This window comes from Phyllopteryx taeniolatus, chromosome 17, assembly GCF_024500385.1.
Source record: "Phyllopteryx taeniolatus isolate TA_2022b chromosome 17, UOR_Ptae_1.2, whole genome shotgun sequence".
Taxonomy (NCBI): Eukaryota; Metazoa; Chordata; class Actinopteri; order Syngnathiformes; family Syngnathidae; genus Phyllopteryx; species Phyllopteryx taeniolatus.
This window is the reverse complement of record NC_084518.1, coordinates 13184613-13328791: the sequence shown is the minus strand read 5'-3', so window position 1 is coordinate 13328791 and position 144179 is coordinate 13184613. Positions and strand designations below refer to the sequence as shown.

General features: G+C 40.4%; 2 protein-coding genes across 6 annotated transcripts; one reads left to right on the top strand and one right to left on the bottom strand.

Annotated features, from left to right (window-relative positions):
* Positions 1-1495: 1495 nt before the first annotated feature.
* Positions 1496-53221, bottom strand: gabra6b (gamma-aminobutyric acid type A receptor subunit alpha6b). 4 transcript variants are annotated; one of them, XR_009785113.1, is made up of 11 exons: positions 52963-53219; positions 52710-52834; positions 52172-52239; positions 49684-49904; positions 47854-47936; positions 46702-46845; positions 45028-45180; positions 40494-40771; positions 28488-28744; positions 3176-3332; positions 1496-3089 (listed from the first exon to the last, which is right to left on the bottom strand). XR_009785113.1 is itself a non-coding variant. In XM_061751430.1 (10 exons), the coding sequence occupies exons 1-10, from the start codon at positions 53007-53009 to the stop codon at positions 3227-3229; spliced, it is 1482 nt and encodes a 493-aa protein (XP_061607414.1). In that variant the 5' UTR covers positions 53010-53219; the 3' UTR covers positions 1496-3226. The 4 variants fall into 4 exon arrangements, 3 of the variants coding, with proteins under 3 accessions (XP_061607414.1, XP_061607416.1, XP_061607417.1); XM_061751430.1 differs by having other exon boundaries at positions 1496-3332; XM_061751432.1 differs by lacking the exons at positions 1496-3089; positions 3176-3332 and adding an exon at positions 8640-13292 and having other exon boundaries at positions 52963-53217.
* A 23592-nt stretch (positions 53222-76813) lies between these two features.
* LOC133467437 (gamma-aminobutyric acid receptor subunit beta-2) lies at positions 76814-139938 on the top strand. 2 transcript variants are annotated; one of them, XM_061752306.1, is made up of 10 exons: positions 76814-77063; positions 77232-77329; positions 77597-77664; positions 103228-103448; positions 116263-116345; positions 125746-125883; positions 129693-129845; positions 131216-131460; positions 132325-132465; positions 135705-139938. In XM_061752306.1, exons 1-10 carry the CDS (start codon positions 76984-76986, stop codon positions 136053-136055), a joined length of 1578 nt encoding a protein of 525 aa, XP_061608290.1. In that variant the 5' UTR covers positions 76814-76983; the 3' UTR covers positions 136056-139938. The 2 variants fall into 2 exon arrangements, with proteins under 2 accessions (XP_061608290.1, XP_061608291.1); XM_061752307.1 differs by having other exon boundaries at positions 76818-77063; positions 135708-139938.
* Positions 139939-144179: the final 4241 nt, after the last annotated feature.

The window sequence follows — 144179 nt, the reverse complement described above, 5'->3', positions numbered from 1 at the left end:
GTCCATAGGTGTGAGTGTGAATAGTTGTTTATCTATAAGTGCCTCGACATTGGCTGGCAATAGTCAGCTGGGTTATTTGCGTTCTCTTTATTGTGTATCCTGCCACTGTAGAACATTACAAACTGTTTAAGTGGGTTTCTTCCTTGACTGGTCAATGCCCTTTGTAGTGTCAACCTGCCTGCTTTATAATATTCCAAAATGCCAAGCTTTAATTGGAAAAGCATTGACACCATAAAGGCAGAAGACACTACCTCCTGGCCGTAAAAATTATATTCCCCTTGACTGCATGCTGACAAACAGCCTGGCTTGGGACGTTTAATTCAAAAATCAAGGTGCCACGTACAGTCGCCAGAAATAATTTTACGTCATGTTAGTAACCAGGTTAGGTGATATGTGTGTTATAGCTCAGCATGCCCTATTCCTCTGGTTAAACTATATACTGTATAGCATAATAGTTTGGCCACCAACATAATTCTTACGTCCATGTTATGTGGATTAATCTGCGAGCACATCTGCACAACACTACTCTGTATCTGCACTATAATCTCCATGTTGAGGTCACAGCAAGCTGCTTAATAGCCATGGCTCCTTTAGGTACAGATTGGCTTTCCCTGTCTCCACCCTGTGTCACTCTCCCCCCACTGTGCTAATCCTCACTATGAATGTGAATTTTTTTCTTCTCTTTTTTCATGCTTTTACCGCAATGTCAGGGGTTTGCGGACAAGCGGAGCTAAAGTGTACACAATGTGAGTCTGCCTGTTTGGAATAAATTAGTTTTCCTCTTTGCACCATGTTTACAAAAAGTCACTGGCCAAAACAACACCTGCAGCTAATGAGATCCAATACAAGCCCTTTACTAATACGAGAGCATTGAAAAGTCTGTAAAAGTCATAATAATATTATATTAATCTTAGTTTTCCTTGATACTGTCAGTATCACTTCAATTCATGCAAATGCGTAAATATCAATTATTTTGGCAACCTTCAAAGATTTTTGGCCATGCAAACACATCCGTTAATTTGGTAAATATGTTTTGACAGCAGGAATGAAAAAAAAAAAAGTTATTTTGATACCTTTCTCAACTTTAGACAGTGAAAATGCAAAAAATAATATTTATTTTGGTTCCATTCAGCACTTGTTACAATGAAAAGGCAACTCCACTTGTTATTTTTTACCCTACACATTGTTTTATAATATAACTTAGACCAAATACCCATGATTGATTGAGTCATCACTTTTAACACTGGAAATGAAAAAATATATATTCATATTCATAATCTGTGTTTTTGTGGTTTATCTTATATTTAGTTTTGTTTCATGTTATGTCTTGTTTTATTGTGACCCGTATTCATGTGCTGTCTTGGTCGTCAGGTTTTCGTTTCCACTTGTTCTCGTTAGCCCTGTTCCTTGTGTCTATCAATCAGAATCAGAATCAGAATCAGAATCATCTTTATTTGCCAAGTATGTCCAAAACACACAAGGAATTTGTCTCCGGTAGTTGGAGCCGCTCTAGTACAACAGACAGTCAATTTACAGAACACTTTGGAGACATAAAGACATTGACAAAAAACAATTTGCAAAAAGATGCAGAGTCCTCTAGCACTTAGAGCAGTTCGAATGACTAATATTGCAATAGTCCGGTGCAATGATAGGCCAGCCATGATGTATGGATTAGAGACAGTGGCACTGAAGAGAAAACAGGAAGCAGAGCTGGAGGTGGCGGAAATGAAGATGTTGAGGTTCGCTCTCGGAGTGACCAGGTTGGATACAATTAGAAATGAGCTCATCAGAGGGACAGCCAAGGTTCGATGTTTTGGAGACAAAGTTAGAGAGAGCAGACTTCAATGGTTTGGACACGTCCAGAGGAGAGAGAGTGAGTATATTGGTAGAAGGATGATGACGATGGAGCTGCCAGGCAAGAGAGCTAGAGGAAGACCAAAGAGAAGGTTGATGGATGTCGTGAGGGAAGACATGATGGCAGTTGGTGTTCGAGAGGAGGATGCAGGAGATAGGCTCTCATGGAAAAGGATGACGCACTGTGGCGACCCCTAACGGGACAAGCCGAAAGGAAAAGAAGAAGAAGAAGAAGAATGACCATTGTGCAAAGGGCGCTGAGACTTCAAGGAGTGTATGCGGTTTAAAGTGACGAGTAGTGCGATAATCTGGGATCAGCTCCCTCCAGCCAATCGTGTCTTGTCCAGGTGTGCCTCGTTGTTTCTTCAGTTAGCTTGTATTTAATTCCCTGGTTTCTTTCAGTCTGTCTGTTCATTAATATTGTTGCGTTAGTAAAGTTAGTCTAGTCATGTTTTCTTTTGTGGTTAATAATTCCCTGCGTTTGTTTGTTACTTTGAATCTTGTTTTTTGAACAATGTATTTCTTTATTATTCCACGTGCTTTTTTTTCCCTATTTCATTTTTTAAATTAAATAACATTTTTAGGCTCCGAGGCTCCTGCATTTGGGTCCTCCACCTTTTTGCCTCAACACCAAGAAAACCTCCACACTTTTGCACCATTGACATCTAGAAATATCATTTACTTTAGCACCTTTCACCACTCTTGGCAATGAAAATGTGAGAATTTTAGTAATTTTGGCAACCTTTACAACTTGATGGGGAAAAAAAAGTTGTTTTGGGAAACCACAATTTTTGGCAGTGGAAATGCAAAAACCGTGTGCCAAACTGAATCTGAAAGTGGGTGGGTTTATATGGACGAGGTATGAAGGGTAACATTATTGAATGTGCAGCTGTAACACTTTCTGGACTCCTATGATTTTATGGTGTTATACCCGCCAGTAGTGAAATCAAAATAATGAACCTTCCTAAGATTTCTCTGTGCCATGTGTGACTATTTTGGATACATGCCACTTTCAGAGGTGCATGAGTGTTCTTCCGAATTTAAAACAAAAGCAAAATATTGTAATAATATGCGGCACATGATTAATACATTTTCTTATTAATATCAGCTGTTCGTCTTCTATTAAACATACTCACTTTTGGGGTTCTGAGTGCGCCGAGTGTCAGCGTGTGTGGAAGGAGGTCATTTGTCACTGATTCCGTGTGGTTATTTTTAAACAGGCCCTCAGTGTAGGTCTAATCGGAACAGGAAGTTCCTCGTCAAATTAAGCAGGAAATATACAGTATATTTTCAGCATGGCCTTTCACTGCACATAACCTACCTTAGATCTTCTCTTCTTATTAAGTATGGTATATATTCAGCTGCTGAAATGTTACGATTGATACTTCGCAGAAACTGAAAGCCCTTCAGCATTGTCACACTGTCGCCGCCAAATGGAACAGGAGATGTGAGTGCAGGACACTCCATTACATCCTTCACTGGGGAAGAAGATATAAACGAATTAAATGACGGACAACCGGAGCATCCTGGGCCAAATAAAACACCATTGAGTTGTGTTTGGGAGTCACTGATGGGGAGGAGATGTAGTCTTTGTTTTGTTTCTTTTTTTGTCTTCTTGAGCAACCACTTACATACTGCATGTATCACTTTGACTTGGGCTTTATATGACTGCTTGAGAACCTCAAAGACACACTTATAACACCTCCCACCCCTCTAAACAAATTGTTTTTTAAAAAGGCTCATAATAAACTGAAGACTAAAGCAGTCTTACTTGATCCTTGCATCATATTTTCCATCTTTCCATTTTCTATAGCGGTTGTCCTCTTTATGGTCGTGGGTGGGCTGGCCCATATCCAAGCTGACTTTGGGGTGAGAGGTAAATGCTGGACTGGGTGCCAGCCACTCACAGACATCATATTTTGTCATGAATGTAGTATAGTCCTAGGATTTAATAAAAACTACTTCTCACTTTATTTTCCTCGTTTACATTATCTTATTCTCACCATCTTCTGTTATTGAGCAGAATGTCTCCAGCACGCCCGTGATCCTTGTGGTACAGAAAATGGATGGATGGATGTACTTATGTTTTAATCAATACAGAGTAGTGATTGAATTGTCACTATCCTCCAGTACATAATACCGATTCAGTGAGCCACTTCAAATCTAGAATCAAAATATACTTGTATTAAGACTACTTATTCAGCCATTTATGTTAGCTCACCACTGCTCATATAATTTGCAATTTTGACTGATGTTTTATCCTCTTTCTTATTTTTATTGTATTGATTATTTTCTTTATCTTTGTATGGTATCCTTGAGTGCCCAGAAAGGCACCTGTAAATTAAATCTATTATTATCATTTAGGGATTTTCAATACCACTTTTTTTTTAAGACCGATACCAGTACAAGTATTCACTCTTGAGTACTTACTGATACCGATACTAATTACCGATACCACTACCACTTTTGATACATAAAATTTTATAATGATTGAGAACAAAGCCCTTTTATTTTTGTGACACACTTGATGATTCACCGATGTGTAAAACTGCTGCAGTGTAGCACCAACTACTTGCAAGGAAGATTTGATCAATGTTCGATTTTTTCGCCTGAAGTATCAGTGGCTGGTATCGGCAGCCTTCACGAGTACTTGATACCTTGAAAGAATGTAGGTATCGCCCGATACCAATACCTGCCATCAGTACTCACCCAGCCGTAATTATTATTATTATTATAATTATTATTATTATTATTAAACAAATGGAATTAATTTGGCCCGAACTCAAACTGTCCTCATCATTTTACTTGCAATGGTAATGGAACATGTTAACTACTGTATAATAAAACTAAATTACACCAAAACCACTCGGTGAAGGCACCTGGCAAAGGAACAGGAATTTGTTTGCAAATCGATTCTGTCACCTACTGGCATTTTGTAGATATTGCTGAATTAATTTTGTAGTTAATGTATTGTGTACGTAAGTATTTTTTATTAACATCTAATTGGTACAATAACATTTTTTGTATGTAATTCACTGCATTGCTTATATTGAAATGAGGAGCCAGACCTTTAGTTCAAGTTCCCATTTTATGGTTATCATGACTCTTTGCCCCTTTTGTGGTTGGTATCACAAAACCAGTTCAAGAAGAAGCAAAACACTCTCGTGGAGTTAATCCTATCAATGCTCTCACTGAGCTCTCTAGGTTGACGTATCGGACGCTAAAGCTGACATTTAAATGAACAAATGCAGTTACAATGGCGTCGATCGTAGACAAAGTGTAGTTCATGGCTACACGCTGGCCCTGAATTCTTCTCTCTGCCATACTTAAAAAGCGGAGGAGTTTAATGGCTGCTGTCGCGTAGGCGTCTTCATTCCGTATCATTCTCCAGGGGTGAGAGTCAAAGGTGATAGACACCTTTATTATTATTTTTTCTTTCTCCACTTCCCACACAAGTATCACACAAGTTGTTTCTCACCACCGCCAAGCCTGAAGGTTGAATTTAAAGTGTTGCTCAGTTATCACAGGCCCAGCAGTAAGTAGTACTGATAGTTTCTCACTAACGGTCACTGAGGTTGGGTGTAAAGTGTGGCTTTTAAGGTTTATTCGTCTCCACACACCTTGCAAATGTGTTTGTAAAACTTTGTAAGGCATAACGTGACTAGCACTGTAGATGTAGAAATGATAAACAAATTATACTAGTATTTTGAGGGGACTGGAGAGTTTTGTTATCTTCTAATTAAATATGAATTAACATATAGGAAAGAATGAAAAAGGCCAGCATGGTGAACTAGTGGTTAACACATCTGCTTCATAGTCGAGAGGTTCGAATGTCAGCTCCGGCCATCCTGAGTAGAGTTTGCATGCTCTCCCTGTCCTCTCTCATTCCAAAAACATTATGCATTACATATTTTATAAAGATAATGCATGTTATAGTAATTGAATAATCTATCTAAATTGTCCCTAGTAAATGAGAGTTTGAATGGTTGTTTGTCTACCTGTATGTTCCCTGCGGTGATTGATTGGCAACTAGTCCAGTCTACCCCACCTCAACTGTGATATGCTCCAGCTCACCTGCAACCATAATGACGACAAGTACTATAGAAAAGTGCATTTTGTTTTACATAAATTAATTGTGTACGCCCCCTTCTTCATGTCAGCACCTTTGCATGTGTAAATGTGTTTGGTATCCTTTCTATGCACTCCCCCAAAAATAAAATAAATAAAAAAACATATGGTGAGTCAGTGTGTAGGAGTCTTTGAGTGCCACCATGCATCAGTGTGGGATGGGATGCGAGATGACGAGATGGCTGTTGGAGAGGTGGCTGTGCACTACCAATAGGTGGCACTCTAAACTTTTGTGACCCAGACTGAGAGAGGCCAGCAAATGCATGCCAGTATGTTCCAAACAAACAGGAAGTTAGAGATAAATTGGATTGAAGCACAATAGATTGTGTGAATTAAAACACACATGCTCTTAGTGTGCCATGCAGCATGTGTGTGTGTGTGTGAGTGTGTGCATGCATCAGCGTGCACGTGTAGTCGCATGCATATTTTGTTGGACTGTTTATTATGTAAAAACAATTACTAAGCTGGTGTGTTATTGCAGTGCCACTTTTTGTTCTACAGTTTTGCAAGTGTATTAATCAGATTTTCTGTGTATCGATCATTAATTTTTCTCATTTGTATTAAGTAACAATAATTGATACTAGATGGATGCACTGGTTATGGGGCAAGATTCAGTACTGTTCGTCCTAGGGGTTCCATCATGATTCGAACGCTCTGTAGAGAGAACAAATTACAGTAAACCAAACCGACCAAACCGTACTGTGTGAATAGCAAAAAAACACTGAGTAATTAAGCCTCCAAAAGGTTAATAATTGACTATATTTCTAGTCTAAACCATACATGTACCAAAGACTATTATCCTAAAACACCTTAATATAATTTAAAACCAATCTTACAAGAATACCCTGATAAATGTCTTGCAGAAGATTTGAATTTGAAAAATACAACAGCAGTCCTTGTGTACATGCTCATGCAGAGAAGAAGCGCGATAACCTCTACTCACAACCCAGTCTAAACTTTAATACCAAGGGTCATCCCGGATACAAAGACCTTACAGTCTAGTTGTATCACTTTAACATACTTCCTTAACACCAGTTACTACTTTTCTATTAGACAGGGCTTTGGTGCCATGTTGTGGCATCTTAGGGTGTTACAGAAAGAGCAGAAAAAATACAAATAGGTGTATCATAATACAATTGAATGGTGTGTTTGGTTTTTATGTCGGATTCATGGAAAATGATGGATGTAGATGGACTCGACTACTATTTGCTTTCCAGTGCAGGGGAACCGTTCCATCGCTAATCAAAATGAGAATATCAATATATATATGCATTTTTCTGTGTCTTTGATGGCGAGCAGGCTACTTCCTGGTCCATGGCGAATGATGTTCGTAATAGACGACCAAGACACTACCATTTGCATTCTGGGGTGGGGTGGGATTGTTCCATTATGACTCAAACACCAAAGGCAACGGAAAAAAAAGTTAACAGAAGTGAAGGAAAAAAAAACACTTATGTCCGTCTGTTGGCTACATCCTGGTTCATTGAGAATGATGAATGTCGATGGACGGGGTTACACTGTATGCTTTGTAATGGGGCTTGAAACACGTCCATCTCAAATTATTCTCACAAAAGTGGGGAAAAAATATGCGAATGCCATATTTGTGTTTGTATGTTAGTAAGGTAGCTAACAGGCTAGCTAATGGTTCATTAAGAACGATGTATGGAGACCGACAGGACTGTACCATCTACTTTCTAGTGGAGGGGGTAACAGTTCTATTGCTAGAAGTCGGAATGTTTATTGCTCTAACAAAAGTGACAAAATCATGTTTGTCGGTTTATTAGGCCCATCACACACATGGGGCAACGTGGCCGTATGCGACTGAAGTGGACCATCGACTCTTTGCCGCGCACCAAATGACTGGGCACTGTAAATCAACCGCTGTAAAGGAGAAAGCGTGACCCTTTGAAGCTCAACATCCAACATGCTGTACTTTATTATCTTTTATTGAACCACAAAATTATGGTGCGATTGTCAAGAAAGAAGTGGATGCCCACAAAGAAGAGCAAATTAGAGAATTAGGAGTGAATATTTTGAGAGGTTGTTGGCAATGTTCGATCGCTCCATTCACGACTGCACCCTTGCATTTCGACGAAAGTGACTCACCGCGCTTCGTTTTCTAGCCACAGGTACATATGAAATGTACAACACAATGCTGTATATACTTTATTGGCACAGCTTGGTGTCGTCTCAAAACGTTTTTGGCCACGTTGCTGCAGCGTGCGGCGAGCCGTAGCTAATAGGAAATGGACAGCACTCTACCATTTAGATGGTAGAAAGGAGGAACATTTGAAAGAAAAACTCCTCTACCCAATTATTTATCCATATTTTCACAACATTTTAGTTGATTCTTGTTCAAGTTATCGTTTCTGTCTTTAACTCCTGGCAATGACTGAGCTCCCAATAGGAAGAGAAACTTTTAAATCTACTGCAGCACTTTCTTCTGACATTGGTGCAGTTTTTATACAAACTGGGAGAGCAAAATAATGTTGACTTTATTGAACATTCTTGTGGGGAAACGTTCATTCAATAGGGACTACAAATTGTTTTTTCCAATGCTGTGGAGAAAAAAAGGGAGCTGCCTAAAGCAAAAATGTGTGTGGTGACTCAATGAAAACAGTTCCACTGCAGTTATTAAAGTGCAGCTCATTCTCAAGCAGGGTTCCACTGTTTTAATACAAATACTGCAATTACCTAGACACGTTAAAGCAGAGTCATTAGTGTCCACGATTTCTTGGAAAACCAAAGAGACAAAATCAAAAATAGTAATTGTGATAACACTGACTGAAAGAAATTTTATGAAAAAAAAAAGCATCCATGCCAGAATGGTAAGTGTCCTTCGTAGCATTTCTCTTTATTTAAAGAACTTCGTAAAACTTTATATTCAACAATCCTAGCGAGCACAAAAAAAGTCTTTAGGTCGTGCAAGTGTGCTCGTCCCAGATGTGCTTTCAGAGGGCACGTCCAATAGCTCGTTGACTACATATTCCTACATTCAAAACAAAACAAATTCAATCCCCGCGAACCGAGTGAGGATAAGCGACTCAGAAATTGGATGGATGGATGGATGGACAAATACAATCACGTGCGCACACACAATCACACACGCTCACAAACAAACCGACAGACACCTACACACTTACACACACACGCACACACTCCTCCCTTCTGTTTTTCTGACGTTTTGTTGTGCTTGAGGTGGGAGATCAAAATGCCAGCAGCATCCATTAGCATCGAGAGGACAAGCGGTTTAAATTGTCTCCTTAGTTCGACCCGCTAACAAAAGCGAAGAGGAGGGCAGTAAAATGGAGAAGAATTACTTTCGCAGAGGAATAAAATGCTTTCAAGAATGCCATCAATTTACATTAGTTGTTTTTAAATGTCAGACATATTAGATGTAATGACAGGCCATGGCAAAGTCTTGGAGGTTGAAGTTTGCTTTAGTTTAGTGTTCTGAGTTAGGGTTAGGGTTCGAATAAAACATTTTCATCATGCATTATGATACAGCCTCATTGAGAACTGCCAAACTGGTGCCCCTACAAATTCCACTGTAACAAAATTAAATAAATACAACACCAAATATTTTAAATGAAGTAAAAAATAAATATAAATATGTAAATTAAAAAATTGTCAAAATGTAAAAAATAATAATTAAAAATACAATGATAATTGACAAAAAACATTGTATTATTATTATAATTATAATACTACTAATAGTAGTAGTAATAATAATAATAATAATAATATTATAGATGGATGCATTACTACCATGTTCATACACAATATAGTTTATCTATTTTATTAGTATTAAACAAATAAATAAATAATAAGTCATAAGTTAATATGTATATACCGAGGTTGAAATCCCGGCCCCGCCTGTGTGGAGTTTGCATGTTCTCCCCATGCCTGTGTCGGTTTTGTCCGGGTACTCCGCTTTCCTCCCACATCCCAAAAACATGCGTGGTAGGTTGATTGAAGACTCTAAATTGCCCGTAGGTGTGAATGTGAGTGCGAAAGGTTCTTTGTTTATATGTGCCCTGCGATTGGCTGGCGACCAGTTCAGGGTGTACCCCGCCTCTCGCCCGAAAATAGCTGGGATAGGTTCCAGCATGCCCGCGACCCTAGTGTGGATAAGCGGTACAGAAAATGGATGGATGGATGGAAGTTAATATTTCATATGTATGTTAATTTATTAAAATTATATTATTTTATATTAGAAGTAAGTACAAATCCTTTAAAAAAAAAATTATACTAAATTAAATCAAAAATAGAAAGTAATTAATTATATTCATAACATTTTTATTATGATTAAAATTATGATTAGATTACTTTATTGTCATTGTATTCATAACATACAACAACATTTGCTATGCATTTCAAGACTGGACTCATCAAATAAAGAAGTAAAAGAAGAACTAAGGATACATAAATGTATTTTTATCATTCATACTTTCATTTACACAGTAGACACCACATATTCCTCATACATTCATTTGTACAGCTAAAAATTTGATTAAAAATATTAAATTATGATGATGATGATTATAGTGTTTGTTATGGTTATTATCATTGTTAGTTGTTGAAGTAATCATAAACATCTATGTTTCAAATCATATATAAAGTATATATATAAGTATTTCTATACAGTTATTAATAACCAGCCTACAATATATCAGTTGCAATGGATATATTGTATCTTTTGGGACATAGCTTTAAGGGAGTTGGTTGTCATTTTAAAAAGTGCCTTTGTTAATAGGAGACACTTTTAATGAGAAAAAGCTACAGGATGATGGATGTGGTGAGGTGGCGTATATTTAGACAACACAACATGTTACCGCTTAGCTGTAAACTATGCATAATCCACACAAGTGGATTACTAACAAACGTGTTTTGGCATCCTGGATAATTGATGATTCCGGGTTGAGGTTTCTATTTTTTGCCCGTCGTTAAATGAGAACAATAAGCCAGAAGCTGTCTTCATAATTAAGTACTGGCGAACACTCTTTACTTCATGAAAAAAAGTGTGATAATTGGATACATTTTTCAAGAGGAATGACAATCATCATTTTCTCAAGTGTACATACGCTGTTGCTTAGGTACAAAGAAGCCTTAGCGTGTGAACAGTAATGTGCTTTCTGTCCTTTTTTTCCATTTAGTTTCTGACATATTCAATAGAAGTCTTTATTATCATACACTTCCAGCCCCCCAAAAATCACTGCATGCATTCACCGTGGCATTGTATTGATCATTGTGTGCAATGTTACAACATTTATTACCATCCATAGTTGTTGTGAGACAGTTTTGAAAGCAGAACCTCAAATTTTCTACATTTGGGTTCAATGCATGCATCGTCAGGAAGAAATAAATACACAGATGGAATAACCTGCTCATTCAGTATATTAAGGTAGTCTACGTTTTTGGGACCATAATCTTTCACAACCAAAACAAAATCAACTGAAGGCTTCAAAGTTCAAAACACTGCCACTACAGCACAGGTGTCAAACTCAAGGCCCGGGGGCCAGATCTGGACCACCACAAACTTTTATGTATACCCGTGAAAACTAATCATATGTGTCAACTTCCATGATTGTTGCTCAAATCTATTCCAAAATTTCAAATTGTCGTATGTATGGAAGAATTTATTGTTGCCAAACCCCTTTTTACAGTAACTTGAACAATAGCTGAACAAACTACTATCCTTGACTTCTGATTTCAAAACTACTTATCACTCAGTTTTTGTAGTAATATGAAGAGCAATTTGATTCATTCACCGATTTTAGCGACCTCCAGTCACAATCGTTACTATTATAATCATGACTACATTTCTACCTTGAAACTAGTGATTCACCACCTTTTCTAAGGTTTTAAGAATGTATTACACAAATGACTAATGAATGCTAGCCTTTTGCCACACCCATAGAAAACATTTAATAGAAATAAAGCAACATCTTATTTTGAGACATATAAGGCAAACAATGTATTGTATACATCCATCCATCCATTTTATTTAACCCATATTCTGTTCAGGGTTGCAGGGAGTTGGATCCTATCCCAGCAGACATCAGTTGAAAGGCATACTACTCATTGGACTGGTCAATCACAAGACATTATTTTATACATTAACCAACACATTTATCCAAGCTTTTTTATTTTATTGTAAGAAATGTTTGATAATGTAACTACCATGATTGACTGGCAACCAGGCCAGGGTATATCCCACCTCTTGCCTGAAGTCAGGTGGGGTATGCTCCAGCTCACCCGTGGCTCTGATAAAGACAAGCGGAATATAAAATGCATGAATGTACCTTTATACTGTATATTATGAATAAAGTTAAAAAGAGCAATTCTGGAAACACTTTTGGCCTAATCCTGTGTTTCCGCAGCCACCGAATGCAACTCTGTTTTGGAAGTCGTGTTTAAGACTTTAACTTTCTTCTTGACTGTTGTTATTTCCTTTCAACCCTTCTGAAACTGATAAATATCTTGTCCACCTTTAAATTTGACCACCAGCAGGTTTTTTTAAATAAAATAAGTTGCATTAGTTATGGTTAAATAACTTAACACCCAGCAGTAATTTACCATTGGATACCTATTCGTAGCTTGACCTTGTTGTAGTTAAAATCCAAAAATGGTCAGTGTCCTCCCCGAAAAATGATCTACCAGGTGGATGGAATACTGCCGTTTTGCATTTGTGCAAAGCATCCGTGGTAGCACGCCACTTGAAAATGTTTTATTTTGAAGATGTTTCCTCAAGTCCTCTTTACCCGCACGGGGAAATGATGCGATTGAGTGTGAAGTGATAATTGAAGAGGATAAGTCTGTCCATCGAGTGGTGTACACTCATTCCATCTAAAAATCAAATAAATAAATAAAAGACAAAGGGAGGTGAATGTATGAAAACACATGTAGAATTTCAGAGTCTGGACATGCATGACAAAAGTTAAGCAGAGCCTGCTGCTCCCCAGCCTTGCTACCAGTGAACATCAATCCATAGTCCCTAACTGATTTGGATAAAGGAGTTTTTAATGTCCTAAGGAGACATACAATAGATGAAGCTATTGCACACTGGGCTCAAGTTGGCAATAGCATCTACTCTAAAGACACTTTTTTTTTTATTAAAGCAAACCTAAAAAGACATACAGTGCAATGATGCATCATTAGAGACTTTCTCACCATGCATCACACACACACACAATGAACGGTTGATGAGACCAGTGCTATCATTGGGCCACACTCTTGTATACATGATATGTGTGTCTCTGCAGTTGCATCTGTGTGATGTCCACGTTCTCCGGGTTCAGACGGTGTCCCTGGGAACCAAACAGAGCAAAAGCACAATGTTAGGTTTAAAAACAAGGATTTGGGTGCATGGGAATATGTTATCTCGACCAGTGGTTCTCAAACTTTTTACACCAAATATCACCTAAAAAATACTCCAAATACTAGTGGCGGCTGATTAATAGGGGGCACTAGTTTGATCCTTCTGTCATCCATCCATCCATCCATCCATTTTCTGAGCCGCTTCTCCTCACTAGGGTCGTGGGCATGCTGGAGCCTATCCCAGCCATCATCGGGCAGGAGGCGGGGTACACCCTGAACTGATTTCCAGCCAATCGCAGTGTTTAAGGTAATACATTTTGAATATGTCACAACTGCTAGCCCTTCTAACAATGTTTGGTTCCCAGAACGTTCTGGGTTCTGCAGTAATATTCCCTGACAATTTTTTTTTTTTTTTGGTTACATTGTTGCACTTTTTGGTTACATGGTTGCATTATCAAACTGATCTAGAGAGTAACTCATTATGGGAAGCTGGGAAACTTCAAATAATAATAATAATTAAAAAATATATATATAATAATAATATTTATAATAACAGAAAAAAATACATTCCAGAGTCAAACTGTTGCCACCATAAAGCCTTTAACAACATAACAGACAATTTTAAAGCAACGTTTTAATTTTCAAAAATGTTTTAAATATTAATAGCTTTTTGTATGACTTTCAAGACAAATGTTGTTCTGTAATTCCAAATTTTACCACATTGGAAGTTACCATTGGAAATGGGGGGTTGCCATGATATTTGTGATTAAAACTTGAATCAGTGACTTTTATTAAATAGCATAAAACATGCCTGTTGAATTATTAATATATATATATATATATATATATATATATATATATATATATATATATATATATATATATATATATATTCCCTATGGTCCCCACCTAGCGAAATACTGCAGTCTAATCTACATTTGAATCATACGTTTGCATTTTGGCTGTTTGAATCTAGTTAATGTTACCAACAATACTGCAAACTTCCTATACATTTCTATTAATTACTATATGCAGCACCAGTTTAAAGTTTGGGTACATTTCCTCATGTTATCGAATAAGAAGGTGCGTGCAAATTGGGCTGGTTTTGTATTTTCAGCAACCTCTATGGAAAGGTCCAACTTTAATAATAGTTTTCCAAGTCCAAGATGCAACATCCACACCATTTCCATCAGCCACATGTGCCAACATACCCTCACTTCTTTAGAATGATGTAACAGCACCTGCTCACTACAGGCCAAATTCGGAAATAAACTTTTTTTTTTCAGTTCCACTGCTACCAGCATTGGCTGCTGGAAGCTTTGTCTGAAAACTTTTGCTGTGTATCTCACACCTCCTCCTCATTCCTCCTCCTGACATGTCAGAGCAGGAGGAAGCTGACATCGCCTGGAGATATTTTCACTTTCCAATCTCACGTGGCTGCTGGCGAAAATCCTTTTTTTCCGCCGCTTTGTGCTTTTAGTCGTATTGTTTAGTGGATAAAGTTTGGTCAACCTCGGAGCCAGAACTGTAACTTCATATATAACTGTAACTATATATATATATATAAATGTAACTAACTAACCAGGCTGCTGCAGTTTCAGTATTGGCGCCAATTAAAAAGTGCTTTCATATGATTGTATGCATGTCTGTCACTGTGACCGCCTTCACTATAAACAGTATGTGCCAAATTCAAACAAAACCCAAAGAAGCAAGCCAAACCCAGATTAAAAATAAATGTGGTCTTTCTTCAGTCATACCATGCTAATACATTAAATTAAAAAAAATGAAAATGAAAATAAAAATAAGATAAACGGTATTTTATTTTTATTTTTTACTGTGACATCACATTTGGGGCCAGAATTTGAAAAGCCTGCTTCCTGATTCATTTTGTGACACCGACAGCTCAGAGAAATGAAATGTACCTGGTTGTATAAATTCACACTTGATGGGTTTGCAGGCAATCCAGAAACCCTAATATGTATAGAGGGTCCATGGTTCACACAGTTCCCATCATATGACATGTCGAGGTCACCAACAGTTGAGAAAGAAGGCACGCTCAGTTACCATCATAATTACTGTTTTGCATTTGATTGTTTCATATTCCAACCAGTTCAGGGTGTACCCCGCCTCCTGCCCGATGATAGCTGGGATAGGCTCCAGCACGCCCGCGACCCTAGTGAGGAGAAGCGGCTCAGAAAATGGATGGCTGGATGGATGTTTCATATTCATGGCCGAGAAGTTTTTCTTGTACAAATCTTTACTGCGATAATGAGTTTCCAACTGTGTTTAGGGTAATTTCCGTACAAATTTGGGTTACGTCACCGTTGTCGTAACAGACTTCCATCATAAACAAACGAGCTGCTGTATTTGCAAGCTGTCCAAAAATCAGTTTTTCACGATATGTCTCCTTTAACGCCACTTGCATGTGGTTGAAAGGCCAAAACACAGCAATGAATCACTGTCTTTAAACATTAAATACACCCGTGTTTGAGTGGACCGCAACTTTAAGGTGTACTTTTCCCAAAAATTTCAAATTGTGTGACCTATGGAGTGTTCATCTTTTGAGGGTCTATTGTAAATCCATTCTTTTTCAGTAAGGGACTCCATTGCAACTGATTAATCCCAATTTAATGTGCATTGACGTCAGACGAGGGACTAATTCTTGAACGTTTGACCTCTGGGTTAAGCAATCTGTCCTCTTTAGTGGATGCTGCTGCAGTACCTAAGTGAATTGAGTCAAATGACCAGATGGCTTAAAACATTGCACATGCACGGTCCACAATACAGATACAGATACAGTCCTACAGATAGACCTCGATGCCACTTGGCTTGAGCGGGACACTTCGACATGGGAACAACCAAGGGATGGCAGCGCGTGTGAAAGTCAGAAAAAGAGAAAGCGACTGACCGCGGTATCCTCTTTGAATTAGCAAAAGTCGGCCGTTCTCCACTTAAGCGTGAACTGCGCTCGTGAGAAATGAAGCCGTGCATCACAAACACACACATGCAGAGAGAACCAGAGACACCCGGGAGGATGCAACTATTCCCTGGGGGTCCACGTGGCGAAGGGAAAATAATAGCTATCGCTGGTTGTATCCCATTTGATGGCTGTCTGTGTGAATGGCCTGGAATGGAATGAAAATTATGGCTAAGTTGTGGCTTCAACTCCACACTTCACAAAGAAAAGGATGGACTTGGAAGCAGCATTTAGTGATTTTGATTTCAGTACAACAACAGTGAGATGTTTATTCTTCTCCTTAAGCCTGGCACTGATGGATAATAAAGAGGACATAAGCACACACAGACACCCACACACCATCCAGCCACCAGTGCATCCACCAGCTGTGGCCCTTCATGGAAGGAAGTGTTTTCAGCAAAATTGTTTCCTTCACGTCCCCCTCTGAATGGCGCTATTCAGGAAAGTAGCCTCCAGTCAGTCGGCGCCACTGCTGCTGCCACGGCACATTTACACACTTGTTCGCTTTTATCCCCGCAAGTAGGAGTAGACACACACACACACACACACACACACACACACACACAAACACATACATAAATCCACCTGAACACACTCTCACACAAACAGACGGGACTCTTCTGGTCCAGCTCATCCCTGCAGGAGGGCCTATACTAATAGAGCCAAACATACAAAAAGAAGATGGGGAAAAAAAGGGTCTGTTATATGCTTTTAGTCTGCTTGTGCTTAATGGAAGGGTCCGGGTGGTTAGGGTCAGAGGCTCAACAGTGTGGGTGGCACTGTCGAGAAATGCCAACGTCTTACTGTATATGGCAACAGTGGAATATTCATCCATCCATTTTCTATAACACTTGTCCACATTTGGGTTGTGGATGAACCGGAGCCTATCAGCTGAGGTCGAAGTACACCCCGGACCATTCACCACCCAATCATACAGACAAACAACCATTCACACTCCCATTTACACTAACGAGCAATTTGGAGTCTTTATCCATCAAATCATTCAATCAAATTTTATTTATATAGCACTTTTCATAATTTAAAAAATGCAACCCAAGTGCTTCACAGAGATAAAAAAGACAATGAAAAGAGCAGAAAATATAAAATATACAGAACACACAAACCCACACGTATACACAAACACAGCACCTATTGACTAATACTGTATAGAGGAGCCAGGTGATGAAAGACAGTCTCTGGGAGCCATCCATACCGAGAGGTGCCACAGCCCGCAACCACAGAGCACGCCACCACAGAGACCACCACAACTGGGGTAGACTGGTGGGGACTCTTCACATTTTGCAGAGTCCCCCCAGGCCAGGGGAAACTTCAGGATGACATCACTGTGGGCAGACCGAACGCATCTCCCAAGGTGGAGACGCTGGAGTAAATGGGATAAAAATAAAAATAAAATTGGGAAATGAATAAGCAAATGAGTCAAACTGTAAACTCCACAGAGATGTTTCAAAGGAAACATGAACCCGGATGTCCCGGCTGTGGGACAGACGTGTTAAACACTATTCCGCTGTGTAAAGTACAACCCAATAATTACAGGAGATACAGTATTAGCTGGGTTTACATGCAGACTTTTTTGTCATTCAGATTGAATTCATTCCGAGTGAAGATCTCTGGTCAACTGTTTACGGCATATGTTCCGATCGGGTGTGCACTACATTTAATCGGAACGGCCATGTGACGGTGGCACGGTGGACAACTGGTTAGAGTGTCTGCCTCACAGTTCTGAGGTCTGCGGTTCAATCCCCGGTCCCGCCTGTGTGGAGTTTGCATGTTCTCCCCGTGCCTGCGTGGGTTTTCTCCGGGCACTCCGGTTTCTTCCCACATCCCAAAAAACATGCATGGTAGGGTAATTGAAGTCTCTAAATTGCCCCTAGGTATGAATGGTTGTTTGTTTCTATGTGCCCTGTGATTGGCTGGCAACCAGTTCAGGGTGTAGCCCGCCTCCTGCCCGATGACAGCTGGGATAGGCTCCAGCACGCCCGCGACCCTAGTGAGAAGCGGCTCAGAAAATGGATGGATGCATGGATGCATTAAACAACTTGAAACCTCTCTTTTTTTATGAAAAGTTCACCATATGTTAAAGTGGTGCTTATTGTGAAGCGAGTTGAGTTTTTTTGCCACCATGAAGTGTTCCTATCTCAAGTTTGCGCTCGCAAATCAAAGGAAAAATTCAGCCGAATGACAGTTCGTATCTCGAAAAAGTCAGGCCACTTGTATGTCAAAGTACAAGTGTAGTTAAAAACAAGATCTCCATTGCATACGACCTCTGGTTGGAAGCCGCCATATTTACATAATGTCACCGCTCATTCACGTCTACCGAGCGCAGGCCCGCACCATTGCGATCCATGCATTGCATGACAAAAAACATTTCTGATTGGTTTGGGAAAAGGAATATTTCAAACCCAATATTTGAATAATTGTGCAGTGCTCTTCAAACACTCTTACTTAAGGAAATGAAAATCGTTCCATTTTAGCTTAAAGATAAAGTTGGTATAGGTGTACTGTTTACTTTATTTTTCTCAAACTGCTGGCCTGCAACATTTTTTGGGTTAAAGCTAGGCTGACAGTTACTCAATACAAACCCAGGACCCCTGTTATCACGAGCTCATTGACAGTGTCAATCAAAACTGAGCATTAATATTTTTGTAAAATAACATATTTGGTTGTGCTGGTGTACCTAATGATGTGGCCGGTGGTCACAAATGAGACTGAATCCAAACTAATTAAAAGATTAAATCTTTGTCATTATTTTAATTTTTACAATCACTGCATCATTTGATTTCTGCATTTAACCCATCCCTGTGATTAGCGCTATGCTAATTCAGCAATGGTGTTGATTACAAATGAGATAAACACTACATCCTTCTTGTCTAGTTTTGATCTAATTAACATTTTTTTTAATTATTATTGTTGTCGCTGCCATTGAGTAATGCAGCAGTGCATTTTATATTTGGATAAACACATTCTCATTGGCGGCACATTGGGCGACTGGTTAGAGCAGGGGTGCTCAATGCGTCAAGTAGTATTGGTAGTATTGGTAGATCGCATGTCATCGCGTGACATAAAAAAAAAAAGACATCAGCCTATCATCCATCCCGTTGCTTGATTGATATACATATATAATCGATGATATCTGAATTTTTCTGACACTTAGGTCACGCACATGCGCAAACAACGCTGCTAAAAGTTAACTGCAGATGTGCAAACCACGGCGTAAGTGTGTCAAAACTAACAAGCTAGTCAGTGAGTTACCTCCAATTTTTATCTCACGGTGTTTTCTCTTAAACTTAAGAAAGGGTATAAAAATGAGTGGGGGAGCTGGACCAAGTAAGAAGACAAAAACTTACCACTTTCATACGAAATGGGACGAGGAGTATTTTTTTTCACTATGACATTTTCGAAATGCATATGCCTCATCTGCCAGTCTGCCATCGCATTACCAAAGAACGGAAATGTGGTGCGGCATTTTAGGACTGTGCATGGAAAATACAACACTGACTACGCATCCCTGGCTGATTCACTTCAGTGCAAGTCATCGGAGTAAACTCAGGTAATGACAAAAAAATTTACATTGTTAATTATGTTGTGTTGTGCAAGATTGGCTCATGCGGTGCTGCAAGGTACATCAACATACATTGGTGCCAAGCTGTGTCGGCGGTCCAGAATTTTAGCTCACTGGTAGCGCTCTGCGCTCTCAAACCAGAGACTATGGTCACGTCCCCCACCCCCCAAAAAAAGGTAGATCCCGGGAGGTTGGCTGCTTGAAAAGTAGATCTTGGGGCAAAAAAGTTTGGGCACCCTTGGGTTAGAGTGTCTGCCTCACAGTTCTGAGGACCGGGGTTCAATCCCCAGCCCCGTCTGTGTGGAGTTTGCATGTTCTCCCCGCGCCTGCGTGGGTTTTCTCCGGGCACTCCGGTTTCCTCCCACATCCCAAAAACATGCATGGTAGGTTGATTGGAAACTCTAAATTGCCCGTAGGTGTGAATAGTTGTTTGTTTATGTGTGCCCTGCGATTGGCTGGCAACCATTTCAGGGTGTACCCCGCCTCCTGCCCGAAGATAGCTGGGATAGGCTCCAGCACTCTCACGACCCTTGTGAGGATACGCGGCTCAGAAAATTGATGGATGGATGGACATTCTCTTTGTCTGTCTGTCTCTTACTCTCTTTCTCTCTCTGTCTCTCTCTTGCTCTCTCTCTCTCTGTCTCTCTGTCTCTCTCTCTCTCTCTGGTCTGCAGCCAATCTGCAAGTTTACAACTCCATCAAAAAAAAAGTAAATGTGTTTGATATTTATTTCATGTTAAACACCCTGACGTTTGCTGTGAAGATAATTCAAGTGCGATCGATCATGATGTCAAGCAGGCGTACAGCGCTGCTTTGGACTGGCTGGTCCGCTTAGCGTCTGTAACACCTCTGGGGATTTGAAGCTATCGCCTCTGGGCTGCCAGGTATTTTATCACATTCTTTAGCCTTTCAACACTCTATGGATTCTCGCAATGTGTTTGTATTGACTGGATGTAGAAGCTGTAGGTATTTATATGTAGTGGCTGAAATAAGTATTTAACACGTCACCATTTTTCTCACTAAATATATTTCCAAAGGTGCTATTGACATGACATTTTCACTAGATGTCGGGAACAACCCGAGTAATCGATACATAAAAAGAAAGTAGAACAAATAAGATCAGAAATTAAGTTGTGTGTAATAATGTGAAATGACAAAGGGAAAAGGTATTGCGAACATGAAGAAAGGGAGGTGCAAAAAGGCATGGAAAGCCAAGACAACACTTAAAATCTATGAATAATCTAACAGCAATCCAGCCCCTTGTCAGTCCAAATGAATATCAACTGGTTCCGTCCTATTTGATGGCCTACAAAAAGGTTTCATTGACAAGGTGTGAGTCAAGACACATCTCATGATGGGTAAGATCAAAGAGCTGTCTCGAGACCATTGCAAACTTAATGATGGCATTGGTTAGAGGCGCATATCTAAGCTTCTGAATGTTCCAGTGAGCACGGTTGGGGCCATAAATTGTTATTGGAAAGCCAATCATACCACAATAGATTTTCCTCGATCAGGTGTAGGGCTGCTTTTCATCAGATGGTACTAATAAACTTTACAATAATGAAGGAAGGATAAATGGGTAAATCTACAGAGACATTCTTGACAAAAATCTACTGCCATATACAAGGATGATGAAAATGAAACAAGGGTGGACATTTCAGCAGGATAATGGTCCAAAACATACTGCCAAGGAAACTCTCAATTGGTTTCAAAGAAAAAAACATAAAGCTGCTAGAATGGCCCAGCCAATCACCTGACTTGAATCCAATCGAAAATCTATGGAAAGAACTGAAACTCAAGGTACATGAACATGAAAAGAAGCCCACGGAACCTTCAAGAATGATTTGAAGACTGCTTGTGTGGAGGAATGGGCCAAAATCACACCAGAGCAATGCATGTGACTCGTCTCTCCATAGAGGAGGCATCTTAAATCTGTTATTGCAAACAAAGGCTTTTGTACAAACTATTAAAGAAATACCAGTTGGCGTGTTCAATACTTTTTCCCTGTGTCATTTCACATTATTTCTCTCAACTTCATTTCTGAGCTTATTTGTTCTACTTTGTCCATACTTGGGTTGTTCCCAACATCTGGTGAAATTTTCATGTCAATAGCACCTCTGGAAATATATTTAGTGAGAAAAATGGTTGACATGTTAAATACTTATTTCAGCTGCTGTTTGCTGTGTAGATATATATATATATATATATATATATATATATATATATATATATATATATATATATATATATATATATACAGTGGGTATGCAAAGTTTTCAGACCCCCTTAAATTTGTCCCTCTTTGCAGCCATTTGTTAAAATAATTTAAATTCATTTTTTTCTTCATTAATGTACACACAGCACCCCATATTGACAGAAAAAAATTTAATTGTTGAAATTTTTGATGATTTATTCAAAAAGAAAAACTGAAATATTACAGCCATAAGTATTCAGACCCTTTGCTGTGACAGTTATATATTTAACTCAGGTGCTGTCCATTTCTTCTGATCATTAAATGATTCTACACCTTCATTGTAGTCCGGCTGTGTTATACTGATTTGACTTGATTAGGATAGCCACACCCCTGTCTATATAAGACCTTAGAGTTCACAGTGCATGTCAGAGCAAATGAGAATCATGAGGTCAAAGGAACTGCCTGAAGAGCTGAGAGACAGAATTGTGGCAATGCACAGATCTGGCCAAGGTTACCAAAAAAATTCTGCTGCACTTAGGGTTCCTAAGAGCAAAGTGGCCTCCATAATCCTTAAATGGAAGATGTTTGGGACGACCAGAACCCTTCCTAGAGCTGGCCGTCCGGCCGAAATGAGCAATTGGGGGAGAAGAGCCTTGGTGAGAGAGGTAAAGAGAGGACTTCTCCAAAGTGCTCAGGAACATCAGACTGGGCCGAAGGTTCACCTTCAAAAAAGACAATGACCCTAAGCACACAGCTAAAATACTGAAGGAGTGGCTTCAGAACAGCTCCGTGACTGCTCTTGAATGGCCCAGCCAGAGCCCTGACTTAAACCCAACTGAGCATCAACATTCACCATCCAACCCGACAGAACTGAAGAGGATCTGCAAGGAGGAATGGCAGATGATCCCCAAATCTAGGTGTGAAAAACTCAAAGGGGTGCTTCTACTAAGTACTGAGCAAAAGATCTGAATACTTAAGGCTGTGTGATATTTCAGTTTTTCTTTTTTAATATATCTGCAAAAATTTCAACCACTCAGTTTTTTTTCTGTCAATATGGGGTGCTATGTGTACATTAATCTGGAAAAAATGAACTTAAATGACTTTAGCAAATGGCTGCATGCTAGCATGCATGCTAGCGTATGATTTTAAAAAGGCAGCGGGAGCAAAACTGAGTTCGGTTGTACTTTATTAAAGTATTTAACAATGTACTCACATTATTTTTTGATCAATCCTCATCCACAAATCCATCAAAGTCCTCATCTTCTGTATCCGAAATGAACAGCTGGGCCAGTTCTCCATCAAACATGCCGAGTTCCCTCTCGTCATTCTCGGAGTCAGTCTCGTTGCCGGGGGGCTGTTCAGCAATGATGGCGGCTTTCGCAAAAGCTCGGACAACAGTCAAAGCAGATAGCTTAGCCCAGGCATCCACTTGCGAACCATGGATTCGTTGATCTTGAATTCTCTCGCGGCTGCTCGATTCCCATGTTCCTTCACGTAACTGATAGCTTGCAGTTTAAACTGTGCTTCTTTGTAGGTGCCATTTTCGGGGCAGTATAATCAAACCGATGTTGTTTTGCATAATGCACATACCTGCACTATATACCTACTGGGGGTGTGCATTTAGCATCTTCTTTCACGCGCACCCTTCCCCCTTTAACGTCCGCATGCTGTACTCAGTCACGTCTGCCTTTCCTCCATATAAGCAGCGTGTCGGCAGGAAATGCTCCCAGTCAGTCAAGTGGAGCGCTTATCAAAGTCACACAACAACATTTACAGATTTTGGAACTCGGTGCACACATAAGGTGTGCCGCATTATAAGGCGCCCCGTCCATTTTGGAGAAAATCTAAGACTTTTAAGAGCGCCTTATGGTCGTGAAAATATGGTATATATATCTTTGTATGTCACGCTGTTACCTGTTAAATTGGGCTTGAGGAGCTTTGGTGAACCTATGGCTGAATATCTGAATATCAACCTCTGATTAGCAAGAAAAGTTAAAAAGATAGAAGTGGGGAATGTCGGAGCTGCCTTTCAGAGATGCAGGGGCCACAGGCCGCTGGAGGATTCAGAGTGGACCCGGAGTAAAGTTTCTGCTGGACAGGTAGGTTCCTCACCTTTTTTTAATTTCCAATTGAATGTACATTAAAAAAATAAAAAAACTTCCATCGATATTCATAGTAACTCGATTAACACTATATTAAAATTAAGTCACACTACACTACAGCTGGCCCAATCCCCACAAGCTGCAAGATCTCGTCCAATCTCGGAAGCTAAGCAGGGTCGGTCCTGGTTAGACCACCTCGGAATACCAGGTGCAGGGGTTGGTCAGTAAGCCAATCACCTGCTCCCGTTAAAAAAACTACAGATTAGAATTCCTAATGTGCCTCATGGCATTGAGAGCTCTAACCTAGGTGGCAGCTGTGGCTAGCGTTGGCCTGTTTACAGTGGGGGAGGGCGTGTATTAGAAAAGTGAGGCGGCATTCAAATCTTGCTACCAGTTTTACAACTGCAAACTTCCCCTTTAAGTAAATAAGTACTGACTCTTAAACAAAAGTAAAAATACATTTTTACTGTCAGTTATATACAATAATCATTTTGGCAAGCACAAAACCATGACAAAACCTCTGCACACAAAATAGTTTCACTCTTTTCAATATTAATGAGCATACTGGTCCTACAGAGAAGAAGAAAAAAATCACTGGACATGCTATCAAAATGACGTGTTTGCATAGTTAAATTTGCTAACGTAAACTGAAAAAAAATGTAAACTTGCTAATGATAATTGAAAAAAATACATGTTTTGTGTGGTTTTTTTCAATAATATGTATAATATTTTAACACCAGAAGCTGTCGTGGTTTTTATAGATTGGCACAAGACACAACACATTCGCCACAAACCATTCTTGGAGTCAACAACATTAAAGAATTCTCTGAAATAAGGCCACGGATGGGGAATATCTCGCTTCTCCATATCTCTGTCATCGTCAGTGCACGTTCACGTTGCGCCATGTCCTCCAAGACCTCAAGACCTCAATATTTTGAGATTTTAACCGTGGTTGACTTTATTTTTATGTATTTAGGTATTTTTACGTCGTGCCGTCATCCACAGTGCTTGAAAAGGGTAAAGAATCTATTTTGACCAAGTAAGGAATAGAAAGTACATACTGTATATTTGTTTTTAAATGTGGGGACTAAAAATAAAATGTCCAGAAATAAAGTACTTGGTTACTTCCCTCCACTGCCAATATGCCAATTTACATACAGTCTGTCTCATTTGACATCTATTTTTTTCCCACTTTTAACCATAGATCACATCAGGGGGCAAGAAGGACCAACACAGATAAAAAGCCTCCCAGAGTCAATATGATGCACACATGCAAGCATGGATCATATACTGTAGGTGGGAAAAATAAGCCTGCCTACACGCGTGCATCATAAACAGTTTTTATTCCTTTGGACAGCATTCAGGCTAAGTGTAAAACCACACATGGAGCTGGCGTTACAAGAGCCCCATTTTGCAGAAAAGAAGTAAAAAAACTCATTGCTTTTGCGATAAAATCTGCAGTCGTTAAGAACCTTGTGTCATGTCTATATTGTATGTCATGTCCCGCTTTCTTATGTGAGAGGAAATGTCATTTTAAAGACATCAGCTGTGGTGGGGAAAGCATTTTTGTACATTGGATTTGGCTGAAAGGCCCTAAGAAGCTTGTTTTTATATTAGTGTGTTTTTGTGCACACCTGCACAATCCAATGAGATCCAATGCAAGAGCTGTGTCCAAGTATCAGCTGCACTGCATCGTAACGACCCTCTAATATACTAACCCCTTTGACCTAGTAGCTAAATAAGACATCAGAAACACTTCTCATGCAACCACAATAATGCAAATATTGTTAAATGAATACTGTACTCTCTAACAGCAATATGATGTGAAGGCATTTTTGATACAGCACTTGTTTTGTTTTCCATTAAGTTGTGCAAGTGTACTTAATAGTGTCCTCTTGGTTTTTACAGTTCTTCTTGTTGTTGTTATTGTAGATGGGGCTGCAGCTTACACCTGCACGTTGAAACCTTATTTCCGCCACCAAGCATGAAGCTGCAAAGGTTAAAGGTATCACTTTGTTGGTTTTTCACTGTTTATTAACAAGAACTGTTTATTATCAGGTGGCACGGTGAACGACTGGTTAGAGCGTCTGCCTCACAGTTCTGAGGACTGGGGTTCAATCCCCAGCCCCGCCTGGGTGGAGTTTGCATGTTCTCCCCGTACCTGCGTGGGTTTTCTCCAGGCACTCCGGTTTCCTCCCACATCCCCAAAACATGCATGGTAATTGAAGACTCTAAATTGTCCGTAGGTGTGAATGTGAGTGCGAATGGTTGTTTGTTTATATGTGGCCTGTGATTGGCTGGCAACCAGTTAAGGGTGTTCCCCGCCTCCTGCCCGATGATAGCTGGGATAGACTCCAGGGCTCCCGCGACCTTTGTGAAAATAAGCGGCTCAGATAATGGATGGATGGATGTTTATTATCAACATTAGGGTGAAATTCTATAACTATTTAAACTTTGTGGATTTGCCATATTTGAACCAATTTTGTGTACATCTGGATAAAAATGCAGATGCAGATTTGATTTACTCTGTGAGTGTGAATTATAATGATGTGTCACCTCCGTCTTTTACTGTTTGTTGTAGTTTCAGGGACCAGTGGCAAAATCTGCAGCTGAACAGGGCAGAAATCATCAAGAACATCTAACGTAACGTTTAATAGTATAATGCCTTGCTTGTAATGTCTCTTTTGTTAGCCTCTCCGCAAGATACTTGATTGATTGGTTCAGAAACTTGTTTTCATTTTGATGAAATGAAGTAAAATTCGATATTTTTCATTTAGAAAAAAAAATTCCTAAATGGCCTAAATTTTTGCAATAAGTGTTTTTTTTCATTTGTGTAATGCTAAATTTGTATAATTTAATTTTATTTTGCTTTCTGCTCTAACACAGTTACAGTCAAACCTCTGTGAAAAGTATACTGTATGTACACCTAAGCACTTACACTGTTTGTTTGGCTACATTTCACGTTAGCCCTTATCTACTCATCCACCTTTATTGATAACGGTACATGTCAGAAGTGTAACTTATTTGCAACCATGGAGTCGAATATTAGTTACTTAGAGGAGAGGAGAGGTTTAGCCGTGCCAGCTAGCAAGCGCAGCTTGTAGTCGGTGCGGACTCGGAGCAAGTTAGCTTAGCACATAGCAATTAGCCCCAGCCCACCAACCAGGAAAGAAGGGAGGATGTGCTGGTTTTTTTTGTTTTTTTTATACCAGCTCAGAAAAAAAAGGTTTGCGTGACCTGTCCATGAGTAGGATACTATAGTTGATGCACAGATTCCGGGTCAATCGAGAGTGCTACAAAAAAAATGCAGCCCTGTCTATCACAATTGTGTTGTCTGAAATCACGATTTCGATCAGACAACATGAACAAAAATATTGCATGCCACATTTTGTTTTCTTTTCCCTGTTAGAGAAGATTTATTTCACACTTTTTAATTCAAGAATAGGTCCCTCAGACATTTAGAAGAAACTTATAAACTTTTAAAAAGAAGAGCTCACTTTTACTCACTTTTAAAAAGAAGAGCAATTTATTTTTGAGTTATTTCCATTTGAATCACAAGGGAATGATTCATCCTGCACCACAATCAATGTACCACGTTACAGTCCAGTCGTCTTAAGCATCCTCTGCAATTGGCCTGATAACAAATGAAAAATATGGTGTGCCACAATTGTTTCACTTTTTGCTGTTCGGTCACAAAGGAACCACCTCCCTTGGACAATAATAAAAAAAAAAACAAAAAAAAAAAACAGTATGGTCCTATAATCTTGCATCATCTTTCAGGAACCAGGAAGTGGCCTGCAACTGTTCACAATTGGCAGGGGTCTGTCTATAGCTACACTAAGCTTAGTGTGGCTTTCATACTGTACATGTAGTGTTATGTGGCCCTTTTTCATATAAATTAGTTCACTGTACATGTAAAAGCAAACACATCTCCAGGCTGCAGGCCTAGCAAAGCACTGAATAACCAGTGTTGTCGTGTTTTTCTTGTAGAGAAATGATCATGTTAACCACTGTGTAGCTGTGACCACTCCGGGCTTGTTGCTAAAAAGCCATATGGTGACTAATTAGTGATGAAAGCGTAGGAGTGTTATGTGGCTGCCGAATAACAAATTCAGCTCCCAGGTGAAGACAATGCATGCTTGAAAGAAACAAAAGTGCATAACGGAGATGGAAACATGTCACTTGTATGCATGCAGAGAACATTGGATGGTATCCATCCTGTTTATAGTAGCGAGCGCTTTCATCATGTTCAGCAAGAGCCAGTTTCGTAAAGAAGTCCCAGCACCACTGACAAAGCAGCATTTTAAAATAGCAAGCATGCCATGTGTTCACCTGGTCATTTCCATGGTGTCCTTGGTGAGGTACACAATCCAGTAGACCAGGTTGAAGGCGCCGAAGGAAAGCGGGAAGAGGATGCGAGAGTATTTGTCGATGATGCTCGTGCCCGTTAGGACGTTGTTGGCCGGCACAGCGGAGCCTTGCTGCAGGAAGGCCTGGGCGCTGACGGGCGGGTTGGGGAACGTTTTAGGCGGGCGGTCGAAGAGGGGCGCAGAATTCATTCTCTTCTTCAACATGTTGCTCGGATCCGCCTTGGAGAGAAGATGGAAATTCACATTAAAAGAACTCTAGCTCGATGTAACATGAGGGCATTAATAATGAAAACAGTACTGGGTTTTTGTTCTCCCAAATAATCACAACACGTTAACAACTTTACAGAAAAAAATGCATCATCATATCCTAAATCACCACAGTATAAATGTGTATTAGTTAAATAAGTAATCAAATATTTGAAAATCCGAGGGAAACAAAGTATGAAAGTCAAAAGACACCCTTAATGACGTGAATGCCTTATTTAGACGTTTGGGTTGATTCCATGCATGTGAAAATGTAAAAAAAACTATGTTTAAAATATTAATAAGAAGCAGACAAGAAGCTCAACAAAGAGAATAAATTATGTTTGCTTATTTCTAAAGGAGATTTCAACATTTTCAGGGGCATGGGGGCGGGTAGAAATCCAAACAGAATCCTACATATTGACACATGGTTATCAGCATGCCTCATCAAGTTTGAGTAAACCAAGTCCGTGCGCCGCTCGCTGTAAATCACATGTGCTGTGCTAGGAGAGAAAAACCAAAGTACTTCTGGGAATTGGGTCAAAAAACACCATGTTGCCAGCAGATAGAGTCAGCGTGAGAGCGAGACTGCCAGCCAGCGCAATAATCCAAAGAAGACAGCACGGAATCTTTTACCTGCAGTGGCCCAGAAATAGAACAAACACTGAACTACGAGATTATCCCTGGTGACTCCACATAGAATAATAAAATTGTAGCAAAACCAAAATCGATATTCCGTTTCTGCCACTTTATATATCAGATCTGTATTTTACATCTTTCCTTTTTATTTAAACATTATTGTGGTTCTTAATTCAATTCATCACTTGACACTTTTACATTGAACCACTGAGGAGGTGTCAGTTGTTTTATTTGTGTTTACAATTAGGAAACTCAGGGGAGCACCGATCTAACACAAGTGAAAAGAGTTGACCGTTAGGTCTCTAGTTTTGTGACCATTTAAATCAAACTGGGTTTTAGTAATTTGGCTGGTGTGCGCAGACAGCGTATTTAAAAAAAGGCCGGTCTGCGCCATTGTGTAAGTTAACACAGCCGACTTCAGGCACCGCCAATCAAAGCGGCTCCTCTCATTCCGTTTAAATGCGGCGCAGTGAGTCTCACATGGAGACAGCTCTGTGTGGAAGAGCGATCCGTGCGTGACTTGAGCATTGTCACTGCTCTAGGCTAGCCGGTGTGGCAACAACTGAAGACCCCTTTAGAAATAAAAACCTCTGACAAAATGAAATTGGCCAAAAGATCTCAAAAAGCTGAAAAAAATGCCACAATCCAAGGAATGTCAAGAACAGATTATGAATAGTAAATAATTGTGAAAAGTGAAGTAATTGACATTGACAGGTCCGAAAAGGGTTACAAAGTCATTTCTAAAGCTTTAGGACTCCAATAAACCATGGTGAGAGCCATTATCCACAAATGGAGAAAACATGGAACAGTGGAGTACCTTCCCAGGAGTGACCGGTCTGCAAAAAATAGTGTGTCCAAAGTTACCACAGGTGTCCCAGGTACCAACACTTGAGACAGTAAGAGCCGTCAGAGTGAGTAGAAGTGTAAAATTTATTCAACATCAAAGCGCTGTAACAGTATCCAGGCTAAGTATCTACCATCGACCCAAACTGGATCAATTTAGTTTTTCCAATTTTAAATTTTTTTTCCCCACTGTCCACCACGGCTGATTTGCAGTGATGACCCGCCATCGGAGGGCCCCCGCAGGCAAGCCTCGCGCTGGTGTTCGGGCAAAAAGCTAGTCCGGCCCGTCGTGTCGCCTCAGACGCTGCCCTTTTCTCTCTGCCTGTCTGCCCTCAAACCCTGTTCTGTCCGAATGCATTTACAATAAAAATATAACTCAATATAAACAACAGCAGAGGGAATATATCAAACTCTCCTGTTGTACGGCAAAACTGTTCCGGCATGAAAAATTATCCACTTGTCTGCACGACTAAGCAGTCAAACAGGACGATAAAAAAAGGGGGGGAGAATTACGGAAGATGTTAGCAATAAAAAAAGAGGACTATACCATATTTACCTTCTGGATATATCGGTTCCATTTTAAGTCATGGGTTTGCATGAAAATAAATGTTTTTTACATTAACCCCATTAACTAATTAGCTAACGAACAAAAGATAATCTAAACAACACCGCTCACACTTTCAGGTTTGTAGCCTTTGTACATTTTCCCATACCAATGTTATTTTGTCTCTGTCATGTTTGAATAGACTCTAAGAAAGAATTCCTGACCCACTACTCTGCGGTGGCAAAAGTACTCACACTCTGTAATTAAGTAGAAGTACGGATACGTGTGGAAAAAAACCATACAATTATAATAATAGTAACTTGGCACAACAAAAACAAAAACAAACTTCTCTGCTCAGAAAATAGTTTTCCTCTTTCATTTTCTTGCATAGTGCTCATACTGAGAAAGAAAAAAATCACTGTGCACGGCTTCTGCCAGCTAAATTCTGACAAAATAATCCGGAATGAAATGACAACAGGTGCTGCATGAACAAACGAAACTAACATAATAAAAAATGCTCTAACATCAAACAATTCTCTTAAATAAGGCAGAGGAAGGGGAATTTATTGATTCCCCGAATCTGTTGCCATTTCAGATTCCCTGGTTCACATTGCTCCATATCAGTCAATCAATGAATCAAACAATCAATTAATCAATCAAGAGCTCTCTGTTTTCATATTTTTACATTGTGTCATCATCTACAGCAGTTGAAAATAATAACAAGCCCCTTTTGACAAAGCAAGGAGTACAAAGTGCAGCTACTAAATCTGTTTTCAAATGTAGGGGGTAAGAGTAAATCATAAAAAAAAATTACTCAAAGTACATATACTGTACTTGAAAAATATAATTAAGTACAGCAACAAAGTGGAGGCACGATGGTCGACTGGTTAGAGCGTCTGCCTCACAGTTCTGAGGACCGGGGCTCAATCCCCGGCCCCGCCTGTGTGGAGTTTGCATGTTCTTCCCGTGCCTGTGTGGGTTTTCTCCGGGCACTCCGTTTTCCTCCCACATCCCAAAAACATGCTTGGTAGGTTAATTGACGACTCTAAATTGCCCGTAGGTGTGCATGTGAGTGCGAATGGTTGTTTGTTTGTATGTGCCCTGCAATTGGATGGCAACCAGTTCAGGGTGTACCCTGCCTCCTGCCCGATGACAGCTGGGATAGGCTCCAGCATGCCCGCGACCCAAGTGAGGAGAAGCGGCTCAGAAAATGGATGGATGGATGGACAGCAAATCGCAGGGCACAAACAAACAAACAACCACTCGCACTCAGTCACACCTACAGGCAATTTAGAGTCTCCAATTAATGCATGTTTTTGGGATGTGGGAGGAAAACGGAGTGCCCGGAGAAAACCCACACAGGCACGGGAAGAACATGCAAACTCCACACAGGCGGGGCCAGGAATTGAACCCGGGTCCTCAGAACTGTGAGGCTGACGCTCTAACCAGTCGCCCACCGTAACAAATATAAAATAATAAGTACAGCACACAAGCTTGTGTTTTGCACATCTGCCTCACCGTTCTGACATCTCGGGCCTTCCTGCGTTACATTTGCATTTTCTCTCTGTACTTGGGTGGGCTTTCTCCAGGTACTCTAGCTTCATCCCACATTCCAAAAACAGGCATGTTAGGTCAATTAAAGACTCTAAATTGCCCTTAGGTGTGAATGTGAGTGTGAGTACCCCACTTTTGGCCCAAAGTCAGATGTGAACGGCTAACCTGCGATGGTATGGTAAAAGTGAGAAGAAGACCATTTTAGAAATAAATCCCAAGGAAAAACTCTTCATTAAATATTTATACTTTCGATTCTTCCATTGCATCCCATTTGCCTAAATGAGCCCTATTTTAGGATTATGATTTGGAGATTTATTTTTGGGTGCCACTGTACGGTTCCGTAAATTCCATCACCAGTCGGTTCATCAATTCCACCACATGGTGTGTGTGTGTGTGTGCGTTTGTGTGTACTATACTGTAGATGGCAACCGATCCCATAGAGAAGCTTTTTCTGATGACACACTGGCTTGGTTGGCTTCTTGCTGGTCAAATCCCAGTGGGATATGCTCCTCTTTATCCACTGCTCTACATTTTTACACACATACATACGCACGCGCACACACACGCGCACACGCTCACTGGCATGGCACAGATGGTCACTTACTATTGGACAAGTAAATACATTGTTTGGGTATGTGTACTGTATGTGTGGGGGCGGTTGCAATCGATATGTAAATGTCACGAGTGTGTGTGTGTGTGTGTGTGTGTGTATTAGAATGTGTAGGTGTGTGTATTAGAATGTGTAGGTGTGTGTAAAATAAGGTTACAGTAGCTGCATATTGCCAATATGTGTGGTTTGGGAGTGGGTGCATAGGAGGTCATCTGAGTGGGTGGCGAGTGGGTGTTAATACGCTTGTAGAAGTTACATTTATCTACAGTATATGTAAATGCTGGCTATTTAATACATGGCTGAAAATGATACAATATGAGGGGCCGTTAGGGACATTATTCAGGATTAGCTCGCACAAATGGTTTCACACACACACAAAGTACTGAAAGGCTCACATAAGGACTACTCAAACACTCACATACACGAGTCTTGCTCTCATTAACTACTCAAATGCTCTCATTGATACTACTCAAATGCTCTCATTTACAATACTCAAATGCTCTCATTTATACTACTCAAATGCTCTCATTGACACAACTCAAATGCTCTCATTTACACTACTCAAATGCTCTCATTGCCACTACTCAAATGCTCTCATTTACACTATTCAAATGCTCTCATTGACACTACTCAAATGCTCTCATTTACACTACTCAAATGCTCTCATATGCAGACGTCTTGCTCTCATCAACACTACTCATATGCGTTTACGTGAGCACGTCAATCAGATTCTCGCACACATCACTGGCATTCACAAGCTCATGTCACTCATGCTCACACACAAATAGTGTAAATCTTTTATTAGGTAGTTCAATTCAAAAAGCGCTGCACACTGCACACACTCAGAGTGAAGTAGTTCATATTTAAAATATGTATTATTTTGATGATTGTAGCACATAGTAGACACATAGACAGAGTTTCAACACCGCTGCATTACAATCTGAAATGTATACAGTTCGTTGCAGGCAGGATGGCCGGACAGTCGCGTTTAAGCTCCCCTGCGCCGGTGTACCTAATGAGGTGTCCAAAGAGAATTAAGGAATTTAATTGTCGTAGTGAAACGCGTATCATAGATAGCACTCCACTACACACAGTCAGAGTCAAATATTTTATGACTTTTTTAAATATATGTGTAACTCAATAAATTAGAATATAGTTGAAAAGTTTTTCTTCAGTACTCATAGAGTGATTAAACACGGAAGTACTTTTCAGAGGGCAAATTCCAACCTAATTTCAACATTAAACATCACTTTATTTCTTGAATTAATTGACTATTTCTATTTCTATTTCGTTTAATGCAGCCCTATGGGGGGCACAAGCCAGTGCACACTGTAGGCCAGTCCTAAGCCCGGATAAATGCAGAGGGTTGTGTCAGGAAGGGCATCCGGCTTAAAACTTTGCCAAACAAATATGAGCGTTCATCCAAAGAATTCCATACCGGATCGGTCGTGGCCCGGGTTAACAACATCCGGCGCCGTCAACCTGCAGGGCGCCGGTGGAAATTCAGCTACTGTGGGTCGATGTCGAAGAAGAAGAGGTGGAAAGCGGGTTCTTCAGCAGAAAGAGAAGAGGAAAGCAAAGAACCTAGAAATGAATGTTGGGACTATGACAGGAAAATCTCGGGAGTTGGTTGACACGATGATTAGTAGAAAGGTTGATATATTGTGTGTCCAGGAGACCAGGTGGAAAGACAGTAAGGCTAGAAGTTAAGGGGCAGGTTTAAAATTATTTTACCATGGTGTAGATGGGAAGAGAAATGGAGTCAGGGAGTGGCAGAGAAGTATGTTAGAATAATACAGGACATGTATGAGGGCAGCAGAACAGTGGTGAGGTGTGCTGTAAGTGTAACAGACGAATTTAAGGTGGAGGTGGGACTGCATCATGGATCAGCCCTGAGCCCCTTCCTGTTCGCAGTGTTGATGGATAGGCTGACAGATGAGGTTAGACTGGAATCCCCGTGGACCATGATGTTTGCAGATGACATTGTGATCTGCAGTGAAAGCAGGGAGCAGGTGGAGGAACAGTTAGAAAGATGGAGGCATGCACTGGAAAGCAGAGGAATGAAGATTAGTCGAAGTAAGACAGAATATATGTGCATGAAGGAGAGGGGTTGTGGGGGAAGAGTGAGGCTACAGGGAGAAGAGATAGCAAGGGTGGAGGACTTTAAATACTTGGGGTCAACAGTCCAGAGCAATGGTGAGTGTGGTCAGGAAGTGAAGAAACGGGTCCAAGCAGGTTGGAACTGGTGGAGGAATGTGTCATATGCGTTATGTGACAGAAGAGTCTCTGCTAGGATGAAGGGCAAAGTTTATAAAACAGTGGTGAGGCCAGCCATGATATACGGATGAGAGACAGTGACACTGAAGAGACAACAGGAAGCAGAGCTGGAAGTGGCGGATATGAAGACGTTGAGGTTCGCTCTCAGAGTGACCAGGTTGGATAAAATTAGAAATGAGCACATCAGAGGGACAGCCAAGGTTGGATGTTTTGGAGACACAGTTAGCGAGAGCAGACTTTGATGGTTTGGACACGTCCAGAGGAGAAATAGTGAGTATATTGGTAGAAGGATGATGAGGATGGAGCTGCCAGGCAAGAGAGCTAGAGGAAGACCAAAGAGAAGGTTGATGGATGTCGTGAGGGAAGACATGAGGGCAGTTGGTGTTCGAGAGGAGGATGCAGGAGATAGGCTTACATGGAAAAGGATGACGCGCCTAAAGGGACAAGCCGAAAGGAAAAGAAGAAGAATTGACTATTTCGTTTGACGTTATATTTTAGTTTCTCAAGATGGGGAATTTCTTTTTATTTGCTATGTGCTACAATCATCAAAATAATACATATTTTAAATATGAAATACTTCAGTCTGTGTCTGTGCAGTGTGCAGTTCATCTCTATAATTAAAATTTTTGAATTGAACTACGTGGCACGGTGGACGAATGGTTAGAGCGTCTGCTTCACAGTTCCCGGCCCCGGCTGTGTGGAGTTTGCATGTTCTCCCTGTGCCTGCGTGGGTTTTCTCCGGGCACACCGGTTTCCTCCCACATCCCAAAAACATGCATGGTAGGTTAATTGAAGACTCTAAATTGCCCTTAGGTGTGAATGTGAGTGTGAATGGTTGTTTGTTTATGTGTGCCCTGCGATTGGTTGGCAACCAGTTCAGGGTGTACCCCTTATGAGAGCCTTTCAGTAGTTTGTGTGTGTGTGTGAATGCATTTGAATAGTAAGTGTGAGCTAATCCTAAATAATGTCCCTAACGGCCCCTCATAATACAACCCAGTATTAATCACTTAACCATCATTTGGAAAAAAAATACACTTATTTGGTTACGATATACACACCCATTGGCCACTTCTTTAGCTACATACTGAGAGGCGTTAATAATATTTTGCTCTCCTTAGTTAGCTACATAAGTGGGCCAACAGTTTGAATCAGCTCTCAGCATAATATAGTGTAATTCCAACACCACTGCAACCACCATAATAACACTATTGTTAAATTATTGTATTACCGCATTTATTAGTACAGAGGAGCGGAGCTGTCTATTTTATTTTGACAAATAATATTGTTTATTTTGTTTATTATTATGTCCAGTAATGTCTTTGAATATTACAATTCACGTCAAATTAAACTGAATTTTAAATAAGTTTAAAAGAGAACTACTATGGGGAAATGCAGTGAAAAGGCAAACACAGAAACAAACGGGTCACAAAATGTCAGAGTCGCTAATCGTCACATCACGTTTGATCATTTACAACATCACGTAAAACTCCACACCTTAATTGAGCTGAGAGACTGTGTATATGCTTGGTAGGTGCTGCTGTTGTGGTTAGCAAAATAATTCAAATTGACACAGTAGTTAACTTTATAGTGTCCATGTATGAATGATGGTGAAATTGAACTGAGATAATGACACTTTGTAGACTTTTTTCCCCCAATGGGAAAGTAAGAGGGATCTATTTTTCTGCAGTTGATGACGCAACCGGCAAATAATTGGGGAACTACCTTTATTTGACATCCACTATTTGAGGGAAAAAAAGGACACAATGCTTATATAATAAAATACTAAAAGCAAGATGGCTCAGCATTGTTGGTATTGCCGCAGACAAAGTGGTTTCTTCAATAGCAGGGGTTTTATCAGACCAACACAACAGTTCTAGCTGAGGAGTACAGGGACTGTCTATCATTGAGTGAGAGAGGGGAAGAGACATACACCATTTTGGAGTTTTATCATTATGGGATTATTAGGTATTCCTCTGCTTCATTACTCAAGAACTGTAATGTTGTTGTTTTTTAAACCGGTGTCCCAATTATCCCCTTCAGCTGTCACTCCTGTATGTGTCTGCAACTCTGTGGCTCACACAGCCACAAACTGACTGTTGCTGTGCTGTTAAACTGTTAACTTTCCCTGATGTGTCGCTGTTATGTGGACGCACACACGACTCAAAACCAAGTGAGGGGGACGAGCCGATGCTGTACTGGTAAGCTCGCTGTTTCATTAGCTTGCTAGACATTTAGCTTATTAGCTCGCGAGGTAGCGCATGCAATAAACAGTTATCTTTCCCTTTAGTGTCTCCATTGTGAGGGATGCATTTTTTCGTGTTGTTGGCATAGCTTGATGGCTGACTACATGCTGTAGTGGTAGAAAGTTATTATCAATAAGGAAATGTCAATTGCACTGAATAGCCACTGAAGGCACCCAATGGGGAAAGGCCGACTCATGCCAGAAGCCCAAGTGTGTACCTGAGCCAAGGGGTCTGAAAGCCACTGCAGCAAAATAAAGTGCAAAACTTAGCTGCAACCAGCAGAGGCATTGTTTATTGACTCCTAACTAGTTTGCTGTCCAAAGAAGTCATAAAATGTCAGCCAGGCAGACCTATGCTGAGTTATTCAGCATCATTTTGCTGAATCTGACACTGACATGGAAACAGGAGTTGAGAACATTCAGGGAGAGATTCTACCAATGCAGAGTTGAATTTTGCAGGAAATCAGATGTCTAAAAAAGACCAACCTGAGCTCAGCTACATCCACGCGGACCTCAGCTATGACTAATCAATACGACACTGGCATGGAAACAGAGGTTCAGAACATATTCCATTCCTTTAGAACTTTAGTTTGTAAATTACTTGAAAGTAAATAACTGGATAGATACATTACCCATGTAATCAAATACTCATCACTAAAGCTATTTTGGAATTAATCAAAATGTTTTTCATCCCCTGTGGCTGGACCAAACTCATGTCTCAGTCTTCCCTGTCCAAGAATCTGTCTCCATAATATCCCACCAACTTGCACACTACCCAAAATGTTTTAACAAGATCCCTTTCCCTTACTTATCTCCCATTACCTGGTCCTTGTAAAAAAATAATCACTCATTTCCTGCTATGGCTCTACCTTGCAGCCATAACAAGTTGTCATGTTAAAAATCGTGACTGGATGACGGCTATTTCTACCCGTGGTTGCTTGCTATTTTTCTCTTTCTTTTTACTGCCCTCCTACATATTTTGGTGAAAGCAGTCATTTTCTATGAAGCCTCCCTCCTACTCAGCTCTTTTCAGTGTAACTCTCTTACACACACAATACAAAAACAAACCCCCACTACCATCCCTCTCGCACATGCACTGTATACTGTATCTATGCATCTTGGCCCAGGCTGGCTATTCCAGTGTGGTGGGTGCCCTCCCTTCGCATTCCACTGGATATTTCCTTAATCTATGGCTTTTACATAATCTGTGGCAGCGTCGTTCACAGGAGGGACTACTGGCTGTCTCCTCATGTCACTCTCTGTGGTGATCACACAGTAACAGGGCAGCTAGAGAGGAGAGGAGGATGGATACTCAGCCTAGATGAATAGATAAGTCACTTTAGAAATGGTCCTTTGCACAATGGTCATTGCCCCGGACTATTGCGAGATTAGTCATTCGAACTGCTCTAAGTGCTAGAGGACTCTGCATCTTTTTGCACTATTGTCAAACAAATAAAATAAAATAAAATTAAAAAATTGTACCGGCATCACCACATAACTACCAACCCTTTATTGCTCAGTGATTGTTTTTCTCAATGTCTTTATGTCTCAAAAGTGTTCCCTGTCAATTGATTGCGGCTCCAACTACTGGAGACACATTCCTTGTGTGTTTTCTTTGGACATGCTTGGCAAATAAAGATGATTCTGATTCTGATTCTGATTCTGAAATGGATGAGTATGTTGTATGGGTGTGGGATGCATAGTACTCCCAGATTAAGTGAGCGTGTGCATATAGATGCAAGTGTGCAGCAGATTATACTGGGACGCTTGGTCCTGTGTGGACATGAAGTGATGACGGTGGCATTTAAGTGCATGCATGGGCAGTATATGAAGGAGGAATGAACACAGTAGCCAGTAGAATAAAGTGTGTACATGAAAAGCAGGGTAGCGAATTAGTAAAGAAACATGAAGAAACGTTCAATTTAATTGTCAGGTGGTGCAAAGTTTGGTGTGCTTATGGAGGGTATGCAGAGATGTGTGAGACTCCAGCAAGGTTGTCATGAATTTCTTATGACTGATGTGGAGGGGGCTGCATGGACTCACTAACCATAACATTAGGCAAGCCTGCGCTGCACAAACTAACGAGATCCAATACAAAAGCTGCATAAACTATAACCCTTTACAAAGATGGGCAACGACCAGTATACTGTAGATACAGAAAATATGATGCAATGATATTGAATGTCACGGATGGTGTAATGGTTTACTTGCAGGCAGCACGGGTTCACTTCTCCCTCAGCGATCAGCAAATGTTAGTGTGGATAGTTGTATGTCTCTATATGTGCCCAATGGTTGACTGGCAACGAATCCATGATCTGCCTTTCGGGGAAAGTCTTGTGAGCTATTCAATAAAAACAAAAGCCACGCTTCTGCAGTACGCACCCCAGGCCCTATAGAGAAATCCCCAAATGTCAGATTATTTTTCAGATTTTCAACATTTTTCGCAAAAATTAATTCACATCATCCAAACAGAAAGCTGCCACCAGACTGAGCGCTAAAATGTTACATAATCATCTCGATAATAAGTGATTGAGATAACCACCTACTATAACTCTACTGAGGGTAGAAACCACCCTGAGCATTCCACGCAATTTCATACCACAGCTTTTTCTACATTCTTTCTCCAAACAAAACCGCTCCACAAAGTTTTGTGGAAATCAATTCAGTAGTTGTGCAATGTTCACCAACCAACCAAACCAAACCAAACACACACATACAAAGGATAACTTGAAGCACTAACTCTTGCCTTGTGCATTTCACATTGGGCAGCAAAGAAAAGAGAAAAAACAAAACAAAACAGTATTTCCAGCCCAAATGATGTACAGTATCTGGATTAAGCAATTTATACTTCTGGTGCTAAATATCTTTAAAACCAAACCTTTGTTGTTGTTGTTTTTAATAAAGTATTCAACTGTATACAGTAACTGTAAGAAAATTATATGTTGGGATACTGTATGTGGGTTTTTGATTGGACATTGATCATTCATAGAATCATTTTGATATGTGAGACACTTACCGAGGAGACCTCTCCATCATTTCCTGCACCAGCAGCTGGGGTGGCAGCTGCAGCTGCGGCCTCTTGAGCCGCCGCCTTCATGGCCGCCGCCTTGCGTAGCTCCCGGTTGGCTTGCAGCGTGGAAAAGTAGTTGACAGCCGCAAACTCGATGAGGGCGGAGAAGACGAAGGCAAAGCAAACGGCGATGAACCAATCCATGGCTGTTGCATAGGAGACTTTGGGGAGGGAGTGGCGGGCACTGATGCTCAGCGTGGTCATGGTAAGCACAGTGGTGATACCTGGATACAGAATGATGGGTGGATACTGATGCTGATATCACTCGATTTACCATGGTAACCTGGTGCTAACATTGATGTAATTTCGTGCAATTACACGCACACAACTGACTCTTTGTATAACACTCTGCTTCAGTAAATTACCAGAATGTCAGACCAGGTGGCATTTAATTTCATTTTCATTGCTGTGCCAAAATGTCACTTCAGGGGATTGTGATCTGTCCATGACATATCCCGTGCACTGACCGCACTTTGGGCACCACACTAACATAGGTGATCAGCAAACATGGAGACAGCCACCGAGAGTGATAACCGCACACAAGCCAAATGTGTTTTTAAGACGGCTTGCATGACATTTTAATTTAATTGAATTTAATTGGGCGGCACGGTGGAAGACCATCCATCCATCCATCCATTTTCTGAGCCGCTTCTCCTCACTAGGGTCGCGGGCGTGCTGGAGCCTATCCCAGCTGTCATCGGGCAGGAGGCGGGGTACAGCCTGAACTGGTTGCCAGCCAATCGCAGGGCACATAGGAACAAACAACTATTCGCACTCACAGTCATGCCTACGGGCAATTTAGAGTCTCCAATTCATGCATGTTTTTGGGATGTGGGAGGAAACCGGAGTACCCGGAGAAAACCCACGCAGGCACGGGGAGAACATGCAAACTCCACACAGGCGGGGCCGGGGATTGAACCCGGGTCCTCAGAACTGTGAGGCTGACGCTCTAACCAGTCGGCCACCGTGCCGCCCGGTGGAAGACCTGTTAGCATATTTGGCTCACAGTTCTGAGGACCCGGGTTCAAATCCAGTCTCGCCTGTGTGGAGTTTGCATGTTCTCTCTGTGCCTGCATGTGTTTTCTCTGGGTACTCCGGTTTCCTCGCACATCCCAAAAAAATGCATGGTAGGTTGATTGAAAACTCCCGTAGGTGTCAATATGAGTGAGAATGTTTTTTTTGTTTATATGTGCCCTGCGATTGGCTGGTGACCAGTTCAGGGTATACCCCGCCTCTCGCCCAAAGGCAGCTGGGATAGGCTCCAGCACGCTAGTGAGGATAAGCGGCACAGAAAATGGATGGATGGATGAATTTAATTGGGGCAGCACAGTAGTTAACAAATCTGCCTCACAGTTCTGAGGTTTGGGGTCATAATTTCAGTTAAGGCCCACCTGTGTAGAGTTTGCACAGTCTTGTGTGGGTTTTCTCTTGTACTGCTACTCCAAAATATGCATGTTTGATGATTTGAAGACTCTAGATTGCACATTGGTGTGAATGTGAGTGTGAATACTTGTTTGGCTGTTTCTACAATTGACTGGCGACTAATCCAGGGTGTTGTGCCTCTCACCCAATGTCAGCTGGGTATGCAATGATGGCTTGTTGAATTTAATTTAGAGTACAACACTGTTTTTTGTCTGTGTTTGCCTCAGTTTTAGAATGGTTGCCTCTCAACCAGTTGGTTGTGGGTTTATTCCCCTGCTCCCTGTAGACCATATCAAAGTATCCTTGAGAAAGTCACTGAAACCCCAATTGGTGCTGCATCATCAGTGTCAATGAATTCCTATCATGACCATCTATTTCATTAATAAGTGTTACTGGGTGAACTTGTATTTTAGTCCCTTAAAGGTACCAACTCTATAGAAGTGAAGCCCATTTACCATATACACTGTAGGTGTACCCAGTGTTGAGGCCAGCAAGTAGTACAATCTCAAGGACACCGCCAAATTTGTTTGAACCACAGTGTATGCGAATAACAGGTGGAATCAAGTCATTCTCTTTTGTGCCTCATCGCTATCCGTATTAAGACAAAATCAAAATTGCTGACATTCCACATCCCTTTAAGAGGCCGCTTAACAAATGAGATATCTAATTAACTTTCATTGAGAAAGTAAGAAAGAAAAAGAAGTAATTGAAGACTGCTGCCAAGGCTTTTACCAAATTTGGGATTTCATTAGCAGCCCAGGAAATTAAAGTAGCTAATGTGACTTAATAATGGCTCTCTTGTGAGGCATCCCTTCACCAGCGGACAGAAACCTCCTCAAAAACAGTATATCTTCCACAAGCAATGCTGACTGTCTCTATCTTAAATATGGTGAAGCGAATTAAAGAAAGGCTGTCAGGCCAACAGTGAGAGGCAGAAGGAAGCGGAAGAACGTGTATGAGGGGGGGAGGGAGGGGGCTGATGTTACAAAGATGGGAAAGAAATGAAATGCTTTGGGCGTTTATGGGCTTTTATTGGGGAAAAAAAGTACAAATTAGAATACACTCAATTAAGTCTGGGAGACTTCTGCTCAAGGAACTTTAAGCTTTTAGAGCGGATGTTGACGATGCAGTCCACAATATACTGTATTATAGCCTTAATGTACTGTGCGTGTGCTTTATAGCTTCTCCATGTCTCCATTTTGAATCCCTCCTAGCTCTTAAATGCACCTTCCACAATGCACAAACTAAAACAATCACAAATGGATGACTTTCCCTCATCAGTAACATCAACTTTTTAGAAGAACCTTGTCGCCAGAGGTTGCTTGTAACCTGGACAAAACCAAAGTCGGACTGCCCCTCGGAAGCCCCTCTGCACCAAAACTCAAGTATACTGGCCAAAATAAAGAAATCATACGGATTCAACTGAAAACAAACAAAAAAGAGACTACCATTGGAACACTGCTGTATAGGGCAACAGGTTATATAAGCAACTGGATAGCTTGTCATTTATTTAATATCTGATAAACCCATCTTGTGGTTGTGAAAAACTCAGGAGGGACACATTTATAGCCTGTGTGAAGCAAGGAAAACAACTGAGGATAGGATTACTAAAACCTCCATAGATTATGAATTATTAAACCATCATCCTCCAAGAAGATCACTTAATGTGAAAACATAATGCCTCAACTCACCTATGGATGTTGTGTGAATGTAAGAGCAAGAGTACAAGGGAGTGGGACTAAACACAGAGTCTTAAGAAAATCAGTCTCATGATATCCCAAAGAATCACAGAAACTTGCAAACCTAATGGAAAATACAATTGTTCACTTTGCTAGGGGAGATATAGATGTGATTTTCAGATGTATACTGTTCTAGAGTGATGGGTACATCAATTTAAGAAAAGGGGTTATGTGGTAAAGAGAACTGCAATTATCCGTGGAGCTCTCAACTTTGGAGCCAGTCATATAGTCTGGGTTTGTTTCACTTGGTAAGGTTTATGTTCTGAAAGGTTATGGACCAGGGCATATTTTATCCAGATTCCAAACATTAAATCCAGAGCGCATCGTGTGTGAGAGCACATTGCACAATGGTCGAACTTGCCAATGATCAAATCAAGATCCAAAATTAGATGCAATCTAACTGTATGCCATAATTAAATTTAAGGCTGGCCATTAAATACTGTAGATGTAGTATAACCCTACGCTAGCACCATGTCTCATTTAAATATATACAGTGGATATAAAACATCTACACACCCCTGTTCAAAGGCCATTTCTCTGTGATGTAAAGACTGAGACCAAGATAAATCATTTCAAAACTACAAATACAGGTGCAAGAAAGAGCACCGAAATCTACTGCTCCAGTTTCTTTGATATTTAACATGAGGTTACCAGGATTAAAATGGATAGGATTGTGCACACTTTCACACACTTCTCCCATCTTTTCCTCTTTGCTTTGTCTCCAGCGTCTTTATTTATTGCTACTCTCTCTCTGTCTTACTTCGGTGTCTCTCGCCCGCTCTGCTCCTGAGGCTAGAGCTCGGTAGCAACTGTAGCGTAATGCAATGTGAGCGAGCGGAACCTGTGAGTGCTCAGAAGCGAGCCAAGTATAAACATCCTCCTCCTCTCAGCCCTTTGCATGAGCAATTTCAAAAAGGAGATTTATTCCCAATTAATTCAGCTCAACCACTGTGGAGGAGGAATAGAGATAATAAGGAAAGGTTAAAAAAAATCACTTTGCCTTTTTTTGCCTGACCTAGCAAGGTTTTTCCTTTAAGAACCAATCAGGGCTTGGACTCAGTATGCTAGTAACTGAGGAGAGGATGCCTGCTTAAAGTTTACAGAAGGAGACTTGCATGAGGGTCAAACTGTGGGTGTTGAGTCGATAAATTCATATTTTTTTTATTTGACTTCTGGATACTTTAAGAAATACTTCTTGGAGCCTGAAACTGCAATTTAAAACTACTTGGCTTAATGTTTTAGAATACCTCAAAAGCTTGAGAAGCCTTTAGAGTTTGACATCATACGTGTGGCTGAAGTTAAGTTAAAATAATTCTTACCAAATACTGTCCGTGCTGGAACTGATTCCTTGTTAATCCAGAAGGAGACTTGAGCCAAGATCACCGTCATGATACAGGGAATGTATGTCTGGATCAGGAAAAAGCCCATTTTTCTTTGCAGATGGAAGTGGACGGTCATGATGACGTATTCCCCTGAGAGAAAAGACAGCGGTGTCTACTGGAGGCAAATTGTCACTTTATAGACAAAGCCATTGTTACATTCTGGACTGGTTGAATGCGAGACTTTTACCTTGTCTTAAACCTGTGAAAAATGTAGTAAGAGTACTATTTTGTTTGGAGAAAATTAGTCTATGGCGGCACGGTGGCCGACTGGTTAGAGCGTCATCCTCACAGTTCTGAGGACCCGGGTTCAATCCCCGGCCCCGCCTGTGTGGAGTTTGCATGTTCTCCCCGTGCATGCGTGGATTTTCTCCGGGCACTCCGGTTTCCTCCCACATCCCAAAAACATGCATTAATTGGAGACTCTAAATTGCCCGTAGGTGTGACTGTGAGTACGAATGGTTGTTTGTTTGTATGTGCCCTGCGATTGGATGGCAACCAGTTCAGGGTGTACCCTGCCTCCTGCCCGATGACAGCTGGGATAGGCTCCGCCACGCCCGTGACCCTAGTGAGGAGAAGCGGCTCAGAAAATGGATGGATGGATGGATGGAAAATTAGTCTTTTGAAGAAGGAATCTGAAAATGATGAGTCGAAGGGCTACCAACTAGAAACCTGGAATGGTCAAAGTGGACATGAAGAACATATTCAACTCAAAGTTTCTCAGATGCCGACTCCCCATTTCCCTATTTTAGGACTATAAGGCTATGACTTACTCCTAACTGTACATCTTAGGTGCAGTATGTTCAAAGATAACGTTGTATGTATAAAACATGTATGTTTTATATTGACCAGAGTCTTAATTTTAATCACTCAATTAATCAACTCAGGGTTGGACTTCATCCCTTCGTTACCACTGAATCCTTAATTGTTCATCCTAACATCAATGCAATTGTATTATTTATATGTTTTTTACTGCGTATCCGTTTCATGGTCACAGGAAATCCAACAGATTTGGAGCTAGAGGTGGGGCAATGGTCGTAAATCAATTGCACAGCACAATCTGACAGAGACATTTTGGACAATTGTATTTCCAGCTTTGCGGGAACAGTTGGAGGAAGTCTATTTCCTTGTGACTAAACACACAAAGAAAGAAATGTAAAGGTTGATGACTTTGGTTTTAAAGAGCTCTGCAGTCCTAACATCAACTTAATCAAAAACGATTGGTATTAACTAGAATGAAGATTGTGATCCACGTCCTCTCTTAGGTCCGACCTCATAGATGTTCTTCTGGATGAATGGGGAAAGAAATCAACTCCATATTGTCCTCTACGGTCATTTCATGTTGGTGTAATAAGGGCATTGGTAGCGTAGTTCTTTTTCTGGCAATAGTCCACCTTCCAGCCACCAACAATTTCTAGTGATTTTCCCATGCCCTTGTAAATGGGAGGATTGCATTACAAAAGAAAATATATCTGAGCCATACAAATCATGCAAGTTGGAGACAGGCCCTCTAATGGGAGCAGAATTCATGTACGTGTCATGACCAGAGGGATCCAGTACTTGTGTCCATTAACCTTACAATCTTAAAACAATTTCACAAGGATCTTTGCTCACCTGTATTGGACTTTAGCCTTTCACTTGACACTCTCTGACCGATGAGGTCGTACTGCAAGAGACTAGATGACTCCTGTGGCACCTCAACAGAAGACAGAGGACCTTTCTTCCACGTGTACATGATCTCACTGACAGGGTAAGCATCTGCAAAGAACAGATCAGAGGGCCTTTAAACATTGAACACCAAATCAAATTTAGGCACTTTTAAAGGAGAAAGATGAGATTTCTGGTGTTTTGTGAAATCTAAGCATAAAAACAGCATTTACGGGCTGTTCGGTCCCTGTACGACCGGAGTCAGAGTTTGGTCCGCATATCGGGAACGGGAGATCGACAGGCGGATCGGTGCAGCGTCTGCAGTGATGCAGACTTTGTATCGGTCCGTTGTGGTAAAGAAAGAGCTAAGCCGAAAGGCGAAGCTCTCAATTTACCGGTCGATCTTCGTTCCTACCCTCACCTATGGTCATGAGCTGTGGGTCGTGACCGAAAGAACAAGATCCCGGATACAAGCGGCCGAAATGAGTTTCCTCCGCAGGGTGTTCGGGCTCTCCCTTAGAGATAGGGTGAGAAGCTCGGTCATCCGGGAGGATCTCAGAGTAGAGCCGCTGCTCCTCCGCATTGAGAGGAGCCAGATGAGGTGGCTGGGGCATCTGATTCGGATGCCTCCCGGACGCCTTCCTGGTGAGGTGTTCCGGGCATGTCCCACCGGGAAGAGACCCCGGGGACGACCCAGGACACGCTGGAGAGACTACATCCTTCGGCTGGCCTGGGAACGCCTCGGGATCCCCCCGGAAGAGCTGGATGAAGTGGCTGGGGAGAGGGAAGTCTGGGCGTCCCTGCTGAAGCTACTGCCCCCGCGACCCGACCCGGATAAGCGGTAGAGAATGGATGGATGGATGGATAAGCATAAAAAATCTGATGTTCAAACAATGAATCCCAACTGTTTTCTTTTGCTAATGAATAGCCTGCAAAAGTGACACATGATGACAGACACGGAGCTGCTCAAATGAGCTGCGCGTTTCAAATTGACATCTATGAAGGGTGTCCTGTCAGCCAGTCAGTTAGTCAGTGACACAGTGATCATTTGAGAGTGGCACCATCTGTGACAGAGACTTCACAAAACAACAACAAGAAAAAAAAAGAAAAAAAACTCACAGCTCCCAAACTTGAGTGGGCATGCATGTCCATCCATCGGGAAGTTCATCAGGCGCATGGGGCACTCAGCATTTATAGTTAATCTGTCAGAATAGAGAATAGTTAGGAGGAAAGTTTTTTAGCTCATATTTGATGCAATGTGTGCTGATTTTAAAAGTTGTCTGTGTGTTGCGAGAATTCAAAGAGTTTGAAAAAGCCTTGGCTGGAAACAAGCTCTGTGATATTTAATGGCCACAGACAGTATCATAGCATTAGTAACTGAGGCTGGATTTACGCTGTTGCTCTTATTTCCAATTGCTATTCAAATCCATTATCCGATGTGTTTGTCGAAATCTACTGCATTTCATGAACACCTGAAACAACCTTCGTGTTTAAAACGCTAATGCCGGTACAGAAACAGAACGGACAGCAGCAGGCAGTGATAACGTAGAGGTAAACAAACATTAAGGTAAACATTATGTGCCATTAAGGTTAAACTCAGACAAAAACTTTTCTGCCTCCAGGTTTAAAAAGCACCAAATATGTTTCATTTTTATTTAATTGTGTTCTGATGATGGCTGGCTCACAATGACGGTAGTGCATGTCCAATTTCTCCACTTACATTTGATTTATATCCAATTTATCCAATTCTTTATTCGATTGAGGCATGTTTGGGATCTGAGGCTTTCCAATTTCATGCGTTGTTTATGCACTTACCAATATTGGGCCTTAATTTGAGCCTGATTCCCCCCTTCCAATCAAAGTTTGCAAAGGTCTGATTATCCGATGTCCATGCATCCATTTTCTTTTACTGCTTATCCCCACCAGGGTCGTGGGCTCCTGGAGCCCATCCTAGCCCCCCTCGGGCGAGAGGCGGGGCACACCCCGGACCGGTCGCCAGCCAATCGCAGGGCACATAGAAACAAACAACCACTCGCACTCACACTCACACCTACGGGCAATTTAGTGTCTTCAATCAACCTACCACACATGTTTTTGGGATGTGGTGGGAAACCGGAGTGCCCGGAGTAAACCCACTTAGGCACGGGAAGAACATGCAAACGCCACACAGGTGGGGCCGGGATTTTAACCCCGGTCCCCAGAACTGTGAGGTAGACGCTCTAACCAGTCGGGCACCGTGCCGGCAATTGTCCGATGTCTGTAAATGATTATCTTTACTGGTTATCTCATGATGTTGGGTGAGTTAAGAGTGTTTGTTTACTACTCCTAGATCTGCTTGTACAACAGTCAGGGCTGACAATTGCGAATTGAACGTTGAATATTTAATGATTGAAAATCCTATTGTTGACCGATCTACGGACGCTGTGATTGTAAGGGGAAATGGAACAATAGCCAATTGGGAGGAAACCTGAAGCTTGTCACGTGGAGTCGCTCACATTTTGAAAATCAGTCATGGTATTAAAAATCAGTATGCGCTTTACACAACCATGCCGCAAAAATCCTGATTGGGTGTCTTGAACCATGTATTGTAAATATAGCCGTATTGACCACTCGGTTTCAAAAGATGATGCGGAATGCAGTGCATCATTAGTTTGGAGTTTGACAAAGAAGATTTTGCATTCAGATGTTCCAATTATTTTTGAGAAATCTCAGCTGGTGCCCTCCATCGCAGAAGGGGAACTTTCTCATCCAGGATATCTCTCTTTTTGGAACAAAGCAGTTTGTTTGAATTGCCGTCCAAAGGCTGTTTCACGATCAGATGGCACATATTTTATTTTGGAATGGCTTTACGCATGTCTGTGCATCCTTTTTTGGATGCTTTGTTTGTTTGATTTGCTATCCAGGGCTCAATCCGCCACTCTATTCTGGTCTTGGCCACTGCATCGTTACCTCATGGTGTAGAGGATGGTTCCGTTCTGCATGATGCGAAACAGCTTGTTGGGGGTGGTCATGTTGTGAGAGATCGACCTCTTGCCGTTGCGGAAAAACGTGTCTGGTGTCCAGATCTTGCTGACCATGAGGTTGTTGAGCCGCAGGATCTCGATGGGGCCCTCGAATTTCAAGCGCTCGTCTATCCATGTTTGGCGGAAGAACACGTCCATGGTGTATTCCTGTACAGGGCAAGTAGAATTTATACTACTTGTTTACTAGTACCTCTGTGATGCCGCTACCCTTCTGACTTGCAGAGACGGGCAGAAGGGGAGTGACACATGGTTTCTTTGGAACCTGCTGTGCAAAGTGCTGGCAATGTGTCTGGTTTATATATTCAATTTTCATACAGGATTATTCGTTCCATGGCCAACATTGGTTGGCACATTTGTATGCATTCTACTGTCACTTCAACATTCCATCCCTTGACAATTATTGCATATGTACTTTTAAAACAAATATTGGGACATTTAATGCAATATTCACCAAAGTATATTTTATTAAGCAGCAAGAGAACTCCACAGCTCACAAAACCACAGGAATTCAGATACCATTATTTATTACTGTATCTTCATCATTATAATGATTATGAGAAGTCTTCAGGTTTTTTTTCTTAAAAACCTTGGTATGAATCAATTCAAGATAATTCATCAATGACGAATCACACCCATTGTTGCATGTATTGTATATATTTGTTAGTATATTTTTAAGTATATCGATTTATAATGGGGCGGCACGGTGCCGACTGGTTAGAGCGTCAGCCTCACAGTTCTGAGGACCCGGGTTCAATCCCCGGCCCCGCCTGTGTGGAGTTTGCATGTTCTCCCCGTGCCTGCGTGGGTTTTCTCCGGGCACTCCGGTTTCCTCCCACATCCCAAAAACATGCAATAATTGGAGACTCTAAATTGCCCGTCGGCATGACTGTGAGTGCGAATGGTTGTTTGTTTGTATGTGCCCTGCGATTGGCTGGCAACCAGTTCAGGGTGTACCCCGCCTCCTGCCCGATGATAGCTCGGATAGGCTCCAGCACGCCCGCGACCCTAGTGAGGAGAAGCGGCTCAGAAAATGGATGGATGGATGGATTTATAATGGTGTACCACTGTACTCACATTAATTTTCAAAGTGCAGTATTTTCTTTTATTTATTTATTTATTTGCAGATTGACTAGAAAAACTTGCATCCCGACTCAAACAGATACAGAAAGAGGCATGATTGGCCAATTTGGAAGACCCTCTGATTCCACCATTCCTTGATCATTTAACAGCTCCACAAGGGGTGACTCCAATACAATACAAAAAGCCTTACCTTACAAATACCTGTATAATAATGCTCTTTTATTTTTTTCCCTCTCTTTTATTCTTTTTTAATTTACATTGCAAGAGAGATATATTTATTAGCATTGTTGTAGTTTGCACTGCATCATACTGAGGGCTGTTTCGAATATTTTGCCTCGCTAAATAATTAAAAAATTATTGGAAACACTTCACAGCAACCAATAAGTACATAAATAAACATTCAGTATTGGGGTCAAATATTGCCTAATACGGTAGTACCTTTTGGCTAGTGTTTGTATATTTATTCCTCAAAAAACACGCAGCCAGTCACACTTAAATATGTCAACCCTGGATGCTTTGAGGTCAAATGGGTAACCTCACTGCCCTGGAGAGCTGTATTATTATCCATCCATCCATTTTCTGAACCGCTTCTCCTCACTAGGGTCGCGGGCGTGCTGGAGCCTATCCCAGCTGTCATCGGGCAGGAGGCGGGGTACACCCCGAACTGGTTGCACTCGCAGTCACACCTACGGGCAATTTAGAGTCTCCAATTAACCTACCATGCATGTTTTTGGGATGTGGGAGGAAACCGGAGTAACCGGAGAAAACCCACGCAGGCACGGGGAGAACATGCAAACTCCACACAGGCGGGGCCGGGGATTGAACCCGGGTCCTCAAAACTGTGCGGCTGGCGCTCTAACCAGTCGTTCACCGTGCCGCCTGTATTATTATTATATATATATATTTTTTTAATGCCTCTCTAAATAGATCCTCCACCCTCACCATCATCACACGACGGCCCAAGGCTTTTGAGACCACACGAAAAGGTCTGAACAGCAGCATCACATTCAACAGACATATAGCACTCGGCCTATCCCATGTCAGGAGTAGTCAGCAGCCTGTCCCGTCCCAACATCAGCCACATCTCTCTCCCTCTCTCTAACAGGGGGGGGGGGATTGTCAACCAGATTAAAGTCTGACTAAGCTGCACTAATGACATCTGACCAAATGCTGGAATAATGAAGGCTAGGACTTGAGTTACCAGGAAAAAAAAACAACCCAACAACAAATAGTGCACATTTGCTCTCATGTCTACACAATAACGGAACAACACGACACACGCATGTGCATGACAACCAGTGAACGAATTAACTTTATGATGCTTGCTTACATACCATCTCGACATCTGAAACTGGTCCAAAGCTGGTGACAAAGATGTCCGTTTTGACTTCTGTCACTGGACCTACGGCACAGGCAGTCAAGCATTTATATATTCCATGTTTGCCATGAAATGCTCTAAAAATGTTACAAAAAATGAACAATACAAACATATTTACATCCTATATGTAGTTTTGTAAATATTGTTTTCAAGGATATATACATTTATCTGACTTGATTAGTCATGTTGCTCTATACTGGTACTGACTGTACTGCGTACTGTATTCGTAATAGGACTAGACCACTGGATTTGTACAGTTTTATTGCATGCAATTACTGGTAAATATTACCATTGTAGGACTCACAAAACATCATTTTAACTTCATTTTTACACTAAAGCAAATGGGCACACGTGATATACAGTATTCGTCCAGATTTCACACCAATCAAAGTCACATCACAACCAGCCTGGAAACACAACTCGTATGAACTTTTGTGCACTAAAACAACAACAACATAAGTGTGTTTTATGATCAAAACCGTATTCAAAAATACCTCCAAATCCAGGTCGCAGCCTGTTATCATAGCCGTCCAGTAATCTATCCAGTATGCGCGTGATGTTATCCAAATAGATACTGCTCTCACTGTGCTGAGTCCCCCGAACACTGCAGACGCTGTAACTAAGCACAGGTGCAAAAAATAAAAAAATAAAAAAAGAAAAACATAACAAATATTAAAGGAGTTGAGGAAGTGGTGGAAAAAAATTGCGCGCTCGCCGTGCGTTAAAGTCCGAGAGTTTGCGACTCACCAACACAGAAAGAAGCACGTCCAAAGGAAAGCCATGCCTTGTACCATTAAGAAATACAAGTATAGAAATCCGAGGTCAGCTACGCAAAAGAGCACATGCCATCATCATGCGTGGACATGATTTATTATTTTTTTTAAAAGCAGCTCCTGTTGAGTTGCGTGGATTTGGCGCGTCAGTCCGGTCCAGCACGACTTGACTTCCTCTCCAGTGCGCACGCCTCACAGCCTCAACCGCTCAGTTGAGAGTGAAAATAAATAAAGAAATCATACAACACAGGAGTTTGGAGAGTGCAGAGCGTGGGGAGGGAGGGAAGGGAGAGTTTTGCAAGAAGAAAACACAAATGTTTAGATTGATGGCGATAATCACCTGATTAAAAAAAAAGAGGAATCATGCACCACCATCATGGACATTATAACCGGTGAAATGCTGGATATAGTTATATATTGCATATATTATTATTTATATATCTAACTGGCCACAAAAGTAGGTACACTTAAACGTGGCTATCTAATGAGGTCTAATCTAATAAGAAAATAATATTCAGCTTTGTTTGACAATGTCGATGAATTTAACAGGATGTTAATTATTGTAGTTGACATGCAAGTTATTATGCTGGGAAATGTTTGGCTGCTTTTTTTAGGTACATGAGACACTTCATTAGGTACACCTGCAATTGAGCTCAACTTTATTTTGGTGACTTAGGCGGGATGCAGTGTACTGCTACCTAACATTGTGTCATATGGCAGTCTTATCATGGGAAAGTTTTTTTATGCTATACAGTCATGGGGGGGAAAAATGACCACCCTTGTTTCTTCAATATCTTATTTTAATGCCTGGTACCACTAAAGATATATTACCCGAAGAATACAATGAACGCAACAAAAATGCAGCTGATTCCACAATACAATATGTGATGTCCGATTAGACACATTTTGTCACAATTGAGCTTTTCGTGGTGCTGGAGCCAAGAGGACACATTTTCATTCATGATCTTTTTCCCATTACTATCATTACCTTTGATTCGGCAGCCTCATAGTGAGCGGCGTAGCCTCCATTTTGACTGAAGTCAAGCTAAAAGTTAATATACAGTAGGTACTTTAATTCTGGAATATTGGATACACAGGACATTGCATTAATCTTATTCTCATGCAGTGAATGGCACCTTGAGTTTGTATTTGTGTATGCATTAGACTAACAATACTTGAATGTATGAGAAGAAGAAAGAAGTCTTTCTTGATCAAGCAGCGAGATTATCTTTGCACGATATTACTTTTTCATTATAACTGCTATCACAGTCATTTGTTATCAAAAATTCATGCGGGGAGGCAGAGAGCGAGAAATATAGGGTGGTCTTCTGACGCCGTTCAAATGCGCAGACTGATTACGCAACGTCACATTTCAACTCTAGCTCTTTTTGTGCTCCAAACCCTCTACGTAATGAAAATGTGCTTTAAATAATGAGCAATCACGAGTGAATCACTGAAGATCAAGAGCACAACGCATTCATTATGAAGGCTCTTATCTCTGCATTGAGTTTGATGAATGAAAAATATTTGTTTTAGAAGTTTGTCCATCCATCCATCCATTTTCTGAGCCGCTTCTCCTCACTAGGGTCGCGGGCGTGCTGGAGCCTATCCCAGCTGTCATCGGGCAGGAGGCGGGGTACACCCTGAACTGGTTGCCAGCCAATCGCAGGGCACATACAAACCAACAACCATTCGCACTCACAGTCATGCCTACGGGCAATTTAGAGTCTCCAATTAATGCATGTTTTTGGGATGTGGGAGGAAACCGGAGTGCCCGGAGAAAACCCACGCAGGCACTGGGAGAACATGCAAACTCCACACAGGCGGGGCCGGGGATTGAACCCGGGTCCTCAGAACTGTGAGGCTGACGCTCTAACCAGTCGGCCACCGTGCCGCCTTAGAAGTTTGTCCTGGTTTTAATTGTCGAAATAATGAGTCCTGAGGCTAAACCTTGAAACTAAACATGACCTGCATGACCTGTACATAGATACACTTTCCATTATAGTCTAATCCACCTGAGTCACTTTTAGCCTTAAGTAGCAAACATTGTCAACACGCAAACAGACATATCCATGTTTGCTTTTTAGGAATTTGCACCCATTATATGCACACAATCTCTTTAAATTAACCATGCTTGTCAGTTTGCGGCCAGATAAAAACAAATGACTCAACGTCTAACCATTGCGCCATTCTGCCAACTGATAGTGAGCGGTGCTTTTAAAACAACTCCACTGGCACTGAGTTATTTCATTAATATGATAAAATATGTCGCCGTTCAGGCGTCGGCGTGATGTGGCATGGACACATTTCAGCCGTTGGGCCGTCGGTGAGCGTTATGGGCCAGGTGTGTCTTCAAAGTATCCACTCAGTGTTTTGCTGTTTTTACATTTTACATTGGCTAGCTTTGTACAATGAGAGGCGTGCGGAATAGCTTTTGTTGTGACTTACCTTCCCGTTACGCCTTCACCATTCACGTTAACACAAGGTATTTACTTCATCCATCCATCCATTTTCTATACCGCTTATCCTCACAAGGGTCGCGGGCATGCTGGAGCCTATCCCAGCTATCTACGGGCAAGAGGCGGGGAACTGGTCCACCCTGGACTGGTCACCAGCCAATCGCAGGGGTATTTACTTTATAATTTTGTTAATATTACCATTGTTGACGTATTTTTACACTTGGTGACAGCTAATAATGTTAAAATGTAAAGTTTGCAGACTTACATTCAAAGCAACAAGACTTCACAATCAATTATATACTTATTCCTAGCCTCACCTGCATCATAAGGAGAAAAAAAATTAATAAGGTGCAAATAAAATGTTCAATTTTAGTTCTCTGGTCTGTGCTTTATGTTGATTTCCTTTTAAAATCCAATGATGTCCATGATTTCATGGTCAAATTGATAAATGTGCGTATTTTCTGTTCAAATAAATGGCCTCACCTCACCTCAGATTGTACAATCCCTCATGAACTGAGTTGAGTAGGCTTGTAATTGGCAAGTGACTGTTTCTGTCACTCGTCACATCTCTAATATGTTTTCAGACACTTTTACAAAGCACTTTAATTTTCCATAGTCAGGCTAATGTATTTCATATTTGTGTTACCTTTTTAGTTTAAAAAATAAAAAAAAAAAAAATCGTATATAAAAAGCGCAAGGTGCTATGCAAGGTGCTATGCCGATGTCAAGGTTAAGATGTGGTGTTTTAGTGTCATTATGTTTGACTGCTAACGTACATTTACTTGCATGACAATTAAACATGTTCTAAATGATAAGATGCACCATTTGTCTCGTTGAAATGAATCACATTTACATTACATAAGACTTTTTTTAAAAGGCAATTAACTTTGTTTTTTTTTGTTTTTTTGTTTTTTACTTGTATGACCTTAAATAATGTTATAATGTTAAAACGCTGCCTGTACAATTCATAAATGTTTTATGGTAGCAGCAGTTTGACCGTGGTAGAAATAATTTTTATTCTCATTCATTCCTATCAGGAAAAAACGTTTTGAAACCCTAACGAATCAGAAGTTGACTAGCGTCCTTGTATGGTTTAAGTTCAAACTAAGAGGTTCTACTGAATTTTATGCTTAAATTACACTTAATGCTTCTTGAAATGAATTTATCCATATGAATGAACAGCGAGTCCTAAAGGGTATCAGGACCAACAATATTGGACATTTAAACTTCCTATGATGAATAATGAGCCTTTCTAAATCCACTAAAAAGGTGTTCTGATAATATTACATATTTTCATGATCATTATTCTGCATGGTGCTATTCATCAATTCCCTGTAATTGGTCTTTTAGTCTTATAAAACACGTGTTAAGTGAACAAATATAAATAATGAAAGGTCAATATTTGGCAGAAAATACTTTTCACAGGATGTAATCATTACGACTATTTATTTGACTTTAAGGTGCACATAGAGATGAGAGGGAAAAGTGATAATGATGTATTGCAGAGAGCTCTGCGTCCCCTTTCACGGGAACAATGGAATGAGAAGCAATTCAATTATGTCCATTTGGGAAGTACAAATTACTTCGGCGAGATAAGGGGACATGCTTCGGAATCAAAACGATTGTAATTAGTTAATCATTCAACTAAACTGAGGTTTAATTAAACAGGCCATGATATACACTTGGCATTTTGATGCAACGCCAACAGATTGCTTGCAAAAAAGAAAAAAAAAATCACGGAGAATTTGGGAGTTCTCATAGCGCAACTAGATGTCTTTTTCATTTATTTTTCTGCATGCTCACTTCCATAAATAAAAGACGGAAGCCATCAAAGTGAAATAAAAAGACAATCTCTGCTCCCTCTATGTTTTTTTCCATTTCACCCCTATTTGCATTACAAATTCATTTTGGTCACACACCGAACACTGTGCAACACGTGTGTGCATGAAAGTGTATCATTTGTCATTCCTGACCACGGTGCAGTGCTTCTATAAATACATGCCATCTCCCACGTGAGATGGACCCACTGTACTTCATAAGCCTCGCCATGTGGTTGCCATGGTAACCACTTACAGTAGGATAAACTCAGAATGTGTGTGCATGTGTGTGTTTCTCTAAACTTTAATGCGCTTTATTTGTTTTTAGTCGTCAAACAAGGGGCAGAATGTTGTGTTATTGATTCCAAAAGTGGCTTAAATGAGGACTGGAGTAAAGGTTGCAGGCCCCCTTTACGATTGGAGGAAAGTTGTTATTCAATGGGTTTGCATACTTGTGAACAATTTTCGTTTTTATCCCTACCCCACAACAAGTGCATTTTTAAAATGGTTCAGCCGTCTTTCGCGCTCGCACTTGCTCTACATCAGGAGAAATGTCAGAGACAGTTGCCATGGAGACAGAACCATATCATAGCAAGATAAAGTAAATGTTGATTTTCTATTTTGGAGATGAAGATTGGTGGTGGGGTGCAATACCTCAGCTGACCCTGTGCTTAACTAGAAAGAAATGTATCCTGATGAAATGCGCTGGGCAGCTGCCAACTTCCTCCAGCACACACCAAAGTTATTCTACTGAGGACAAGAAATGTAGAAGATGGATGGATGATTTTTTTACGTTACTGTATGGTAAATACACCAGTATAAAGATGGCCTTCAATTTAATGCTAAAATTTCAATACAGTTATTATTATCCATGAATTTGACTGAAGTATCGATTTTACAAAATAATAATAATAATAATAATAATAATAAATTAATAAAAAAAATATGAAATAGTAAAGCACTGGTCAAATTAAAACCTTATATTCATGAACATAAAAATAGTTTTTGTTGCATGGTTAAAATTCTCAAACTTTAAAACGTCTGTCGAAAATGAATGGCAAAACATTGGGTACACTACATACTGTAGGCAAATATAATAAAGTCTATACATCCATCCATCCATCCATCCATCCATCCATTTTCTTTACCGCTTATCCTCACTAGGGTCACGGGCTGCTGGAGCCTATCCCAGCTATCTTCGGGCAGGAGGCGGGGTACACCCTGAACCGGTCGCCAGCCAATCGCAGGGCACATAGAAACAAACAACAATTCGCACTCACATTCACACCTACGGGCAATTTAGAGTCCTCAATCAACCTACCATGCATGTTTTGGGGATGTGGGAGGAAACCTGAGTGCCCAGAGAAAACCCACCCAGGCACGGCGAGAACATGCAAACTTCACAGAGATTTGAACCCCGGTCCCCATAACTGTGAGGCAGATGTGCTAACCAGTCGTCCTCCGTTCCGCCAGTTTTTGAATGGAATTATGGAAGTAAATAAACTTTTCCATGATATTCAAATTTTTGGGAAAAGGTCTGTATGTGTGAAGTGTGCCGGCAAAGTCTATACAGTCATATAAAATAATTCAGAATTTTGGAAAAATATGCCTCACCAGATGTCAGCAAATACTGTATTTCCAAGACCTCAGTTAAGCAAACATAACAAAAATGTACTCTCCTAAGTCTTTGGCTTTTTTACATGACACGCATTGCAAAAAGAGTAGCCTTAACAAGCGAAGAAATAGAAAAGAATATAATACAAAAACACACTTGTGTGACAGTTAAGAATATCACAACATCATTAAAGTGAAGTGTTCTTTTTTGTCCATCCATCCATCCATCCATTATCTGAGCCGCTTATCCTCACTAGGGTCGCGGGCGTGCTGGAGCCTATCCCAGCTGTCATCGGGCAGGAGGCGGGGTACACCCTGAACTGGTTGCCAGCCAATCGCAGGACACATAGAAAAAAACAACCATTCACACTCACAGTCATGCCTACGGGCAATTTAGAGTCTCCAATTAATGCATGTTTTTGGGATGTGGGAGGAAACCGGAGTGCCCGGAGAAAACCCACGCAGGCACGGGGAGAACATGCAAACTCCACACAGGCGGGGCCTGGGATTGAACCCGGGTCCTCAGAATTGTGAGGCTGACGCTCTAACCAGTCGCCCACCGTGCCGCCGTTCTTTTTTGTGGTTAACTTATTTTTACACATATAATACCTCAACTTTTACATGGAAGCCTTTATAATGGTTTTAAGATGGACACATTTTGACACTGTTAGACCCTAATTTCTATGTTTATTAGCTATTGAAATAATTTTTAGAATAGAATAGTGATTATCTCTAGTGGTATGCAAATTAAATACATAATAAAATTTACACCATTTAAAATATTACCGTAGTTTCTCGTGTATAATGCGCACCCGTGTATAATGCGCACCCATGTATATTGCGCACCCCCAAAGTTGACTTCAAAATTCTGGAAAACCCTTCTCCCTGTCTAATGCATTTTTACAATGCATGATTTTGCTTCTACCCATATGATCAAAACATAAAGTTTCTGTATTTTGTTCATTTTTTCAAAGAATTATTCTGAACTTTTGTACAATTGTACATATATGCAGTCATATGTACCCCTGTCATATTGGAATGAAAGTGTAGTCTACACCTTTTTCATAACCTCTAGGTGGCATACTAGAATGAAGGTGTACAACTTTTTCATAACCTCTAGGGGGCGATGGCATAGTGGAATGAATGTGTACAGCTTTTTCATAACCTCTAGATGGCGGTATACATTGATAAAATGTGAAAGTCTTTTTCTTTTCTCCTATACCTATGTATAATGCGCACTATTGACTTTTGACAATTTTTGGGGGTAAAAAATGCGCATTATACATGAGAAATTACGGTAAATCAAATCAAACAAATTAGAATGAAGGTTGAAGCTTTGCAGACAGCATATTTAAACTTGTCTTAATCTAGTCCATTACTTTTCTTTGTTTTATTTTCAAGCACAATACATGCCATAAATGTATTTTAATTATTATTTAATTAATTTTTTTATTATTATTTTTTTTCATTTTCCTATATTTCAGCACGGTGTTAATGTTCAAACTGCATAATATTATATTGTCTTATAATTATATTAAATATACATTTTAGAAACCACTGTTTCATTTATGATGAACAAATACAATACAATAATTACATTATTGCATTTTGATGTCGATCGTTGGAGTGATACTTGGAGAACTAGGTATTTTTTTTTAGGTGGTACTTGGTGTAAAACATTTGAGAAGCACTGGTTATGTTAAACTTTTGGTCTTCCAGTGCAGTTTTGGACTTTTCAGTGTTGTAAAATTACCTTACTTTCTACTTAGAGCTGTTTCTCATGTTCCACTTGAGTACTTTGGCTGCAAATATCCCTCCATATGACACGCCACAGTTCAAAACTACTGCAAACTGGAAGCACAATAATAAACAAATGGTTAAATGAATACCCCAATTTTTTGATGCAACTGTTGTATTAGATTATGCATATGCACCTCCTTGTACTGTACGTCCAGTGTGTGCAGTTGTTATGTGCAGATTCAAATACATAAGCGCAATGTAGCTTATTAAAAATGTATAGTGTACAGAATATTTGCACAGGCAGGAAAACGCTTGCAGATAAAAACAGGAGAGCTTGGAGAAGTACTGTCGCCATTTCCATGCCTGCCAATCAATTTTTTTCCCCCATGACACTTTTTGGAGAAAACTTTTCTCATACGGACTCAGCTGAAAAAAAAAAAACAACGTACTGCTCTCTGCCGAAATCTCCCAGTGAAACCATGCATAGAAGACAGAGCCGGAGCTGTTGTGAATAATGAGAAGTACAGTCAAAATTCTCCCTACACTGGGGCAATGGCTATAAACCCTGTGCTAATTTGACTATCAGTAGGCTACACCATGTATTTGCCAACCTTAATTGAGCCAAGGCACATACGGTATTTTACATAAAAAAAAATCTCACGGCACACCACTAAACAAAAAATGGCAGAAAAAAGTATATACTGTAACTCTCACGCTGCAATTTGACTTCTTCAACACCAAGCTCATTCAAGTACATCTTTGTGGACCAGACTTTGTGCACTATAGGGTACATTCATGTATTAAATTGTAATAAGTATCTTGAATAAGGTGTGTCCTAAAACCTTTGTCCATACTTTTGTGCAATATGGCAAAAAAAAGTGTTTTCACATCTCCAGAATCGACCAGGCCAAACCATTATTCACATTCAAGTTTAATCTTACTAACTAGCATGAAGTTTATTTTCCTATTGTTTTCTTTAGCTCAGTTAAATTTGCCATAGTTTTAAATATTGTACAATATTTCACGTCAAGGAACCAACCAGCTTTTTATTCTTATTTTATTGGAAATTAGAAATTACTTTGATGATAATATCCATCCATCCATTTTCTGAGCCGCTTCTCCTCACTAGGGTCGCGGGCGTACTGGAGCCTATCCCAGCTGTCATCGGGCAGGAGGCGGGGTACACCCTGAACTGGTTGCCAGCCAATCGCAGGGCACATCGGAACAAACAACCATTCGCACTCACAGTCATCCCTACGGGCAATTTGAGTCTCCAATTCATTTGATGATAATAATAATAATAATAATAATAATAATAATAATAATAATAATAATTGTGGTTATTTGTGGTTATTTGTGGTTCATGAAGAAGTAGTATATTCTTAAAAAAGTGTTTGATTCACAAATTTACTGTATATCATCTCTTGTTCTGGCTATAATCGTTCAAGATGCAGAAAACTAGCCAAAAAAAAGTATATTATTGCTCGTTTTTATTTTATTCCTTTCTAGAGCAACTGTTGAATAGTAAGATTTGAGGAAATCAACTTTTTAAAAAACATATTTTACAATGGAAATCAAAAGTCTACACACCTGTTCGAATACCAGATTTTAGGTATATAAAAAAAAAAAGAGAGACCAAGCTAAATACCCGTGATTTCAAAACATTTTCAACCATTAACGTGATCTTTAACCTGAACAACTCAAAAAAAAAAAAAAAAAAAAGAAGATTTTTCGGGCATGTAAGTATAAATAAACAACTGAGATAATGTGGTTGCAGAACTGTGCACACCCTCTCATACAGTAAATGCTCCAGGTGGGGAATTATGTATGGTTATAAACAACAGTCAGTGTCAGCACAAAACCTTTAGATGTCTGCTAAAAGGCAAAAAAAAAAAAAAAATAATGCCTGGAATAGTCTACTTGAAAAGCTGAACTTTATTTGTGGTAAATCAGAGGCACTTTAAACGGTGGCAGTTGTGTGCTGACTCCCACGTAATGAGTTTGAATGTGATTGGTTAATTCTGAACACAACCACGTCCCATTTATGAGGGTGTGCACACTAGTGCAACCACTTTAGTTCACTTTTTTATTTTTACTTACCCTCAGGAGAAGATAAAAAAAATCAATGGCACTGTACAGGTTATATAGTAGGTCATATTAATAGTGGAAAAGTTTTTAAATTATTTATCTTCATCACAGACACCTGGCATTTGAACAGTGGTGTGCAGACTTTATATCCACTCTGTGTGTTGATATTGATTATTGTACTATAAACCTAGGAAATAAAAAAATTTTTTTTTATTATTCTTGATTGCAAAGTCACTAAATGCTCAGGGAGAGCATGAGTTGTTTTTCCATTTCATTTATTTATGAGCAATTATTGTACTAAAACCTAAGGAAATCAGCACATGATGACAAAAGCCTCATTCAAATACAATATTATTATTTGTTCAAAGTTCGATTTTTGGTTTAACTAAATCCTAAGAGTACATCTGGAAATGCAGTTAAGGAGTCTTGCAAGTGCATGGTTGCATGACGAGTATGTGTGAGACGTGGAGGTGTATGCCACAGTCTCCATGGTTACTGCTCGTGAAAAGTAGAGGGTCACTGTCAAATTAAAGTCATTGGTGCCCTGGTGGTGCTAGTTAAACTCTGTGCTGCTGTGCCATCAAACTGAGTTGAAGCAATTAAAAAATGGAAACCAGTCAAGGTGACACCTGGTTGTCGGATTTTTTCACCTTACATGCATGCAAGCGTTAACTGGAAGTCCACTCCATCTTGTGAATTTATTTTTCTTTTCTTTCATGTGTTTATATATATGTTTTGCTGTTTTAGTACCAACTTTGTTCAGCTCTACAGGGCTCAATAGTTTTCCAATTCAAGAAAGTATGGAAATTACTCTTGTGTCTGTCTAGAACAGAGTCTTTAATGAACCTACATTACATGTTTTTGGGATGTGGGAGAAACCTGAAATGATAATTGGGTAGTGGTAGGGTGTTATACTGCATTTTGTATCGTAACGATGATTTCTATAATTGTGAAGTGATAGAAAGTCCTCACAGTTCAGTCAGGTAAGTCCTTACAGAAGGCCCAGGTGCCAAAATGCACAGACTACCACCGATGATTAGGTCCCTGTGTCCACATACGGAAAATGCTTTATTGTCTTTATCAGCATTTTTTTTTTTTGACACACTGTGGGCTCTGCTTCCACATGTAGAAGTAAGCAGCTGGCCGGAACGTGAGCCAATCCACTGTTACATGCACACTCGATGGCGAGATCAAACCCGCCGTTACACGTACACTTGCCGGCGAGAGGTGGCCCGGGAAGCTGTGCTTGTGGCAAAGTTCAGGCTTTGCTCTTGGTCGTCGTGGTATCGGAATACTGTCCGGCTCATTTACATGGGACGGGGGCCAAGCAACTTAAATTGTCTGATGAGAAAGAGGGTGTTTACAGCTTATTATATTGGACTCGTGTTAGGTGTAAAATGGCATGTCAGCTTCTGGTCGGCATGTGAACGTATAGTGGCAAATGGGAAATGTGTTAAAACTCAAAACCGAGTTGATGGTAAACATACTGGCACACCGCCGTGTTGGCTGGAGGAGCTATCTTCTCATCTTTAAAAAGTAAAAACTTTTGATGCCATTTCGACCTCGAAAAGTACAAGCACCGACCTACTGAATATACAGTACCTATCACACAACTCGAAGGTATCACATATTTAACAACAAAGGTAGTTATTCAGTCAGCTAGCATCCTAGCAGCTTGAAAACTATTGACAGCAGAAGTTGTTATGCCATCTGATCTTTCCACAGGAAATTCTTGATGCATTGCCGTGCAAAAGATCTATTCTTTATGCTATTTCTGTAAGAAACCTAACAACTGTAGAAAAAAAATAAATAAATTGTAGAAAAAAAAGAAAAAAAAACACATAATATGTCTCCTTTAACTTTTGTTGTCTGCAGGAAGTGATGTAGAGGGATACTGTACAAAGAACCTCATCTAAATCATCTGAAGCCGGCCAGCTCCCCTGAAGAGAAGCTTTTTGGCAGATGCTCTCAAATCATCGCCCTACCTCCCCTTTCCAACTGCGTCCAAAGATGACACTCCTGTCAGCACTTCTGGTTGAGAAAACCACTTTGGTGGTAGAGCTGAGTGAGTACCCACAATCTGGTGTCTGAAGGGCATGACAACCTTGACGCGGTAGCAGGTGGCGCCCCCTCTGGAGGAGATAAGTAGATAAGGCCCAAACATTGTCTGACAGGCTCGCTTTATCCCGTTTATCCTCGCTTCAGTGGTTCAAACCTGACATTATTCCTGGGACAGGTGTAGACTCTGAACAACCAAGGGGAATAGAAAAAAAGCAGCACACATCAAGGGCTCTTTTGAAGCTAAATGTAGCGTATGTGCTAATTTTTCTTCTCAGGTGAACAATAATGTGAGGGGAGCAGCCGGTGAACATAGCGCACTGTATTATGGACCTACGATGAAAAATTCATGAGCGTAATTGCGGATGAAAGTATCCCGATCACTTCAGTGAATGCAGGAAAAAGGCCTCCCGTGCGTATATTGATCTTCGGGCGGAAGTAGTAATGGATGTAAGCCTGGTTTAACAACAGTGGGTTGACATTTGCATATGGTAGTGAAAGTTGATGGAAGGTCACAGTGCAAAGCAGTGCAATAGAACAAATTGTTTCATCCATCCATCCATTTTCTGAGCCGCTTCTCCTCACTAGGGTCGCGGGCGTGCTGGAGCCTATCCCAGCTGTCATCGGGCAGGAGGCGGGGTACACCCTGAACTGGTTGCCAGCCAATCGCAGGGCACATACAAACAAACAACTATTCGCACTCACATTCACACCTACAGGCAATTTAGAGTCTCCAATTAATGCATGTTTTTGGGATGTGGGAGGAAACCGGAGTGCCCGGAGAAAACCCACGCAGGCACGGGGAGAACATGCAAACTCCACACAGGCGGGGCCGGGGATTGAACCCCACTCCTCAGAACTGTGAGGCTGACGCTCTAACCAGTCGGCCACTGTGCCGCCCAAATTGTTTCATTCTGAAAAAATGATTTATTTATTTGGATTTAGTATGCCGGGAAAAAATAGATGAGTAAATGTTATTCCATCGTCATTTACTGTATTTATCGCATTTCCCCAAATGCACAATGTGCTCTAAGACAAATTAACAAATCGTCCTGTAATAACATTGATGATGAACCCATTTGAACTCTGTTGCTAACCAAAACAGCAGCACCTACAGAAGCACATACATCTCTTTGATGAATCAAAGTGTGGAGACTTACCACGTTGTAAACAATTCCTCTGCCCAATATTAAAGGTGTGTCTATGTTATGTGGAGATGGCATCTTGAATGACAATTAGAATTTCAGACTCTGGCGTCCACGAGCTACAAAAGGTATTTGTTTCCGCGTCGTGTACCTAATAGGTTCTCGCCATTTGCAAAACAAATGCCTCCTCCCATTAAAAGTATCCCTCACACCTATGTAATTGTGAAAGTTTCTTTTTGAGTGATAATTGTAGATGAATACAGGACAATCCACACATTTCATCATTTATTCCTTTATTCTTTCATTTCGTTCTTTGTTAGTTTCTTTCTTTCGTTCTTTCTCCAATCATTCATGTATTTATTTATGAATTAATGTACCGATGAACTTTTATAATACACTCAGCCTCATAAACAACTGGAAGTTGCTTTGCATTTTCAGTTGCTATACAGAGAGCAGTGTATTTAAAACAGCAAACTTGACCTGTACAAATTTTAAGTATGCACCACCTTTTACAGACAGATGGCCTTATTTGCTGTGGTAACACATGCACTCAGATTTTGTGCATTTTTAGATTTGAAGTATGATTATGTAGGCTCAGTTTTATTTACGAAGTAAATTAAAGATGCTTTAAAAAAACAGAAACTTCCCTGAACCAAACTTGGATGGATGGATGGACAGATAGATGGATGATGGATTTAATTAATTGTCATAATAAATAAATTAAACCAAAATGCAGCTTTACATGTTAAATCAATTCAAATGTTTGGCCAAGGGTCATTTGAAAGTCACAGTTATGGCAGCGGGAAGGTGTTTGGGGCTAGTGTGGTGTTTGGGCTTGGCATGTACTTTGGCCTGCAGCCCCACTTGGATGACAAACAGACAGTGGGTCGGTGGCGGGTGGGAGCAGACCAGGTGTAAACGCCACAGTGAAGCCCCACCATAGTAAATCTCATCACGCCTTCCCTGCGGGGCCTGGCTGCAATGTGTAAATACTGCAACGTTTTCACTCATTCACTCAGTCTCTTTGGCAGGTCTGGACAACAGCTTTAGCAGCAAGATTTAAGTAAGGAAACAAATGTGTGTGATGTGGGTGGAGAAAATCACTGGGACATCAAACACATAATAACTAAGAACCTGTCTCCAGAAATTACACTTGCCCCCAAAATACACAAATGCTGGAATATACAGCGCCGGCACGGTGGACGACTGGTTAGCACATCTGCCTCACAGTTCTGGGCACCGGGGTTCAAATCCCAGCCCTGACTGTGTGGAGTTTGCATGTTCTCCCCGTGCCCGCATGGGTTTTCTCCGGGCACTCCGGTTTCCTCCCACATCCACACAACATGCATGGTAGGTTAATTGAAACTCTAAATTACCCGTAGGTATGAATGTGAGCGTGAATGATTGTTTGTTTATATGTGCCCTGCGATTGGCTGGCGACCGGTTCAGGGTGTACCCCGCCTCTTGCCCGAAGATTGCTGGGATAGGCTCCAGCAGCCCGCGACCCTAGTGAGGATAAGCGGTGAGGAAAATGGATTGATGGATGGAGTATACAGTACACACATGGTGTTCTGTGTATGTCCTGAATGTGAGCTGCTGTTAGAGTTAAAAATAATAATAATATAATAATAAAAAAATACAAAATAATAATGTAACAATGTATGTAATGTATTAGACCTGGAAAATGTCTCAAGAACCCATGCAGAAAGTTTAACCAGAATTTGTACATTTTGGTGTGAGGCAGCCATTTTGGACAAATTCCAGATTCGTACTTTGATGAACTCCGACCAGCGAATTCTCCCAAATGAGCCCCAATCGAAAGCCGTTATGCTAGACAAATGGGTGATGCTAAATTGAAAAGCTATTTTTTGTAGATTGCCATGGAGCATTGCGTCACAGTTTGATGATCATTTTGAGGATTTGCCATGAAAAATGAGATAAGAAGCCAGGTTCATCACTGCTTACGGCTTTCATTATAATTAGCTTTTTTCCCCCCTTTTGCCTTAATTTATAAGAGAAATGACTAAGACATGTCTAAAAAACATGTTTGTTATTCGAAAACAATTTAATTAAATAATGAAGATCTATCTTAATGTAGATACAAATACAGGTCAAACTGTTGCCATCATAACCATCTTGAAAAGTTTTAAAAGAAGTTAACCACCTTTGACAAAATCAATAGAACACAAAAAATGAAGACTGCATGTTATGTTAATTCACGTCACAGATGCGCCTCATTCACTTTCGTGTAACTTCCTGTGTATGTTCTTTGTCTTATCGTCTCAAACCCCTGGTTTGGAATTTTTATTTTGAGCAGATTAATCATTTGATAATTACTGTTCTGAAATCTAGGGCATGCCAAGCTCTTCTGTGACATACATGTAGCTAAGTTTGTCAAGTGTTTTCAAAGGGAGAGTTTTGTATTTTCCTTTTGTTTATTTATATAGTACAGCTTCTCTTTGTACTTGTTGACAGTTACAAATTATAAAATGTTGCAGGTTATGGTGTAATTGGATTGCCTAAAACGTAGACTCTTTTTGTATTGTAGAAGTATGTGTTCAATGACTAGCCTTTTGTAATTATGTAGCCTAGCCTTTTGTAATTATGTAAATTAAATGTTGTAATTATGTAATTAACTTTGCCTCTCTTTCTTTCCCATCTCTACAACAAAATGTGCAGACATTTGCATAGATAACAAACGTTTCACAAGGAAGGCGTTGCACTGCAAGACAGCCATTGTGTGGCAATCTGTGACAATGTGGGTTTATTTTCATGAGGGCTATTTGTACATAAGAAAATCATGGAGAAAACAATGTGATGGCAGACAATACGCTGTCTTCTACTGTGGATATATAAACACCCCCTCCCTGTATAAATTCCAGTTCTATGTGATATAAAAATATGAGACCAAGAGATATCAATTCAAAACGTTTTCCACCGTTAATTTGACCTACAGTATAACCAGTACAACTCAATTGACAGAAAATTGTTTTAGAGAGGAGAAATAAAAACAAACAACTGAGATAATGTGTTTGCACAAGTGTGCACACCATCATGCCTTGGGATTTAGCTGTGTTCAGAATTAACTCATCACACTCAAACTCATGTTGAATGGGAGTCAGCACACATTACTACCACCACCATGCTTGATGCCTCATTTTTTAAATCACAAAAACCTGGCATTTGAACATGGGTGATAGACCTTTTTTATATCCATTATATGTGCTCAGAAATATGTGCTAAGTCTCACAAAGAGCCCTCTTCACATTCTTTGTCAAAATGCTTTTATGGTCTAGAGCGCAGGATGTAGGCACTATTTGTCCTGGCGGGAGTGTGTAGTTCTAAAAAGAAGAGTCACTATATTCCTTTTAGTGCAAACAAGCAGAAACACGGATGCAGACAGAAAAAAAAAAGGATGACAGGCAGTCACTTTTGGGGATGTTGAACTATTCCCTCCATCATGTCCTGAGAACAGCAGAGTGAGTCAGAATGTGTTTGCTTATATCAAAAGCTAAGGCACGGACGGTCACATCCACCTGTGGCATAGAGTATGATGGAATTGTAACAATAATTAAACCTTCATCTTCCATTCAACGACCGAGACATTTTGGACAATTCTATGCTGCCAATCTTTTGTGGACATGCCCTTCTCTGTTCCAGTGCCAGAAATAGCAAGATTCAAAAAGACATGCTTGGATCAGTTTGGTGCAGAAGAACTTGATCGAAATCCCATCAAACATTTTTGGGATAAACAAGAAATAAAGCAGAACAGAACAGCAGGCCCTGTCTCTCCAAAACCTCCCAAATATTCTTTTGGATGAATTTACAAGCATTCCCACAGACATTATATTATTATAGCTGCAGGCAGAATAAAATAATGGTGACACCATTGTTTGGAACATGTCATTGGGTGTAGATGTTTCTTCTAGAAACTTTCCGGCACGTCCCACCGGGAGGAGACCCCGGAGACTATGTCTCCCAGCTGGGAACATTCCAAACACATGCATGTCTAGGGTGTCGCCCAAAGCCAGTTGTAATAGAATCCAGCTCACTAAGGCCAAGCGCTATAGAAAATGGATGAATGGATTGTTACTAAATCTACATACAACATAAGATAATGTTCCATTTAACTACCAAAATGCTGTATTAGGTGGAAATCATGAAATACTGTAAAATACATTCACAGTTCACTGTAAGTGGCCCGGTCCATCACATAGTAATTAAGGTCACCGTATGAATAGAAACAGCTTTCAATATATTGTAGTGCAATCATAAACAAATGGTTAAATTTATAGCGCTTTGACATTGTCAATACCAAATGGATACAGTAATGTATTATCATTGTAAAGCCAGAAAATTTGAATTTATTGGATTGTATTTATGTTGTGTCCCGTGATTGGGTGATTGATCTTAGATAAATCACTCTCTTATTGCGCACACATGTGCAATGACGTCGCAACATGATTGTTATACATTTTATACATTTACACAAATGTAAACTAGGAAAAGTTCAGTTTGAGTGGATAATTTGTCAATTTAAAGCATAATTTCAGTTTCCAGACTAATCTCCCTGGAATTTGTCATTGCACCAATTTGTGCAAGAGCACTGCAAATAACATGTTGCATATCATTGAACTTCACTCAACGTTTATTGAATTTTAAATACAGTGACACCATCAGGTCATATGGAGAATGTTTTTTTTCTCAATTTTCTTTCCAATGGATCATCAATTCACTTGCTTCTCCTCTGAAGGAATCTCTCGCTTTAAAAAGAGGTGATCGATGCTCAGGCATCTTCCACTGATCCACCATGTTCTCCATGACTGGAGTTTTATTTTCCACTGTGGTGCGTGCGTCCTGCTTAGCAGTGTGTAGCAAAGTGTAGCTTCACCCCATACTGCTGCTGGTCGACATGGATCCAGCCTCCAAAGCCCGAGGCACTCACTGCACTGGCAGCGTGCCTCTCGCAGCGTTAAGACATGCTTGATGCACTACGCATTCAGGTCTGGATGTATAGAGATCGATGCACTGGTGCTGGGATGTGAAGACACACCAGTCACAACATTAGGTACCCCTGCAAGACCCAATTTAGTTTTCTTCAGAATGTGGACAATGTCAAAGAGGTATTCATTTAACACTCTTTATTATTGTGATTGTAGTTTGAATTGGTGTGGAACTGCACTGCATCATATTGAGAGGTGTGTCTAGTATTTTGCCTCTCGTGAATTAGAAAGTCATATTACAAAATAGACATAAAATGAATACCTATTTGATAGTAAATTATTTGAAAATGTATAGATGTTTGTACAGTTAGTTTATTGGATTTTATTTACTGTGGCCTTTGAGTTTACACAAATAGATGCCAATACCACTGGTTGAAATAACTGGAAAATAAAAAAATTGATCCCCTACAAATACTCACTAACATTGCTAAACATATTTTAATTAAATTCAGCAAATTCTCTATTAATTTTCTTTAGCGCTTGTCCTCATTAGGGTTGTGGATGAGCTGGAGCCTACCCCAGCTGACGTACACTCTGGAGAGGTCGCCAGCCAGTCACACAACAACTGTTCATGGTCACACCTGACCAACATCAACAATTTAGATGTTTTGATGAACCTAACATGCATTTTTTTTTGGGGGGGGGGATATATTTGTGCCCCCCCCCCCAAGACTTTCGGAATCTGTCCCCTCTAAACCCCGCGACCTGTCCTTCCCAAACACACACTTTTACATTCCTACAATTCCTTTTGAACGTGTTTTTCCTAGCTGCCCTTGGACAAATCACAAACAATCGCCGCGCAGACGACCAATCACACAGACAGCAGATGAGATAGCAAGACATGCTGAAAAAATTATGAGCAAACCAGCCCGCAAGAGGCCTAATGCAGCCCTATGGGGGGCACAAGTCAGTGCAAACTGTAGGCCGGTCCCAAGCCCGGATAAATGCAGAGGGTTGCGTCAGGAAGGGCATCCAGCTTAAAACCTTGCCAAACAAATATGAGCGTTCATCCAAAGAATTCCATACCGGATCGGTCGTGGCCCGGGTTAACAACGTCCGCCACCGGCGCCGTCAACCTGCAGGGCGCTGTTGGAAATTCAACTACTGTGGGTCGAAGTCAAAGAAGAAGAAGAAGAGGTGGAAAGCGGGTTCTTCGGCAGAAAGAGAAGAGGAAAACACAGAGCCTAGAACTGAATGTGGGGACTTTGAATGTTGGGACTATGACAGGAAAATCTCGGGAGTTGGTTGACATGATGATTAGGAGAAAGGTTGATATATTGTGTGTCCAGGAGACCAGGTGGAAAGGCAGTAAGGCTAGAAGTTTAGGGGCAGGGTTTAAATTATTTTACCATGGTGTAGATGGGAAGAGAAATGGAGTCGGGGTTATTTTAAAAGAAGAGTTGGCTAAGAATGTCTTGGAGGTGAAAAGAGTATCAGATCGAGTGATGAGGCTGAAATTTGAAATTGAGGGTGTTATGTGTAATGTGATTAGTGGCTATGCCCCACAGGTAGGATGTGACCTAGAGGTGAAAGAGAAATTCTGGAAGGAGCTAGATGATGTAGTTCTGAGCATCCCAGACAGAGAGAGAGTCGTAATTGGTGCAGATTGTAATGGACATGTTGGTGAAGGTAATAGGGGTGATGAAGAAGTGATGGGTAAGTACGGCATCCAGGAAAGGAGCTTGGAGGGACAGATGGTGGTAGACTTTGCAACAAGGATGCAAATGGCTGTAGTGAACACTTTTTTCCAGAAGAGGCACGAACATAGGGTGACCTACAAGAGCGGAGGTAGAAGCACACAGGTGGATTACATCTTGTGCAGACGATGTAATCTGAAGGAGGTTACCAACTGTAAGGTAGTGGTAGGGGAGAGTGTGGCTAGACAGCATAGGATGGTGGTGTGTAAGATGACTCTGGTGGTGGGGAGGAAAATTAGGAAGACAAAGGCAGAGAAGAGAACCATGTGGTGGAAGCTGAGACAGGACGAGTGTTGTGCAGCTTTTCGGAAAGAGGTGATACAGGCTCTCGGTGGACGGGAAGAGCTTCCAGAAGACTGGACCACTGCAGCCAAGGTGATCAGAGAAGCAGGCAGGAGAGTACTTGGTGTATCTTCTGGCAGGAAAGGAGAGAAGGAGACTTGGTGGTGGAACCTCACAGTACAGGAAATCATACAAGGAAAACGGTTAGCTAAGAAGAAGTGGGACACTGAGAGGACCGAGGAGAGGCGAAAGGAATACATTGAGATGCGACACAGGGCAAAGGTAGAGGTGGCAAAGACAAAACAAGAGGCATATGATGACATGTATGGCAGGTTGGACACTAAAGAAGGAGAAAAGGATCTATACAGGCTGGCCAGACAGAGGGATAGAGATGGGAAGGATGTGCAGCAGGTTAGGGTGATTAAGGATAGAGATGGAAATATGTTGACTGGTGCCAGCAGTGTGCTAGGTAGATGGAAAGAATACTTCGAGGAGTTGATGAATGAGGAAAATGATAGAGAAGGGAGAGTAGAAGAGGCAAGTGTGGTGGACCAGGAAGTGGCAATGATTAGTAAGGGGGAAGTTAGAAAGGCATTAAAGAGAATGAAAAATGGAAAGGCAGTTGGTCCTGATGACATTCCTGTGGAGGTATGGAAGCATCTAGGAGAGGTGGCTGTGGAGTTTTTGACCAGCTTGTTCAATAGAATTCTAGTGCGTGAGAAGATGCCTGAGGAATGGAGGAAAAGTGTACTGGTGCCCATTTTTAAGAACAAAGGTGATGTGCAGAGCTGTGGCAACTATAGAGGAATAAAGTTGATGAGCCACACAATGAAGTTATGGGAAAGAGTAGTGGAGGCTAGACTCAGGACAGAAGTGAGTATTTGCGAGCAACAGTATGGTTTCATGCCTAGAAAGAGTACCACAGATGCATTATTTGCCTTGAGGATGTTGATGGAAAAGTACAGAGAAGGTCAGAAGGAGCTACATTGTGTCTTTGTAGATCTAGAGAAAGCCTATGACAGAGTACCCAGAGAGGAACTGTGGTACTGCATGCGGAAGTCTGGAGTGGCAGAGAAGTATGTTAGAATAATACAGGACATGTACGAGGGCAGCAGAACAGCGGTGAGGTGTGCTGTCGGTGTGACAGAAGAATTTAAGGTGGACGTGGGACTGCATCAGGGATCAGCCCTGAGCCCCTTCCTTTTTGCAGTGGTGATGGATAGGCTGACAGATGAGGTTAGACTGGAATCCCCGTGGACCATGATGTTTGCAGATGACATTGTGATCTGCAGTGAAAGCAGGGAGCAGCTGGAGGAACAGTTAGAAAGATGGAGGCATGCACTGGAAAGAAGAGGAATGAAGATTAGCCGAAGTAAAACAGAATATATGTGCATGAATGAGAGGGGTGGTGGGGGAAGAATGAGGCTACAGGGAGAAGAGATGGCAAGGGTAGAGGACTTTAAATACTTGGGGTCAACCGTCCAGAGCAATGGTGAGTGTGGTCAGGAAGTGAAGAAACGGGTCCAAGCAGGTTGGAACGGGTGGAGGAAGGTGTCAGGTGTGTTATGTGACAGAAGAGTCTCTGCTAGGATGAAGGGCAAAGTTTATAAAACAGTGGTGAGGCCAGCCATGATGTATGGATTAGAGACAGTGGCACTGAAGAGAAAACAGGAAGCAGAGCTGGAGGTGGCGGAAATGAAGATGTTGAGGTTCGCTCTCGGAGTGACCAGGTTGGATAAAATTAGAAATGAGCTCATCAGAGGGACAGCCAAGGTTCGATGTTTTGGAGACAAAGTTAGAGAGAGCAGACTTCAATGGTTTGGACACGTCCAGAGGAGAGAGAGTGAGTATATTGGTAGAAGGATGATGAGGATGGAGCTGCCAGGCAAGAGAGCTAGAGGAAGACCAAAGAGAAGGTTGATGGATGTCGTGAGGGAAGACATGATGGCAGTTGGTGTTCGAGAGGAGGATGCAGGAGATAGGCTCTCATGGAAAAGGATGACGCGCTGTGGCGACCCCTAACGGGACAAGCCGAAAGGAAAAGAAGAAGCCCGCAAGAGGCCTATATGGGTTTTTCAGAACAAACTATGTAAGTTGAGTAGAATTGCTACACGTTGTTACAGTAGCCAGTTTATGGCAAATAGGTAACCCAAATGTTTAGGGATAACCTGCCGCCATGGGGGACCTTGGTTCAAGACCTCGAGCGGACCATCCGTCTGTCCTTGAGCAAGACACTGCTCCCTGGGCGCTTCAGCTGCCCCCTGCTCCAGTGTGTTCCGTTAACAACTGTGTGTGTGTTCACTGTGATGGGTAAAATGCTGCAAGCAGACCTTAACAACATTTACACAACACAAAAGTCTGACATTCACCACACATGCCAGCGGTGCTCATCTGTCTGCCTTTGCCAAATCAAATTCACCAAAATCGCTTTAGACCAGTTGAGCCAAGAGTTAGACGTGTTCTGAGCAGGAATAACTTTAAACTGACTTTCTGCCACCAAATTGTCACTCAGCCGGGCGCATGTCAAAGTACACACCCTCGTTGCGGCGGAATGCCCAGCTTGTTGCAGAGCGCTCTGCCAAATGTGCAAACAAGTGCAGCGTGCTTTGTGCGTGCACAAATATCAAGATATGCCAGCTTTTGCGCCGCGCCACAGATGTGCCGTCCATGAAAATAAAGCCGTGAAGCTGCTATTTCTCACTTTTTCGCCTGTGGGAAAACAATAGTGTGAAAAAGAGCCCTTATGTTTATGGGGAAAGAGGTGTTTACATTACATTTAGAACCAATGTTTTGGAATGATTATTAATTTGCATGTTCACATACACTTATTGTGGTTATAAAACTACAGAATACATTTGAGAATTATTAATCCTAGTCTCTTCTGTAGACATTTTTGTGGTCTTCAGAGGATTTTCAGATTTCAAATTGTGCCCCGGCACCCTTTAAGTTTAGAACATAACTGCATCGGCAGTGTTTGATTTAATGCATGTCAGAAAGTAGGAAAAACTGTTTTCAGTTTTCAGTCAGGGCAGATATTCATGAATGTCTTGTTTTACTCAGAACACAAGGATAATTTCTCTGCTTCAAAGAAATCTGAAAGTACAGTATTCAAATTTAAGAAGCTGAAATCAAAGTATTTGTACTTTTTAAAAAGTAAACTGATGGATACCCTCCTGCTAACCACTACCTCACCCTGCTGCCAAATTCAATAAAATATGTTTTAATCGCACTCATTTTATTACAGTATTGACACCAGTATAGTAAACTTTTTTTTACATTTAACTTGCACAATTCAAATTTATTTATTCTTAAATGTAAATATCCATTTTGGTTCAAGTCACCAAATATAGTTACATGGTATTGTCTTGATACTTTGCACGTTTACAGCTATTTGCATACACATAACACCAGAATTGGATATATTAAACTAATTTTAACATCATTTATAGTTGGAAGAGTTACAAATATATTGGTTGCTTACATTTGAGGGTCGGAATATTAGAAACAGTATGATACAGTGCACTTCTACACAATTGCACAAATGTAACCGTTGTAAAGTCCAAGTTTTTTACATTACTTTGTGACGCTGGACTTAATGAAGTGTCCAGTGTATCTGCACTAAAAACGCAGCATTTGATTAGTTTGCATGTGCACAGATTATTTTCATACATTGAAATGGATTTTCCTATTTAATTGATGACAGGAGATTAAAAGTGTAGTGGGTGAAACTTGCAGTTAACATGAAGACGCGCCTTACTCATTTCCATGGGAGCCCAACCTGCAACCATCTCTCAGTAAATCACATTGGGAGATCCCCCACGAGTGACAGTTGACTCCCACCCTTTAAACTCCACCCGCGTCTCTCTTTCTGTGTACTTCACCTCTGTCACACGCATCATCATCATCATCTTCTTCTTCATCTTCATCATCATCAGTCTTCACGTTGTAGTGCGGACTGCGCATGCGCCCGGCATTGGAATTACCGCACTGGCAAGAATAAGTTGTAGCTCGTCTTGTCTTCTCTATAAGGACGCTGAGGGGGAAAAAAAAAAAAAAAAAAAAAAAAAAAAAACGCCATCAAAAGACGCGAGCATGGCGGTGTTAAAAAGAAGAAAATGGTGGTTTTGTGTCGGGGTGTTCCCCCTCGTAGTGGCCGTGGTGTGCGCACAAAGGTAAGGATGCTCCAACTCCTCATTTTTTTTCTCTCCCGGACCAGCAACGGAGACATCGTGGAGGAGACTTTGCGCTTCGTGGAGTGTTTTGTCACCTTAATTTGTCAATTTGTGCGTGTGTGTCTCGTGTGTGTGTGTGTGTGTGTGTGTGTGTGTGCTCCTCCACAGTGTCGGTGTGAATGATCCCAGCAATATGCCTTTGGTTAAAGAAACGGTGGATAGGCTGCTGAACGGTTATGATATACGACTGAGGCCAGATTTCGGAGGTAAATCTTTAGTTGTCACTTTCTGCGCCAATGCAATGCGATGCTGTGCAAATGACAACCAAGTGATGTGCCATAGTGGGATGCATGTGCACGTTCAAAATCACACACACACTACTTGTGCGTGCATTGCAACAAAAACATCCTCCCCCCATTTCAACTTTTCAAATGTGCTGTTTTTTTTTTGCGCACTTTGATCATTATCCCCATATGACAGGCTGCACCACCGTTCCCAGTGATTTTTTTCTTTTCTTTTTTAATCCTCCTCAGGAGCACCAGTGGGAGTGGGCATGAATATAGACATCGCCAGCATAGACATGGTGTCAGAAGTCAATATGGTAAGTTATAGTATATGTTGGGCTAATTATCCCTACGGTATCCTCGCAGGAGGGCGGTGGGGTGGAGTTGGTATGCGTGGGGGGATACCCTCTCAAATTCACAGAAGGGAAACCCCCACACTTGTTTTTGGTATTGACATGTAGTGTTTAACGACTCAAAAGGTTAAAAGTTTGCAGTTTAAATTATGCCTTGTCCCTGTTGTCATAATAGGTATTTATAAAGCGACAAACATGCGTGGGAAAAAAAAAGTAATAACTTCCCAGTCTCCTAACCTGACTGCAAGGGATAATATTGTCGTGAAAATGCATTTTGACCCCAGTGAGTGTTAAAAAAAATGTTAAGATCATGTGTCACGCTTGGTTTACAAGTGCTTTATTTTATTTGATTGCATTTGATTTTATATATTTTTTTACTGGAAACACTGACAGGAGTTGAAGTGGGAGCTTTTGCTGCATACAAGTGCACCTCCTACTGATGGTTTTCTGGAACAGCACACTTTTCTCTCTGGAAGGTCACACATGAAGCTTTTGCTGTAGTTTCCATTATCATCATCATCATCATCTGCTATTTTATCAATTTTGGTTTATTTCTGCACATTGATTTAGTCCATGTTTTATTATAAATAGGAAAATGCACCCCTCTTTTGACGTGGTTTCAGCGCTGGCTGTGATATGACTCATGTTTTGATGTCATGTGGAATATTTTTGACAGCAGCAAAAACCCCCCTCAAGGCTTTTTGTTCATGTTGTTGTGTTTGTGCACATGTAGACTGGCTGCTTGAGTGGAGATGTGATGCATAAAGCAGATGAGGCCACGTCTATTTGCGAATGGACACACACACGCACACATGCGGCACACACACACGTGACACACATAGGTTAAATTGTGCTGCAAAACATGACCTGGGGATTACCTGTAAATCAAACACAAGCATTATATAAGTTTATGTCTGCAGCCTAATTATCATATTCATACAAGCAATTTAAGCCAAGTTCTTGCACAATTTAGGTTTTATTATGACTGACCACAGGCAAGCTAAGCCCAAAAATGTCAAATGAAACCAATTTTAATGTTTGCATTTGACATTCACATCCATATTACACACAAAATGGAGTAGAGCATTTAAAGGAGGAGGAGAATACAAACAAAATTGTTTGGCCTTGTTGTTGTTAGTGTAATCAATTACAGTCTACAGTTTGTGTTGGGCTTTAGTTGCTATGAACCCCTCAGGGCTAAAGCTTATGGAATGTATTAGCAAGTTATTAGGGTGTGTTGTTACATCAGAGATTAGGTTCAAATGACACTGGCCACGTTTGGCCCACAAAACCTCCTTTAATTGGGAAGTGTTGTGATTAAGTTAGAAGTACAGTAGGAATCAATTTCTGTCCCTTTCGGTGCGCTCCACACTAATGTATCCCAAAGGACTATTTATTGGACTCCACTGGTTTTTTAATCAAAAAAACAAAACAAAAAAAATCCGTCCATCCATTCTCAATACCGTTTGTCCTGTTCAGGGTCGCGGGGCATTGGAGCCAATCAAAGCTGACTTCGGGCGAAAGGCAGACTACACCCTGAAATGGTCGCCAGTCAGTCGCAGCGCACCAAACAAAACATGCAAAAAGCAACACAGTGCGCCCCCGCTATTCATGGAGGATAGGGAGTGAGCTCAACGAATAGCAAAAACCAGTGGACAAGTGACGCCCATTATAAATGCATTGAAACCCCCCCCCCCCCCCCAAGTTCTTAAATAAGCGAAGATGTACCACCAATAAGTGTTTTCAGGATATATCAGTAGATTATACTGTCGATATACTGAATATGTCACAAAGTTTCCAATTGGAAGTTTCCAGAAAATGTACAGAAATGAAACTGACACTGTATTCAATGTTTTTGGTCAGAAAATAACTTAGGAAAGTAACTTGGGGGGGGAAATAAAAGATTCAAAAGATATTCTGATGAATTCACAAAGAATGTGTCCAGCTATAAATACTGATGTTAACGCTCCAACTTAACTACCCATTGAAAGGTTTGAGAAAATATCTAAAAATGTAATCATAAATTATAATGTACTGTACTCCACATTTCAGTGATGTTTCTGGTCAGTGAATGGAATAGAAATTTGAAATGTAAATGATAATTACAAAAAAATGATTACCATTCATTCATATAGAATGTGTCTTAAATCCACCAGAGAAACTTCAAATAGAACATTTTTAAAAAGTCCTTGTCATTGAATTCTATCCATCCATCCATCCATTTTCTGAGCCGCTTCTCCTCACTAGGGTTGCGGGCGTGCTGGAGCCTATCCCAGCTGTCATCGTGCAGGAGGCGGGGTACACCCTGAACTGGTTGCCAGCCAATCGCAGGGCACATAGAAACAAACAACCATTCGCACTCACAGTCATGCCTACGGGCAATTTAGAGTCTCCAATTAATGCATGTTTTTGGGATGTGGGAGGAAACCGGAGTGCCCGGAGAAAACCCACGCAGGCACGGGGAGAACATGCAAACTCCACACAGGCGGGGCCGGGGATAGAACCCGGGTCCTCAGAACTGTGAGGCTGACGCTCTAACCAGTCGCCCACCGTGCCGCCTCATTGAATTCTAATGTACATAAATATCCTGATCACTCAATCAAATAACTTTTTATTAATTTCACATAGAGAGTACAACTAAGTATGGCTCCTGAATGCCCAAGCTAAACTTCCCACGGAAAGTTTCATAAAACTATTCATAAAATGCAATTCTTTAATATTCTACAGCACATTTCAACGACTCAAAGCCCACCTTTCTTGCCTTTACATTGAGACTTAAAAGGCAAGTCAGTTGAAAGAGTGCTATCGACTAATTACTGTAGCCAAGAATCACACGCCGTGTGTAGAAAATGACATTACGTGCTACACATATGCAATGAGGAGGTGTGTGGCTGATGCAGGGTGTCAGAGGCTTGAAGGGTGAAAATGAATATGCGTGTGTAAGACCTGGGGGTCACATTTATCACCTCGTGTATGTGGAAGTGTGAGAGAGAGAGAGAGAGAGAGAGAGAGAGAGAGAGAGAGAGAGAGAGAGAGAGAGAGAGCGAGATGGTGACATGAATGAGTTGCCATGCAGAAAGCCAAATAGTGTTGAGGGAAGGTCATGAAGCGCTTGCTGCTTAGAGTTCACTGTGCGTGACTCAGTGGTGCACATACAAAGAGAAAGGCACTCCGAATACCAATGTCATGTTACACATTTGACCCGAGGCAGGTGGCCTGGCCGCCCAATGTGAAGCTCGAATATTCATATTTTTGACATATGAGAATCATGCAAATGCATTTCTGTCATTGCTATTTTAGACTCTGCTTGTGAAGTTATTTTGAGAAAAGCTCAGCAAAGGAGATCCCGGATGGGCCGTCTGCGACGCCTCTACAATATATCATACAGATATATTATTATGGATGTTGGCTGAAAGGCGAGAAGAGATTATTGCTTTCCATATGATAATAAAAGGGAGGGAAGATTGTGGAGCCACTTACTCGCTGTGTAATATCTCATCCGCACCTGAGAGCTTTAAAAATGATATTAATTCGACTACGCTGACTTCATCTTTTTGAAAGTGTTAACAACAATAACAACAAAAATACAACTATATGATTTTTATCCTGAATAGGATTAATTTTTCATCCACATCCACAAACAATCGTGCATGGGTGGGGCTAGATACATGAGTTCCGCAGCTATCACCAGCTCATGCTGTATTTAATCATGTTATCTTTTGCCACACCAACCGAGTGACAATGCTCCATTCACGCAGTGAAGATTTTAAGCCAGGTCTATCTCAGGTCCAACATCATTGAGCTTGGAACTCAAACATGTTCTTGTGGATGAATGAACAAAACTTCTCAGAGACACATCAACCTCTTGTCAGATAGTACTCCCAGAAGACGTTTTAGCGGAAAAGCAAGGAAGCAACTTGTATTTTCTTCTATTTTCAATTCTTGTGGGAAATGTTCCGATATTATGTCGCAAACAAGTATATTCAAGCTTTCAAGGTTAATTTACTTGTTATTCATGGAAAACCATTTATTTAAACTGAGGGGGACTGTAGTCAACTTAAAACGTCTAAAAGTGATGTTCCTTTGGCTCTTGGTTCACATGACAATAGTGTACAGTGTACCCTTGCATATTCGCATTTCCGCATTTGCAGATTTTATTTTTGGAATCCATCCCCCATTATTCACAGAAACCCCCTCTTACTCACCTTTTTGTGTTTTATTCATTTTTGTTGTTGTTGTTGTTTTTTTATGACAATTATAAGGGCGCATCAATTCATTACAGATTTTTTGCTATTCAGGGTTTGGTTTATCCCTACCCCTGCAAATAGCAGGTGGCCACTGTGTAATACACACTATGGTGCATTACAGTTCCGTGCCACTGAAAACTACAACTACAATGAACATATTGTTAAATTAATAACTGAGCATGTCACTCAAAAAATAGCATTACAGCACAGTGGAAGCTCACATATTCGCCGTTCGACATTTGCAAATTCACCTCTATTGGGGAAACCTATTCAACATTATTCGCTTATTTTAATTTTTTTTTTGACTCGATCCATGGCAGAATCGTCTTTTTTTTTTTCGTGGCAATTATAAAAGGGTGTCGAGTATTCCCAGATTTTTGCTATTCGTGGTCGCACCAAGTTTCGATCCCCTGCATGGTCCACTGCATTGTCTTTGTTAAGGCAGTACAGTTGCTCGATTTCTTATACAGTATTTAATCTCATTATATTTTGCAAGTGGTCATTGTTGTCTGGTGTCAGTGTGCAGAACTTGGCAGGGATTTTTTTTTTTAACATTCAAAACAGCAGAGATTAATCTTTTACTCAGGATATATTATGAAATGAGATTTAATTTCTTTAATGGGTTTGCGTGCTTAATGTGCGATTATCGAACAATCCTCGTATTGTATTATCTTTGTCATTGTCAAAATATTGCAATAGTATTGTATCGCGAGTAACACCCTATGGTTTACTGTCACTCAAATGATAAAAATAGAGGCTTCATTTTATCCAAAAAACTACATAAAATACTAAAAATTGAAACAAAAGTATCTAGAAGAACAACAAAAAATACAAAATGTTGTCACACGGTTTAGTGTTTTTGGGACCCGCATCTTTTGAAAACAGGTGTCAAGGTAGATGTTTTTAATCACAATAAAAAATTTAAAAAAACATACTGGCGCCAAAAGGCAGTAGGTGCTAATTTATAACTCCACTAAAATGTACATTTACTAAACCTTTAATGTGTCTAATATAAAGTAATAAATAAAATAAAATAAATCTAATTTCCAATATTCAAAAGATGATTTTATTCGGGAAGACAAACAGTTGACATCGCCTACTACTGGCGTGGAATGCACATTACATTTTCACGTCAATTGCGACTGTTCTGACATCATTGTCATCGATAAACAATGTTCCTGTTATTACAAGATCATTGTAAATGTACCATATGAGTCAATGCAAAACGTTGTGATGATTTGACTTGCTGCCACCGATAAAGTGTTTTGTCAGTGTGTGTCAGGCTGCAGTAGAAACAAAGGACACAGGTTGATGCATGGCCCATTGGACAAAAGCTAAATATCAGATATAACAAACAGACCTGACTTATATGCTAAATAAGCGACACTCGTCACACAGACACAGCTGAGGGGTGAAGTTTCGGGACCTAAGCTGGGAGACCTTTATCAGTCGAGATGTTGTTTTCACAGTTGGAAACATTGCAGGAGCTGTTTCTGTGACTGACACCTCACACATTGTCTGTCATGATGTAAGCATGACTGCGCTATTCTGTGAAACAGGTATCACAATGAAATGACAACACTTTGTTTGGCCCTCTCACGGCTCTGAGAAGTAAGTGAGCGGATTTCAAATTGAGTTGGATTTTAAGCCAAGAGTCAGGTACTGCAAACTTTTAAGATGTGAGAACCACCTTTCTAGGCCAAAATATACAGTGTTGGATTATGTATCGATGTGCTTTCACATTTAAAAAAAATCATATTGCGGGAAAATATAAGCGGTATGGAAAATGGATGGATATTGCTGGAAAATTGTCCTTTTCATGCTGTAGCATTTGACGATCTATTCAAATATTGTAAAGAATTCTTATTAAATTAAGTAAGATACATTGTTGCCTTCCTGGAAATTGTATTGCATTAGGAAAAATAAAATATGTAAGATATACTACAATAATAAGGTAACCACAAACATCAAAGGAGCAAGTTGGGGTTTGACTCACTCACTGTCCACTATTGTATGAAATTATCTAATTTGTTTATTTTATTTTATATGCGTAAGATTGCAAAATGGCTTTATACTTGGCAAAATGTGACACTTTATAGCATCACCATCTCTCTCTGTACAGTAACAATACCTCAAATGATAGTGATACTGTTGTTTTTAATTATTTCACCGATATACAGTAATTGTTTTGTATCTTTTATGTGCAAAATCGGAATGTTTTAAGGAATATCATGACATTGCATCGGAACAATGCAGTATGGATTCATTAAAATCAGATATCGATAGTTGAACTGTATTTTTGTATTAAATCATTTCTTGAGTTTTCTGTCAAAATATCACATTGCTCTGCCAACATCAGAAATCAATGCTGTTGCTCTCCGGTGAGCAAAACGTGTATTTTGTATTAAATTGTTTCCTGTTATTAATATTAATATGGTTTATGGGTAAGATTGTAGGCGGCACGGTGACCGACTGGTTAGACCGTCAGCCTCACAGTTCTGAGGACCCGGGTTCAATCCCCGGCCCCGCCTGTGTGGAGTTTGCATGTTCTCCCCGTGCCTGCGTGGGTTTTCTCCGGGCACTCCGGTTTCCTCCCACATCCCAAAAACATACATTAATTGGAGACTCTAAATTGTCCGTAGGCATGATTGTGAGTGTGAATGGTTGTTTGTTTCTATGAGCCCTGTGATTGGCTGGCAACCAGTTCAGGGTGTACCCCGCCTCCTGCCCGATGACACATAGGATAGGCTCCAGCACGCCCGCAACCCTAGTGAGGAGAAGTGGCTCAGAAAATGGATGGATGGATGGGTAAGATTGCACATAGTGGAATACCAGTTCTTTGCTTCAATGAAGATATTGTTCAATTTCTGCTCTTCTTGTATTTTTACACACGTTATCGCTGGCAAAATATCAACATTGTTGTTTTCGGACCTTGAAGCATACTTTACAGTTAATTAGATCTTTAAAGAGTTTCAATTAAGTTAAATACAAAATTCACATAGTGGGCAGAGGAAATTATTAATTATAAGCGGTGGATAGGAATGTGCTATATTTACTCCGTTACATTTACTGAAGTAACAACTCAAGTTCACCAATCAAAGGATACATGAAAGTCACATGTCCGCACACAAACTCTTCTATTGGGCTTCGCGGGCCAATCACAGTGACTCGTGACAGCCGCGCTTGACTCGTGTTTCCATTGCAGAACGAAAAACAATAGGTTTAACATGCAGCGTCATTTTGTCACTGCCCAAACTTGGATATTTCAGTCCACTTCGAACTTGAGAAAACACCTTGTGGCAAGTTGCAGATGTATTTGCTGTTGTTTTGGCCATGCATATGCCAGCATCAGCCCTATTTTATAGTCACAAGCAACTGTAAAACATGTGTCTTCTGGGATATGTTCTGTTCTCTCTCTCGTTCTTCTTCATTCAGTCAATTTAGTGGATAATGCAAATAATGTTTCTGCAAGGCACTATGCATGTGTTGTTGGTTTGGGGCACTTCAAAATTGAAATGGTAGCAGGTGTGTGTTGACTCCCATAGACCATAAATTTGAATGCGATCTGTTAGTCCTCAACAGAGCCACATGTCAGTTATAAGAGGGAGTGCATCCTTGTGCAACCAGATTTATTTTTATTAATTTTATTTAAACTTTATTTAACCAGGTAAAAGACCAAACAACACATCTCTTTTGCAATGGTGACCTGGCCAAGAAGGCAGCAAGTTAAATGTCAAGTCCAGGTCAGTCAGGTTTATTTGAGTTGTTTATTTTCACCACCCCTCTCAAAAAGATAAAAAAATAAATCAGTTGAGTTGTACAAATTGAAGGTCACATTAATGGTGAAAAATGTTTTAAGATGATTTATTTGGGCTAAATTATTTTACGTTACAAAAATATGTCATACTTTTTCTATCCACTGCAGCCTTGTTCCTGTTTTTGTAATCTGCCTGGTGAACCTGTGCTGTTTAATAAGTACAAAGAATACATTTTAGGACCATTTCTTGGCGCTGAATTTGCCTTATTTTTTTTTATTTTACAAACACATTTTATTTATTACGTTTTAGATTAAGCGATATTGCTCAGTAATATCTGAATTGGCACATTCATATTTTTATTTTATTTGACGTTAATGCTCTTATTTTTTTTTAAAATCTGAAGTTACTGACTAGTTAGTTAGTATTAGAGTAGTTTCTTCACTGAGTACTTTCTTGCTCTTACTCAGGTAATTATTTGGAAGACTACTTTTTACTTTTACTTGAGTCATATCATTCTAAAGTAACAGTACTCTTACTTGATTAATTGTATACAGATCCAAATAAGTAAATTTTATTTGCCGGTTTCAAGTTTTCCAAACTGGTTTTGATGAATGAAATAAACTTATTCCAATTTTTTGCATCTACTGTATGTCAATTAAAGCCTGGGTTTGCTGCATATAGTAATGCTAAGGGTGGTAAATATCCTCTAGGTTTCATTTACATAACACTTCTAAACATCCCTGCCTATTTCCCACATGACATTCTTTGACAAAATCACTACAATGAAAGATATAAGAATTGCATACAGTATACTTTAATGTTCATATTCTGCATACATTCTAAACAAATCGACCAATCTTTTATAGAAGTCACAGGGGATGTTTGGTTAAAGTGTAAAAACAAAAAATCCAAGATTGAGATGCATTATTCATGCTGGTAGGTGTACCTATACGTCTCCCTAAAGAGACATACTGTACTAATTCATTGTTCTGAATGCAGAAAAGCACAGACACTTGAATGCAACACTAGCAAATATGTTACACGTACATTGGAAATTGACCATGATCATTTGAGTTTTGAGTTTTCTTTCTCCATTAGGAACACCTAAACAATATTGATGCCAAGTTAGTGTTGTCCTTTTTTCTATCTCCACTCTCAGCTGTGTCCACGTGTTCCACTCTGCATTGAATGATGACACAAGTTTTGCGCTTTGGCCTGCGAGGGGGATTAGACAGTTACAAATCAAAGTGGGTTAATTGTCTGACCATCTGAGTCCACTGGCCCACTGCCGTATTCGTTAGTCTGCTCGTACTCACTGTTCTTTAGTGGAGGAGAATGAAGTTTGTGATTACAGTTTGACCCAGAGATACCATAGTTCCTGAAAGAGTGGCTGAAGACTTATATTTATTCAACATGCATTTTGGAATATTAGCAGCATTATATTGACTTGCATCTCTTTATCAATAAAAAAAAATACAATGCAATACAAATTTGGTACTATTAACTCGGCCTCGTAACAAGTAGACCATTTTTTTCATTGTTCCAAGAGGCACAAATGAATGTGATCCGGTCTGATCAAGAAAGTTTTACTTACTTATGCTTGGTGAGCGTACAGCAAACTTTACATTTAGAGGCAAAAGACAAAGTAAAATAAATAGTGTATACTGCAAATGCAACCAGTTCAGGGTGTACCCCGCCTCCTACCCGATGATAGCTGGGATAGGCTCCAGCACGCCCGCGACCCTAGTGAGGAAAAACGGCTCAGAAAATTGATGGATGGATGGATACTTCAAATGTAAAGGTTTTCACAATGTAGACAACAAGGCGTTGCTGGGAGGTTGGGTGATAAATGTGTTTCTAGTGAACTCCAAATATGTATTCTCATGTTTTCTGGCTAGTCATCACAACCTCTCAACTGTTGGGTCAGTATTATCTACCTCACGCTAACCACTTAACAGCTTCTTGCAGTCACATTGTCGGCCTCCAATAGAGCACTGAACTCCGGGGCTGCTTTATCAGAGCTTGTTGTCAGAATAAACACACACAATGTGTCATGGGTATACAGCCGAGAAGGCAGGTGTTTTTCCCACAATCATTGTGAAGCACACTAAAAGCAAGTGATAGAAAGGCCTTGAAAGGAACAAGGACTTTCTCCATCACATTTGTTTGGAGTCTTCAAAAGGGAGGCAAAACAAATGCAACTTTACGCCCAATGTCAGCACAGTTGGAGTTGTGAAAGTGAAGTGGGAAACTTCCCAATGTCCTAATAATTTTTTGATAAGGTCTGAGGAAATTGAGAACCTCCTTGTAAGTACTAAAAAACAGTACGGAATTTTGTTTACATTTTGTTGTTTTCAAAGCAGAGTTCACGAAATTGCCTGTCATTTTAAAGCATTTTGACTGATCTTTCAAGACCCGCAGAATATTGCGTTCTGTGACAATATATGCACCAAATCTACCAAAAGAAAGAGTAGACTCTTCTTCCACCAGAAAAAAAAACGCTGTGAGCGACACTGACTCACCACATGGCTCGCGTGAGGGTATTTTTACATTGTGTTCACCATCCACTCCATGAACTGCATTAGTTTTTCAAACCATCGCAACACACACTTTATATCACACGTACATGTACATCAGGTGCCTAAACCTGTCTGACTTTCAACATGTTGGCATTTCTCTCCCTCATAATCAATGTGACAAGATGACAATCACCCCCTAATCTGTATCTTCAACAAAAAAAATGTGCTAATCTCAAATCCAAAGTGATTCAACGTCACCATCCAAAGGATCTCTTAGTCATTACAGTGGTTTCCAAAAATCTTCACAGATAAGCTGAGCAAGACCCTCTTCCATGACTACCCATTGTAAAACGTACTTGACAACTTCTGTAATTTCTCGTGTGTACCCATGTATAATACGCACCCCCAAAGTTAACCTCAAAATTCTGGAAAACCCTTCTACCTATGTATAATGCATTTTTATAATGCATGATTTTGCTCATACCCATATGATCAAAACATGAAGTATTATCTGTATTTTGTTATTTGTTTTCAAAGAATTTATAAAATGTAAACGTTTTTTTCCATTTGCCCCTGTACTTATGTATAATGCGCACTCTTGACTTTTGACAATTTTGGGGGTGAAAAAGGAGCATTATACACGAGAAATTACGGTATGTGTCAGTAAATTGTTAGATTCCAGTTGACAAATATCAACATCCACGGCAGTGAATGAGTTAAAGAGTGTATGATAAGAGTTTATGCAATAAGATACAATACTGTGACATAAATTAAGACACTATTAGATACACTACAACAAGACATAATATTAGAGCTTGTTAAAGCAGCATTACATGAAAAGGCAAGAGCAGACAGCAAGTATCAATGTATATACTTTACAAGAAACAAGATATGCACTGAAAACGCCATACATATGTAGTAAGAAGTTAGGAAATCGACAATGGTATGGTATTTTTTCTAATACATTATAATCTGTATTTATAGAAAATATTGTAATGGATAGTATACCGAGCTTTTATCCTTAGTTTCATTTAAAGTTTGTTTTATATTTAAAATGTTTTTAATAATGCAATGTTTTGTTTCAACGTTCATTTTGTTGTGTTTTTCTTGGAAGGGCATTGATGGGCTGGATTTAAATTTAAATCATTGTTGAGTTGACATTCAGGTAAGGGTTGATTACAGGCTCCTTACTCACCATCGACCCAGCAATGTCTCCATTCAATAGATTCTTGTGGACATTGTGTGTACGTACGTGGTGTTTTGCATTTCACACTCTAGTTGAAAAGCAGTAAATTTCCAGCCTTCCATAATGCATGCGGTGTGTGTGGATGTGTGTGCGTCACTGCTATTCAAAGCTTTAGTGACGCCTATGTTCACATAAGAGTGCAGTATGTCCAGAAAAACACACTACATGGAGTTTCACTCATAACGTAGAATACTATTTGGTCACTGATAACAATGGAGAGGGAAACCTTTGTCAACTTTTTTTTACATCTTCCATCGGGATTTTCAAGCATTTGATAATCCTTCACTAATAAACTGTGTGGTCCTTGTCCTCGCTTGCCCTTCTCGTCTCTCTCCGAATGTCCTTTAACTCCAACATTCCTCTCCAGGGACACAAAGAGGGCTTGCAGATGCCCCAATTGACTCTAATAAATTGTATGTCGTCTGTTAAGCTGCACAGCTGCCAACTGCCTAAACTAAGCATCCCTGCTTCTGGAAAACAATGGTGCCTCTAAATTCAATTCACCATTGGCAGCGAGCTTCTTCATAGCAATGTCCAGGCCAAAATAAACGATGAAAAAGTCAATCTAATGATACCAGAGAGGACATTACATTGTGTCTGAAAGCTTAAGGTCATATACTTACAGGAAACCTATTTAGCAACAAAGTTGCACAACTAACCTTTTGGATAAAATGTGTCTATACAAGAGACCTTCATTCTCCTCCATTGTGTCGGTTCAGGAGTTGCATTCAATGCGGTGTGGTTTTCTTGCAGTAGTGCTCTTCTGAATTTGAAAACTGACAGCCCCAAAACATTGGCAAGCTGGCATTGGAGGCAAGGTTCTCTGGCTTCCTCCCACATTAAAAAAACGCATTCGGTTCATTGAAGACGAAATGGTGCACAAGTGTGAATGTGTGTGTGTGTGTGTGTGGTTGTTTGTGGCTTGCAATTGTCTGGGAAAAGCCCGCCTCTCGCCCAAAGTAAGCTGTGATTGGGTCCAGCTCATCCACAACCCTAATAAGGAGAAGCGCTACTGAAAATTGATGGATTATTATTAGTCCCTAGTTTGTAATTCCATTCGGGTTATATATGAATATTATGATCAAAACCTTTTCATTGACATATGGGGCAGTTATGATTGAGGCTTATGTGATGTGATCAGGAAACAGAAATGGAGGGATTAAATTGATTGACATCATTGCTCTTGCCAGAGGTTTTCTAAGTACCTAAGTGTATATGACTTTGGACAGATTAAATAATACACATCAGACATTGATAGCTGTCAGGTAGCCTATGTATCCTAAACGTCTTTCTCGTCATGTTAACTGTCTCTGTAAGTCCAACTGAACTTTATTAGTTTTGCTGATACCCATCCATCCATTTTCTGAGCCACTTCTCCTCACTAGGGTCGCGGGCATGCTGGAGCCTATGCCAGCTATCATCGGGCAGGAGGCGGGGTACACCCTGAACTGGTTGCCAGCCAATCGCAGGGCACATACAAACAAACAATCATTTGCACTCACATTCACACCTACGGGCAATTTAGAGTCTTCAATCAACCTACCATGCATGTTTTTGGGATGTGGGAGGAAACCGGAGTGCCCGGAGAAAACCCACGCAGGCACGGGGAGAACATGCAAACTCCACACAGGCGGGGTCGGGGATTGAACCCCGGTTCTCAGAACTGTGAGGCAGACGGTCGAACCAGTCGTCCACCGTGCCGCCTTTTGCTGATACAACAGTGTAAAACTTAATTATTCATGCTAGAAGAAACAGGGCAAATGAAACCCCTGCAGAAGACTCTGTGTATGTGTGTTCTAGATTGACTCCATGCAGTGCACAAGCTGTTCCAGCTACAACGCTTGAATATTAAGGAGTCCGTATTCAGCTGCTGGGAGACTGGGGAATATACTGTATGTCACTCAGCTCGGTGGGGGCTGCCATGTTTATTATTAGGCCTCTTTGGAGAAGCTGTGCCCTCCGCTAGGCTCCTCATAGCCTGTCGCTGGCGGCAAGAGGACAGTGTGGCACAGGAAATTGAAAGCCGCTTGCTGTTGTTGGAGGGCTTTTTGAAGACACTGAAGTAGATGGATGATAGTGCAGCATGGGCTGAGGTGCGGTGAGATCACATTTTTCTCCAGCAGGTTTGGGTAAATTAAAGGAATTATAGAAAATACGTGAAAAGGGAGGTTGCATCGACTTTTAAAGGTCATAGGACATGACTGATTAAAGGGACTCTTCAAGGTCAATTTAGCATATGGTCAGATAACAATGACGTAGTTGAGTTTTTGAAAAGTTCTCTTTACAGAATCCCCATCCAAACAGACCCCAAAAAGTCAGTCAAAAGCCAAAAAACCCTCAACATAGAAAAGAGCACTCCAACATTTTCAAGTCTCAAATGCGGAGACATCTCTGCTACTTTACAATATTTTGGTCTCCTGAATCGCCACGATTAATCAGTTGTGGCAGTCGGCAACGTCTCCACCAGTGAGATCGAACCTTAAAAGAGTAAATAGTAGGGGACAGATATGTTTAGCAGGATTACAAAAATACAAAACCAATTTCCAAGTAAAGGGGCGGTTCACTTTATTTTGGTGAAGACGTGGAAAAAGGTGCAGTTACAGGAAATGATGGATTCATTTTCCCCCTAATGGCACAACCCATTCGTCATCCTACAGGAACCAGGAAATAGCATGCTAAATAACGAATGCATTGACAAACAAACACAAATGCATGCACATATAAATGTTTTTTTTTGTTACCAGTTCTGCCAAGGTCTTCCCTCTACTGAGTGACATTCTAGTTATCTATGGTCCTTACAGCAATGCTTAAACAACAAATCTCTTAGTGACCAAAGACTTTGAATGACAAAATGACAATACCATCCACACTCACCTCCGAAGTGTTCTCACATGCGCTCGTATTTTACTTTCCCCAAAGTGTACAAATATATACAGCATGAGCTCTTATGAGATTAACGTGGATGTACTTTCCTGCAAATGGGACACGGGAAAATAGGGAAAGCAAGGAGAAGGGGGGAAAGGGTCGGGGGATAAAGGCAGAAAGAGAAACCATCAGAGGGAGGTCACCGCTGGTGCTGCAATCAGATAGTGGAAAGTGGCAAGCTGTGAAGAATAAAAGCAATTTGCATCGCCGCTCCGCTGAGCTTTTGGGTGCCTTTCATTTACCCCCTTGAAACCCTTTATCCCTCCTTAACAAGCCCACCGCTCCATTCCGCACCTCTCAAATGGAAAACAGGCTTCAAGGGTAGACGGAAGAAAGAAATATGTAACCTAAGTGGTCGCCGTTTTCTCTAGCAGAGCTGCTGCTCCTCACCACAAACCAAATTCTCCTCTTTTTACCGGCGTGCCAATATCAGCTCTGACTTCATCCCATTTGTCTTTTCTGTCTATTTGATCCATCGTCTGTCCTCTTGCAAAAAGTAGTTTTTCGCACAAGCAGGTTTCAATCAGCCGAAAAGGGCACAGGTCAACTCCACTGTTGACCGATGGCTACCTGGATCAATTAAAGCCACTGAAGCTCCCAATTCTGGATCAGAACTCTATCTTAGCCAATGTTTTCCTTCGAGGAATCAAATGGCAATGTAGCCAAAGTGATGGATGAGACACAAAATGGTATGGGAGGTTAAAAAAAGACCTGTTTATGGAAGAAATTAGCTTTTTGCCTAGATCAGACTACATGATTTTATCCCTGATATTGGCCCGATTAGCTATCGTGGGCGATTTCCTAGATCGGCCAGACATTTTTTGGCGGGAACGACAAAATGTCTTGTAGTGTGACATAATCCACGACCAACGATTTGGCCCTTCGATAACCCTGACGATGCCAAAATGAAAAGTCTAGCATTTGCTTGGGATAGCTTCCATGCTGTGTGACATATCAACGACAACTCTCCAACAGCACACCTTGATGTCGACCAACAGGATTGTGTATTGTTTTTTTTTCTTTTTTGTCCTGTTTGGCTGTAAGGCCAAGCAGTATTGCGAATTGCGTATTGTGACCGGCGCATCGCTTCCCTTGCTTGCCGTTGTCAACATACTTCCTCGCCGTTGTCAGCATTTATTCACACGCACAAACCAGTGTTTACCGAAGCTTTAGATCATGATTCGACAGAACATCAGCATGTTTACGTACAAGCGTTATTGCTAGCACTAGCTTGCTAGGCTACATAATGTTTTGTTGCCTACTTGTTAGCCGTATCGTATTAAAAGTATGTGAACCTACCGCAAGCCTTTCTTGAATGGACAGCCCAAAACGTGACACCGCATGTTTATTTTCCTGTATTTCTTCCTGTTTTTTTTCCCCAACAGATCCATTGTTTGACAACAACTTGTTGTTGCATGGTAACGGTTGTATACAGTTGCGGTGAAAGCTGGCACGTTTTCTGGTCCCGCTTCCCCGACAGTGTATGATTTGACAAGATAAAGCCCAGTGATCGTAAAAGACGGGATACGTTGGTATGGGAATAGATGTCGTGTAGTGTTACCGCTGTCTGACCGAGATACGACAAGATTTTATGGCAGAAGTCTGACAAATTTGTCTTGCATTCTGATCCAGGCATTACAGAGTCGAGGGAGATTGGGATGTTTTAAAATGCTGGCACAATTCACAGGTGTTTTACCTATCATTTTGAAACAAGCTCTTTTGATGTTTTAAAGCTTGAATGGTGTTTCTCACTGATTTACTTAATATATGAATATGTTAAATGTTTATTGCCAAAGGTGTTTGCCGGAAATGCAGCCACTTGTGTGTGAAAAGGACAATATGAGTGCAACGCGATGAGTTGATGAATGGATGCTCTGGAGGGATTCAAGAATAACTGCATTGGTGGCATGTCAGAAAATTGTCAAACCTTGTATTTTGTCGTGCACTGGTACTTTGTAAGGACTTATTGTGTTTCTCCCTGGACAGAGGAATTCAGTACAAATGAAGCCAAAAGCAACAATGTAAGGCTTAGAGTGAGGACTGGAAAAAAACACATCACATATCCCGTGAATAACATTAATATTAATACTTGGTATTGTTCCTAATCCAAGAGCAGCCATGTGGCATGGGGGTGGGGATCTGATGTGAAGGGTTAGTGGACAGTGCAACTTGGAGGACCAAAGGTGAGCGGAGGTCAGTGCGGGCAGATGAGATCCATTAATTTCCATGATTTCTACTTCAATATGGATATCGATATGGATTTTATTGTCCTCAAGTTCATACCAATTTAAATAACGTTAGTTATTGTTTAGAAACATCCATCCATCCATCCATTTTCTGAGCCGCTTCTCCTCACTAGGGTCGCGGGTGTGCTGGAGCCTATCCCAGCTGTCATCGGACAGGAGGCGGGGTACACCCTGAACTGGTTGCCAGCCAATCGCAGGGCACATAGGAACAAACAACCATTCGCACTCACAGTCATGCCTACGGGCAATTTAGTGTCTCCAATTCATGCATGTTTTTGGGATGTGGGAGGAAACCGGAGTACCCGGAGAAAACCCACGCAGGCACGGGGAGAACATGCAAACTCCACACAGGCAGGGCTGGGGATTGAACCCGGGTCCTCAGAACTGTGAGGCTGACGCTATAACCAGTCGGCCACCGTGCCGCTGTTTAGAAACAAACACACAAAACTGAGGATGAGACACAAACCGTTGTATGATAAACCAAGAATGTGGGCTACTTAGTGGATCAATTGCTGTATAACTTTATCATTTTTGGCTCCTTATACGGTATACGATAAATACTGGAATCTGGATGGATATATGGATAGACAGACCATAGGTATTTTCTATTTATTACAGAGTAGTGTTTCAATTGAAAAAAAAAATGCGTATGAACTATAATACGTATACATCGGTCCTCAGTTTTCCGCTCCTATGCTGGCGACAACTTGGAAGACACCGAAATCCGTCTTCAATGTGGTAGTGAAGTCAGAATTACAATAAATATTTCTATCAAATTAAAAACAGTAAGTAAGGTAGTAACTCAGTGTGTCTTCTTGTACCGCATGACATTCTTAGGCCGCGCCGTTGTTCGGAACCTCAAAACGTCAAATCTTGGTACTATCATAAAGTGACGCCCCACCGTACTGGTCAATAATTACCATGTGTATGTGTCCAAAGTCTGACTGTGTTCCTGACGATTTTCTTTGCCCTTTTGCTGGTCGAGGTGAATCCTTCAGCCCTATGTCTCCAAGGAACAGTACGGTGATTGGTACTGGCATAGGAAACATTTTTCTTATTTTGTTTTCTTTTTTTTTTTTTATTGGGGCTGGTGGCAAAAATGTGTCTCTGGGACCACCATCCATTTGGGGCCTAGAGATGTCAAAATGTCCATGTCAAAATATCATTTTCTAGGGCCCCTGTCAGTCATGGGTCTTTGATTTTGTCATTAATTTCCCCCCTTACGGCGCCCCTAACAGTGTCCCAAAAATTCTGCCTAGCAGCAAGTGACTGCATAAATGTGAGGTGATCCTGAGCAAGTCTTTCAATCTAATTCATGTCATTATTTAGAACCTATCTAAAATGTTTTGTCTGTCTACCAAGCTTGTCAAGGCTGATGGCCACCTCACATTGAGCTTGACTAATTGACAAATTTTGGTTTACAACATCAGCCACAAAAAATGTGTATAGTCTGTTAGAGCTATGCTGTGGAACTTGCTGAAGGGTTACTGATTTTTTACAACAGATTTTTACATTTAGTAATAATTTATAGCATAGAGAATATCATGATTACTTTGTATTGCCTTAACCTGACAGCTCAGAGCTGCAGCATGTTCATAAATTACCGTCATTCTTCCCGCATCAGTCCTGCTTACTTTTGGCTTTGCATCTCTCTCCCACTCTCTGCTAGCACAGTTTATGTGGTGATGCTCATTACGACTGTTATTATGACAGCCTCACTTGCACTTCCATGCACACACACTGTCACTGAAGTCGCTCTGCTAATTTAGATCCTCCTCCTCCTCCCACAACGCGACGAGGCAGACAATAGTCGTCTTTTAGGAATGTTTGGCGAAGGCACAATGTCACCTCCACAGAGCCCATCCTACAAAGCAAGACACAACTTCCTCAAGTAGATAAGGCTGCAATAAAAGGCTGTGGGGGATGACAATAGAAATTTTTAAAACCCTGCCACACTTACGCAGCACCCACTCTACTCCAAAGTGATTGTCAGTTGTCTATTTGAGATGAATCCAGATTTAAAAGTGGACTGGAAGTGATGGGCGGAATTATGCATTCTGCAGAACGTCTTCAGATAAAACCATGAGTTCTAAGACTGCAAGGCAGAATGGTCTCCGTGGAGTCTATTATCGCAACATTTTGTAGGATTTTGTACAAAAAGGAATCATTATAGTTAGTAATTAGACAAAAAACAAAAATGTTTCGATGTGGATCAGTAAATTTATTAGCACGATTACTGTTATATATCGAGGCATTTAATTCAAAATTATATTAACATTAACACTGCACTTAAATATAGGAAAAAAAACTATACTTAAAAACATATACCATGCAAATGTATTTCACATAAAACTTAAATATAATTGCACCTACATAAATGTCTGAAAACACAACAGTTATAAAAGAATAAATACACAATACAATTCATTGTACTTAAGTTAAATACAACTTAACTATACTTAAAAAAAATTGACAGTACTTGAAAAAAAAAAATCCATTGTAACATTATGCACACTTTGAACATTTAATTCAGAGATTCTTTTGGGGACCGCTAGCGAGAGCCTGCGTAGCACTAGTGGTACACGTACCACACTGAGAATCACTGCTCCAGGCTCATAGGAGGTTTCTTATTTCAGAGGTATTGTATAAGAGGGACGTTTGTTTACTCAACCAAAATTAATGAATGCTATGAACCCTAACTAACCCTGGCAATGCTGTCATGTCCACTTAAAAAGGATTAAAGGGGACTTTTACACTCATACTTTCTTTATATACAGTATTTTTGAAGTATTAAAATGTGTTTTTTACTTTAATTTCTTTTTCTCATGTTGCTGCACCTCCCCATGAATCCTCTGGTGCACCTCAAGGGAGTGTGTTCCCCCAGCCTTAAACTTCCACCCACTAGTCTCATTACAATTATGGCAAAATATACTTTCATTGAATTGGTGGGATGATTAAAATCCTACCGAGGTAAATAGGAAGGTTAAAAAAAATAAATAAATAAAAATACAACGTTCATGTTTTTGTACCATCCATTTTCTGAGCCCCTTCTCCTCACTAGGGTCGCGGGCATGCTGGAGCCTATCCCAGCTATCATTGGGCAGGAGGCGGGGTACGCCCTGAACTGGTTGCCAGCCAATCGCAGGGCACATACAAACAAACAACCATTTGCACTCATATTCACACCTACGGGCAATTTAGAGCTTTCAATTAACCTACCATGCATGTTTTTGGGATGTGGGAGGAAACCGGGGTGCCCGGAGAAAACCCACGCAGGCACGGGGAGAACATGCAAACTGCACACAGGCGGGGCCGGGGACTGAACCCCAGTCCTCAGAACTGTGAGGCTGACGCTCTAACCAGTCGTCCACCGTGCCGCCTGTTTTTGTACTATCTCCGACTAAATTCTATTCTCATCAGCTTGCTTTGAAATAGAGCCTCTATAATTATGAATATCCCCCCAAAACAAGAATTTAAGTGGCTTGGACTATCTGTAATGCTTGTGTAATCAGTGTTGAAGCCATTTAAAGACTAATTATAAGCATGCGTCAGAAAACACTCGAGATGGTCTGTATTGTAGGGTACAGAGTAGCTTGTTTAAAACGCTTTGTGGTAAAAAGCATCTCTTCATCCACACGTGCTGCAATCCACAGCATGCCAGTGTGAGCTGTTACATAACCATCAACTGGAAATGGAAGTGTTGCGAAAGCAGCACGTGCAGCTAGAAGTTGGTGTGAGTGGGAACAAAAAAAAAAGAAAAATAGTTTCTCCAAGTCATATCAGATATTTTAGTACAGTGACACATCACACATCAAGTTTTTAACCGTGAATTGTTCTAATTACACTGCCAAATGCCAAAAATGCTACCATGCAACATTATGTAGAATTTCAAGTGGAAGGTTTTACATAAGGTTCACAACAAGTATGACAAAATGTGTCAAATTGGAAGTGGATAAAAGATGATCCTGCTACCCAAACTCCTCCAGGCGACATGCGAGTCCCGAAGGTGCTCTGAAATAATCGCGTTTGTATCTACCAGACATGTTCAAAAATGCATGCTCAAGTTTCTTTGCCAGGAAATGGGTATGTCAGTCATGGCAAAAGAAAGTTCCTTGAGAAAGGAAGTTTATGTAAGAGTTATAGTTTATATAAAAAGATGATTTTTTTCCTGAATGATTGTGGGGGCTGATGGTGTCCTAGATTTATCTTGCAGAATTTCACAGGCGATGAAAAAGGAATTCCTGTTTGTTTATGAATTATTAACAGGTTTCCGCTTTGTGTGTATGTGTCTCTAGCTAATTGTGACTAGGTAAACATGTCCGTAGCAATTTGCACACATTTAATAATCAGCATCTCTGGTGAGTATGATGTACTTTATTTGCATTTTTTTTTCACAATTTTGTCACGCTATTAAATAAGTATTGATTCAGATGTTGAGCTGTGATGTACACGGCACACTTGCAAGCTGTTATATTCCGTTTTCGTATAGTACTGTACAGTGGTGCCTCAGCAATTGACCCAAATTATGATTTTTTTCCGGGATAAGACCCATCACTCGTGTCTTGAGTTGTGAGCAAAAATTTTAGTTATGAGCGCTATCTATGGTGGAAGTGAACTTCACAACAAGCAGCAGTTTGGCAGATATAGTCAACAATTCTTCAAAGAGGCCAGGTGGTTGCTTCAAGCTTTTTATTGTCACTCCCAGTTCACTTGAAACTAAACATGAAACAAGGAGAATTAACTGTGCATTTAACCAAATCACATTTACTTTGTCGAAGAAAAGTTTAGCTACCTTAATGCTTACACACAATGCAAAACATAAACACAGGAAGGCTAAGGAAACTCGCATCCATGTCCTGGTAATTATAAACCTTCAAGGCTAAAAAAAAATAAATAAATAAAAAGATAGATAGAGCATACAACAAAACTGACCAGCATTATCATTATCATGATGCACAAACTATTTAATTCTTAACATTGACATTCTTTTGAATTATGTTATTACTGTATGTTTCTGTAAAGTACAATAATGTAGAGTGCTATTTTTGATATTATTTTAAGGCACCGGAACAGGTTAATGGCATTTCCATTCATTTTAATAGAGAAAGATTATTTGAGCTGCCTTTTGAGGTGCAAGCATGGTAACAGAGGATTTAAACTCATAAGTCAAGCTAGGGCTTGTATAATGTAATTGCAACATGATCACGGCAGTATTAAGAGGTGAATGAAGTTGGGTCGGTGAAGGCCCAGGTACCAAATGTTCGGCTCGCCACTGCTCAGACTGTATCATGTATAGAAGTTCCGTAGCAGACGTACTGGTTTGAAGCAGCTCCATTAGAAGCTAATGGGGGTGTGTGTGTGTCTTAACATGCTAACTTCGCTGTTTGGGGAACATCATGCCATCTGCTCTCCACCAACAATCTACAATATTGCAATATCTATACAGCGGTGCCCATGCAACTAAACTTTGCCATCTTGTTCTTTTACTTTCCGCAGAAGTGGAAAAACAATTGATCATGCTTTAGTCACAAATCAGTGTGTACCACTGAGGCCAAATGACCTTTTCATTCCTTGAAGCTCTTACAAAATAGGATTTATTTTGACAATCTGTGACCGTTTTATTGTGATCTAGTAGCTTTTCTGTGGCATGTGGGAGATACATCTTATTAAATTACAAGCTACTCCAAAAAGACAGGTCACTACATGTACCATCCATCCATCCATTTTCTACCGCTTATCCGGGTCGGGTCACGGGGGCAGTAGCTTTAGCAGGGACGCACAGACTTCTCTCTCCCCAGCCACTTCATCCAGCTCTTCCGGGGGGATCCCGAGGCGTTCCCAGGCCATCCGAAGGACGTAGCCTCTCCAGCGTGTCCTGGGTCATCCACGGGGTCTCCTCCCGGTGGGACGTGCCCGGAACACCTCACCAGGAAGGCGTCCGGGAGGCATCCGAATCAGATGCCCCAGCCACCTCATCTGGCTCCTCTCGATGTGAAGGAGCAACGGCTCTACTCTGAGATCCTCCTGGATGACCGACATTCTCACCCTATCTCTAAGGGAGAGCCCGGACACCCTGCGGAGGAAACTCATTTCTGCCGCTTGTATCCGGGATCTTGTTCTTTTGGTCACGACCCACAGCTAGTGACCATAGGTGAGGGTAGGAACGTAGATCGACCGGTAAATCGAGAGCTTCGCCTTTCGGCTTAGCTCCTTCTTTACCACAACGGACTGATACAAAGTCTGCATAACTGCAGACACTGCACCGATCCGCCTGTCGATCTCCCGTTCCATTCTTCCCTCACTCGTGAACAAGACCCCAAGATACTTGAACTCCTCCACTTGGGGCAGGATCTCATCCCCGACCTGGAGAGGGCACGCCACACTTTTCCGACTGAGGACCATGGTCTCAGATTTGGAGGTGCTGATTCTCATCCCAGCCGCTTCACACTCTTCACACAAATTCTGTCCATAAAAGTTCTGAACAGAATCGGTGACAAAGGGCAGCCTTGGCGGAGTCCAACCCTCACCGGGAACAAGTCCGACTTACTGCCGGATATGCGGACCAAACTCTAACTCCGGTCGTACAGGGACCGAACAGCCCGTATCAGGGGGTCCGGTACCCCATACTCCCGAAGCACCCTCCACAGGACTCCCCGACGGACACGGTTGAACGCCTTCTCCAACTCCACAAAACACATGTAGACTGGTTGGGCGAACTCCCATGCACCCTCGAGGACCCTGCGGTCCACTGTTCCACGGCCAGGACGAAAACTACACTGCTCCTCCTGAATCTGAGATTCGACTTCCCGACGGACCCTCCTCTCCAGCACCCCTGAATAGACCTTACCAGGGAGGCTGAGGAGTGTGATCCCCCTGTAGTTGGAACACACACTCCGGTCCCCCTTCTTAAAAAGGGGGACCACCACCCCAGTCTGCCAATCCAGAGGCACTGTCCCTGATGTCCACGCAATGTTGCAGAGGCGTGTCAACCAGGACAGCCCCACAACATCCAGAGCCTTTAGGAACTCCGGGCTCTCCACCCCCTGGGCCCTGTCACCGAGGAGCTTCTTAACTATCTCGATGACCTCAAACCCAGAGATAGGAGAGCCCGCCTCAGAGAACCCACACTCTGCTTCCTCATGAGAAGGCGTGTCGGTGGAATTGAGGAGATCTTCAAAGTATTCTCCCCACCGACTCACAACGTCCTGAGTCGAGGTCAGCAGCGCCCCATCCCCACTATACACAGTGTTGGTGGTGCACTGCTTTCCTCTCCTGAGACGCCGGATGGTGGACCAGAATTTCTTCGAAGCTGTACGGAAGTCTTCCTCCATGGCCTCACCGAACTCCTCCCATAGTTTTTGCTTCAGCGACCACCAGAGCTGCATTCCGCTTGGCCAGCCGGTAACCATCAGCTGCCACAAGAGTCCCACAGGCCAAAAAGGCCCGATAGGACTCCTTCTTCAGCTTGACGGCATCCCTCACCGTTGGTGTCCACCAACGGGTTGGGGGATTGCCGCCACGACAGGCCAGAGCTCCGGTCGGCCGCCTCAGCAATGGTGGCGTGGAACATGGTCCACTCGGAATCGATGTCCCCAGCCTCCCCCGGAACTTGACCAAAGTTCTGTCGGAGGTGGGAGTTGAAACTCCTTCTGACAGGGGATTCTGCCAGACGTTCCCAGCAGACCCTCACAATACGTTTGGGCCTGCCACGTCGGACCAGCATCTTCCCCCACCGTCGGAGCCAACTCACCACCAGGTGGTGATCAGTTGACATCTTAGCCCCTCTCTTCACCTGAGTGTCCAACACATGCGGCCGCAAGTCCGATGACACGACCACAAAGTCGATCATCGAACTGCGACCTTGGGTGTCCTGGTGCCAAGTGCACGTGTGGACACACTTATGCTTGAACATGGTGTTCGTTATGGACAATCCGTGATGAGCACAGAAGTCCAATAACAGAACACCGCTCGGGTTCTGATCGGGGGGGCCGTTCCTCCCAACATGTACCACTTACATGTATTTGGCATGTCTGTCTTGATATAGCAAACCTATGTAGGCTGATGTGTCGTCTCGGCTGCGTCTGATTTGCCAGGATTCTATAAATCTATGAAAAATTAAAAAGGAAAGTGACAACCAGAACATTGGACCCTTGAACATTGTAAACCAATGTTTAAAACAGTAAATGTACACTATGATGACAGCACATGGCGGAAAATATGTTCAAAAGATTTTTCTGTATAATAAAGTATGGTAAGGCACATTTCAGTGTCTTTTCACTTCTCCCAATGCTAGAAAGAGAAGGCATGTCCTTCAATTTGTTCTGACAGTTCTTTTTCTTTATACTTGTGCTGTTACGCTCGCATTTTAAGTTGGCTTCATCTAATATTGAAGGCCAGTGTGGTTCTTAAATGAAAGGTGGCCATGTAGAAGTACTATATCACAGAACAGCTGTGTAAAACATCTTGCTTTTAAGTGTAACCCTCTCTCCTCTCTCTTTGCTCCCACATCCATACTTCATTTATCTCTTTTAACACGTTAAACTTCTTTTTGTCACTGCGCATACTCCTTTGTTCCCTCGCTTACAGGACTACACACTGACGATGTACTTCCAGCAGGCCTGGCGAGATAAGCGCTTGTCCTATTCAGAGATTCCCCTCAACCTGACCTTAGATAACCGCGTGGCCGACCAGCTGTGGGTGCCTGACACCTACTTCCTCAACGACAAGAAGTCTTTCGTCCACGGTGTCACTGTGAAAAACAGAATGATCCGACTGCACCCGGATGGTACTGTGCTCTATGGGCTCAGGTGAGCTTTCACTCAGCCACTATTTTATCCAGTTTTATTTTTGATGTCAATGACTCAACAGTTTTCTCTTGCCAGGTAATTATCTCATTAGACACAGATAGGCAAAGTTATTGATGTGAGATGCGATGTTGCCCCATAGCTAATAATATAACACTGATGAAGTGACCTGACTATGGCTCTTAATCCAGGAAGCATCAACAACTAAATGTTTCTTCAAATCATTTACTCTTTTGTAAAGTATTTACTTGATTTATATTGAAACCAAAATTACTGAAAGTACTCAAAGCTTGACGACCAGACAAGTCACATAAAACCTGGATTTAAATGAAGAATCACACAGACTCACGCTATATATACGTGTTTGAGAAATGGATGAATAGATGATGAATGGATAAAACAAGACAAATTAATACAATTCAAATGGTTTTAAAGCAGTAAAAAAAAAAAATTTAAATAAAATAAATCACAAATTGGAATAAACCCTTTACTCCTCACTGAACCGTCATTCTTCATCTTAGCTACACAGTTTTGTACAATTCCAGCAATTTCCAGATAGCCTGCTATCATTCCCCCTTGTGCACCATAGGGATACAATAGGAACAATCTGATCGGACCCGTTGGCTATAAGATTATTACAAGTGATATTGCTATTGATCTTTATCAATAAAAGTCCAACATTATAAGAACTATTGTAAAATCGGTTAAGTGATATCAGTGCTTTGAATCATGGCTTATTTTTAGAATATCTTTATTTTATTTGAGCAATTCTATTATTGGAGGAACACAAGAGTAGTTTCAGAGAGTAGCACACCATGTAGTACACCATCAGACTTAGAAAATGAACTCTGCGGTATATTCAAATTGATGAAAGCTGGTTGTTTAATTAGAGAACAATTAAGGACTGACTCTTAAATTCCAATTACTGTATTATGGTGTTTAAAGTTCTCATAACTGCTTATGACTTTTAATGAGTCTGTTGATGCTGCTATATCTAGATTCAGTTTGTTTTTTAGAGTACCGTTTGTTGACTTCTAATATATAAAAATGTCATTCGAAACTTCATCTGAGCTCCAACCACTATAAAACAATTGAGCTAATTGACTTACTTGCAAGCTTACCGTTGACGGTGCACTTTACAAACCACACTGATGTCTCATCAGTTCCTTTTGCGAAATAGGCCTCAGATGTCCACACTCTATAAAAGCTTATTGAAAACCGTAACATCTTAATGGCTATTATGGCAAAGCATTGGCACTCCTGAGGCAGACTGGAATTAGTGTTGAGAAGATGAGAAAATGTTGAGGAGTCGATGCAGATCCTTTTCGTCTTCATAGTTGCCCAGTGTGGTGTTACACTTTGGAAAATTTGTAGTTCATCTGTTTTTTTAGCACCTATCTAAATACATTTACGAAATCATTATTTCCAACTCAAAGATATTCCATGTGTTAAAGAAAGACTGATGAGAGGACTTTGCACAATGTTTACTCGACCAAAACCATTAAAATGAAATGCACTGGAAAGCAGTAAAGCTGCACATTTTAGAATGGCCTTTTATTGTGGGCAGCCTAAGACACACATAATTATAATAATAATAATAATAATAATGAATAATAATAATTATTATAGCTTTACATAAAGTAGACAGCTAAGAACACAGAACAAAGGACACTAAACATCAAAAACTGCGTGAAACAGGTGCTTTTTGAGTTTTTGTTTGTGTAATAATCGTGCTGTCTAATCAGCATGTTAATATTCTAGACGTGATGTGGATAGATTATCTCGGCAAAAGAGAAGTGGTCACTAATAAATATTTAGATTGATGTACATAGAACAACTCTCTGATGCTTGAGTTTAGCTTTTGAAACATGGGGGGAAAAGTGCTGCATTTATATTTTTGGACCAGTTAGCAAGTGTACCAATGTAGATCAATGGCATTGTTCTGATTATTTTGTCAATACAACAAATTCAGCCATATGCCATAGGCTGTTTGAATGCACTATAAGACAGCACTGTAACAAATGAATCCTTGCTCTGTTTTCAAGATAACATATATATTGGAAATATATGTCACCCCTGCCTCTAATGCAGAATCACCACTGATCCATACAAAGCAATTCTCTAACAACATAAATGTTTGTGCAAGTCAGATAGTCGTGTAGCTGAGTGCACAACAAGTCCAGGTGTGGGTCAAAAATACTAAAGGCAAACAATGAAAACAAACGCAATGTACCAGATTGTGACAATGGGTAACTGTGACAATTAAAAAAATATACAAGAATAAATTGGTTAAGTAAAACTGAGTTGATTTTCAAAACATAATAAGTTGATTAGAAACCAACGAACTGAACTAAAAATCTCCTTTCCGTTAGCAGCACCAGTTGATTGTGAGGGCCAGATGACACTGAAATACAACTCATCCCTGTGTCTTGTCGTGTCATTTGAGTTGAAGCTCATGACCTACTGTATCGGCCCCTGGCACAGCTGAAACCCAATATGCAAATGAAATATCCAAAATTGCTGGGATTTGCTTGGCCACGAAGAGCGGAAGTTGCGACAAAAATCAGCACAAAAAATTACTTTGGATGAAGGGGGGGGATTAGGATGAAATTCGGGGAAGAAATCCATCACGCTTGGCACTCAACATCATGTAAGTAGGATGGCCAGAATTGGGTCAGGAGATCAGCGAGTTGCTCTTATAACAACCAGGCAACGCATACAGATTTTGCACACTGCATTATAGACCCCAAACGCACATAATTTTTAAATACACCAAATTATCCAGTTAATGGTAATTGGACAGTGGTCGTAAAAATGCATTATCATTACCACATTTCATCAAATTATAAATTCTTTATTCTGTTATAATTTAATTTAAAAACAACTCATGTAAATATGTTCTTTATATAAACATTAAAGATTGTTGCATGACATTTTTTCTACCATACTGTAAATGAGCGGCAATACGTACTTGTAAGACAATAACATAAAGCACTTCAGGTAGGCAGAAAGGCTTTGTCGAGTAGGAGTCTATTATGTCTATTATCTTGGTATCCCATTGCCAAGCAACCAGATGCTGACGTGCACAAAGAACGACAGCATCTATTCGGATGTTAGTGTGTAATCACATTTAATGTTGTCAGAATCTCTCGGATTTAATCAAAACTATAGAAATGGAACATAATAGTTCCCACAAAGGGTCTTTAATGGAGAAAAAATATTTTTTTTTTTAAATAATTACGAACAGGGACAGTAAAGTAGTGCATCAATATCGTACATTACCTTGGAAGGTAACTTTTTATGCTTGTGCGACAGTGTTAAAAAAATGAGATGTGTCTTTTTAATAAGTTAGCTATTAAAGCTTACAAAGCATTTAAAGAGGTTTTATTGTTTTTTATCAACAGCACCTAACTTACCGTATATTTGACTTTTGAATGACTGCTAACAATGTTAAAATGTTACTTAAAGCACCGCCTTCAGTACTTGAACGGATTTAATTTCCATTATTATTCCATTCCAAAATTGTTAGTTCTGAAGAAATCAAAGGACAACCAGCTAGAAGTTACCATGACAATTTTCTAAAAGATTTGGAAGCCAGTGACAAATTATTTATGTTATTAAGTTCTATTAATTTATTATAATAGGTTGATATAATCATTAAAAAATAATGCAAATGATTTAAAAAATATTAAATGATGAAATAGATTTGCATGTACATTCCAAAGCTAAAGACTTTACTAAAAGAATGTTCTCTTTTCGCCTATGATAGCAATTGATCCCAACTATTATGTACATCAGTATTAATTGTTCAGGCTACATTGGTGTTGATGATGGTGTCCCACACATAAATGAGCAAATGCAATTTGTGGTGTTATTTTTCCATTATGAAACCCCTCAATGTAAATGTAATTAGATATGTCAAGTCCATTGAAGCAGATAAGAACAAACACATAATGAACATATATACAAATACATTATTTGCTTTCTTTGTATGCCACAGAACTGCAAATTCATATGCGGTTCATTAAGGTGGTTTGAAGGAGAAAAGCACCAGAGCTTTTTAATGGGCTCAAATTGCTCATATAAATGACTTGCACTAACCCTGCACTGATCTTTAAATCCACAATCCTCGCTTAAGTCTTTTACTTACACTGTAAGGCACAGGCTGGTCTGTTTCTAGGGAGTTCTTTTCCACAGTAACTTTGAATTTTGCAATCCCCAACTTACATTATTTATTTACCCTATTTTGGAACATTAGAGAAATATGCTCTAAATTGCAAGTGGTACGTCAAAAGCCTGTGACGCTGCCAGTACTCGCTAGAATGAGAAGGTAATAGCAACCGCGAGTTTCACCGGAAAGATCAAGTTGTTCCGTCTAATTAGGTGTGTGCTTCATCTTTCTGTTCTGAACAATTTATGAGCAATCCAGTCGAGATGAAAAGACATTCATTTACACTCAAATTGCATCCGTGGGGCTTACAGGGACAGTGTAGCTTATGATGAATAAATGACAGTACGAAAGTGTTTTGCAACTTGCTGAATAATGCATCTTGACTATCCGTAGGATTGTGTACCATCTATAGATTGATTCTTGCATTCAACTTAAACTAGCTAGTACTATTTAGCCACTTAACTACTTAAACCACACTGTTCACATTCTATATACTGTTTGTATGCTATACCATATGTTAGTCTACTTGTGATAACGTACTTGCTTGTACTTTACTACATCCATCCATTTTCATTTTCAAGTCATTTATTTTCAGCAGACAGTCGTAGTAGTAGAACATTTAGAACTACATGAGATAAATTGGTGGAAGCTGTAGAGTCTTAATGCACCACCTGAAGGTAAGCATAGTTCAATTTTATTTATTTATCTATTTATTTTACCTTTACTTAACCAGGTAAGGCAATTGAGAACAGTTTCTCATTTACAATCCCAACATTTCTTTTTCTGTTTTGTTTAATGGCAGTTAGCAAACAGTTTAAGGCACATTACCGCCACCTAGTTTGGAGTGCAGATACTACAACGAACTTTGGCTTATTCGTCGTATGACTGCTGGCGCTGCACCGTGACGTCCATACTGTAACGGTCCAGGACGAATACAAATATCGTTACACTCGTATATAGTACTATAATCACATCTAATGATGAGAATAACACATTTTGAAGAAAAAATATGTAATATTTATTTTTTTTAAATGTATAGTGTTGACAATTTTTAATGAGCAAACAGTTACAAAAACAACATATTTCCCTTTTCCAAACAATTACAGGTTAAGAGAAAGATTTGTCCACTCCATCCATCCATCCATTTTCTGAGCCGCTTCTCCTCACTAGGGTCGCGGGTGTGCTGGAGCATATCCCAGCTGTCATCGGGCAGGAGGCGGGGTACACCCTGAACTGGTAGCCAGCCAATCGCAGGGCACATAGAAACAAACAACCATTTGCACTCACAGTCATGCCTACGGGCAATTTAGAGTCTCCAATTAATGCATGTTTTTTGGGATGTGGGAGGAAACCGGAGTGCCCGGAGAAAACCCACGCAGGCACGGGGAGAACATGCAAACTCCACACAGGTGGGACCAGGGATTGAACCCAGAACTGTGAGGCTGACGCTCTAACCAGTCGTCCACCGTGCCGCCGATTTGTCCACTCACAAGACAAAATATGTGTGGTGTAAGGAAGAGCATTTTTAAAACTGTTAAATCTTGATTTGTGTGTGTTAAATGTGTGACCAACAGTCAACATTTACAGTACTTAGCCTGAATGTTGAAGATGGCCTTAAGCGAGTGAGGCTAGTTGACCGTGACTTGACCTTACAAGTGAGGGCCACCATGTTGTTTCAACATATGGAGCTCAGTTGGTGTGGTCGGTGGTGACGTCCTCGGGCGGTCAGCAAGCAACCACAGGATGCAATATTATGCATCAATTCCACTAACAGTGACCCAATTCCAATTGTTCTCTCCCGTATGGTCCAGTTTGGATATGTGTCTTGATAATGTAGGCAAGAACTAAATACACAAAACAAAGAATCAGATATCATCGGATTGTAACACAGTTGTGATCGCACTTGGATACAATGTGGAATTTAATCGCATATCTGCGAATATGACTCCAAGCAGACAGATCGGCTTTACAGTGAATCCACGCCTATTTGCGGTTCACTATTCATAATTTCACCCATTTATGTGTTTCCCTGTGGAACCAATCCTCTGCTATTGACTGAAAAACTCACCTATTTGTGTATTTTTGTTGTCTTTGTTTAACGCCCTAAGATGCCACAAGATGGAACCAAGGCCCTGGTTAATAGGAAAGTAGTAATTGGTATCAAAGTGCTCTATAAATAAAACTGAGTTGAGTGAGCTCGGGGATCTGGATAGGATGCCCCCCTGAACGTCTCGCTGGTGAGGTGTTCTTGTCTTCGTAATGCCATTTTTTCAAATCATCGGTATGCCATTTATTATAAGGGATAATGTTGTAACATGATTGAAACATGTTTTGGATTATAGTTTGTGGTATGTTTACAGTTCATCCTATGTATGTAGGCAGTTATAAACCTTTTTTTTAGGGGGACCTCAATTACTCACTATTGGTGACAGGGCTCAGTTCCTATTCCCTATGAATAGCAGGGGGCTACTGTACTATGAAATTTGCAAGCTCATAAGAATTTTGAGGTGCAGCAACATTACCTGCCTTTTGAACGTGTTAGGGAAATATCAGTCCAGGCAATGCAATCTTACTTAAGCTACGCTTTGTCATTGCACGTTGTTTTCACTTTGTTTCTGTACAGGAACGGACAAATGTTTATAGTTGTTCACCTGTGTTATGGCCAATCATACAAATGTGCATCCATCAAGTGACATTATTACTGCACAACCGCACAGTGTAAATATTTACACAATGATAACCTTTACCGTACCTGGGCTGTCTTCCCAAAGACTCAGCCAGAGGCTCTTTGCACTCAGTTCTACACCGCTGACTCCATCTACTCACACAAGATCAGAGATTTGCCAGAAAGTAAGCAGCAATTTACTCCTTGGTTAAACACTTGGCGGACTCATCACCAGCAGCAAATCCACAGTGGTGGAAGAAATGCTGACAAAGGTGGGACAAAAAATAAAATCCACCCAACCTTGTCATGGCCAAACATCATTTATTTTTCAGGTTTGGATGTGCACGACAAAATAGCATCCATGTGTCTGTCATTTGGAACACACATCTGGCAGTTACACTTACAGATAGTGAAGTTTTAAGAAAATATGAAGTTTAGCTCCCCCTTTCTACAAGATTTTGGCGTGTGCCAGTGGGACTTCTTCATCCAAAAGAAATCACTGATGTTAGCCAAGTCCTTCCTAATAATGTCTGTTCAAGATCATCAAGTTGCTTGTATGGAATTATCCGAAATTACGAGTCAGGAGGACTAGACCAACCCCTGATGAATTACATTTGTAATTAGGATTACATTTGTAATTAGGATTCCCCAAGGTGAAACTTCTTGAACCAAAATAGAAAATACAGTAAGAAATTCAGTCATTTTAGTATGAATCTGAAACTGCAATAGGAGCTCACTGTAGATAAAAACAAAAACATTTCTCAGGCAGTGATCATGATTCATTCATGCTTTAATGTTTAATACACAGCCGGGATTCAATTGCAAAATTACAATTGCCTCACAATTCTTATAATGCAACTATTTTTAGTGCTAGACATCACATGCACACATACTATATGACTCAATACACAATCAGGCAATGCTGTTGAGATGCATTACTCCTGTTAACATTGTAGCAGTTGTAAATGTTGATATAAGGGGAAATCCATTCATACAGCAACGACATAACCCAAACTGAATTTAATAAAAATGTACTTTGAACTCGGAAAGCTCCGTAGTCTCTCGTTAACCTATGCTAGTAAAGTCATAAGTAAGTACGTACGGTACAGTACAGTCAGTACGGCGGTAACCCCGGTGCCTTGTTGTGCCGTGTGATACCGTATTGTCATGGCGTGTTCCCTTTATAACCTCCAAATGTCGTATTTCGCTACCAAAACGTAAATTGAGGACCTCCTGTCGAGAATCAAGCAAAAAGTTTTATCCATCCATCCATTTTCTCAACCGCTTTATCCTCACAAGGGTCACGGGCATGCTGGAGCCTTATGTGCAGTTAAAACCATTGCTAATGGAAGAAAATGTGTAAAAAAACATTTTAAAAATAAACAAACAAGCACACATCAAACAGAAAGAGAAAGTACTGCAGTTTCCATGAGATTTACTGTAGTCTAACTACCTGATGATTGATACCTATACCTGGTGACAATTGGTGGTTATGCCTTGGACCTGGACACAGATGATTTATGGTGGATCAGTAAAAGTCATTCAGAAAGGTGTCTATCCAAAGCAAAGATGATAAGTAAAACTATTGACATCGGGGAGGTTTTTTTCAAATTATGGAAGAAAGAGACCAGTTAGGCCAAGAGGCTCATTGGCTGATTATCTCTGCACTTGGACTCGCGATTGATTAGCTTCTCCACTGGCACACATTTATATATGTTGTCAGGTGTGCCTCTGTGGGAGTCAAGTTCGCACACAAGAGCAAAGCCAGGGGAAGAATGCAAAGCTATTACTCACTGACTCATCCTTATGTTCCTCTTACGAAGCCTGATGGACAACAGAAGCTTATCTACTGACTCATGGTTGGCTGTTATCATCATCCTACTGTATCTATCCATCCCTCCTTATTTCATTGTGGAGGCTACTATGGCAGCAGTTACACACAATTTATGATACGGGTGGAGTAATACTGTTATTTTTCATGAGCTCATACAACAACCATGTGAAGAACTGGATCCCGTCTTAAGAAAAGTCAAGACAGTTGAGCTTCAGGGTTCATCTTTATGTTCCATGATCCTCTTTCCCTCAAGCTTTAATGTCAATCTATACTATCTGAGGTCATTCCACTGGAAATAAAGGTAATCATCTCTTTAGATTTATTGTTCTTTTTATCTTACATAGAGCCTTCCTGATCCTTAGCTCCCTGTGGGCTGTAGTTTAATACAAGGTGCCATTTTAAGTTAGTTCCAGGACATACGTCATTTTAAGTACCGTATTTTCACGACCATAAGGCGCACTTAAAAGTCTTAAATTTTCTCTAAAATAGACAGGGCACCTTACAATGCAGCGCGCCATATGTGTGCACTGAGTTCCAACATCTATAAGTGTTGCTGTGTGATGAGCGCTCTGCTTGCCTTTTTTTTTTGAGCATTTCCTGCCGACACGCTGCTTACACAGAGGAAAAGCGGACGTGGCTGAGGACAGGGGAGGGTGCGTAAAGGAGGACGCTAAAGCCACGCCCCCACACCAGGGTGTTTTTTTTTTTTTTTTTTTTTTTTTCAACCGCTTGACTGACTGGGAGCATTTCTGGAGTGTGCATTGTGCAAAACAATATCGGTTTGGCTAAGGACCCTCGAAAATGGCACCTACGAAGAGACACACTTACGAAGCACAGTTTAAACTGCAAGCTATCAGTTACGCGGAGGATCATGGAAATCGAGCAGCCGCGTGAGAATTCAAGATCAACAAATCCATGGTTCGCAAGTGGAGGAAGCAGGAAAACGAGCTTCGCCAAGTCAAGAAGACGAAGCTGAGTTTCCGCGGGAAAAAAAAGAAAAAAAAACGCGGAAACAAGGCGAGGTGGCCAACTCGAGCAATGGATTAATGAGCAAAGAACAGCCGGGAAAAGCGTCTCAACTCACCATTCGACTGAATGTAATAACTCGGAGCTTGCCATCATTCCGGGAGGCTTGACGAACCGCTGGACATACGTGTAAACAGGGCGTTCAAAGTGAAGTGAGCGGCGTGGGAGCCATGGATGACGGATGGCGAACACAGCTTTACTAAAACTAGGAGGCAGCGCCGGGCTTGTTACGCCACAATTTGTGAATGGATTGTGGATGCTGGGGCTAACGTGTCTGCTTGCACTGTTGTTCGAGCTTTCGTAAAAGCCGACATCATTTCTGAGAAGCCGCACGGCAACGAGATTGACTTCGACAATGACGAGAGGGAACCTGCCGTGTTTGATGGAGAACTTGCCCAGCTGTTCATTTTGGATACAGAAGATGGGGACTTTGATGGATTTGTGGATGAGGATTGATTAAAAAAAAATAACGTGAGTACATTGTTGAATACTTCAATAAAGTACAACCGAACTCAGTTTTGCTCCTGCTGCTTTTTTAAAAACATTGTTTTAGCGTGCATGCATGCTACCGTATGTTTTAAGCTAGCGTATGTTATACCATGCCTGCGCCCAATAATACGGTGCGCCTTATGTATGTGTTTAATACAGAAATAGACCCCATAACTGAGACTGCGCCTTTTAATACGGTGCACTCTATGGTCGTGAATATACGGTACTAACGTAAAATCTAATCATCTATAACGGTGGGACACAAACCTAAATTAGGTACACTTATAGACTTGTGACATACAGATCAGTTTTACAGAGACATATTTGTATTTCTTTAGATGTCAATACTTCATGGCTTCACTAGTCAACACAACTAAGAGGGTAAATTATAGATGTACCATCGGTTCTTCAACATCCCTACATTGAGATTGACATGAGACATTATTATTTCGGCGTTGTCATAAAACTGACTGACAGTCTACTCACTTTTGCTATTCAAAAGACCAACTTCATCCAAAATCCTCATGCCTTTTTATCATAATGCAAAGTTAATCCAGAGGCCCAAGGGCATTTTGGATCATTGCACTGCAGGGCTGATGGTCAATTACAGTGGGCCGTGAGTCAGTCTAACTCTAATCACACAGGACTCAAGAGACCACCAAAGGGATTTGAAATTTATGTCCTTTTTAAATTACATCTACAACCCCAATTCCAAGTTGTGGGGGGGTACACCTCTTTGTGAACAAGTGTGTGAGAAAATAGTCGAACAGTTTAAGGACAATGTTCCTCAACGTACAATTGCAAGGAATTTAGGGATTTCATCATCTAGGGTCCATATCATCATCAAAAGGTTCAGAGAATCTGGAGAACTCACTGCATGTAACCGGCAAGGCCGAAAACCAACATTGAATGCCCGTAACCTTCGATCCCTCAGGCGGCACCGACATCAATGTGTAAAGGAAATTACAACATGGGCTCAGGAACACTCCAGAAAACCAATGTCAGTAAATTCAGTTCGGCGCTACATCCGTAAGTGCAACTTGAAACTCTACTATGCAAAGCAAATGCCATTTATCAACAACACCCAGAAATGCCGCCGGCCTCTCTGGGCCTGAACTCATCTAAGATGGACTGATGCAAAGTGGAAAAGTGTTCTGTGGTCCGACGAATCCACATTTCAAATTGTTTTTTTTTTTAAATTGTGGATGTCGTGTCATCCGGGCCAAAGAGGAAAAGAACCATCCGGGCTGTTATGGACGCAAAGTTCAAAAGCCAGCATCTGTGATGGTATGGGGCTGTGTTAGTGCCAATGGCATGGGTAAATTACACATCTGTGAAGGCACCAGTAATGCTGAAAGGTACATACAGGTTTTGGAGAAACATATGCTGCCATCCAAGCAACGTCTTTTTCATGGACGCCCCTGCTTATTTCAGCAAGACAATGCCAAACCACATTCTGAACGTGTTAAAACAGCGTGGCTTCGTAGTAAAAGAGTGCGTGTACTAGACTGGCCTGCCTGCAGTCCAGACCTGTCTCCCACTGAAAATGTGTGGCGCATTATGAAGCGTAAACTACGACAATGGAGACACCGTACTCTTGAACAGCTGAAGCTGTACATCAAGCAAGCATGGGAAAGAATTCCACCTACAAAGCTTCAACAATTAGTGTCCTCAGTTCCAAAAACGTTTGTTGAATATTGTTAAAAGAAAACGTGATGTAACACAGTGGTAAACATGATCCTGTCCCAGCTTTTTTGGAACGTGTTGCAGCCATAAAATTCTAAGTTAATGATTATTTGCTAAAAACAATCAAATTGATCAGTTTGAACATTAAATATCTTGTCCTTGTAGTGTATTCAATAAAATATAGGTTGAACACGATTTGCAAATCATTGAATTCTGTTTTTATTTATGTTTAACACAACGTCCCAACTTCATTGGAATTGGGGTTTTAAGTATGACTGAAGGTTTAACAAGTTTCAAAGGGTCATAATTTGTATTGGTCAATTTACTGTCTAAGGTTGAATTTATACTGCAGATCCATTTCCAATTTAAAGTAACACATATCCGATATGACTGTGTTACCATCCACGGAACATTACATATTGACTTAGTTGGCGTGCATGGGTGAAGTTTTCCCTCCATTTATTTGAATAAGGGTAAACCCTGGCATTGCGCCGTTAGCCGTCTGCAATTTATTACTTTTTTTCCTCATTTAATGATCGGCACACCTCACGTACCTCTTTAAGGCTATTTTTAATGTTCTATGCTTCCGCTGTAGTTTATTTGTGTTATTTGGGCAGATCAGTATGTGTATGCATCACCAATCGGTTTATTCCAGTGCGGTGAAACTTGCATTGACAGGGTGTATCCAGTCTATGTTGCGCTTCCATTGGCAGATATTCAATGTGATCAGATTTTTATCCAGAGTTGGAAGAGGCTGCTTCTGATCTGTGGATATCCGATTCAGTGTGTTTATTTTCTCTTAAAAGGCTGCCATGACACACACTAGAATGGTGCAATTGAAAATTGTTACTTGAACCAATTGGATATCCAGCCTTAGGTAATCTGAGAGTTCCCTCGAAAACAACAAACTTCAATGGTATATTTTTTCTTATGTATGTCTTTTCAGGATCACCACTACTGCTGCTTGTATGATGGACCTCAGAAGGTATCCACTGGATGAGCAAAACTGCACATTGGAGATTGAGAGTTGTGAGTAGTCATTTTCCCCCTCCAAATGTTAGACCACTTTTTGTTTAACACGAAACCAAAACAGAAATACTGTGAACTAGGTCAAACACAATATTTGTCAGGTCGATGGTTGATAGGAAATGGCAGGAAATGCAAACATTGTCTTCCAGGGTGAAATGATCATTAAACATGTACTTAACGTTAACATCATTTTTAGTAAGTAACATTTTCCACTGTCAGACAAGAATAATAAATACATGAATTACTATTAGTAGAGCGAAACAAAAAGGTACTACACATGTGGTACTCTGTTTCAGGTAATAATTCCATACAGCTCCCTTTTTTAATTATTTTTTTTTAATTTGAAAGTTCCCCCGTACACGCGAGATGTGATGTAAGTTGATTTGTTTTTACCTTATATATCTAGACTGCATTTCTGCTTAATTTAATATTATTGTCATTGTTTTTCTTTAAAAAAATGTAAATTTCTAGGTAACCCAAAACTTTTGAATGGTGCTAAACCAACACACGACGTTGTTTGTTCTGTTACAGTACTTGCTTCTTTTGTCAATGATGCCTGTGTAATCCATGACTCTTAGTAGTAGTAGTATTTCCCGTCGTAGATTCTACATCAGAGCAAGGAACTACCATTGCATTAATTATTAGAATGTGTTTTAACCCCTTAAGTTCTTGGTCACTGTGGTATGACGCCACTGTACGGTGTTATTCAGGTGCCCTAACTACAACACGAAACTGTTTCCTGTTAAAAGATGTCACACTGACTCTGTGAGTACAGCAGCAGTGAACCTTTTCAATAAATCACGAACACAGTATGGTCACTCATCCGTTTAACGCCAGAAACTACACTTTGTCTTTTTGATTAGCTCGAGCCCATATGTGACTACAAACGGCTCTTCGGTGCAGTGGGGAATTTAAAATTTAAAGTGCACTGACAGGCAAAGACGATTCACAAATGGAGACAAACTTGAGGTCATTGAAACAGTCATGAAATACACACATCCGTGTCATTTCTCTGAACAGGGAAAGACTGCTCTACCGTCAAAATTAAAGTATCATTTCATTTAGGTTTTTCTACCAAGTAACAGTTATTTCTCCACCAATGACCCACATCATATGGAGGGAGCCACTTCTCACTATCGCTCTATTGCTATCTACATCTTATTCATTTATTTTCTTATCTTTAGATGTTCCGTCGCTGCCCAGGCATGCAGCCAACTACAGCCTTTCCGTACGCTGCAGAAATACAAGAGACATTTTTAATTGGACCCCAGATTTTACATTAAAGTCACTTTAATGTGTGCGGAATCACAGAATCGTAGAATTTTCAAGTTGAGCCACTTCAGCTCACAGAAAGAAGGCACTTAGTTGTTCAGGTGCTGTGTGTGCTCATGCATGTTTTCATATGCATTGAGCTGAAATGCAAACTGTCTGTTTATTAAACATCTCAGATTTCACTTGAGACGGGTGCATTCACTTCTGGTAAATGAATGTCTCAGAGAGTCCAAAGCTGCAGCCAGGCATGAATGACCACTTGAAACCCAATTTACACATCAAATTCCCGTCTATTGAAACGACTTTGAACTTGCACAAGAATGTTTCAAACTTTAGATGAATAGTAATAACACATTGTGCCAAGACAGTGTACAGTATTGAGGAACAAAATAAAACTAAACTTGGCATTTACAGTATTACATGTTAGAGAGTGGGCTGAAGTCAAATGGTTGTCAGCACACAATTTGGAATCTAACCAAACTTCTGTGAAAACCCCTACGTCTCTGAAGTCTACCAAAATCACGAGACCTCAGCATATCGCAAAGGACTAACTCTTGCTTTGACCTTTTGTATTTTTTACAATACTTATTGTTTTTACATTTTACAGTAATTAAATTATTTTTACACTTGTGTTTGTTACAATCACATAAACAAATGTGTGCGGCACACCTGTGACCTGAATCACTTTCATATTATGTTTTAGTCATCAAAAGTTATTAATGAATATTTAATCTCAAGTCTCAATATTAACATGGATGTTTGTCTGGTCTGTATGAAAACTGAAAGTAATGAAGAAAAATCATACTTACTTTCCTATGCTAAAAGTGTTTTATACATCACATGCCGGTATTTTACATTATTTCATGTCGACAACCTTCTTTGACCATTAAAAGAAATCAATGACGACATAATTTTATTGGACTGATAAAAAGCCTGGAGTCAGATGCAGAAAGGGAGATATGCCACAGTCCCAGTTAAATAGCTCTTCTCTTGTATTGTTATCTCCACAGATGGAATCACAAAAAAATTCATTTAATTTTGGCCCGCCAGCACTTCCAGACTACCAGACCTTTTGTGCTACCATGAAATACTTTTTTTTTTCCCTGATGGGACAAGTTAATATCTCTGCCATTTAGGCATTATGGGGTCCCTTTCATATTCATCCTATTGTTGTTCATTTGTATGACTTACTCACTCTGTTGATATCATGCACTTCACTGAATTGCTGCTAAATGCTAAACAGAAATGGCACTCAAATATGTCATTTCTCAAAGGTGAAAATCATAAAACATGGATTGACAGGTGAGTTTTTCATTTATCTCACTCTTAACTACTTGTGGGCACAAATTTTCATATTGCAATATAACACATCGTCATCTGTCATGGTACACAGTGCAGTAAGCGCACGTTATAAAGGCTTTTGAAACTCTGTATTCGGCCCTATGTACTATAACATACTGTAGTGCTACTAATGCTACCTTCAAACTAGTGTAGTGAGAAGTATGTCGTATCCCATTAGGAGGAGCTTCATTTATACAGGTCATAGCCCTGTCTAAAAGAGAAGTAGAGCTTTGCCGCCGTCTTGTGGAATCCATAGGCAGTTAAACCTTTTCGAAGGGGACGTCAATTGCTCATTGATATTCGCTATTTGTGGCAGGGTTACCCCACAAACAGCAACACTGTAGTCTAAATTTTTTTTTTAGCATGCCGCCTATTCATCGGCATTTCTCAGCATTCAATTACAGTACATTTTCAAAAGTGAATTTTAATTGGGATACATATCATATTCATTCAACAAGAAAGAGGATAACCAAGTAGTTACTGTGGAATTGTGGTTCTTTTGGTAGGCCCTAACCTTTTAATCAAATTTAATGATCTGCCTAAATTACAATTTATGGGCATTGGAAAATGGAGGATCCTTATTTCGTGCTGGAACACACTGATACAACTATCCTTCCTTTTTAATAACCTTTGAGATGCAGATGAACAGAAACTGTACTGCACATGAAATGGAAATGCATTGTGGGGGTACGACTGAATGGAGCAAGCACCAAACGCGACTTTCATCAAGGGAACAAGAGATGTCTCCGAGTGCGAGTGTTCAAAGCCACCAACGAAGAGTCAGGTTTAATAATTCATTCCAACTAAATAGGTCAGTCAAGATTTAATTAAGGAGAGCAGGCAGGATGGAGGGAACTGTGGTGAGGTAGCAAGGTAGATGGAGAGACAAATGACCATGTATTTGTAACTTAACTAAAAACTCACTCGGCGGAATGCAGGCGTCAGCCAAGGGGGAAAGATTTTGGTCTGGCTAAGAATCTTCCTTATTCACATTGATATATATGTATTGTATAAAAGTGAAAGTGTGTTAATTTTTAATAAAATGTATAAAGGATCCCTGCCAAGTCTCAAGGGGGTTATGAAAGAAACACTATTCACACCAAAAGCTTCATTACTACAAACAGAAAATAACTGGAACAGAGGTGAGGTGCTTTACTCTTGATGTAGTCAATGTGAAGTTGTACCAAATTTAGGGTGGGGACAAACGGCATTATAATGAAATTGTAAAAAATACAAGAAATAGAAAAATGAACCACCAACTTTATACAGATCCTCAACAAAGGAAAAGGTAAAAGCAAACAGGAATAACTAATTTGCTCTTGCTTCAAGCAGCTGCAAAAACTTAGTTTAATTCAATGTGCAAAAACATTTTATAAGTTCTTGCTATGCAGCTGTTCCACCTTTCAACAAAGGTTAATGGAAATCAATAATTTAGTTTTTGCATAATCCTGCCAACTAACTAAAGCTGTGCAAGCACTGCAAAGTCGTCCAGCTCACTTTTCAATTTGGGCTGCTTTCGTTTCAAGTCTCGTCAGGCGTTTTCAGTTGTGTAGTATACAAGAAGGTACGATGAGCGTTTCCGGCCCGGATGTACAGAGAACCCTCGCATATTCGCGACTCCGCATTTGCAGATACATTTTTTCACAGATTTGTTTTTCGGGGACCTATCGTCCGTTATTCACAAAAAAACAAATGTTTTTGTCCTCAGCCCAAAGCAATAGAAGTAATACTTTGGCGCCATCTTGTGGCATCTTGGTGGCAAGGAACTAGGTTGAAGTGAATTGAGAAGCCTCATTTAGACGAAATAAGTGCTTTTCTCTCACCTTGTGGCATCTATGGGTAATTCTAAACCTTTTTAGTCAATTCCTAGGGAATATTCACTACTCACAGCAGGACTTGGTCCCTATCCCCTGCGAATAGCGCGGTAATAATGTACAGTGATCAGTTGAATTGTCTTTCTTTGAGTTTTCTGTTTGAAACAGATTCCATCTTTATCAACTGACAACAACAACTCAATCGTAAAATGCGAGTAGTCAAGTCTAGAGGTGCAACAATTAAATGATTAACTCACTAATCCATCCATCCATTTTCTGAGCCGCTTCTCCTCACTAGGGTCGCGGGCGTGCTGGAGCCTATCCCAGCTGTCATCGGGCAGGAGGCGGGGTACACCCTGAAGTGGTTGCCAGCCAATCGCAGGGCACATAGAAACAAACAACCATTCGCACTCATAGTCACGCCTACGGGCAATTTAGAGTCTCCAATGTATGCATGTTTTTGGGATGTGGGAGGAAACCGGAGTGCCCGGAGAAAACCCACACAGGCACGGGGAGAACATGCAAACTCCACACAGGCGGGACCGGGGATTGAACCCCGCTCCTCAGAACTGTGAGGCTGACGCTCTAACCAGTCGGCCACCGTGCCGCCCTAACTAACTAATCGATTATCAAATTAATCAACAACAATTTTTGATAATGGATGAGTTGTTTACAGACCTTATTTGACATAAAACTGTCCAAATGCTCGGAAGTAAATATTCATTATTATATCTATTTTCTAATAAAGAAGAATGATTAACTTTGCATTTCATCAAAATAACTAATTTACATTTCTCCTTTCCTTTGGAAAACAGTTACCTGAAATGTTCCCTATTTTCTGACATGTTGCAGACTAAACCATTAACTGAATCATAATGAGTTTATGTTTTTGCATTTATGCGTACAAGTACATTGCACAAAATAGAAACCAAAACTATTGTACATACGTTCAGTCTCTCAGCAATGTTATTTGTTTGTTTGCAAAATAGAGTGCTGAGTTTTAATTTTGACATTTGAGATCTGATTAAGCTGCTTTAATAGACTTGTTTATTTTTGAATTTTTAAAAAATGTTTTTGGTATCACGGTTGAAAACAGAATTGGCAAAGGTGAATTAATCCATAGACCCAGATATTTTTGATGATGGAAGATCAAAATCTCATATACTGGTACTGCATCCGCCATAACAAGGTTGATGAAATCAAAACATTAAAATGACAAATATTGAAGCCATCATTTATTAACGATGATTATGATTGGGCGGCACGGTGGCCGACTGGTTAGAGCGTCAGCCTCACAGTTCTGAGGACTGGGGTTCAATCCCCAGCCCCGCCTGTGTGGAGTTTGCATGTTCTCCCCGTGCCTGCGTGGGTTTTGTCCGGGCACTCCGGTTTCCTCCCATCCATCCATCCATCCATTTTCTGAGCCGCTTCTCCTCACTAGGGTCGCGGGCATGCTGGAGCCTATCCCAGCTGTCATCGGGCAGGAGGCGGGGTACACCCTGAACTGGTTGCCAGCCAATCGCAGGGCACATAGAAACAAACAACCATTCGCACTCACAGTCATGCCTACAGGCAATTTAGAGTCTCCAATTAATGCATGTTTTTGGGATGTGGGAGGAAACCGGAGTGCCCGGAGAAAACCCACACAGGCACGGGGAGAACATGCAAACTCCACACAGGCGGGGACGGGGATTGAACCCCGCACCTCAGAACTGTGAGGCTGACGCTCTAACCAGTCGGCCACCGTGCCGCCCCGGTTTCCTCCCACATCCCAAAAACATGCATAAATTGGAGACTCTAAATTGCCCGTAGGTGTGACTGTGAGTGCAAATGGTTGTTGGTTTACATGTGCCCTGCGATTGGCTGGCAACCAGTTCAGGGTGTACCCCGCCTCCTGCCCGATGATAGCTGGGATAGGCTCCAGCACGCCTGCGAGCCTAGTGAGGAGAAGCGGCTCGTAAAATGGATGGATGGATGGATGATTATGATTGTCGCACGGGAATGTTCTTGACAAAATTTTGAAAAGTTAGCTGGGATAGGCTCCAGCACGCCCATGACGCTAGTGAGGATAAGTGGTACAGAAAATGGATGGATGGATGGAAATTCTGAAAAATTTGGACAAATTGTTCTGGAAGTGAATTTTTATAGGTTGGCAGCTCTGCATTCACAGACACCTACTAGAAGCAGTGCAGCCAAAGGAAACCCTAAAAAATAGAATAGACTGTTGGGAATGGAAAATAAAATGTTATGGAAAAAATGTTAGAATTTAGGTTGTTAAATGTAGGTCAGTGCATCTGATAATGTTGAGGCTAGCAAAGAAGGCCTTGATCAGCCACCACTGTTGCACATTAGGCTTGGTTTCTTTCTTGGTGGAGGTAATTAGGAGAAAAAGCTGTCTCAGATCGAAAGAGTGGTGTAGAAAAGGACGATATGCGAGCTTCGTCGTAATTCGTCAACTTTTTTCTGTTAGGCCTGCATGTCACAATTACAATCACATGCACATGTGAACAGTCATGCATATTTCCTAGCTGCTGAATCGCAACATTTTTCATCATTCAGCATAGCAACACACACAGAAAATACCATAAAACAAGTCAGTATGAAATAACAATATCATTTAACTGACATGCAAATCCCCAAACACGCAGCCATATAATCTGTCACGTACAGTAGTTGCATGTTGCCATACTCAGCATCCATTTTAATCAGTTTTATGATGCACTCCAATATAATATTCTTTTTTTTTTCTCTACAAAGAAGTGCTTTGCAAGTCTTGCTCATTCTCAATCTGGAGAATCTTCCATATAATCTTCGTAGAAGGAGGACTAATTGAATAGCCGTTGTATAAACTGCATTGCTGAGTGAGTGTATGTAAATGGGTTTAACTGAATTGCATGTAACCTCTGCAGGGTTTCAATAATAAAGCACCCTCAGCATGCAATCTATCATGTAAGAGCCAACTTTATGGTCTAAAGTGTTTTATCTTTCCTCTTTAAAGTAGCATTTGTCCTCAGATGGAACTAGAGTAACATGTTACTCAATGATTTATTGCTCGTATCCATTGCCCATTTTGCTGCCCATGTCTCCACTGATTTGACCAAAATGAAAGCAAAAGAGGGAATAACTTTGGTTCAGATAAATATTAATAGACTCTTGTCCCTTTCAAGGATTTTACTCGCTTCTAGAGATGAAAATGGATGCCTTGCTTGGTTATTTAATAATTCTTTCTCCGAATGTTAATAATTTAGTTGCACTTGGGACACAACATAATAGGATGACTCATAGATTTAGTCCAATATACCGTATATATACAGTAAAGGGGTTTCCTCGGCTACTATACATAAATAATGTTGTATGTTTAACATGTCTTCATTATTTATAGTTGGGCTTTTCCATAATTCAGTCAAAATGTAGCATCAAGGCATCAAACCACAAAATCCATCCATCCATCCATTTTCTGAGCCGCTTCTCCTCACTAGGGTCGCGGGCGTGCTGGAGCCTATCCCAGCTATCATCGGGCAGGAGGCTGGGTACACCCTGAACTGGTTGTCAGCCAATCGCAGGGCACATACAAACAAACAACCATTTGCACTCACATTCACAACTACGGGCAATCTAGAGTTGTCAATTAACCTACCATGCATGTTTTTGGGAGGAAACCGGAGTGCCTGGAGAAAACCCACGCAAGCACAGGGAGAACATGCACACAGGCGGGGCCGGGGATTGAACCCCGGTCCTCAGAACTGTGAGGCAGACGCCCTAACGCGCCCACCGTGCCGCCACAACAAAATCCTTTAGCAGCTGTGGCCCAATGGCTTAAGATCATCGCCTGCCACCGTGGTGGACCTAGGTTCAAGACCCCGACTGGACTGCCAACATCCCCCGGACTCACAGCTGTGGTGTCTTTGAGCAAGACACTGATACCCCGAAATGCTCCCCGGGTGCTAGCTGCCCCCTGCTCCAGTGTGTTCCACTAACATGTGCATGTGTTCACTGTGATGGGTTAAATGCAGAAAACAAATTTCGTGTGCATGCATGCATGTTCATGGCAATAAAAAAGGTGATTCTTCTTCTTTAATAAATATACTGTAGTTGAGAGCATAATGCTATGTCCTACAAAACTGTACATAAACTGTTAAACTGTGGGAAATGTTTGGGTCGGAAAAAAACATTTTTATTGCGCCACAACATAATCATTTGGGTTGATGTATATATTCTAATGGTGTCACCTTCATTAAAGATTAACTTAGTGATAATAACATTGGCTCGCTCTAATGCTAAATATGCTAAGCAAGCTGAGAGCTCAGAATGCTAACAGCAGGTTATTTTCTCAAACTTGGCAGCCACTTATGGCAACAAAATTGCATAAATATGTTTCTACCACATCTGCCTCACAGTTCTGAGGATCGGGGTTCAAATCCCGGCCCCGCCTGTGTGGAGCTTGCATGTTCTCCCCGTGCCTGCGTGGGTTTTCTCCGGGTACTCCGGTTTCCTCCCACAACCCAAAAACATGCATGGGAGGTTAATTGGAAACTCTCAATTGCCCATAGGTGTAAATGTGAGTGTGAATGGTTGTTTGATTATATGTGCCCTGCGATTGGCTGGCGACCAGTTCAGGGTGTACCCCGCCTCTCGCCCGAAGATAGCTGGGATTGGCTCCAGTACGCCTTGACCCTAGTGAGGATAAGCGGTACAGAAAATGGATGGATGGATGTTGTTACCATATTAATTACTTTACAGGCATTTATGGCTGCTAAATCGTGATAACATTGGCACTGAAGTCAATAAATACTCCCATACTTCCACTTTTTGTTTAGAATGCTGTGAAATTGGAACCTTTAAACTGTGAAAGTGGGATATTTCCAATTTTCCAACAGCCTTGAATGGAGCATAATGGAGCATATTACGCTCCAGCTATTGTAGCAGTCAGGTACTTTGAATTATTACCTAACCTACTTTGTATTCCATCTCAGATGGTTACACAACAGACGACATTGAGTTCTACTGGCGAGGAGGCAACAATGCTGTGACAGGTGTGGACAAGATTGAGTTGCCACAGTTCTCCATTGTCGATCACAAGCTCATCTCCAAGAACGTCGTCTTCTCGACAGGTGAGGAGCATGATTCGCATGAATACAGTAGAAACACTTGTAACAATAAACACTGTAACAGGCTGTGGTATAGTTATTTGATTTTTGTCTTGAATTAAGTGAGACATAATGTGGTGCACTACTTGGTTGCAAGCAGCAGAGGCGCTATTAATTCAATCTCAACTAGCTAGTGGTCTAAAGAAGATGAAGTGAAGAATATAACATCTGCTGTGAGAAGTTTTAGTAGCAGTCTACAAAAAACAGAGCTCAGAACATTCCAAGAGGGATTCTCCCATCCAATGCAAATCGATTAATTCATCATTAATTTGCCCAAAAGTTGATCAAGGAACTTTAGTTTCATCAAGTAACAACAGCTCTGAAATAGGAATTTAATGTCGTTGTTGGACTTGGACGGATACAAAAATACCGTCTATGCTAATTACTTGTACTGTAGCTTGTAAAGATGAAAACATTCAAATGGAGTTTATATCAGGAGCTACCCTCTGAGATGTAAGACAGCATGACTTATTTAAACGTGATAAACAAAAAGAATGTTGTCTGATACACTGAAATATTAATGCTTTCTGTGCTTCCATATTCATGAGATGGTCATGAAAGCAGGCAACGTAAGTGTAAGCAGAACAGTGGTTCTGCTGTATGTTCTTTCTGGAGTAGCCAGAGTAATGAAAGAAGGGGCTTTTCCTACCTAAAAGGGTTACAAGCTACCATAACTCCATTACTTGCGTAAGAATGGACAATGTTTGAAAAGTCTGTTTGTTGTGTCAGTACCATTAATATAATTTAAGGATTGCTGCCAAAGTGCTGTCCTGCTATTGTGACTTAAATTAACTCTGTAGCTACAGAAGGTGTGGGGGATTCCCTTTTAGCATGATGTCAGCGGCAGAATGGAAGGAGTGACCCTGAGTTTGTTCAAAGATGCAAACATCAGCATGTGCTTGGCGTTTATCCAATTCAAGTGTCAAGTTTATGGCCAAGGAGAGCCAGTGTCATTGTATCTAATGAATAACGCATACTGGTGGGCTTTGTTGTGTTACTTTCAACCTTCTGTGGTTTCTTTATCCTATGAACTTAAACCTTAGTGAGACTCACAGTGGTTCGTGCTTAAATTAACTAAATTAAATAGCAGATGTTTGCCATGGCCCGATGGACTCTTAAGTGTTTTCATGTGTAGATCCTGTCCCTTCAACCCTTTTCTGCCTGCATGACTTTCAAGTAAATTGCAATTCGATGTGACGCTCTCGTAAGACCTTTTGTGTGACATTTTACAAGTTGAAATTGAACAACATCAAATGACATCACCATCACCGAAAAATATCCAATAAAAATAGTGGATCTCAAAATTTTGTTTTTAGTGTGTTTTGGATCACAATTTTAAAAGCCCCAACAATTGTAGAGCTACTGTACATACTTTCTTGCTGGACAACAAGAACTGGTTTCTGGCTACAGTTTCAACAAACCTAAATTAAAAAGCAATTTAACCTCTAAGGTTGACGGCAATACAATTTGGATGCTGGTTTATCTCTTCTTAGCTCATATTTATTTTCCCCAACGTAAAAAAGGGGAAATAATAAATACAAAAAACGGGAAATAATAATTTGTTTCAGGGTCAAATGGTCATGTCAATTCACTGTTATGACCATTTTGTAATAATATTTTAACATTATCTGTCGTACAATTGTAAAATGTTAATCATAAGTGTATAAAATGATTACTCTGGAGACTCAAACACTAAACACATTACATCTTATTTACATTGATTACGTCAATGTGATGATGAGGTTCAAGCCAGAAAGGTTTGCTCGCCCTCCAAGGTCTATTTTTATGGAAATGTAAACTCCAAATTGTACCACTTGAGGGGGACTACCGTAATTTCTCGTGTATAATGCGCATCCACGTATAATACGTATCCCCAAAGTTGACCTCAAAATTCTGGAAAACCATTCTACCTATGTATAATGCATTTTTACAATGCATGATTTTGCTTCTACCCATATGATCAAAACAAAGTATTATCTATATTTTGTAGCTTTTTTCCCCAAAGAACTATTCTGAAGTTAAGCACTTTATTTGAACACGCAATACGTTTTCATTTACTTGCTCTTATTTTGAAATTCACAGCCCTACTTTTACTTAGCAAATGAGAAAACACACAGTTGTGCTCATATATTTGATTACCCAGGCAGAATTTGTAAGATGGGTAAAATTCTTTAAAGAAAACATGAAGGGCCAGGCGAAACGCATTTAATTTTATTTTAATGGGATTCAAATTAAATGGTCAAGCATTTCAGAAAAGCATTATCATTGAACAAAACATAACAATAAATAAATTAATTATGGTTGTTGTTCAGTCATCAATCATAGTTGAAAAATAAAAAACATTTCACAAATTCTGTTAGGGTATGTAAACTTATGAAGACAACTGTACATATATGCAGTCATATGTACCCTTGTCATATTGGAATGAAAGTGTAGGCTACACCTTTTTCATAACCATAAGGTGGCGGTGGCATATTAGAATGAAAGTGTACACCTTTGTCATAACCTCTAGGTGGCGATGACATATTGGAATGAAAGTGTACACCTTTGTCATAACCTCTAGGTGGCGGTGGAATTTTGGAATTAAAGTGTACAGCTTTTTCATAAACTAGATGGCAGCATACATTTATAAAATGTTAAAGTTGTTTTTTTTCCGTTTTCCCCTATACCTATGTGTAATGCGCACTATTGACTTTTGACAATTTCTGGGGGGGGGGAATGTGCATTATACACGAGAAATTACGGTACTTGAATTTAGTGCTTTTTGCATTCTCTTGAAGCATTACCACTTGACCGTCACTGACCGTCATTCTAATGTTAAATTCACTCATCCAAATTCCTTTACATTCAACACTGCACATCCCTGCATCCCTAAAAATAGTGCCAATTTTAATATACCGTAATTTCTCGTGTAAAATTCGCATTTCTCCCCCCAAAAAAATTGTCAATAGTGCGCATTATACATAGGTATAGGGGCAAATGGAAAGAAACTTGCACATTTTATAAATGTATGTCTCCATCTAATGGTTATGAAAAAGCTGTACACTTTCATTCCAAAATGCCAACGTCACCTAGTGGTTATAAAAAAGGTGTAGCCTACACTTCAGTTCCAATATGACAGGGGTACGTTTGACTGCATATATGTACAGTTGTGCTCATAAGTTTACATACCCTGGCAGAATATGTGAATTATTATTATTATTTTTTTCATATGACTGATGACTGAACAACAAACATCATTAATTTCCTTTTGGTTATGTTTTGTTGAATGATAATGCTTTTCTGAAATGCTTGACCGTTTAATTTGAATCCCATTAAAATAAAATGAAATGTGTTTCGCCTGGTCCTTCATGTTTTCTTTAAAGAATTGTACCCATCTTACAAAATTTGCCTGGGTAATCAAACATATGAGCACTACTGTGTGTTTTCTAATTTACTAAATAAAAGTAGGGCTGTGAATTTCAAAATAAGAGTAGGTAAATTAAAAAAAGGATTAAGTGTTCAAACCGAGTGCTTAACTTCAGAATAATTATTGGGGGGAAAAAACTAACAAAATACAGATAATACTTCATGTTTTGATCATATGGGCAGAAGCAAAATCATGCGTTGTAAAAACGCATTATACATAGGTAGAAGGGTTTTCCAGAATTTTGAGGTCATCTTTAGTGGTGCGTATTATACATGGCTGCGCATTATACACAAGAAATTATGATAGATTGGATGATTAAGCACTGAATGTTGGTTAATTTACTTTCCCTTTTTGTCAACTCTAGGAGCTTACCCACGCCTTTCCTTAAGTTTTAAGCTTAAGAGAAACATTGGATACTTCATCCTGCAAACATACATGCCTTCAATCCTTATCACAATTCTCTCCTGGGTCTCCTTTTGGATCAACTATGACGCGTCTGCTGCCAGAGTGGCTCTAGGTGAGTCAGGTACCCTTTTGTGGTGAAATCATCAAAAAATAAAACACAAAGATGCTTAAAGGAAAAAAAAGAAAAATACTTTTTGCTCTGTAGTCTCAAGAGATATGATTTTTTAAGAGTTTTGCTGAGGTCCCGTATGCTCATGCATGATAACAGTTCGTACTGCGGGTTCTTGAGAGCTTAGAGGCTTAGATTTCCTCAGAAGGTTTTGTAGACATCCAATAATCAACCCTCCATTCCACGCTCAAAGCAGCCAAAGTACTCATTGCAGAAACAACAGACGCTCAGTTCGACAATGATGAACAAAGGCACACGTTTCATAGGAAACGCTTTATAGGAAGATTTGATTGATCACAATTTTTCACTATTTCGATGAAAGAATTTCCTCCTGTCAACTTCGATTATGTAAATCACACCACAGCTTGTGAGGGTTCTTTGATGCATACGCTTACTGTTTGTTGCAAGCTCCCTGTCTTCTTATGGCCCCACACCGTCCATCTAGCTTCACCCATCCTTCTACGGATCCTTCGATTTAGTTGACAAGGCAATTTCGCTGATTGAAGACTGAGCTGAATTTAGTAATTTGGGGAGGGGGGGGGTGTACAGAGGTCGGGGTCATCCACAGGATTTAGTGAAAAAAGTTAATGCCTCATAATGGAAACGTGTCAGCTGGGTGACTCAATGTTTAGTCACCCCTCAATCTATATGAGATTCTCAATTTTATTTTTCTGACCTTGTTTTTAGGCTTTAAAACAGTCTTGCGTGTTTTATTTTTAATTTTTTCCTCCTCGTTGATCCTATTTGTATTTTGGGCAATGGTCAGCTTTGTGACAGATGTATACAAAAATAACTAGTGTTCACTCCAAGGATTCGAGAATGTTGCAGAAGCTGACAACACGTTTAATTTCTCAAATATTTAAAATGATATACTGTACTGAATTTGAATGAGCCATCTCATTCAATACAAAATTCTTGTAGCTTTCTGGTAGACATCTTTGAAAGTCAATACAACCAAGACTGGAAGAGAATTTAAATCTAGTAACCATTCCCCGAAACCTTTGGAACCATCTAAAACTTTTTTTCAGCGGGCGTTCTCTGAACAAGACCAAAGTTGACATAATTAATTAAAAATGTAAAATTAGCACACCTCCAGATGCAAGGTTTAAGGTTAGAAGGGTAAGGCCCTCAAGTTTCACAGTTTCTGATGGGATCAATAAAGCAAAGAGGTGGTGTCTCGTGCATAAGAATTAGATATTGCAGGAATAAATCTTCAATTGCAATAAATCATTCGCACTTTCTTAAAACTTCCAATGGCTTTTTGATATAATTCTGCTCTTTATTTATTTATTTATTTATTTATTTTACACCAGGTATTACCACGGTGCTGACCATGACTACCATCAACACCCATCTGAGAGAAACCCTCCCCAAAATCCCCTATGTCAAAGCTATTGACATGTACCTCATGGGTTGCTTCGTCTTTGTCTTTTTGGCCCTACTGGAGTACGCGCTTGTCAACTACATCTTCTTTGGACGGGGCCCTCAGCGTCAGAAGAGGGCCGCTGAGAAGATGGCTACAGCCAACAATGAAAAGATGAGAATGGATCCAAACAAGGTAAGACTAGCTCAGCTCACCACAGTGGAATGCAGTCAAGTGAAAAATACTTACTTTAAAAGAGAAGAGTTGGTATTCATAATTTATTTGTGCGAAATACAGTTTATTCATGAAACTCTTTGACAAAATATCTGGAGAGGAAAAACATTTCACAGTAAAAGTTAGCCCAACAAGCTTCTTAGAGATTTGAAATCAAACTGGTTTCTGAATAAAAACAAATATATATAGTCTCTGTGTGAAGTTTGTGAACTCCTCTCTTATGGTATAGATTAACAGTAATCCTGAAAAAAAAAAAAAAAAAAACTAACAAAAAAACAACAACAACATGCTAGAGCGTAATGATAAGCTAGCTTCTGCAAACCAGTTTCAGCTTTGTCAAGCAATAATTTGAATGTCAGTAGTCCAGTCCAAACCTAAAACCAAGATTTTCTGTCTGTGGTCTGCACTGCTGATGTCAGAATTCAGCATCTCGGTGAAAGTCAGGATTAATCGTTTTGTCCCTGAGTTTACTCACAGCAACTCTTAGAGCTTCAACTGTGAAAAGTGCAAGGGTAAACCATTTTACCTCAGATTTTTCAGACTTACTTTTCTGGAGCTATCTTAGCTTTCGCATTTTTCTGTACTCTGCAGTATTGAGCTGAACCTAAAATAGCTGCTATAACATATGCATATGATGAAAACAGCATATTTAATCCTGTCAAATCAAGCCAAGGAAAAAAATCTTCTGAGAAGTGATTTGTATCAACTCTGAAGGAGCAATTATTGTATAAAGTGTATGTTTTTGGCAACTTATACCCACCTACACAACCAAAACTCTTACTGTTTGACTGGCTAAGTAACCATGGTGATTGTGTGCTCTTGCAGTGGCTGGTGGGCAATGTCGTTGGGCGAGATGACACCTTGTATGCGAGGATGAAACAAAGGGATCTGGATGGTCATGACTCAATGTGGGAACCAATCTTTATGGACGATGCTACCATTGGACTCAGCGACCAAAAGAATAAGGTAATGCAAACTGATGTAGTATATTTGCTGCACTGACTCAAACTGATATTTTATAAGCCAAGGTTATTCACATTTTATGAGGCACATGAGGCTGTAAATATCAGTTTAAAAACTACCCAGATTACACATTTCCAGCGAAAGTGGAAATAGGAATTTGAAAGACATTACTGGCAATTTAAGGTGTAGTTTGCAGTAGTAAAGCAAGTAGCAAGATTTGAATTCAGCGTCACGTCATGTTGTGGGGCTGTCCTGGTTGACACGCCTCTGCAACATCGTGTGGATATCGCGGACAGTGCCTCTGGATTGGCAGACTGGGGTGGCGGTCCCCCTTTTTAAGAAAGGGGACCGGAGGGTGTGTTCCAACTACAGGGGTATCACACTCCTCAGCCTCCCTGGTAAGGTCTATTCGGGGGTGCTGGACAGGAGGGTCCATCTGGAAGTCGAATCTCAGATTCAGGAGGAGCAGTGTGGTTTTCGTCCTGGCCGTGGAACAGTGGACCAACTCTGTACCCTCAGGAGGGTCCTCGAGGGTGAATGGGAGTTCGCCCAACCAGTCTACATGTGTTTTGTAGACTTGGAGAAGGCGTTCGACCATGTCCCTTGGGTAGTCCTGTGGGGGGTGCTTCGGGAGTATCGGTTACCGAACCCCTTGATACGGGCTGTTCGGTCCCTGTACGACCGGCGTCAGCGTTTGGGCCGCATTGCCAGCAATAAGTCGGACTCGTTTGCGGTGAGAGTTGGACTCTGCCAAGGCTGCCCTTTGTTACCAATTCTGTTCATAACTTTTATGGACAGAATTTCTAGACGCAGCTGAGGCGTAGAGGGGGTCCGGTTTGGTGGCCTCAGAATTGCATCTCTGCTTTTTGCAGATGATGTGGTTCTGTTGGCTTCATCAAGCCGTGATCTCCAATTCTCACTGGAGCGGTTCGCAGCCGAGCGTGAAGCGGCTGTGATGAGAATCAGCACCTCCAAATCTGAACCCATCGTCCTCAGTCGGAAAAGGGTGGCGTGCCCTCTCCAAGTAAATGTGAGATCCTGCCCCGAGTGGTGGAGTTCAAGTATCGTGGGGTCTTGTTCACAATGGAGGGAAGAATGGATTTGGAGATTGACAGGCGTATGCAGTGATGCGGACTTTGTATCGGTCCGTTGTGGTAAAGAAGGAGCTATGCCGAAAAGCGAAGCTCTCAATTTACTTATCGATCTACGTTCCTACCCTCATCTATGGTCACGAGCTGTGGGTTGTGATCCCTGATACGAGCGGCCAAAATGAGTTTCCTACGCAGGGTATCCGGGCTCTCCCTTAGAGATAGGGTGAGAAGCTTGGTCATCCGGGAGGGGCTCAGAGTAGAGCCACTGCTCCTCCACATCGAGAAGAGCCAGATGAGGTGGCTGGGGCATCTGATTCAGATTCCTCCCGGACGCCTCCCTGGTGAGGTGTTCCGGGCATGTCCCACCGGGAGGAGACCCCGGGGACAACCCAGGACACGCTGGAGATACTATGTCTTTCACCTGGCCTGGGAACGCCTCGAGATCCCCCCGGAAGAGCTGGATGAAGTTGCTGGATGAAGCTACGGCCCCCGCGACCCGACCTCGGATAAGCGGTAGAAAATGGATGGATGGATGGATGGATAATATAATAATGGTGAGCATGTGTGCCTCACAGTCAAAAAGTATTGGGTTTGAATCTCAGCTCACTACGTCTCTCAGCTGGCCTGAGAACGCCCAGGGATCCCCCCGGAAGAGTTGGATGAAGTGGCTGGGGATAGGGAAGTCTGGGCATCCCTGCTAAAGCTACTGCCCCCGCGACCCGACCTCGAATAAGCGGTAGAAAATGGATGGATGGATGGATGGTTATCGTTTTGAAGTTATTTTTTGGAATGACCATTCAATTAAAATCAACAAGAAGTGGTCTAATTACCTGTCGAGCAGAAATGTTGCTAATTCCGTGTCGCTTTCTGAATTCTCTCAGCTACCTCAGGTCCTTTCGCTCTGCTTCTGTTTGCTAGTCTGCAGTCCGTTGGCAGAGGTGGGTAGAGTAGCCAAAGTTTGTACTCGGGTAGGAATACTGCTACTTTATAATAATATTACTCAAGTAAAAGTAGAAAGTAGTCCTCCAAATAATTACTTGAGTAAGAGTAAGAAAGTATTCAGTGAAAAAAACTACTCAAGTGCTGAGTAAATGGTGAGTAACTTAAATCACAACGAATGTCAAATGATATATATATAAAATAAAAAATGAAAAAAATATTTGTAAAATAACAAATGAAGGAAAATTCAGCTCCAAGAAATGGTTTGTTTCCACTTGTTAAACAGCACAATAGGCTCAACGGGAGGAGATTACAAAAAGAGGAACTAGCCTGCAGTGGATATAAAAAGTCTACACACAACTGTTGTGATGCCAGGTTTTTGTGATGTAAAAGAATTTAGACCAAAAGAAATAATTTTAAAACTTTTTCCACCATTAATAAGACAGGATTTACACAACAAAATTTATTATTATTATTTTTATCTTTTTGAGAGGGGAGGTGAAAATAAACTGATCAAATCTTGTTCAGGTCACCATTGTAAAAGAGATGTTCTGTCTCAACTGGTCTTTTACCTGGTTAAATAAAGTTTAAATTAAATAATAATAGTAATCAAATAAATCTGGTTGCACAAGTGTGCACTTAACGCAGCATTATTGATAGTGTGTGTGTGGGTAGGTGTGTATTTCGGAGTCTTTAATGTAAACACAAGTCACGTGGCGGATTTTTATTTTTTATTTCCCCAAATATGAGTCACTTTGATTGGACCGCGAAGGCTTTGTGTGCGGTCACGTGGCTGCCATGTGCCGTTTGATTGGCGAACTGGATTCAAATGACAGTAGTGAACACGATGGATTGGCGCAACGGCGCCCTATGTGGAAGTCGAAGGCCAAGCCGAAAAATAGATCGTGCGGGTACAAAAGTAGCAAGCGGCATGTAGATCACTGTCACGGAGTAAAAGTACCGTTTCTTCTTAACATAAATACTCAAGTAAAATTAAAAATGATGATGCGTTGAAACTACTTTGAGAAGTACAATTTGTCAAAAATGCTACTTGAGTAAATGTAACAGAGTAAATGTAACGCATTACTACCCACCTCTGTCCGTTGGTCATCAAGTTTGATATAATCATACCAGTACACTTTGTCAACCACTTTAATGACTGTTACAGTATATTCATAGAGAGACCATGACCAAAGTTGATGTTCTCTTTAGCAGATGGACCCACATGAAAACATCTTGCTGAGTACTTTAGATATCAAGAACGACATGGGAATTTCAGAGTTGGCTTTGGGTCTCAATGACCCGCGGAACACCATGCTAACATACGACAGCTCCACCCTGCAGTATCGCAAAGCAGGGCTGGCCCGCCACAACTTTGGCCGAAACACGTTGGAGCGCCACATGACTCAGAAGAAGAGTCGACTAAGGAGGCGCACCTCGCAGCTCAAGATTAACATTCCAGACTTGACTGATGTAAACTCCATAGACAAGTGGTCGCGGATGATCTTCCCAACTGTCTTCTCCTTTTTCAACATTGTTTACTGGCTTTATTACGTCAACTAGGACACCAAACTAAAAAAAAAAAAAAAATGTTGCTAATTTATTCTTTGTATTTTATTCGTGTTATTTTTGTGTCTCGCAACATTGATCGACAAACAACACCCAGGACTGCATTCATCATATCTTTTAATACCACTTTTGCTGACTTACCATACACACACACACAAAAAAAAAACTTAGAGAAACATAAAAGGTGCCTGTTCTAAAAAAATATTTTTCTTTAATTACACATTTTGTGATTTATGTTTTTCGTATGCTGTACATATATATTTTTTGTATTATTTGCAGTACAGTCAGTTATTGCCAAAAGTTATATTCAAAAGGAAATGTTAAATTTAATTTAGTTGTTTAACTGTTGTGTAATTTAAAACTGATGAAACAGGTATCAGGTCATCAGACGTGCAAAATTATTATTTTACTTGGCATTATTTAAAAAAATATTTTCTATTGATCTATACTGAAAAAAACACACATACCGTTTATATTATTCTGATCAAATTTGCTGGAATCTCTTTATTTTCCAAAAGATAATCAAGAGAAGACCTTTAATTTCCATTAACTAGTAGTGCTGTGCAAATTGTGTCAAATTAATGTTTCTATAATGTCACATAACCTCATATTATGACTACTACTATGTGAAGAGAGTAGTTTTGCACACACATGTGCATCAAAGCACAAATAATATCAAATTAGTAGTTGTTTTTTTAAACACAGACGATTTTTACTCATTGTGCTCATAAGTCTGTGGTTACTTCCCCAGTCTGATCATTAACAGTAAGAAAACAATTTAATTCTATACTGTAATTAAAATACAATAGTTATTTGTACTTTTAATTATTTGTTTTTTTTAAGTTACTTAGAAAAGGGATTTTATGAAATATTTTGCACACATCTTAAAAGCCATAAAGGCTGCACCATTGTTGTAATGGTGCTTGTAAAGGTTAGAAAATGTACTGATTTACATTACATCCAGTATAACACTATTTGCATACGATTACTAGATTTTTTTTTAAATTGTACAAAAGAAGCAAGGTTTTTTAATATCTTCCCAAAATCATATTTTGGATGTACTAAAAACTTTTGACTTAGTATATGGTATGGCTTAATGGGATTTAAAGGTAAGCATTTAGTATTTCAGGTGTCTACAAAAACAGCCACAGTGCACTGCATGCCTATAAATGACTAATTTGTTAAATTACTAATTTCCATCTGAATATTACTTGTAGTTATCGTTTTATTTTTCTGGAGAGAACATTCTGGGACCGAGGTTAATAACTCTGCTGATAGAAATCAATGGATATTTTCAAATGACCCTTGAAGCTGGTGTTTACATATCAATCAATGGGGATATACATCCTTAACCTGTGCTATTCAAGTCACTGACATTTGGCAAGTGATAATTTAACTGCTTTTGTCGATCATTTAAAATTACAAAATAAAACAAAAAAACATTTAAAACAGGCCTTTCTGGTAAATGTGTTGATTTTGTAGATCATATATTGAGTTGTGTTAAGAAGTAAATACCATAATCCTAAATGTTTTATGTAGGGGAGGTACAATTTAAAGCAAATTTTGAGAGCCATCAATTCCAGTATGTAAATATCAAACATACATGTAACGTTACTAATCAGTTGAATCATATAACCGCTGTAAATAAACACACATACAGTAAGCTTTCTACAGAATTGAACATAAGATTTTCACTAACATTTATACTGTGACATAAATAGAATGCCTAGTCAAATGCTAAACAATGTATATAGTATATTTTGAATTGTCACATGTTTGCATTTTTTTTCTGTTGCTTTGTTTGTTAAACAATTTTGGGTGTTTTTTGGTTGTTTGGTTGTTTTGTTGCCAAAATCTAACATGTAATCATGAATGTAGAAGCTGTTTCTTTGCAGTAATGTGGCAGTAAACATAGAACAATTAGTTTTATCAAGGATCACCGAAATGCAGCTTAATTTACACCCTTTTCAATTATTTGCAAATGGGTGATGAGATGGAGTAGCCCGAAATTCCAATCATCTCAGGTCAGCACAATGTACACTACTAACAATATTATTATCCATCCATCCATCCATTTTCTGAGCTACTTCTCCTCACAAGGGTCGCGGGCGTGCTGGAGGCTATCCCAGCTGTCATCGGGCAGGAGGCGGGGCACACCCTGAACTGGTTGCCAGCCAATCGCAGGGCACATACAAACAAACAACCAGTCGCACTCACATTCACACCTACAGGCAATTTAGAGTCTCCAATTAATGCATGTTTTTGGGGTGTGGGAGGAAACCGGAGTGCCCGGAGAAAACCCACGCAGGGACGGGGAGAACATGCAAACTCCACACAGGTGGGGCTGGGGATTGAACCCGGGTCCTCAGAACTGTGAGGGTGACGCTCTAACCAGTCGTCCACCGTGCCGCCACAATATTACTATTTCACATAAAATGCCACAAAAAGACAACTTGTTTCAGATGTCTAGGAGATTATTGTTTTTTTTAAACTTTGTTTAAAAGTGTTTTGCTATACACAGTAGCTATTCATGGATTAAATGTTTGACATTAGAAATCCATCTCACGTGCTATTGACAAACTATAAATATATCTTAAACATGACTAACAATTATTTACAAATATTAGAGCCACACTGGAAAGAAAATGCTCCTTGGATATATTCACATTTTGAGCTGCATTTTCGAGGAAATCTTTTTTTTTGGGGGGGGGATGATTTAAAAACTAGTAATCTTATAAAAATAACAAACAAACAATGAAATGTTTTGACACACTGAGACCATGTTCAATACGAACAGTTTAATGTGATGGTTGCAGACCTTTGTCTGTTCCTACTATGAACTAACAAATTGTAATGATGTTACATGATTGGCTTTATGGCTCTGTAGTGAAAGATAGCAGCTGCTGGCTTCTATTGAATTTAGGCTTGAGAGGGACTTTTTCACTCCACAAAAAATGATGAATATTCTTGTAAGATTACAATGTTCTTCTTTAAAAAGAAAATTGCTTTTCTTTGGAAAAGTACAACTTTTTCAGAATTTTGTAACCCTCATAATTGTATGTTAATTTTATTTTCAATGTGGCCCTAACACTTCTTTGTAATTTTTAGTGTATGAAGGATAACAAGGTGTATTTACAGTGACAGTGTGCCATGGATGTGTATTGGCAACAGTCAGTTTTTTGTCTTTTTTTTTTTTCTTTTTTTTTTAAGAGTACACTGGCATGTAAGGTCTCATTCCTAAGTTCTACACTTTAAAGTCTTTTTACTTCACACCATTTTTGTTTCATATATTTTTATACTTGTGTAAAAAAAATAAAAAATAAAAATAGCGCAAAGACTGCTCTTTGGCAAAACCTTGTAAATCCAAATTTCACATATTTCTACTGTACGAAATGAATATACTGTATATTGTCTTCTAGGGCTCTGAAAGCTGAACAACATGTATGCTCTTGAAAGACTTTCAGATACCCTTGTATAAAGTTCTGAGATTATTTGTGGTTGTGAATAGATTGCAAATGGCTCTTGAGGTTTGTGAAAATTTTTTGGAATCGTCTCTGGGGGAGAATGGACATACTGACATGCTAAAATCTTAAATGACTCATCATGGTGACAGTGTACTTTTGCACACACTCACAGAAGAAGCCTTAGACTCGTGCTGCCCTGGACTTTTAATCCGAGCGGCGTCAATCCTTCTTACCTTCTCAACACCGTCCACCTCGACAAATCTTTGTATGTGCCCCTCACAAGAACATTCCCAGGAACTCTGAGCTGTAACCCTCTCAAAGATATGCCCTGTAAAAGCCAATGTCTGTCTTTACAATAGAAACCCATAGAAAACATACTGTACCTTCATCAATAAATATTGTATACAGTTCCACACCTCCGATTGTTTTTTGTTCTTTTATTTTGAATATTGACAAGCAATGGACCAGGATGACACAGTGTTTTGGATACTAAGAGTTCATGGTTATACATTAACAAATGTATAACTTTCTTTCCATCATGTGGCTCAAATATTGATAAAGGTACTGTTCTTCATACAACCCGAATTCCAATGAAGTTGGGATGTTGTGTTAAACAAATAAAAACAGAATACAATGATTTGCAAATCATGTTCAACCTATATTTAATTGAATACACTACAAATATGTTAATGTTAATGTTCAAACTGATAAACTTTATTGTTTTTAGCAAATAATCATTAACTTAGAATTTTATGGCTGCAACACGTTCCAAAAAAGCTGGGACAGGTGGCAAAAAAGACTGAGAAAGTTGAGGAATGCTCATCAAACACCTGTTTGGAACATCTCACAGGTGAACAGGCTAATTGGGAGCAGGTGGGTGACATGACTGGGTATAAAAGGAGCTTCCCTGAATTGCTCAGTCGTTCACAAGCAAAGACGGGGCGAGGTTCACCTCTTTGTGAACAAGTGCATGAGCAAATAGTCGAACAGTTTAAGGACAATGTTCCTCAACCTACAATTGCAAGAAATTTAGGGATTTCATCATCTACTGTCCATAATATCATCAAAAGGTTCAGAGAATCTGGAAAAATCACTCCATGTAAGTGGCAAGGCCGAAAACCAACATTGAATGCCTGTGACCTTCGATCCCTCAGGCGGCACTGCATCAAACCCCAACATCAATGTGTAAAGGATATCACCACGCGGGCTCAGGAACACTTCAGAAAACCAATGTCAGCAAATACAGTTCGGCGCTACATCCGTAAGTCCAACTTGAAACTCTACTATGCAAGGCAAAAGCCATTAATCAACAACACCCAGAAACGCCGCCAGCAGCCCAAGCTCATCTAAGATGGACTGATGCAAAGTGGAAAAGTGTTCTGTGGTCTGACGGTTTCACATTTCAAATTGTTTTTGGAAATTGTGGCCGTCGTGTCCTCTGGGCCAAAGGGGAAAAGTACCATCCGGACTCTGTGATGGTATGGGTCTGTGTTAATGCCAATGGCATGGGTAAGTTACACATCTGTGAAGGCACCATTAATGCTGAAAGGTACATACAGGTTTTGGAGAAACATATGCTGCCATCCAAGCAACGTCTTTTTCATGAATGCCCCTGCTTATTTCAGCAAGACAATGGCAAACCACATTCTGCATGTGCTACAACAGCGTGGCTTCGTAGTAAAAGAGTACGGGTACTAGACTGGCCTGCCTGCAGTCCAGACCTGTCTCCATTTGAAATTCTGTGGCACATTACGAAGCGTAAAATATGACAACGGAGACCCCGGACTGTTGAACAGCTGCACATCAAGCAAGAATGGGAAAGAATTCCACCTACAAAGCTTCAACAATTAGTGTCCTCAGTTCCCAAACGTTTATTGAATAGCGTTGTTAAAAGAAAAGGTGATGTAACACAGTGGTAAACATGACCCTGTCCCAGCTTTTTTGGAACGTGTTGCAGGCATAACATTTTAAGGTAATGATTATTTGCTAAATACAATAAAGTTTACCAGTTTGAACATTAAATATCTTGTCTTTGTAGTGTATTCAATTAAATATAGGTTGAACATGATTTGCAAATCATTGTATTCTGTTTTTATTTATGTTCAACACAACGTCCCAACTTCATTGGAATTGGGGTTATACAATGGGGAATCTATTTCACTCCTTTTTATTCACTCCTATTTCACTCCTTTTCATTTCACTACTAATAAAACCCAATTCCAATGTTGGGAAGTTGTGTAAAATGTAAATAAATAGAGAACACAGTGATTTGCATATCCTTTTAAATCAAATTCCATTTGGATTCAGCCTGTTTATTCCATTTGAGGTGTTTATATGAAACATTTTTATTTGTTTTGGGCTTCTAGACCGATTATAATCATAATACAAGGCTCCAAGTAAAACCCCCTCGTGGTCTAACGGGCCTTTCAAAATTCACAGAGGAGGGGCAATAATTTCCAACGTACGTTCATTCACAATATATTTTAGCTCACATAAAACAATCTAGAGAAGATCATTAGTTTTAGTGGCTCACTAGAGAAACTCCATTTCCCCCTTCAAACTTGCCTTCAGACTGAAAAGTATCACTATTTTTAATCATCACAGCCACAGCATTGAGCCCCAGGCACTTGGTTAATGTTCTTAAAGGATACTTCTTCATGCTATTCTAATAACACCATACAGTCTGGGTCATCTTTTTTCATGGTTCATTTTCTCTTTCTAAGCTTCACAATAACACTTATCATCTTCCTAGTAATATGATTTTCAAATGAAATAAACTGTAGTAGACCCGTTTTTTTAACTGTAAATGCTTCGAAATTGGTCGACCAAGAAGATGCCGGTGTAAGAACTATGGCAAAACAAAATGAATCCACAATTTTTCTGGCTTTAACAAGTTATAGAGTTATTGAGAAGTTGTACAGTTTGTTGTCTCACCTTGTCAAATACAACTTCTTTGTCGCACCCCTTGATTCTGTTGAAGTGTTTGGATTGGTTCACTTAGCATGTGCAGTGTGAGCACAAAATGCTACAGGTTTACTATGCGTCATAGAACAACTGCAGAGACTCAGGGCGCTTATTCTCTTCAGGGTTGTGGGTAGCTAGAGCCACAGGGTAGTGTGTACCGTGTAATGGTCGCCATGCAGTCCAATTTCACACATTTCATTGGCTATGCCGTCACCAAATCTCATTCTGTTATTGGTAGATTTGACCTGGCTGATTAACTCAGACACTATGAGATAAAATTTAAAATGAACATTTCTGAAATTGCACAATATATACCTGAATTTATTGTAAAGCTTGTCATTCTACCAGTACGGTACATCCCCCAATAATTTTGCTACAGTATGTAATTTGTCCAATAACAGAATTAACACTTAAAACTGAAAATAAAGAGATTTAAACAGACTACAGGGGAAAAAGTACCCTAGAATGACTTACTCAAACACAAAAGCAGATATATCTATTTTTTGTGAATTTAGTAAAGTGAGTTTTTTTCTATTATTATTATTTCTGGTTTCCAAGTAAAACCTAATCATTTTTATTTTGGGTTTTCTAAGATATAATAAAGCAAATAAGAGGCTAATTTGGATAAACCCAACTAGGTCTTTCAAGTAGGTCTTTAATGTAATTTCATCACAAAAAAATGACAATTCTAGGAACATTTCTCTTAAAAAAGGCAATTCCACAATGTGCACATAACTATAAACTTACCCTGAAACAGTAAGTATAATGCTCTGTGAATGAAAAAATAACAGTTGACATATTTTACACTGACTTTCAAGCACAATCAAAGCCACATCAGCTGTCAGACATGTTTGAGGACGTACGTGACAAGTACGTGATGATGTACTGTAAATACATATGGGGTTGTGATTGGCTTCAATGGAGATGACCCTAGCTGCAGTAAAATGCGTCGACCTATGGCACTTGTCCATTTATAAAATAAAACTTTTATTTTCGACGTGTTGTTTGGTTTTACATGGTTGGGCAAGACCGAACGATAGCGTTTGCTGGTTTTTGTGCTTGAAATCGTCATAGCAACAACCAAAAAAAATATAATAATAAAAATTGTCTTTGATGTCGCGGATGAGGATGAGCTGTTATTTGGGCAAATAAGTACATGTCACACATTCTGTTTTGGAATGGTGCTTGCTGTTTCATGCAAATGTGTAGTTTAACACAGCCAGAGAGTGTAGGAGGTAGCTGTAAGTGAGGTGTAAACATCTTAAGACCACAGGGGTGATGTATTCAGGAACACAGTGATCTACACAAAGTACTAATGGACCTGTTGTGTGGATGTGAGTGGTTTCTTGCATCTTTGTTCTCATGGCCTTCTTTCTCACTTTGTGTTTTTGGTTGTCACTTTGAACCGCTTATGCTACAATATGCATGCCGTTTTCTGCCTGCTGAGAAAAAAAAATCTAGTTTCTTCACCCTTTTTTTCTCTACCCTTACAACAAAGAGCCGAAAAGTTTTTTTTTATGAACATGTCTTTGTGTGTGTGTTCCTCTCATTATCTTTTTATCTGCGCCTTCTCTTTCTTTGGCAAATCCTTCTGACTTTTCTTGTTTGGTTCTCACTCGGCTCTCTTTTCTGTTTCATCACATTTCCCTTCCAATCCTACCATTTTTTTAGTCTCCTGCGCCAGACCACA

What these genes read in the sequence shown, in the direction of transcription:
- gabra6b (XM_061751430.1), bottom strand. Translation starts at nt 53,009, where the DNA reads ATGGTACAAGGCATGGCTTTCCTTTGGACGTGCTTCTTTCTGTGTTG. An exon ending in CAGTTTCAGATGTCGAGATG is followed by an intron (nt 49,905 to 52,171) that starts GTATGTAAGCAA and finishes TGCCCTGTACAG; the next exon opens with GAATACACCATGGACGTGTT. An exon ending in ACCATCCTCTACACCATGAG is followed by an intron (nt 47,937 to 49,683) that starts GTAACGATGCAG and finishes CTATTCTGACAG; the next exon opens with ATTAACTATAAATGCTGAGT.
- LOC133467437 (XM_061752306.1), top strand. Translation starts at nt 76,984, where the DNA reads ATGGCGGTGTTAAAAAGAAGAAAATGGTGGTTTTGTGTCGGGGTGTTC. An exon ending in ACTGTGCTCTATGGGCTCAG is followed by an intron (nt 103,449 to 116,262) that starts GTGAGCTTTCAC and finishes ATGTCTTTTCAG; the next exon opens with GATCACCACTACTGCTGCTT. An exon ending in GAACGTCGTCTTCTCGACAG is followed by an intron (nt 125,884 to 129,692) that starts GTGAGGAGCATG and finishes TGTCAACTCTAG; the next exon opens with GAGCTTACCCACGCCTTTCC.